This window comes from Gymnodraco acuticeps, unplaced genomic scaffold (genome assembly GCF_902827175.1).
Source record: "Gymnodraco acuticeps unplaced genomic scaffold, fGymAcu1.1, whole genome shotgun sequence".
NCBI lineage: Eukaryota > Metazoa > Chordata > Actinopteri > Perciformes > Bathydraconidae > Gymnodraco > Gymnodraco acuticeps.
Window position 1 is genome coordinate 5,259,438 of NW_022992351.1, and position 123,279 is coordinate 5,382,716.

Here is a 123,279-nt window from a genome sequence, read left to right on the forward strand (position 1 = left end):
ATAAATCTTTTCGTTTCATTTCAGATTCTCTTTCAGGAGTGGGATGTGTTTTTGGGAATATACTCATTTGCATAGGTAATTGCACTCACTCACTCACTCACTCACTCACTCACTCACTCACTCACTCACTCACTCACTCACTCACTCACTCACTCACTCACTCACTCACTCACTCACTCACACACTCACACACTCACTCACTCACTCACTCACTCACTCACTCACTCACTCACTCACTCACTCACTCACTCACTCACTCACTCACTCACTCACTCACTCACTCACTCACTCACTCACTCACTCACTCACTCTCACACAAACATAAATCCAGATGTAATTTCTTCAAGCAGGTCTTGCTTTTATTGAGAGATTTTCCAGATTTGTTCCCCCCTTTTCCTCCCTGGTTGCATTGAAGAGCTCGGTACAAGCCTCTGGATTGTATCTGCAGATGTACCAAGTGTGGCAGCACTTTAGTTTAGGACAAATATGAAAAATAACTTATGCTGCATTGCATCTGCTTCGTCTTAACAGGTACAGCATACACACTTGTTTCATTGATGACTGTGTAATGTGTCTAGTGTTTAAAAACTACTTATAAGGAAATCATTGTGACGCTCAGCATAAAGAGCTGATTAAAATAACGAAGTTGTTATAATAATACGGCTTTGGTAAAACATTTGAAATGGCACTTGATTAATCTTGAAGTAGTTTGGGTTGTAACCTCCTTTCAGAGCAACAACTCCCTCCATTTCATGGTTCAAAAGCTCAGTTTTTCTAAGTGAGAAGACAGATTGGCTCAAGGTTAAATGCTTTAGCGAGACAGTCATTAGTGTGCAGCAAGTGAAGGCTGCTGGTCAGAGAGAAAAACTCCTTGATTTTCTTTGAGATATCTCCCACACAGACAATTTGGACCATGTGGAGCCAGGAGCCACAAGTCAATATCAAAGCCCTTGTGTTAGACAACTTCAAACTAAGATGAGTAATTAGAAAAATAGTTAAGTCTTCTCTTGGACATTTTTCCAAGAGCTTGCTTGGTGTTATTGCACACCAATAATGTCCAAGTTTACTTCATATATGTGTTAAGTTTATAAAACACATTATCAGTTTTATGGTTTTAAGATTATTATAGCAGTTGATGTAGTTAAAAAAAAAGATCTTATGCTTATTGTATGCAGAAGATATGAATGCGAGGCCTTTTGTTCTCATACAGAACAAAACAGGGGATTGGAGCAAGGGAGATCATGTGTCAAAAAGGACACATGTTATTTCATCAAGAATTATATCCAATACTTTACAGTTTTGAAGGTGTGTATCAAGTTTATGCCGGTCTTTTCATTAGCTGTTTAATGGTGTTGCCTCCGCTTGGGCAGGGTTAGACTATTTAAAACCAATACATTTGAGAGTGGAGGCTGACTCATATTTTTGCCCTAAATATTATGTTCATAACAACAACAAACCTCTTTCAGAAAATAGGATTTAGAGGAAATATACTGTTTTAATCAACATAATGAGGAACCACTTGCAGTATGTTGCATATACAGTACATGCAAACTGCTCACTGCTACTGTATAACAATACAGTGGAAAAAAAGACCATCTTTTTAAATATTTAAACTTAAAAATATTTGTGTTGTCCATAATGTCCTGATGGACTCACAAAAGGAAGTATTTTTTAAAAGATCAAAATCAATGGACCACAACAATAGATTGTCTTTTTATTCCATGAATTCTTCATTAACCCTACCTATCATGCAACATAAGTTGTTGAGTCATGTGCTATGATACAGTAGCAGACCCCCCCCCCCCACACACACACACACACACACACACACACACACACACACACACACACACACACACACACACACACACACACACACACACACACACACACACACACACACACACACACACACACACACACACACACACACACACACACACACACACACACACACACACACACACACACACACACACACACCACACACACACACACACACACACACACACACACACTCACACACTCACACACTCACACACTTGTCAACTCCCACCTCCATGACACCAATTGTGCTTCGACATTTCTATTTCATAAATGTTGCTCTATGTTCCCAAAATATGAATTAAATTGTGTTTTATTCAAGGTTCTCCCTCAACAGAGTTTTACCATTTATCTGCACATGCAGGACACTCTTTCATTTCAGAATTAGGCCCTTTATAGACTTGCTCCTTCAAAAGCTTTTCTGGTCAACCCAAGGCCAATAGTTCCCGACCCTTGTTTCTCTGCCAGGACCCCATTTGTTGAACGCACCCCTCTTTTATTATCCTTGACCTCCACAGCATTGTGTTGCAGCTCGACATTTCTCCCTCAATGAGTGGGTGGATAACAGACATCCTGGCAGACTGAAGGCAGCTACCTGTCAAACCCCAGGCTGCAAGCACAGACGTTCCACACAGATGTTTTTTCCTCTCCACCAACTGGACATCTGTGAATGTACGTATGTCTTAACTTTTTCTCAAGCTTCTTCATGTTATGAACAACACTTGTCTTGTAAGCTAAACCTCCAAAAAGATATCAATCTTTAAGCTTGAGATGAACACACGTGCAGTCACTTTTATTGTAGAGCTGCAATAAATGATCACTGAATAATTGTTAATTAATTTACTAATTGGGTTATAAAATGTCAGAACAATTTAAAATGTCACAAGCTTTGAGGGCCAAAGACTATAAAACTGAGAAATAATCACATTTCAGAAAAATGAAACAAGTCATTAATCAATAAATCAACAAATCATAGTAACCAAACCTTGGTGACTCAGTAGGTGCTGTGGAGGTAAACATTTAACTCTCCACTACTTGGATACATTTCAATGTCAGCCATCCAACACGGCTTTCTATTCGGTGCTTTTAATAAATGTTCTTGTATCAGAAGTAACCATACGCCTGTCAAAAAGCCTCTCAATATAACCATTTGTGTGATAGACATATTTATACAGTAAAAACAGCTTCAACCGATTGGGACCTGAACCATGTCACCTTTTTTGACAAGCGTGTCCTTATCAGGTCAGCTGCCATCAGTATCAAAAGCAAAAATAAAACATCAAATAGTGCATTTCCTGCCCACTGCAGCTGAAAAAGCTTAACGCCATGATCAGTGCTGATTCAGTGTGCGGGTCAGTAAAGTATCCTCACATCCTGCGCCAGCCTCTGGTTTGGACTCCATGTCCTCCTGTCCTAAGGATAAGCTGCAGTGTGCTGTCTGCATTGCTGAGCATGCGACTGAGCTGTTGACTGTCCTTCATTTGATTAAAACTGAATGACATCATGCAGAGACAAGGGCAGGGAGGATTGCCCTAACTCAGTCAATGCACACCCAGGCTACCATCTGTGCCAAAAACTTGGCTCTAACAGACCGTGCAGGTCCAGTTTAAAGTCCTCTTCACCTCTCGCAAGCTGTGATTCTCACACGCAGGGTTTTGATGCATTGTGCCACAGAGAACATGCCGAGTAATATTAGATTTTAAATTTTGATTTTTGCTGCTGCACACAAATCGTGCATAGAATAGTCTGCTTTCTCTTGCCCTCAGAGAGAAACGCTCGTCTCTCTGACTCCTGGTGGCGTTGACAAGTCGCTCATTTTAGCACCTAATTTACTGCCTCAGGTCAAACGCGTGCGTTGTATTTAAATGACAGCTTCCTAACAACAATGAAAGCTCATTGTCACATATAGATATGTTTGAAAGCGCCTTGCATAGCGGTGGAAATTTGAGTAAAACTGTATGAGGTACAATTTAGTTATGTTTTTTCTTTTAAAGAAAATCACAAAATGATGAAAATATTTCCTTCCAGTGTTGGGCATTAAAGAAATCATAAAATATTCAAGCCTAGTTGCAGATATTTGTGTTTAGGCTGGCTGTACTATTAAGTGTGCCTTGGAGCTTTGATGTGCCATTATTAGCTGTGTATTGGTGGCTAAGGAATACTAAATGTTCATTCAGTAGGTTAATCCAAATACTCTTCTTCCCTTTTCCCTTTCCAAGGCTCAGTGGGGCATTTAGTCATTTCTGCTGTAATTATCTCACTGCCATTGGCTTAAACAGAAGTAGATTCTCTTAAATCCCACTCAACATTATGAGTGGATTATGAGCCAGAGGCGTAGTGCATGTAACAAGTTCTGACTGTTAAACTTCATGAGCTGGCAGTCTGTCTTGTTTTGTTGAGAGTAAATTAATAACAACAACTGCCTGATCATACGCGCATATGAACTAACAAAGACATTTTATTATTTTTTATTATGCCATACCACATACATGGGGTGGAAAAAGTTCTACAAAAGGAAGGTTATTTAAGTTGAAATGCCTAACACATCCCTTTTTTGTGTGACTTTCAAAGCAGCAGAAGGTAACCACACAACAGAGCTCCGAAGAAGCTTCTGTTACAATTAATTGGCAACAAATGCTAGACAAAATGTAAGTTGAGTAACTAATAGTAGCTAGTAGCTTTCAGTAATTTTTTCCTTGTTGTAAAAATAATATAGTGCACAGTATAAAGGGTTGAAAAGGGGCTGCTGCTGCTGCTATCTCTGTGGCAGTCTTTTTCAAGTTATTAATATGCAATCTTGCCTAGGTATATTAACACTATTTGATAGTGCTGTGACACTGCTAAAACAATTACTAAAATGTACAGTCATGTTACTGTAAGTACAATGTTGACATACTTGTATATGTATTTCCATGTGATTGTACTTTATACAGTATTTCTACTTCACATTGTGTGGCACCTGTCGTAACTAGTTACAGGTAATGGCTCTGCACACCTGCTCAGGTGTTCCCAATTACTGATTAGTCCTTTATTCACGTGAGTGTGTGTGTGTGTGTGTGTGTGTGTGTGTGTGTGTGTGTGTGTGTGTGTGTGTGTGTGTGTGTGTGTGTGTGTGTTGGGTGGGGCTAAACTGTTAATTACCTTGTGTCACCAAACTATATAATGCTTACTATTAAGATGGCTACAGTAAAACAAGGGAGAGAAAGATGTAGACAACAGATGTGCATACACAGTCCTGAGAATATCTTCAATTAGACAGCATCAGTAAGTGTTAACATCTGTGTGTGGTGGTGGTGGTGGTGTGGTTTTGGAAGAAAGAATTTGCTATTCATAATTTCAGTGCATTTTATGATACTATTAATGTAAGGTGAATAATGGCAAATGTTCTGATAATTAGCCTTCCGTGCTTTCTTTACAATATTATCCAAATATCCCATACGACACCTTTTCTATACTAGGCAAAATAATAAAGGAAGGAGCATTAAACACAGAATACCATTTTTCAAACTGAGATTGACCTCAACATGTTCACTGGTGTCAAATTGAGAAACTTAAAACACATTACATTGTTGTTCAAGTGAAAGGTTTAATGAATTAAATAATACAATCTTTTTTTAAAGAATGTTAGCAGTGCTTTTACCTGTAAATGTGTATACTGCGGTGTGGATAATTTTAACGAGCTTTCTAATAATTAATCCACCCAGAATAATGAAACGTATTCATTGTTGGGCTTTAATTTCTTAGAAATAAAAACAACCAATTACACGAACATTCCAGATAAGGAGGGTGATTTATTGTTAAGGCTTTGTTTCGTGATGACTTGAGGATGTGAAGAGCGTGCTTTGAACCTGCTTCGTGGACACAAAAACCGGAACACTACTGTACCCACAGTCTCCGATGTGATGCCCGATGTGCCACTGTCTCCGCGCGCAGGCAACTACAGTCCTGTCCTGTGTGGACTCTCGGACGTTAAGACTTAACCCCGTTGTGTGATCACTTTCTGCCTCTCTAAAGATTCATACAACGACATTTAAAACCTTCTCACCGCAGACCTTTACGCTGCAAGCCACGGCAGCGTGTTTGGATCAGCCTGGCGGCGGTGCGAGCAGGACTGCCGCGGTGCCCTGAGTGAACGTGCCGGGGACAGAGTGTGGAGGACCGGGCTGCTAGCAACTACTCGGAATCTGTAAAACAGCGAAGGAACCGGAGGGTGGAAAGAGTGTACGCCTTATTTTAAGGTAGCCTGCGTTCAAAAGGCAAAGAAGAGAGTTTGGGACCATTTCTACGAGAGCAGCATCCGCACTTTGAAGTGACGAACTTCACTGTCGCCGTGGACTCGATGCTGGGAGCTGCTGGGCTGAAGGAGTGAGGAGATGCGCGGTGTAACATGGATATCCGAAAAGGGATAAATATCAGCAGGGAACATACTCAGGTAATTAACTACAAGTATTTCTCGTGTTTATTTTCTGTATAAACTATATTTTTTGATATTACTAACATAGTATTGCTTGTTTCGGTCTCTGCAATCACCAGGCTGCTCTTAACCGTCAGCCCTCAGAAACTTCACTCTCACAACGAACATAATTACTGTGAAATTGTGTAAAACATTCAAGTCCTTTATTACAGAGTAATATCAGAATGAAGGTTATTTTCTTGTGGCTTTTTCATACTATTTATTTATGTCTCTCGGGCAATAGGCAGCACACACACAGCCTATTAATAAATGTCCAGGGTGAAATTGCACGTCAAGGCATATATTAGTGTGCATGCCTTATAGCCATGTGTCAATTGGAAACTAACAGGTTTGAAATGCCTATTCCCAATTGGTTTGTACAATTTCCACACATCCATTAGAGATGATAACAATCGTTGTGTCCTATTATTGCCATGAACATCATTTATACCATGCATATATTCTGCAAGAGGGCACAAATCCACCTATTAATTCTTCATTTAAAAGCTCTGACGGAACTCATTTGTTGCCAGCTATCAACATGGGGATTGGATTCAGTCCAGTCTCGTCACCATCTCTCCTTTTCTTTGATTGCACCCAGCTCTGAGCCTGATTGCTGATCAGATGGCTAAAGTCCTTAAGCGTGTGTCTCTGTTAGAAATGGGCTATCCTCATGAAATCAAGTGAACACATGTTTGAGAGGGAGAAGCATCGCACGTTATGATTCTGCTATTTAAATTAGAGGTGGTTTAGGATGAGTTTCTTCTGACATTTAATTATTCTTCGTCACAACATATTTGCAGTTGGTGTCATTCTTTCCTTTGTTTGCAAGGAAGTCTCAGTGTTGTTAACACTTGTTTTGTTTCATGTTGACATAATGCCAGCTGGATGTGCCCTGGGCATAACTTTTTCTACCAAAAAATGTGGTTTTAGTCCTTACACAAATACTTCTCTGGAGTGCAGTTACTCTTCTAACCTTCAGTATCCAAGTGTTTGGAGTAGTAGAGCTACTACACATCTCCTTGGGGAAGCGTGCATATGGCTGGACACGTTTCAGATGATGTCACTGGTTTAGAAAGAGGAGGAGGGTGTAACATGAAGTTTATACTACCCCACTGAGCGGAGCCTGGAAAAACAGCACACAGACTCAAAGGGGTTGATGCAGATAACACGTTGTGAATCCGGAGGACAAAAGTTTGGTTTGTCTTTTTACAGCATTTAACAGGGAAGCTTAGTAGGATCCACATGGCTCCTTCAGACATTGTTTTCACTTTTGTGTTTTGCGGTTGATTCAAAACTAAAAGGTATCCAGCGGAGTAGACCGCCACCATTTTACCTGCAGAGCAGAGTACATTTTATGGTTAACAAAATGATCACATTTTGAACAATTAATTTTGTGACTGTGTACATATATATAAATAGGGGAACAACTTGCTGAGATACAAAGCAATTTGATGAACAAAACAATCAGCAATAAATGGATTCCATACGATTACTTTACCGAGAGAAATACATGTTGACAGCATATACAGTACACACCTATATGTACATATATGCAAACACTTTAGGCCATTCTATAATAAAAAGACAGAAATGATTGCCTCATGTTTGTATCAAAGGTTGCAGAGCTGAGAGAAGCATTGTATCGGATCCTTTCCGACACAATTCCTGCTTGCCAGGTCAAAAGAGCCAACATCCTCATTATTAAAGGGTTTAAATATAACTTTTTGCAATAACAATGCAATGTTGTATTGTCTTTTGTTGGAATTGTGATATATTTGGTCTCAACAGAAGAGTGTATGGGTCTGGTGTAATATCACAGCTCTATAAAAATTATAAAAATAAAAAATCAGACCAGAACTTGATAAGTTTAGGACAGGATCAAAAGAGGTGTCCTAGTATAGCCGAGGAATTACTTTCAATTGCAAGTTAGTGTCTGGAGTTTATACTTAACTTTTGCTTTGAGATAAGTTTCCCAGCTTTCCATAATAATTGTCCATTTCCTAGGCTTCTTTAAAATACTGTTTGGAGACTGGGTTTATGCTTTAAAAGGATTCACAAATCGAGAGGCAAGTCTCTTTGAGTCAGGGTACTGCTTCATCTTTGTGACTCTTTACAGTACAAGCTGTAAACGGAACAGCAGCAACACAAAACTCAAACTCTTTGCTTACCTATTGCCTTTAAATGTTTATAATTCACAACCACAATTTGTACTTGGACTGAATACAGATTGTTCCTCGAAATCAAAACTCCTCAGTATTTTGCTACATGTTTATTTTTGTCATTTCTAATGCACACCAGCTCAGTGGGGTATTGTAAAACGATCCAACCTCCTCCTCTTCTTGAATCAGCAATATATTCAGACATATCCACCCATGGAAGATAAATATCATGTAAATTAAAGGCAATGTAATCCGTCTCTTCACATTATATATAATGTGTTACTCTGCTTTCGCTCAGCTGGATTTCTTTTTTCTCAGAAGAGACACAAATGGAGTGATAACATTTTGGACTTGTTATTTGTCAAGTTTTCACTTTAGAAATGAAAGGTCAGTTGATGTTTGATTGACATGCGGATGTTGTTTTGGCTTATCTCGTTGTAGGTGTCTAATATTAGATTGTCATTATTAGATTGAATAGATTGTTGTTTTGAATTGGGCAAAAGGTTGTATGTTTTTTCATCTTCCAGACCTTTCGTCATTATTATCCTTCTAGTTTGTATTGAAATATTAAGACTCGGTGCTCAACGTGTGTGAGGATCCTTTTATTCCTCACAGTATTACTAGCTTAAGGTTATAGGCCTTAAAATGACTTCACGTTATAACTCCTAGATTCCACCAAAGTGTTGCACCAAATATTGAAATCTGTATTTAAGAAACTATTTATTGGCAGGCTCTTAAATCCAATTGGGATTCTTAATTAGTGCTTGAATAAAGGCAGGTGCACTGGAATTGTCAACCATTTTCATTCAGAGCTAGCATGAGCAGTATCATAAAGACACAATATGTTTGCTGCAGGTGCCTAATTAGAGTGATTAAAATCTAGGCCACTCCAGTTATATTTAGTTTATTTCCAATTAAATAAAAAGTTACAGTGATCAATCAATTAACTTACATCTATCACTTTTATCATTTTAGGGCATTGCATGAAGTTTAACCATTTCAAGGCATGAAAGCATTGCTTGAAGTTTAACCATTTAATCAATAATGCTTAAATAAAGGGTATTCAGAAACATCCTGACTGAATGTTGATGCATACTGTAGCTCGATAAGGGTGTCTAAATTATTACCATATTCTGTGCTCATTATGCGGAAAATTGGGCTTGGGGTGTGTGTGAAAGCAGGAAGAACCTTTCCACATACTCTGTTGATGGTGTCACAGGGGAGATTGGGCTGAGCGCTGAGTGGAGCGCCCCTGGTGTGGTCTGGAGAAATGAAGAAGCTGGCATGTGTTATGTCATGCCTGCGGCTTGTGTGCTTACTGTAGATCAAAACACCATTAGTCTCTTTGTCTTGGGCCACTATTTGAGGTACAAGCTTGGCTAGGGAATATGTTGGCTCTTCCTTGACTCCCATGATGTGCCATTTGGGAGGAATATAAACATTGGCACGCTCAAAAGCTTAAGAAAAGTTTTAAGCTCATTGGTTATGTGAGCATAGAATCTTAGAAAGCAGGATGGTTGGATGGAAGTTTATATCGTTTTGAGGTTTGCTTTTTCATGCCCTTTAAACGTTTAAAGTACCGTTGAGTGCATTACTTACAGTCAGTACAAGCGGAAGTAAGCATCTTCAAAATACCTTTTTAGATGAAATAGATTTATTTTTTCCAAATTGTACTAGAAACTACAAACATTTATTTTGGGTTTGGATATTACACCTACACTTATCAAAGACCATGAAGTACTTGCAAACATTCAAAAGAAAATCACTAGATAAAAAACTCACACTATCAATGAATACAATAATAATCTTAATTTCTCTCTTAAGGGTACGTTTTAATAATGAATTATTATGTGTAAAAAAATGTGAATACTGATTAGGACTTGATATCATCATCAGGGCCACTCTACCGCAGAGCTGCTTTGTGAATCTTTAAATCATGTGCGCAACTAAATCAAGATGTCAAAGATTACACTTTCTTTTCAAATGTCCACAACTCTTATTCTAGAATAGATTATTTTATTCCCTCAAAATACATGCATAGGGTAAAATAATGTACAATTGATTCCATTAATATTTCAGATCATGCAAGAGTTTATTTAACTATTCACTTGGAGAGTGGAGAATTGGTATCCAGGCGCTGGAAATTTGATAACTCCTTACTTAGAGACGAAACATTTAAATTAAAAATGCGAATGTGGATAAGGTACTATATAAAAGAAAACAATGACCCCTCTATAGATCCGAATATTATTTGGGAAGCTGCAAAAGCTACTTTAAGAGGATTTATTATCTCATACACATCTTTTAAAAAACGTGAAAAAATTAAGCTCAGACAAGAACTTGAAAGAGAAGTAAACAGATGTGAAGCACTTCATAAATCCGCATCAACAGATGAAAACTGGAAACAATTAAACACAGCCAGAGCTAAATTAAATATTGACTTAACAAATGAAATCATAACACAAATGAATCTTATCAGACAAAATAATTATGAATTCGGCAATAAACCAAGTAAACTACTTGCCTATCAATTAAAGAAGCAGAAAAGGCTATAAAGGCAATTCGTCTGAAAGACAACAAGATAACCTACCACCCAAAACAGATTAACCAGACTTTTTATGAATTTTATAACAAATTATACAAATCTCAATGTGATTACTCACAAGATGAACTGGACAATTATCTCCATAACATTAATTTACCTACATTATCTGATTTAGATCAAGAGTATCTAAACTCATCAATTACAGAAGTAGAAGTTTTGGCTGCAATTAAATCTACAGTTGCAAGACAAAGTATGTGAACCCTTTGGAATTACCTGGATTTCTGCATAAGTTGGTCATAAAATGTGTTCAGGGGCCTCATTTATAAAGCGATATACGCTCAAAAAATGGCGTACGCCAGTTTCTACGCAATGTTTGCGATTTATAAAATACTAACTTGACGGGAAAACGTGCGGTCCTCCACGCAAACTCTAACCCATGCGTACGCACTAAGCACAACAACGGGAGAGACGAGAAACTGGGACACCGCGTTGGCAGAAGGAAGAATGGAGAGAAATATGTGGAAATAATACCATAAACAAAATGTTACCTCTCATTTATCATATATGAAGAATTCATTTTCAAACATTGATTAAAGCCAATCTTAAAATGATTAAACAAACACCTGTTTGAGACTCCTCAGTGCACACAAACACATAACTTGGAGAAATAAATAAATACGGATATGTTATTTAAAACCACCTCGAATATGTTGTGTTAATGTTATGAAATGTTTTCTCATAAATTATGCGGTAAGCAGGAGGACAGAATTACGTCTAAACTGACGCCGTTTTGCATTTCTATAGGTTGTAGATACGAGCATGGTTTCATGTTTAATCGTGTTTTATGCCGTTTGCCAAGACTTGATAAGTCGCTCGTAAAACACAGGAGGTATGGAAGCTAAGAACACCATGTGGTCAATTGTACAGCTAATATAACACAACACATTAGTTGTATTTCCTTTAACTGGTGGATATAGAGTTGCTGCGGGGGGTTGAGACGCACAGGCTGCAGTGGAGACGCTGCGCACAGCTGATCGACAGTCGGGACACAAACCACCAAATACAAAAACATAATTCAGATCCAGTCGTCATGACTCCACTCCGGAGGGATTCCCCGTTCACTTATTACAGTCTCTCATCAAGGGGGTGTCTCCTGTCCCCGGTACAAACACACTGCCTGAGGAAGGATGTGTATTGTTTTTGTCATTAACCTTTTTTGGACCACTTATGTATTTATTTTGGTGACGATACGACCTCCATGCTGCTACTCTGGTTCAAACTGCATCCACCAAACAATATGATTTATCTCCACCTCCCCAAAATAACCAAAATCTGACACGGTGTGAGATGTCTTTTTTAGCTGTTCTGTCGTCATTTCCTGCGATCTTCTTCATAAAGTCAGTCAGAATGAATGAATGAATGGGCGTTTCTTTGACTATTTCTAGGCAAATATGGGCGTTACGTGAAGCCCGCAAAAGCTGCACCGCATTTCGAGTCGGTTGTGATTTATAAAGGGAAACCGGCGTAGGAAGTGCTGTACGCACTTTCCTCGCCGGTGCGCAATGTTTGGTGAATCGGAAAATGTCGGAACATTTCTGTACCTATTTTTTGGATTTCTACTAGCCTACGTAAGCAACCTTCCCACGTGAATCCTACGCACGGCGTTATACATGAGGCCCCTGATCTTCATCTAAGTCACAACAATAGACAAACACAGTCTGCTTAAACTAATACCACACAAACAATTATATGTGTTCATGTTTTTATTGAACACACCATGTAAACATTCACAGTGCAGGGTGGAAAAAGTATGTGAACCCCTAGGCTAAAGACTTCTTCAAGAGCTAATTGGAGTCAGGAGTCAGCCAACCTGGAGTCCAATCAATGAGACGAGATTGGAGGTGTTGGTTAAAGCTGCCCTGCCCTATACAAAATACACACCAGTTTTGAATTCGCTATTCTTAAGAAGCATTGCCAGATGTGAACCATGCCTCGCACAAAAGAGCTCTCAGAAGACCTACGATTAAGAATTGTTGACTTGCATAAAGCTGGAAAGGGTTACAAAAGTATCTCTGAAAGCCTAGATGTTCATCAGTCCAGTAAGACAAATTGTCTATAAATGGAGAAAGTTCAGCACTGTTGCTACTCTCCCTAGGAGTGGCCGTGCTGTAAAGATGACTGCAAGAGCACAGCGCAGAATGCTCAATGAGGTGAAGAAGAATCCTAGAGTGTCAGCTAGAGACTTAAAGAAATCTCTGGCACATGCTAACATCTCTGTTGACGAATCTACGATACGTAAAACACTGAACAAGAATGGAGTTCATGGGAGGACACCACGGAGGAAGCCACTGCTGTCCAGAAAAAACATTGCTGCACGTTTGAAGTTTGCAAAAGAGCACCTGGATGTTCCACAGCACTACTGGCAAAATATTCTGTGGACAGATGAAACCAAAGTTGAGTTGTTTGGAAGGAACACACAACGCTATGTGTGGAGAATCCAAAGGGTTCACATACTTTTTTTCTTGCAACTGTATGCCTATAAATAAAAGCCCAGGGCCAGATGGCTTCTCGGCAGAATTTTATAAAGAGTTTTGGACTGAACTTCAACCTATATTTATGTCAATGGTTAACAACTTCTCTCACAACAGAACACTTCCTCAATCAATGAATCTTGAATATATTACTGTACTACATAAAGATGGGAAAGACCCCTTGAATTGTTCTTCATTTAGGCCTATAAGCCTCTTGGATCATGATTATAAGATTATCATCAAATTATTAGCAAAACGACTGGAAATTATTTTACCTAAACTAATTAGTCCTGAACAAACAGGTTTTGTCAAGGGCAGATATTCTTCTGATAATATAAGGAGACTTTTGAATATTATAAACCATTTGGACACCTGTCAGAAGCCATCTCTGCTTCTTTCTTTAGATGCCGAGAAGGCTTTTGACAGGGTTGAGTGGAATTTTCTTTTTGCTATCTTGAACAGGTTAAATATGGGCTCTCGGTTCATAGAGTGGGTCAAATCCATTTATAAAAATCCTAAAGCAGCGGTTATTACTAACTGCAGTTCCTCAGATTTTTTTCCACTAACAAGGGGGACAAGACAGGGATGTCCTCTGTCACCTTTGCTTTTTGCAATTGTAATTGAACCACTGGCGTCATGTGTGCGAGACAACATAAGTATTAAAGGAGTGAAGATTAACGATGAACACAACATTTCTCTGTATGCTGACGATATCATTCTTTACTTAACAGACCCAGAAAATTCAGTACCACACCTGCACGACACGATAGAGCAATTTGGAAGATACTCAGGATATAAGATACATTTTAAGAAATCGAATGCTTGTTTCTTACATATGACGCCAACAGCAAATTTGGAAAAGTCTTGTTCTTTTAATTTGTCACCAGGTGGCTTTAAATACTTAGGAATAAATATAACACCACACCTGGATAATCTGTTTAAAGAGAATTACAATCCACTCATTGACAAAATCAAACAGGATTTATCTACAGTAAATGGTCCACATTACCAATATCACTGCTAGGAAGAATCAATGTCATAAAAATATTCTACCGAGATGTATTTTTCTTTTTCAAATGTTACCATGCTATTTATCCGCTGACTATTTTAAATCTCTCAATAGACACATCTCAAAATGTATCTGGTGTAATAAAAATCAAGTTAATTACTCTTATGAAACCAGAAGCTATGGGTGGTCTTGGTCTTCCCAACTTTCAACACTACTTCTGGTCGGCTCAATTAAGAAATGTACTATCTTGGTCTCTGGGAAGAAAGGATTCACTATGGGTTCAGATAGAAGCCAATATCTTTGACCCGTTGCCAGTGGAAACTCTTATATTTGTTAAAGACTTCAATAAGGTGAAAAATATGGCCAAATGTTTTACAGTGGTCAATACACTTTTAGCCTGGAGGGACCGTACAAAAAAAGTTCATGTTAACTCAGGTATTTTAATCTTTTCTCCTATTTTGAACAATCCTGATCTTAGCAAATATTTGTTGTCAATTAATATAAACAAATGGACGAAATCAGGTATAAAGCAATTGAAACATTTGTTCCACAAAGATATAACATTGAAATCATTTAATGATTTAAGAGCAGAATATCACATTTCAAATAAGGATTTTTTCAGATACCTGCAAATTAGGAGCGTGATCCACTCAATTATTAAAAGCAATAAATTGAGATCGGGATTGTTGGAAGAGGAGGAGATATTGATGTCATCGAGCACGATCAAAGGTAAAATTAGAGAATTTAATGCAGTTTTTTCTAAAAGAGCTCAGTCATCCTTTCCAACTTTAAAAAAGATCTGGGAAAAGGACTTAGGGATACAGATAGATGAAACTACTTGGTTGAATATCTGTGAAAGAACACATTTTCCATTCACAAGCAATAAAATCAAAGAAGCAAACTTTAAATTTCTCAACAAATTTGACCTCACATCCATAAAGATGCATAACATTTCCAAAGAAAACTCTCCAAAATGTCCGAGATGTAAAGTAAAAGAAGGAACATTTATGCATCTGTTTCAGGACTGTGATCTCTTGAAACATTTCTGGGATTCGATTCATGCGCTCACTAAAGCCGTTTTAGGCATCGAAATGAGCCAAAATCCATGTTTTTTCCTGTTAAATGACATGCCAAACTTTAAACGGAACCCCAAACATTACAGAATACTAATCACAATAACATATTTTGCTAAGAAATGTATACTTTTACTCTGGAAGAATGAACGTCCTCCAACATTTAAACTTTTCATTGATCAGATAACACATTTTTTACCTCTGGAGAAAATGACATTGGAAAAATATAATCGTGGACATATCTTTCAAGCTCTGTGGTTGCCACTGTTTTCTTATTTGGAAAATATATCTGAGATATGACCAGTGATGGAATGGTGCACTCTGTGGCTATTTTTCCTGACGGCCGGAAATACTAGTTGTGTTGTCATTGTCTATATTGTCGCTGTATTGTATAATTAATTGTATAATTATTTGTTTGTTTTACTTTGATGTGGTTTTATTTTATTTATTATATTTTTTCGTTTTATGTTTATTTTCATGGCTATATTGTATTTGCGGGTGGGAGGAGGGAGGGGGGAGTGTAGTGAGTGTACTGTGGTACTGTGATATTACAATATAAATGAAATGGCATCGATTACTGTACACTATAATGAAATAAAAAGACTTGTAAAAAAAAATTCAAAATCATGTGCGCAGTGAATTAAAGTGCTGAGGACGAGGAAGACATTTCTCGTTCTCTACTACGAGTCTCAACTCGGGCACCAGCAGAACATGAATTTTAAATGACGTGAGGCACTCAGAGCCGTGGAATGAACCTGACATGCAGGCAAACACTGATCGAGCCGGTGTCTGCAGATCAAGTGCAGTCGCAGCTCAGGTGATTAAAGATGCAGCATTGTATGCCATTTTTCCCGGTCTTGTCTCCATCCTGCAGAGTGTGAGAGTCTCGCCTCATTCATGATTCAGAGCCTGGGGGTGTGTGGGTGTGTGTGCAGCGCTCATGCAATTTATCGTGAGTTTTATCTTCATCTGGACTCTTCAACCAAAGGAACCTGGAGTACCCCTCTATTAATACATTTTTGAGACTTGAAAAATGGATGGCAGCGGAGAAATCGGGTGTAGTGGAGAGGGTTGAATCAGCTGACATCACTGTCAGTTACTATGGCTGACTGAACTACAATCTGTGGTTTATCAACTCCAGCTGCTGCTGTCTGGGAAGAAGAGGAAAAGACGTGTCACTTTGACAACACTGGCATTTGGTGAAGTGCTTTGTCTCCTCAATTCTGAGGCTCGCCTCAAAGCAGCTGCATTTCCTCAAACAAAAAGATGTGTTCAGATGTATATCCAAGCTTTATTCTGTTCTAGTACATGGCTTTGATTTCATGTCATTAGCTAAAGTCCCAGTACACTAGGGATTTCACCCTGACTGCCCTCTCATAGTGCAGGCTACGAGGAACTGATCCATTGATAGATAGTTGATATAAATAATAGTTAATGCATATCAACTTTTCCTGAAGCACGGGTTGCCTAAGGTCAGGTTTCTTTGCCTTTTTCAGGCCAATAGTCAAAAGATATCCAATTACAATGAAATGAAACGGAACAAGCAGCAAATCAAAACATTTGACAGGCCTGAACGAGTGAATTATTGGCATTTTGACTGATTGATAAATGTGTTAAAATGTTACTCAATAATCCTTAAAGGAAAATGTGCTATAATGTTGATGTCTTAAAGATAGCCTAAAAATCATCAGGAATGACAGTTATTATGGTAACTTGACATTTGAGTCTTTTGCACAACTGTTACGGGAAATATTACCCACAGATGATGAAGTCAGAGGCAAGATCTCTGAGCTGCACCTGACATTTAGCAGATCTTTGCTCATCACCGTGACTTGCTTCTAATTCAAATGTTGTATCTTCCAACATCTATCACCGGCGGTTTGGCCCTCTTTCAGTAAACCAATGTCGGAGCATTTGAATTTGGTAGATACAATTTATATTCTTTCAAAAATTGACAAAGTACTTAAGCTGAAATGTCAGTTTCCTGGGGAGGAATATGAGGCGCTCGACAGAGATACAGTTAAATCATTACCCCAAAGAAATATAATTTGTATATGTGTGTCATTTATCGGATTGATATGTTGTGTGTTATTCTCCAGCTACATCATATGCATTTGTGAAACAAGAGGCTGAATTCGCCAAATGTATCACATCACTGTTGTATTACATTTAAATGCAGTGGAGTTACAAATTGTGTCAGGAAATGTTTAGGCTATGACATCACGTCATTCCGTCCTTGATCATATTACAATTTTCAACCACTCGCTTTAATTTCCGTAGATATGAAGGAGGGTGAAACTTGAAAGGCGAAGTTTGAAAGCATTCCCTATCATTAACTTTCATCTCAGGCCGTAAACAAATGAGAGAATCAATTTAGGATGAAAGTAAGTCATTGGTCTTGTCACTACCACTTAAGGTCACAAGGGTAATTCATTTTAATGAAGAGGAAGTCAAATACTGCCATGGACACTCCCGGCTCCTCTAGCCACCATCTCAGGGCTGAGCGTCTTTGGATCAAAAGGCGGTCCTTTATCCCCCACTAACCTGCCGTCTGATGTCTCCTGTAGAGATCAAGAGAGTGCTGTTAGAGTCCAACAGATACTTGCTTTTTTGAATGTGGTGTGTTCACACGTCCCGAAAAACTAGGGCCACCAGGGTGGGTGGAGGGGGTCCGGAGGACGGGTCTGGGCTGACAACCCAAGAGCACCGCGGAGGACCCGGAAGGGATCTCGGGCGGACGGCCCGGGGGCAAGGCAGAAGCCGAGAAGGGGGACTCGGGCGGACGGCCCGGGGGCAAGACAGAGTCCAAGGTGGGGGTTATGGAGGGGCGAAGGCCACCGCGGGCGAACTCAGGGGGCCGAGCATGAGGGCGAGGGCCGCGGCCGGGAAAGTCAGGGGGCCGGGCTCGAGGGCGAAGGCCGTGGCTCTCAGGGGGCCGGGATCAAGGGTGAAGACTGCGGCTCTCAGAGGGCCGGGCTCAAGGGCGAAGACCAGACAGCTCCGGAGGCCGGGCAGGAAGGCGCTGACGGGACAGCGCCGGAGGCCGGGCAGGACCCGGTGTCGGAGCTGGTGGGACAGGCCTCGGCAGGATCCCCCATGGAAGAGGACCAGGACACGGGATTGGCAGGACCCCCGGCAGGAGAGCAGTCGGCGGGACCTCCAACGGGACAGGACATAGGGTTGGCAGGACCCCCGGCAGGAGAGTAGTCGGCGGGGCCTCCAACGGCACAGGACATAGGATTGGCAGGACCCCCGGCAGGAGAGTAGACGGCGGGACCTCCAACGAGACAGGACAAAGGGTTGGCAGTACCCCCGGCAGGAGAGTAGTCGGCGGGGCCTCCAACGGCACAGGACAAAGGGTTGGCAGGACCCCCGGCAGGAGAGTAGTCGGCGGGACCTCCAACGAGACAGGACAAGGAGCTGGCAGGACCCCCGGCAGGAGAGTAGACCGCGGGACCTCCAACGGGACAGGACAAAGGGTTGGCAGGACCCCCGGCAGGAGAGTAGTCGTCGGGACCTCCAACGAGACAGGACAAGGAGCTGGCAGGACCCCCGGCAGGAGAGTAGACGGCAGGACCTCCAACGGGACAGGACATGGAGTTGGCAGGACCCCCAGTGGAACCTCCAACGGACCAGGACATTGGGTAGGGACTTGAGACGTGACTCGAGAGGGGACTCGAGAGGAGACTCGAGAGGAGACTCGAGAGGAGACTCGAGAGGGGAACCAAGGGGGAACTCGAGAGGGGACTCAAGAGGAGACTCGAGAGGGGAACTAGAGAGGGGACTCGAGAGGGGACTAGAGGAGAGACTAGAGGAGGAACTAGAGAAGGGAACTCGAGAGGGGACTCGAGAGGGGAACTAGAGAGGGGACTAGAGGAGGGACTAGAGCAGGGACTAAAGGAGGGACTAGAGGAGGGAACTCGAGAGGGGACTGGAGAGGGGACTCGAGAAGTGACTAGAGGAGGGACTTGAGAAGGGACTAGAGATGGAACTTGAGAGGTGACTCGAGAAGGGACTAGAGATGGAACTCGAGAGGGGACTTGAGAGGTGATTCGAGAGGGGACTCGAGAAGGAACTTGAGAGGAAACTGGAGAGGGGACTCGAGAAGGAACTTGAGAGGAAACTGGAGAGGGGACTCGAGAAGGAACTTGAGAGGGGACTTGAAAAGAAACTGGAGAGGGGACTCGAGAGGAAACTTGAGATGGGACTGTGGCAGCTGGGGCCAGAGCTGGATCTGGAACCATGGCCGCTGGGGCCAGAACTGGGTCTGGAACCATGGCTGCTGGGGTCAGAACTGGGGCTGGAACCATGGCTGTGTGGGCCGGTTCTGTAGCCGGAACCATGGCTGCTCGGGCTGCTAGCCTGGCCTTGCGACGACTCCTCTTAGCAGCCGCCTGAATACTCCGTGGACCTCCATAAGCCAGACGAGTTCCGGAATACTACTCCTGGACAGGAGCAGGAACTGGGGCAGAAGCACGGGTTGACTTCAGGCGGAACCCACCAAGGCGTATGGTGCCAGGTTGGGAATTGGGAGACATGGAGCTAGCATGCCTGGGGCTAGCAGGCCGGGAATCAGGTTTGACCTCAAAGCTGCCAAAAAAGTCCTCCACCCACTCGGGTAGCAACTCCCTCAACCAGGGCCTTGAGGTTACCTCCTGGCGTGCCGCAGAAAAAACAGACTGCCTCTCTTCACTACTGGAGGCATATTTAAAGTCATTCCATGTCAAATTGTACTCCACCTCGTACAAACTGTCCGCTGGGTCCATTCTTGGTTGGTTCGTAATATTACGGTGTGTGCAGGAAGCAGGACACAAATGCAGATTAAAGTGACAAAAAATAGCTCCTTTATTTCAAGGCTCAACTATTAACAAATACAGAACAGAACACTTACCACAGACCAAGTCAAAACACAAGATGAACCAACACTGAACACAGGAAGAGAACAGACTAAATACAGGGAGGGGTAATCACAAGACGAGAAACAGCCGGGCAGGGGAGGAGAAACACAAGGGCCACAGGTGAACACAATCAGACAACTAGACACACCAGGGAAACTAACGACAGGAGGAAAAACACAGGGAAAAGGACCAGACAATATACATGGAGGAAAACACGACAGGGAGAACAGCAAAACACCCAAAACAAGACATACAAAACGTGACATAACACAATAATCGTAACAGGAGCACTCCAAAAATATCCAGGAGCTCAAGAAAGGATTTCAAGTCTCTCTGTTTTATTATTAAAAGCCAACATTTACTCATGACATTTGCATCCTAATAACTGCAAGATAAGTTGGAGCTAGGATGACACTCTAAACCCAATCTCCATAATGAGATGTATAGGGGAACAGTGTTACCTTTTAATGGTTTAGTATACGCAGAAGGAAGAGAAGTGTAGGCGACTGAGACACAGCTGATATATTCACATAAGCATCAGCTCTGTCATGCCTTTCAGTGGTGTGAAGATAAGAGTCCTGCAGATAACTGGGAATCTATGAAAGTGTAATCTTTCTGTTGTCTCTGCTTTTTGGCACAGGCCTTTTGATAGACTATATTGTATGTTGCTATTAATTTTTTCCTCATTAATTTCAGCCTGCTGACTCTGCCATCAGTCAGTTAAATGTACCAGGGAGGGAGTCAGTCTGAGCAGAGACGATGGCTAATTTCCTCTATTCATCCTCCTTCAATCCATAACCAGCCTTTCACACGCACACATGTATATGCTGCTTTATCATAAAGGATAATAGCTATCAAAGTATAGGGGGTGTTACAAATAAAAAATCATTGTTTATCAGTGACGGGAGGAATTTGTCTCATTATCATTTCACAACTTTTTTTGGGGGGACTTCATTTGAGTCTTAGCAGGGATGAATTACGGTTAAGTCCTTGCGAAAAATCAATTGTGTGATTCTCTCGGGGGACCTAAATTGTTTTGCCCTGCGTACACTCATCTCTTTTTGTCAGAAATACATAATCCCTCCTGCTCAGACGAACTGGAGGAGCCAGGACAGTTCTTTATCACATGTTAGGGAAGTGTCTGACCACCAGCTTGCTTTTTGTTTTGTCTCAGCAGGTTTGAGAACAAGCAATCCCTTTATGCTTCTCTCGAAGACAGGATCCCTATTATGCAATGTTAAGCACACTTAAGCAAACGCTACCACACAAGTGTTTATAAGTGCTTGTACAACTCCTTTTCTGAACACAGTCTGGGTATAATCTATATCTGTGAGATCAAGAAACGGCTCTATCCCAATGTGACCTGAAAAGTGTTTGCAAAGATTGAATGTTATCAGATAATACATATTTTATTTGTTTACCTTGCTTTTGTTTTGTATATTACAAACATTGACCCCCTCCTCCTGTTGTTTTCTAATGGCTTCCCCCCTTATTCTCTTTTCATTTGACAGAAACACCGGGAAAGTGCCGAAAAGGACAAAGCCAGGAATCTACACACCTGTGATTTGATGTGAGCTTGTATTGACCTGAGACTATTAAAATGGAGTTGCTATGGAAACTTCTACTTCTGCTGTCATTGGTGGAGTGTATGGCAGGTAAGGCTCCCAAGCATACTTTACTTTTCAAGTTGTTAGCAATTGGTTATGGATTGTTTTTTATAGATTTGTTGGCATAAAGAACAGATGGCATTACAATTTGGGAAAGTAAAGGTGTTATGGTATAGAGCTCGTAAAGCTTTACTACAGTTGTACAAACAGTAGGAAATGTTAACCTTATTGTCAGCTCAAGACAGCCAATCAACATTCCTTCAGTTGTGCTTAGCAGCTATATCTCTTTTTTCCTGCCAGTGAATTATGTTGAAAGAAGAATAAGCCAGTCTTCTATTTCTGAGAGACGGTCCCTTTTTTAGTGGTTGAATGTGCAGTCATTCATTCTAAAGAGCCCCTCAATTGTTACCCTAATCGAGTTTGCACTGGCAGTCGTGCCGATATCTTGTCATTGATCTTGCTTTTAATGAGAGACCTAATTTTCCTCCCTTACAAAATGTTCAGGGTCAAATGCTAGTTCTCTTTTGAATGTCAGAGTCTGAAGCTGAGAACAAGATGAATAAGGGTTTTGTCGTATGAGCACAGTTTCTTGAAGAATTAATAATCTTTCATGTTGCCTTGCTCCAAATCAGCTGGACCAAAAATAATTAGAGTGTGTGCGTGCAAGCATGTGCGTGTGTGTGCTTGTAACGGTCGTGTGTGTGTACGACAACATCACGTCGGCACCTACATTTGCCTACATGGCAATTAGCACCACTTATCACTAAATCCAATACACATCAGTGGTTGTCTAATGAGGCTTTCCTCTGGGAACTGTGATTCACTATGGGATTAAGGATCTACACCACATGTCTGAATCACATATTATGTCCTACTTAAGCATTCTGTTAAATATACAGATGAGCAAATGTCTTAGAAATCGGGACAGATTTGTGATCAGACAACAGGAGAGCATTAAAGTCTGCGCCGCACAGCCATAAACTGTACTCCTGCAATCCTGAGGTGCAGAAACCACATTCAGGGTTATTTATTTAAAACAAATTAGTGCTTAACAAAGGAGCAGAGTGCAAACACTTTCTGGAAAGCATTGTGTTGCACAGCCCTTGCCTCACTCTCGAGGCGCACAGTCAAAGGCACGGAGTAACCCAGCATTAATATTCAGTAAGGGGTTACATTACATATGCTCTGCTTGCAAGACAAGTATGGCGCAATATAACGATAGACCTCCAAAGCCTCTGTTCTGAGTAGGACTTGATAAGCATTTTAGTATGCAGGCTTTCAATACTGGGTAGAGAAGCACAGTGTGAGGGAGCTAGATAGGTGCTCCTGGCTAGTTTATTTATCCAGACTTGGACGTTTTTTTTGTTAAACTGTAGGCATTGGCTGTGTGGGAGAGCAGTGGGGTCAAGGGGAAGTCATTCCCATAGTGAGTTCATCGAGAGTTAACCAGCTCTACACTATTCCTCCCACGGGGGGTCTGAACAGCCAGAGACCGGGGCGTGTACTGCATGTGTGTGTAAATGAGTTAGGAAGTTAGAGCAAGGGAGCAAAGAAGTGGCATTGAGTTACGGCTTACACACACACACACACACACACACACACACACACACACACACACACACACACACACACACACACACACACACACACACACACACACACACACACACACACACACACACACACACACACACACACACACACACACACACACACACACACACACACACACACACACACACACACACACACACACACACACACACACACACACACACACACACACACACACACACACACACACACACACACACACAGCAAACCATCCATCCATCCATCCATCTTCTCCCGCTTATCCGTGTTCGGGTCGCGGGGGTAGCAGTTCCAGCAGAGAGCCCCAAACTTTCTTTTCCCTGGCGAAATCAACCAGCTCTGACTGGGGGATCCCATGGCGCTCCCAGGCCAGCGAAGAGATATAATCCCTCCACCTGGTCCTAGGTCTACCCCTTGGTCTCTTCCCAGCTGGACGTGCCTGGAACACCTCCCTAGGGAGGCGCCCAGGTGGCATCCTAACTAGGTGCCCGAACCACCTCAACTGGCTCCTTTCGACGCGAAGGAGGAGCGGCTCAACCCCGAGTCCCTCCCTGATGACCGAACTGCGGAGAAAACCCATCTCGGCCGCTTGTATCCGCGATCTCGTTCTTTCGGTCATGACCCATCCTTCATGACCATAGGTGAGGGTAGGAACGAAAATGGCCCGGTAGACAGAGAGCTTTGCCTTCTGGCTCAGCTCCCTTTTCGTCACAACGGTGCGGTAAAGCGACTGCAGTACCGCTCCCGCTGCTCCGATTCTCCGGCCCATCTCACGCTCCATTGTTCCCTCACTCGAGAACAAGACCCCGAGATACTTGAACTCCTTCACTTGGGGTAAGGACTCATTCCCTACTTGGAGTGGACAGTCCATCGGTTTCCTGCTGAGAACCATGGCCTCAGATTTGGAGGTGCTGATCCTCATCCCAGCCGCTTCACACTCGGTTGCGAACCGATCCAGTGAGTGCTGAAGGTCGCAGACCGATGAAGCCATTAGAACCACATCATCTGCAAAAAGCAGTGGTGCAATCCTTAGTCCACCGAACTGCAGACCCCCTCCCCCATGACTACGCCTCAAAATCCGATCCATGTATATTACAAACAGGATTGGTGACAAAGCGCAGCCCTGGCGGAGGCCAACCCTCACCGGAAATGGGTCCGACTTACTGCCGAGGACCCGGACACAGCTCTCGCTTTGGGAGTACAGAGATTGGATGGCCCTGAGTAGAGACCCCCTCACCCCATACTCCCGCAGCACCTCCCACAGTAACTCCCTGGGAACTCGGTCATACGCCTTCTCCAAGTCTACAAAACACATGTAGACCGGATAAGCGTACTCCCAGGCCCCCTCCAGGATCCTTGCGAGAGTAAAAAGCTGATCCGTCGTTCCACGACCAGGACGGAATCCGCATTGTTCCTCCTCAATCTGAGGTTCGACAATCGGCCTGACCCTCCTTTCGAGTACCTTAGAGTAAACTTTCCCAGGGAGGCTGAGTAGTGTGATGCCTCTGTAATTGGCACACACCCTCTGATCCCCCTTTTTAAAAAGGGGAACCACCACCCCGGTCTGCCACTCCTTCGGTACTGTTTCCGACTTCCACGCAATGTTGATGAGACGTGTCAACCATGACAGTCCCTCAACACCCAGAGCCTTCAGCATTTCTGGGCAGATCTCATCCACCCCCGGGGCTTTGCCACTGTGGAGTTGTTTGACGACCTCAGTGACCTCCCCCCGGGAGATTGGTGTTGATCCCCCGTCATACTCCAGCTCTGCCTCTAACATAGAGGGCGGAGTTGTCGGGTTCAGGAGTTCCTCAAAGTGTTCCTTCCAACGCCCTAACACTCCATCAGTTGAGGTCAACAACGTCCCATCCGTACTGTACACAGCTTGGAGGGTTCCCTGCTTCCCCCTCCTGAGGTGTCGGACAGTTTTCCAGAACAACTTTGGTGCCGCCCGAAAGTCCTTCTCCATGTCTTCTCCGAACTTCTCCCACACCCGCTGCTTTGCCTCGGCCACGGATGAGGCTGCTGCCCTTCGGGCCTGTCGGTACCTTGCAACTGCCTCGGGAGTCCCCCGGGATAACAAATTCCTGAAGGCCTCCTTCTTCAGTCGGATGGCTTCCCTGACCACCGGTGTCCACCAGGAGGTTCGAGGGTTACCGCCCCTTGAGGCACCTAGGACCTTGAGACCACAGCTCCCCGCCACGGCTTCGGCAATAGAGGCTTTGAACACCGACCACTCTGGTTCAATGTCCCCAACCTCCACAGGAATGCCCGAAAAGCTCCGCCGGAGGTGTGAGTTGAAGGCCTCCTGAACATGGGCCTCCTCCAGACGTTCCCAGTTCACCCGAACTACACGTTTGGGCTTACCAGGTCTATCCAGATACTTCCCCCGCCACTCGACCCAACTCACCACCAGATGGTGATCAGTTGACAACTCCGCCCCTCTCTTTACACGAGTGTCCAAAACATACGGCCTCAGGTCCGATGATACGATAACGAAATAGATCATGGACCTTCTGCCTAGGGTGCTCTGGTACCACGAACACTTATGAGCATCCTTATGTTTGAACATGGTGTTTGTTATGGCCAATCCATGACTAGCACAGAAGTCCAGTAACAAACCACCACTCCGGTTCAGATCAGGGGGGCCGTTCCTCCCAATCACGCCCCTCCAAGTGTCTCCATCATTGCCCACATGTGCGTTGAAGTCTCCCAGCAAGATTAAAGAGTCCGCTTCAGGAGCCCCATACAGGACTCTTTCCAGGGTCTCCAAGAAGGCCGTATACTCTGAACTGCTGTTGGATGCATAAGCACACACAACAGTCAGAGTTTCCCCCCCCATAACCCGCAGGCGTAGGGAGGCGACCCTCTCGTCCACTGGGGTAAACTCCAACAACGAAGCACCCAACCGGGGAATTGTGAGTATCCCTACACCCGCCCGGCGCCTCACACCTTGAGCAACTCCGGAGAAGAATAGAGTCCAACCCCTATCCAGAAGTAAGGTTCCAGAGCCGACGCTGTGCGTAGAGGTGAGCCCAACCAGATCCAACTGGTAACGCTCCACCTCCCGCACAAGCTCCGGCTCCTTCCCCCCCAGAGAGGTGACGTTCCACGTCCCCAAAGCCAGCTTCTGTCGCCCGGGTCTGGTCCGTCGAACCCTCCGCTTTCACTGCCACCCTTCTGGCAGCGCACCCGACCCCATCGCTGTTTCCCGTAGGTGGTGGGCCCGCGGGACGGAGAAGCGGAGGTGTTGCCCACGTTGCCTTTTCGGGCTGGTCCCGGCCGGGCTCCGTGGCAAGCCCAGCCACCAGACGCTCGCCGACGAGTCCTCCTTCTGGGCCTGGCTCCAGAAGGGGACCCCGGGCTTCCTCCGGGCCGGGTATCCTCACTTCTTGTATCGTCTTTCATGAGGTCTTTTGAACCAATCTTAGTCTGGCCCCTTGCCTGAGACCAATTTGCCATGGGAGACCCTACCAGGAACACAAGGTTCCAGACAACACAGCCCCCAGGTTCATCAGGGCACACAAACCTCTCTACCACGGTAAGGTGCTGGTTCTTCAGAGAGGTCACACAGCAAACCTCCTCGCAGAAAGCCACTTCCAGCATTAGATCAACAGTTCCTATCTCACAGAAGTGGTTTTATTCATACAGTCAGAACCATGTTGGTAGATCACGGTCACAAAGGTGTAACCAAGAAAACTCAATTTATTCTTACAGATAAAGTCTATAAGGATTGGAAAACAATCGAACAACATCTGTTAAATTAACTCTCTACATTATTCAACAAAAACATTCAAATATATCAGAGAGATGTCATACAGCGATTTGGTAAAAGAACATCTTAAATATGCACCTTCTGTGCTCTTGCTATAGAACCACTTGCTAAAAACATAATTCATTTGATGCAAATATTGATTTAAAACATTTTACGACAAGCTCAATTCATTTACATGCGTCTTCCTACAAATAATTGGCTGCAGCAATCAAACTAACATCTGTTGTTACAACTAAAGAGCTACAATTTAGTAGAATTGGAAACAGAATTGTTTACAAATCAAGTTAGATTGCTGTTATGGCTTTAACCAGCAATCAGATGTCTTTTGCTTTCAGCAAAATTCAGAATTAATATGGGAGAAATGTTTCATGGTTAGTTAAATGGGTGTCAACAGTTTCAGAGAAGTAATGCATTTTGGCATTTTTGATGTTGTGAAGAGGAGCTGCTTAAAGCTGTTGTCTACATTCAAGAGACGCTCTTTATTTATTTTATTTAGAACATTCTGTATTTGTTGGTTTACTTAAAAATGTATGATCAGTGGAAGTGGGATGCACGTGGCTCAATTTTCAGTGTCAAAGCAAAGGGTGAATACTTATGTACATGTGATATTTAATTTCATTATTTTTAACACGTTTGCAAAAAATTCTTTAAATACGTTTTCGCTTTGTCATTATGGGGTATTGAGAACAAAAATGAATTTAATCCATTTAGAAATAAGGCTGTAACATAACAAAATTATGAGAAAGAAAGAAAAAAGTTAAGGGGTATGAATACTTTCCGGATGCACTGTATACCGGTGAAGTACAACCGCGTGACTCAGTCATTTTGTACCTTAAAAAGCATTTAAATACCGCATTTAAAATCTGATGAACTCAGTGTACATCTGGACCCGGTGACGACATTACCTATTGACGCAGCAACCACTGTAAGTTATATTCTTGTTTAATTAGACTTCTCTGTTTCATTTATTCGACTCTGTATAAATTGTTATTGTAGCGTAAACGGCTAAATCGCGTTTGAGAGATTTTAAATCTCAGATCTGCTCAGGCGAAACCTGCTTCACAGGTCTCAGCACTCAAGCCTGCATTAATATAGGCACGGCCAGTCTATTGTCGCCCATCAGCTGTAGATAGTTAACTAATTAGAGGGCCGTGGCCCTACAGCTGTGAGAACTGAGCAATCAGGCGTCCATTTCGGGTAGCTCTTTCCTGGAGCGTCAGCTTCAGCGTCAGACAGCCGAAGACTGACAAAGACATTGGAGTCCTGCGGGAGTAAGACTGACAAAGACATTGGAGTCCTGCGGGAGTCACGAGGGAGGCAAAGAGGAGGCAAATCCTACTCTGATCGAGCTGGTGTCTTATTTCTCTTTTCTTTAGTTTTCTAGCCCCGCATGCTATAATCATGTGTATTTTCTCTATTCCTGTTCATGTGTCTTCTCGCAATTATCACTGGCCCCGTGTATCTCCTAATCGATATAACTGGCCTGCTCTCGTCTATCCCACGTGCTCCACTGAGATCCAACATCTAGTTTCTGGTGGCCTGTGGAATTGCCAGTCAGCTGTTCCTAAGGCTGACTTCATCTCTGGCTACGCCTCCCTGCAGTCTCTGGATTTCCTTGCTCTCACTGAGACCTGGATTACTCCATCCAACACATCCACCCCAGCAGCTCTCTCCACTGCATATTCCTTCTCCCATACACCCAGACCCACTGGCAGAGGAGGTGGCACTGGTCTCCTGCTCTCTCCCAAATGGAGCTTTTCCCTCTTCAAGCTACCTAACTTCACTCCTTCCACCTTTGAATTCCATGCCGTCACAGTAACCCATCCTATACAGTTAACCATTGTTGTTCTCTACCGTCCACCAGGCGCCTTGGGGGACTTCTTGGAGGAATTAGATAATCTCCTCTCACTCATCCCTGAAACTGGCCCTCCCGCTGTACTTCTCGGAGACTTCAACCTCCAGACGGGGAAGATAGACGAACTAACATCTCTGTTAACCGCCTTTGCTTTCTCACTGTCTCCGTCCCCACCGACTCATAAAGCTGGCAATGTCCTTGATCTCATATTCTCAAGGAACTGCGCTACTTCTAACCTCTCTGTAAACCCGCTCCACACATCCGGTCACTTCTTCATTTCATTCTCTCTATCCCTTTTCAAACATAACAAACTAATCTCTTCTCATCCTGCACTTGTCCGCCGTAACCTTCGCTCCCTCTCCCCCTCTAGCTTTGCCTCGTCGGTGCTCTCAGCCCTCCCTTCCTCTGATTCGTTCCATCTCCTGCCTCCAAACTCTGCTGCAGAAACTCTCCTCTCTACTCTCTCATCCACTCTGGACTCGCTCTGTCCTCTCACATCTCGGCAGGCTCGTCAGTCCCCTCCTGCTCCCTGGCTAAATGATGCACTGCGTGCTAATAGAACCGTCCTTAGGGCAGCAGAGCGGAAATGGTGGAAATCCAAACACCGTGACGACCTCCTAACCTATCAGGCTCTCCTCTCCTCTTTCTCTGCTTCGATCTCTCAGGCAAAAAGCACTTTCTTTCAAGATAAGATCCAATCTTCCTATTCCAATCCTAAAAAACTATTTTCCATCTTCTCCACCCTCTTGGACCCTCCAAAAGCTCCTCCCCCCTCCTCACTTCTGTCAAGCGACTTTGTTACCCATTTTGAAAAAAAGGTTGATGATATTCGCTCTTCTTTTTCTGACTCACCTTTACTCACCGCTGGGTCACCAGACCCTCCTTCCACCAACACACTTACCTCCTTTTCCCCTCTCTCTCCAAGTGAGGTTCTTACCCTCATTACCTCTGCCCGCCCTACCACCTGTCCTCTGGACCCTATCCCTTCAAACCTCCTTCAGACTATCGCTCCTGATATTCTACCGTTTCTCACCCATTTCATCAACACTTCTCTAACTTCTGGTCACTTTCCAAACAGTCTCAAGGAGGCAAGAGTAAACCCTCTCCTAAAGAAACCCACTCTCAACCCGTCTGATGTTATAAACTACAGGCCTGTCTCTCTCCTCCCGTTCCTGTCTAAATCACTTGAACGCGCTGTCTTTAAACAACTCTCCTGTTATCTCAATCAGAACAACCTTCTGGATCCGCACCAGTCTGGTTTCAAGGCAGGTCACTCCACAGAAACTGCTCTCATTGCTGTCACGGAGGAACTGCACACTGCCAAAACTGCATCCCTCTCCTCTGTCATCATCCTATTGGACCTGTCTGCTGCATTCGACACGGTGAATCATCAGATCCTCCTTCGCACTCTCCAAAAACTTGGAGTTTCAGGCTCTGCACTTTCCCTCCTCACCTCATACCTGAAAGACCGTACCTACAGGGTGACTTGGAGAGGGTCTGAGTCCGACCCTTGTCAATTAACTACGGGGGTCCCTCAGGGCTCTGTTCTTGGTCCCCTCCTCTTCTCCCTGTACACAAACTCGCTCGGATCAGTCATTAGCCCGCATGGTTTTTCTTACCACTGCTACGCTGATGACACCCAATTAATTCTGTCCTTTCCCCGCTCAGAGACCCAGGTCGTTGCACGCATCTCTGCTTGTCTAGCTGACATCTCTCAGTGGATGTCTGCTCACCACCTCAAGCTCAACCTTGACAAGACTGAGCTGCTCTTCCTCCCGGGAAAAGATTGTCCCACTCTTGACCTAACAATCAACATCGGCACCTCAGTTGTTTCCCCGACTCAGACTGCAAGGAATCTGGGTGTGACCCTAGATAACAACCTGTCCTTCACTGCAAACATCGCTGCTACAACCCGTTGCTGCAGATACACGCTTTACAACATCAGGAAGATACGTCCCCAGCTGACTCAGAAAGCGACTCAGGTTCTGGTCCAGGCTCTCGTCATCTCACGCCTAGACTACTGCAACTCCCTCCTGGCTGGTCTACCTGCATGTGCCATCCGACCTCTGCAGCTCATCCAGAATGCAGCGGCTCGTCTGGTCTTCAACCTTCCTAAATTCTCCCACACCACTCCGCTCCTCCGCTCCCTTCACTGGCTTCCGGTAACTGCTAGAATCCACTTCAAGACACTGGTACTTGCTTACCATGCTGCGAATGGATCTGGCCCTTCCTACATCCAGGACATGGTTAAACCGTACATCCCAGCGCGTGCACTACGCTCTGCATCAGCCAAACGACTCGTTGCGCCCTCGCTGCGAGGGGGACCCAAATTCCCATCGGCGAAAACACGTGGGTTTGCTGTCCTGGCTCCAAGATGGTGGAATGAGCTCCCCATTGACATCAGGACGGCAGATAGCTTGCACATCTTCCGGCGCAAACTGAAAACGCATCTCTTTCGACTCCACTTCGAGCGTTAGAACTATTAACGAAGCACTTTTATACTAATAAAGGACTGGCTTACCTAAAGCCAGTTGAGTAGCACTTGAAATGTTTGGCTCTATGAAACCTGATGTACTTATATGATTCTGTTTTCTTCAAGGTTGTGTCTTCCTGGTCGAATGTACTTATTGTAAGTCGCTTTGGATAAAAGCGTCAGCTAAATGCAATGTAATGTAATGTAATGTATACCTTAAAGTCTTGGTAATTTTTATTCCAAATTCCCTTTATGTCTTTGTTCGCCTTACAGTAACTTAGACTTTGGTTGGAGCTCTGTGGCAACAGACATTTGTAACTCTTTTTGTTCAGCTAGATAATCCCCACAATAAATTACATGGCTGTGCATCACCAAGCTAAAGCTAAATCACCAAACCAACACTAAGCTAAAGGAGAACTTGTGTCGGTGTGATGACGTTTAGTGGCTTATTTCGACACTAGTTAGCAACCACCGTTTTTATGACACATAAAAGCATCGATTACTGACGTATTTAATGTCGTAGAACAAAGTGTGAACATCTTTTAAGCTTGTGTTATCTACAGAACTTATTTAAGGCTTCTAAACACACACTTGTTGAAATTCATTTGATTTCGAGACAAGGGAACCGGGATTTCTAAGTAATGTCTGGGTTTCAGGACTCATTCCTGCTCCACTCTTTTACAGAGACCTGAAAACTGCATACATTTACATATGGTTATGCAAGTATAGTTTCAGGACTGACTCAAATAGATGTCAAACCATCCTTTAATATGACACAGACAGTGGTCACCCTTAATAAAACTGACAACACAAGAAATAGAGTTTTACCACCCCACTGTTCATTTGGAGCAGGTTTATATTTTAGCCAGTGGAAATTAAGCGCTGCTTCTGGCCAGCATTATAATCTCCTAGAACTACTTTTACTTTGCTCTGTATTCCCCCTGTGTGCCTCCCAGAGACGACTGGAGTTTCAAATATTGACTTACCTCATTGATTCATCAGAACATGGCAAAGCCTTTTAGGAATCCTTAAGCAAGGATTTTATTGCATCTTTGAAGTTCTGTATGTGAAGATGTGGAATATTCCCCAGTGTCTTACTCCCATAGCTGGCAGTATTTCCTTTCACTTCATACAGGAATGAAAAATCACCCACTTTAAATGTGTTTCTGTGGCATTAATTATAGCTCAGTAATAATTAATCTGTACTGTTTATTACTTTTTGTAAATACATCACTCTCAATTCAACAGTAGTATGTATTTCTGTCGAGATACATCTATTAGCCTTCAGCACTGCTGTGAGCTGCTCTTATTAAGTTACTGGTCTGTGAAGATTACAACAAATTAATGTCAACATTTCACTTGTATTATCTTCGATGTAACCGGAAACAGTACTGTAATTATGCTTTTATCACCAGAATAAAAAAATGAAACATTTAATTTCAGCCTCACACTATTCTCTCACATATACACTGACTGAGATAGAGAGTGAGAGATTTTGGCTGATATTTATTTATGACATTTCTGTATCTCTGAGATACTTACATTGAATTTACACTGCATTTTCCAAAAGTGAGGACTAATGGTCAAATCAAGCATGTACGGGACTGAGTTGGAAATATGTTCCAAACCATGATAAATGTTTCCATTAGTGCACAGCAGTTGGTAAGTGACAAATCACCTAACATTTCTTGAGGAGGTAATAGTTGCAATATTACTGCAATTAGATGACAAATGGCATTCTTAGAAGCAATGCATTGCTGGGTTTATGTAGACATTTAACAGAGGAAACAACAACAAGAAATAGGTGCAATTTGCCATTCCCACATATGGGACTGGACATAATCAATTCTGTGTGTCTGCAGCAAACATGGCATTGGGTACCCTGGATACAAGGGATGTTATTGAATTATAGATGCATTTGCTTTGATTAGCTTGGGAATCGTGTGACATGGTTGGATATTGGTTGGTAACGTGTGGGCCACCTTCTTCTTACTACCTACTGTGTTGCTAAAAATGTAATTAACTTCATAAACAATATTCTGCAGAACAGCACCGTATAGTCCTAGCAATAAAGAATGCTGGATCATATTTGTTTATATGTAATGCTATTTATTTGTACTGTGTTTCTTTATTTTGTTGCTACCTTATATTAGTACTGGAATCACCACACGGTATCCATCTCCTCTCAATATTCCAGCAGTTTTAAATAATTTTTACTGGTGTATTTTACTGTTGAATGTTAAAATATTGATGGAACCTTTGAAAACAAGTTTCACAGATATAATATTTAAAACAGATTTGATCGACTCCATACTTTGCTCCAAACAAGCCAAACCTTACTTCTGCTCCGGGGTAACATTTGCTGCCCCTGAATGAGAAACCTTAAATGTTTGCCTTATCGGCCTGGACAGAGGGGAAAGATGCTTTAAAAAGCAAGATTGGCTTTTTTATTTATTTGATGCATAAAACCCTGAGCTGAAACGAATGGATTTGGGACCTCACAAACGACCGATACCTCCCCCACAGCCAACTCCCCATGTGCCTGTTTATTCATGCTGAGGTAAGCTGGAGGAATTCATTTGCTGTCAGCTACTATTGAATTTGAGATTAGTTTTTATTTCAGTCTCCTAAACAGCTCCCTCTGCCTTCCACTTGTGCTTCGCTGCTGAGTCTTATGTTGTGTGAGGAGCCTCCGAAAACAGCTGCACATATCACCATCTGGCAGCAGGTGACAGATATGAGTGCAGGCGACCCATTTTATTTTTAAAGACCCCTTTCATAATGACCTCCATCTCGGTCCTGCAGCATTGTGCAGTCAACTTCCTGTTAGGATTCTGGATCAGTGCACTTCTCTGATAGAGAGCTTGTTCAGGATTTTGCTTTCCTTGCTCTGGGGTGCTCAGAGTTAGACCTGCAATCAGATTCTGACACACAGGTTTAAACATGTCCCTTGACTTTCTTAGTTCCCTTAAGCAGTACACAATCTATCAACAGAAATGTCAATGTTATTTTAAAACATTTTAAACTTTTGGCAGAAGTATTTCCAGTATACATCCAGTCTGGTTAAATCAAGGTTTGAATACATTTGTATCTTTAGTATTTTCATGCATGCCCCTTATCAATATTTGGCCACTTTCCTTTTGCTGTAACAATGTACATTTCCCTTCTGTGGGACTAATAACCGTATTCTTATTCTGATTCTGATCACTGCCACTAATATGTTTTTTTCTCGACAAAACAGCTCTGTGTGTTCAGCTTGTATCTCTAAGTCTGCTGTAGTGTGTCAAATTCCTGTGTTTGATTACCAGAAAGTCTGAAAAAGATTCTGCTTTTTCTTACCGTATCTTACAGTACATTCATTTCATGAATGCAAAAAAAGAGTTTCAGAGAGTTTGCATCAGGTTGAACTGAGCCCCCAGGCACAGCCCCCAGAGCCAAAATACCTTATTATTATTCTGGCACTCATTCACCATTAGAATAACTGTTTCCATGGTGCTGCCAAGATCGGGTCAGTTCATTGCTGCCATAAACTAGATAACCCAGGGCGGCAAACAAATATCTGTGTTGATTAGTCTCGTATTAATTGAATATTGAGTAAGGTTGGCAGCACACTTTTGGATTGATTAAGAGTGCAATAAACACCAAGGTTATGCAAAAATGTTCTCACAGACATGGTTCAGCACGATTAGGTTGTTTACTAGTGGGTGCAGCAGAGATAATGCCAGTTGTTCTGTTGAGCCGTTGTTTGTGCTTTAAGTGTGGCAGCAGCAGGGTGCCAGTGATAAGTACAGGGTCCAACGCATTAAATAAGCACCATGAAACACTCACTGCGCTCCAAAAAAACGTTTTACCACAGTCTTAATCAGCTGGTCATGAAAATAACTTGAGGAAGAGCCACAGCAGCGCATTTCTGCATTCATTTGTTAGAACACAAAACTGCTTTGACAATGAATCAACCATTTCACAGTCTTTAGACTTGTAGCCTATGCATTCCGATACAATCAAAAATGAATTATTAATAACTAACTAGTTACACAACTTGATGAAATCCTGTTTCTGGATGACCTAAATACTAAATCTGTAAGAGAAGAGAACATAGAAATGCTGTCATTTTACAATTAACTTTGTAAAAGGGGAACATCATCCTGCTACTGAGCGAGTTATGCCTTCCAGCTGTGAAAGTGCTGTCATCATTTAATGACTCAAAGAATAATAGGATAATAAGAATAACCTTTATGGACTGGACATTTCTCATAAAATCCTGCTTTGCAATAACTTGCCCTGAAATGTGATTTCCCACTCTTCTGCTCTACATCCAAACATATTTGTTTCTACTATCATTAGAGGCGATTGTGTGAGACTTGTATCGTGCAGTGTTGTTATGTGCGCATAAGCATTGTAGTATATCATTCTACATTCTTAAATTGTTATCCTCTGATGGAATACCTTTTTCCTAATTACTTAAAGCCATGTTGTATATTCAGTTACTCCCTAAGCCTGGCTGTACATCATTAATGAATACTGTGCAACAGGATTCCCAAACACTAGATTGCGCTGCATGCAATACCACCTTTGGGCTGAGGTATTATTCAGGTAGGGGAACAAACTTATGTGTTGGAACCTTTATATATACAGTCTATGGTTGGAACAAGCCCAACAATACTGTTCTGTTTGTATTCAATTCAATGAGTTATTACCAGATGAAATAAAACATCTCTTGATTTGGCTTTGAGTTCTGACTTGAAATTATGCGAGTTAAAGTAGTTATTAATAACTAAAAAGCTGGATTATGTTGTAGGGGCTGCCAGCTGAATTGGCCCAATTTGAGCATTCTTCAAAACGATGCTGAACGCAAATGTTTTTGACTTGATAACTGGAATCATTTATCAATTTAATAAGGCACAGTGATTCATCTCATGTTTACCGCAGGCTTTGTCATCCTTCCCAGTTTGTGTACAACAAGTGTGAGGATGTGTGTTTGAGTATGGACTGTACATGCGGTGTCTTCTGGTAATCAATCTTCTGTCAACGCTGCTTCGAGGTACACTCTTCATCTAACAGAGATTATAATTAGGCAGCCTTTTATTCTCTGTAACGTTCTGAGAGGTTTATCCTTGTGGAGAGGAACAATCAGCGTACAAGGTCCCTTGTCAATTATCCCCACCCTCTCAGACAGTTATTTTGAGTCTTGAGGATAAACCTGTTCTCCCACGGCGCCACAAACTTGAAAGGGATACCTTCCTCTCATACAAATGAGTTACCCTACCTACATAATCTTCCCCCTTCTGCATCATTACAGAATGCAAGTGTATTCTGACATATCCAAATTAATTCCCTTCCGTCACAGAAAGAAATGTTTATTCCTGGGAAATGTTGACTTCCCCATGGGTCACTCTTACTGTAGACTTTGCCAGCACAACATGCATTTACTTTTGTAGCTTTGTGATTAACTAGGAAATGGATGTCACACTAACAATGATGCTGACTTTGTTGTATATATATATATGTATATATATGTATATATGTGTATATATATATGTATGTATATATATATATGTATATATATATATATATATATACATACATATTAATAGTCAGGATGAAAGGTTGCCATTATACAAACACTGGTGAAGCTTGAAAATATTGTTAAATAACACTTTTAAATAATTGTATTGCATATATGTACTGTGTTTTCACGGGTTATTATTATCACAATTGTTCTGCAGGGAAGACAAATATTTAATAATGAATTACATTTCTGGAGGGATAATATAGCATTGGTGAAAAAAACGAAAACAGAAACAACAAAGGATATATATATGTATGACATTTATAATAAAGACAAAGAACACAAGAATAAGTGTAGCTTTTTTTTATTCAGGAATTACAACAACTCTTTTGCCCCGTATTTTTCCTTCAATAAACTAAATGTGTTGGCTTTTCTTCCCTCCGAGTCATAAAGGGCACAATTTGAAAGGCTCAAATGATGGGTCAATTTAAAGTGAGACTATATTACTCTCAGCATTTGTTGAATTCTTATTGAATCACGTCCCCTGGGAAAGTGTTGTAATGTGTTAAGATGCAATTGCACTGAAGCACTGTGGCATTGCAGAGTACCTTTGACAAGTCTTCACATTCACATTTTTGCGGTAAAGTTTTTATGAAGGTCACCAACCGATTATGCCTTTTTTTTTCTGACAAACGACTGACATGCTCATGGGTTCTGCTCACATGGACAACAGATCCATACTAAGCAGAGATGCTATAGTGATGTAACCTTCTCTTGTGCAGTACTGATTCTCCACTTGCTTCCTGCCTCTGTAAACACTTGTGTTCTACCAGGACATCAAAGCTGATCTATTTATTTTGGTTCTCCTCCCAGGAAATGGAGTCCTGCTGCGGCCTGTGTTCACCAAACAACCTGGCAGTGTGGTGTTCCCCCTTCAACCTGGCGAGAATCGCAGAGAAGTGGTGTTCAGCTGTGAGGCCCAGGGACACCCAACACCCTTCTACAGGTAAAACCTCCAGGCATTGTTCTATGCACAACATTTTTACAATGCAGAACTTTCTTTATGCTTTCAAGGGCAACATTTGCACTAATAACAAATAGAGACTGGATTTATCGCCCTGTGCGAGCTGAGGATTTGTGGACCTTATGGCTCACTGCTGCTCACGGCCTGCAGCACTTGGCGTCACTGTCAGTGTTAATATGATAATTATGAATTAATTGGCCTCTGTTGTTGGTCAATTGCATATTTGCATTGGCTGGTGGACATTGATCCACTTTATAATTCACTTTGAGAGCTTCCTGTCATCCGTAACACTAACCATTTGAAAGATCAAGTGACCCAAGAGTATCATGCATCAAAACTCTTTGGCTCTCATGACAGAGATCAAGTGGAGACGAGAAACATGCGTAGTTTATATAGTGTATTGCGAGTACCAGAAATAATGTGGCAGAAGATATCCATCCTTATCTCTGCTTCAGTTACAGGATATGTACAGCATCATTGCCCACCGTAGCATAGACATTAGCACCATACATCTTAATTTGGACGTTACCAATCAGCAGTGTTGGGACTAACGCGGTACAAAGTAACGCGTCACTGTTACGCCGTTATTTGGCAGTAACTAGTACTCTAACGCATTACTTTTTAAATTCAGTAACGCGGTTACCGTTACTACATGGTGCCTTACTTCGTTACCAGTGGCGGCACTAGGGGGTGGCTACTTGGGCTCAAGCCCCGGATGTTTTCTGAAAAGCCCCGGATGTTTCACTTGAAAAAAAAAACGTCTCTGGAGTAATGTGCAGTACCGGAGTCCACCAGAGAGTCAGCCACTGTGGGACATTAGCCTGCGTACTGCGTAGCCTGCCCTGAAGAAGAAGTGATCCTTCCTAGTGCCTGACGAGTTTTAAGCTAATAAAGTTATGGATATTAGAAAGTTATTGTCATCGAAGCAGGCCACAAGCTGCAGTAGTATCAGCAGCTGACAACAATGTCATCACCAGCAGTCAAGAAATGGATGATGTTTCAGGTTTGTGAATCTAATGGTGATATCTGCCCTCTGGCTGACTGAGTAAGAAGTGAAAAAGAGTGATGTAACGTTAATGTTATAGCTAGTAAACATGGAGTAACCACACTAAGTATACCCTTATATGTTAGTATGTATACAGAACAGGACTAAAAATTATCCTAAGATGTAACGTTAACCCTTCATAACTCAGTCTACTTTTAAGACACTAAAATAACGTATTCCAATTTTTATTTTGTTTTCACGCGTGGAATTATACCGGCTCTAGTTTCAGTACACATAACAACAGAACTGACAGGCAACCCTCTGAATCAGACTCCAATTGGCTGTGACTGCATCCACTCAGAGTGTCCGATTCAGAAACGTGACCTACACTCTTTACGTCACAAACAAATATGGTGGATGAGAATAGATCTATAAAACGATAAGCAATGCGCCAGAATCAAGGTGAGACTATCCGCATCCTTTAAAACTCTACGCACATTCGTTACACCTTAATAAGTAAACGACTATTTGAGTGAGTTAAGGCATTAGTTTGCTTCATTAAAGGGTGTTAATGAGTGTTCTCCAGTGCCTTTTGTCCGCTTTAAGGTGTTATTAAGGTAGGGTTAATGTTGCTCTCAAAGTGCACCAGATTGATGCTTTCAACTTCAATATTTAAAAAAAAATCTTCCCGGGGGAGCATGCCTCCGGACCCCCCAGAGGAGGCGACGACCCCCCTAAAGGATGTTCGGTCCACCCCCCACTTATACAAAATAGCACTGTACCCCTGCACCCCCCCCCCCCCTCCCCAACCCAACGACTCCTGGGCTAAACCCCGGATCTCCTACAATCCTAAATCCGCCTCTGTTCGTTACTGCGTTAGTTTTTTTTATATAGTCAACAGCCAGGCGAACAGAGATGAGAACTGTACTTAAGTACAGTACTTGAGTAAATTTACTTAGATACTTCCTGTGTCACATGCGGAGACGGGCTGTGGGCGTGTTTGTGTTGTTTACTAACAAGACTATCATGGCGACGGCGGAGCTCAAGTCTAGTTTCTCCACCTGGAGATATTCTCACTATTTCACTTTTGTCGAGCACAAAGAAAAGAACGTTTTAGTTAAATGTAAGTTGTGTCCTGGCGGGTCAAAGATCATATCTACTGCCCAAACCAGTAATTCAAATATCTTAAAACATCTGCAAAAACAACATGCTGGGACGAAGCTAGTAGCTAAGACCACAGAGACTCAGCCGACGCCACTCCACCTCCACCTAAGCAACAGCGGCTGGATTTTAACCAAGGGACTGCTGGCCAGGGAAAAGTCGATAAAGCCATTGCACGGTATGTTGTAGAACACATGTAGGCTATTGCTACAGTGGAGTCACCCGCTTTCAGGGAGCTAGTTAGCATGATACCATGTCCGGGCGGCACACGGCATATGGGACGGAAAACTTTTTCCAACTACCTGGAGAAAGAATATACAAAAATGGAAAGCCAGCTAATATCGATGCAATCCAGATTGCATATAATGCATGTCATGCATGTCAAGTTGATCAACATATTGTATTATTCTCCAATGCAATAACAGTACTGAAATGAAGGCTATGAGGGCATTAATGGGAGCCCTTTTTTAAAGTAACGAAAACGTTACTTTTCAGAGTAACGCATTACTTTTGGGTGTAAGTAATCAGTAAAGTGACTGAGTTACTTTTGAAATGAAGTAACTCGTAATGGTAACTAGTTACTGGTTTTCAGTAACTAGCACAACACTGTCAATCATTGATAAACATTACTCAACTCACAGGATGGACTAAACCTGCTGCTGTCATTGTCCTTGTTCAGTACACTGGCTGTGAGAGGTTGAGCACCAAGTGTGTTAGAAATAAATGAATGCCCAAGTTCTTTGCCTCCAAAATTATAACAAATGAAAACAAATGACAAACAATGATACTCTTTAAAGTGCAATAAGCGCATAAGCTATTAATTCATAATCTCTCAAACGAGGCCACATAGCTGTTGTACTCCTGTCATCGTAATTAAATGCAAATTGCGAAGCCAAGCATTTAATGTGTAATAGGTTGAAACGATCCCTCATAACATCAGCATATGCGGCCGGTAATGTAGCTTGAAGATCCTTGGTGTTATGCCTAATGGGCACTAATTGAAATGAATGTACAAGATCGTATCACTTGGATCAGCTGCATATTTTTTAAGCTATCAGTCGCTATTCCTCCCACTCTGGATAGTCCTTCTTTTTAAAATGATCATTTAATGAGGTCAAATGGGCAAGTTTCTTTGCCCTTTCTGAAATCAAGTTCTGAGAGCGTGCCCGGCTCCATATCAAATCAAATGTTGCTTTAATGAGCTATTTAATTACAGCTAGTGCCACCAACTGCGGCAGTTGATATACAGTACCACATTAAGAAGTGATTTTCAGATCACAAGCTTTCATCCCTTTTTAATAATGGGCCTGATATTCAGATGGACATTGCTGTGTTGTTAGTTCAGTCAGCATGCATCATATTAGCGTCACTGCCTTGGTAATTTCCTTCTTTTAAATCAAACACAACTTATTCCAGCACAATAACCCATATGCTGAGTGGCTCTGAGTATAAAAACAGGTCTATTTCAGGGTCGTCAAGGGCAAATAAATATGTCTGAGACTACCCGATGACTGCTACGGCATAAAGCCCCCACTTCAAGTTTTCACCATGGCTCCTTGATTTGTCTCATCTGGAGCTCTTGGACTAGTTTCAGCTGCAACACCAAATCACTAAATCAATCTAATCATCCAATCTGCTGTTGAGCACCGCTCCACTGCATATGTCTCTCCCTTCTTCAACCCAGCAACCCGCTGTCTTTGTATAAATCCTTACCACTAAAAAAGGAGGAAGAAAGTCAGAAATAGAAACCTCAAGCTGCTATTTTCTTAGAGAGCTTTGAAAACCTAATCAAGTCTGAGGAGCTAACATTGAACTTAATTGTGTATTATTTCCTCGATGAAAAGCCATTTATTGAGAGTTGCTAGTGTCACTTTTCTTGTTAGTCTTTGTTTACTCTCTTCCTTTTTCTCATTTTCATTCCGTTTGAATGTGATTTGATTTGAGAATGAAAGTGCTATTTGAACACTATCTTCGCCTCGGAATTATACAGACAACCTTGATGCAATGTATCCGAATAGAAAAAGTTTCTGAATGGCATTTATTTTTATTTTTTTATGTGTTTTACATTTGCTGTTCACAGTGAATAGAAACAAAGCCTTGTAGTCTATATTAAAATGTATGACATTATGATTATGCTGCCTTTGTTTGAACTGCCATCATCAACTGAGCAGGTTTTCTTAGACCATAAGCCTTAATTATGCAAAGTAAACACCATACAGTAAGTCTTCTAAATCAAACCACACATACATCTTGCAAAGTTAAATGCTGATGTCTGGCAATTGGACATTGCTGGTCTCTCTCTCTTCTTCACACACACACACACACACACACACACACACACACACACACACACACACACACACACACACACACACACACACACACACACACACACACACACACACACACACACACACACACACACACACACACACACACACACACACACACACACACACACACACACACACACACACACACTTGCTGGACCCATAATATTGAAGCAGTTTAATCAGAAAAGCAATATTATCCTGCACTTTACATGTGGCCATTCTGTTTCAGCACTCCTGGGCCCTGATTAATTAACAATGTTCACATACTTTCTCACTCCAAACTAGAAATTATCAAATAAGACGGAGAATTGAGGATATGCGCACCTCATGCATACTTTGTCAAAAACGCTGAGAGCTGCTTGTCACTAAAAATTATAATTGCTCGTCCAACTGAAAGGCCTGAAACTCCCTTAAATTCAATTAGCTGGTTGCGAGCAGATACTGTTCACAGCTACAGTGTTCACTTCAAACCGTCACACACATACATGCGTCTCTATCTACCGTGCAATCCCCCTCACAATACACACACACAACCTATGCACCAAGTTAGGCTTTCCTTAAAGGAGTTCACTATGTGTATAACCAGCTTAAGTTTAAAGAACTTCTAAAAACTGTATTTACATAGAACTACTGGTACGCCATGTTGGATGATAATTTCTCATTCAAAGGGATAATGAGTGGTTCAACTGTGTTTCTACATCCATGTATGGCTAACTGTTAGATGTGGAAATTAGGCTTGTCCAGATGCACCCAGTTCCACAAAGATCAACACTTACAACAAATAATCAGAAACATACACATTGCGGCTTTATTCATCTGACGAAAATAAGGCATATGCAAATTCCTGTCTACACACAGTTGTATTCTTGAATATACATAGCGTTGTATGCATCTGGCCCTTAGTGCTTGTTCCTCCCTTCTGATGATCACTATGATTTGATGGGAGAATTTTGATCCATGGTTAAAGGGCCTCCTTCATGTGGTTGTCATTGATGGACAAATTGGCAAAAAAGAAAATGTCACAGAAATGTTAACCATTTGATTTGCAAGAAGGATATGTATGAGAAAAAAACTGAATAGAAATAAACCCTCTTGTGAAATGAGTGTTTCTGATTGCTTTTCCTTTCAGTTATATTCATTTCAGTTTTGCTAAAACACACATCAAACTGTGTTATTTATGTCTGCTCTATACAGAAATTGGCAGTTTGTTTACAGTTTAGATGACTGGGTACTCTATTTTTGACATGTACAATGCGTATGACACGTTACTGGGCATCTTTACGTTCTGTGTTAAGGATCTTTTGTTGTGAATCTTAAATTCTCAGGTGGAAGCTCAACGACTCTTTCATCATGCCCAGACTGGGGTCACGCTACTCTCTCATGGGAGGAAACCTACACATCAGCCAACTGAACAAAGAGGAGGATATCGGCATCTATCAGTGCCTGGCAACAAACTCCTTGGGCACCATCGTCAGCAGAGAGGCCAGTCTACACATTGCCTGTAAGTCTATATTATATTTACCAAGCAATGTGTCATTTCTAAATCATTTGTAATACTAGTTTTGTATTATTGTCTTAAGCAATTTGTGTTCTTCTCATTATTAGTTTTCCTTCCGAGTTGAGTTTAGTTCACCTCAATTCAACTTGGGTTCCTTTGAGTTCACTGCTGCTTTTGTTTGCCTTGGAAAGGGAAAGTTTCATTAAACATCAGACGTTCTGGTTCACTTAAAATATAATGACCCTGTAGGATTCTCTGGAAATAGTTTGTTGTCAGACCTGATCTTCTCCAGCAGCGACAAGAGACTCTTACAGTAGTCTGATAGCGTTAAAGTTAATTATGAGAAAACGCAAATGAACAGCCCATGTTCCTGTCACGCTGTGTTTTTTATCCTTTAATGATTGATTAAAGCTCCAGTTCTGCTGTTTACTCTGCTTAACATCTCACACCCCTGTGATGATTGTGTGGTGGGCCTTGACAGACCCCGTATAGTTGATGCTTTACAGGCTTCATCCATCACGTTTTATAAGACCACAGTCTGAGGCACATGTGATCACAAGGTGAACTTGAGGCCTCCACTCTTGATGGGCAGCTCATATCAAATGACAGCCCTGATATCTGGGAACAGATGGTGCAGCTAGATTGAATTCTGATGTCTGTTTCTCTGCCATTGACGCAGAGATGATCCTTGGCATGGAGAGCATCCATCTCGCCACGATTTGGTGCTTCATTGTCACGAAGCAGCATTAAATCTTCAGCATGTAGTGCAAATCGGTGCCCTGGGCTGCCAGCAGGCTGTTGATCATATTCACATTTCCTATCCATTTTGGAGGCCTGATCTGAGCTGTATGTCATTGTGATTGGTCTCATCCATTGCCTGGGTCTGACCTGGGTCCTGCTGCTTTTGTCAACAGATGAGGACAAGCATCGGTGCTGATGTGTCATCCGTCTTATTTATTGCTTGTGGTTTAACTTAATTAAGTGTTCTCTATGATTGAAGGGGCCTTAGGTCAAGGGAATAATTCATGGAGGAGCAGCCTGTTATGAGAGTCAGTGTCGTGTCATTTGTAACAAACTCTGACTCAGAGTAGCTCAATATGCTCTTTCAAACACCAAGGGACTTGCATCGTTCTCTGTGCTGTAATAACTGTGAGAAAAAGAACAAGGTAAAGGCCATTAAAGAAGGAAAAACATGATTTACAAAATATGCAATTGTATAAAGTGCTTCAAAAACCAAATATACCATAATAACAGCATGCTCAATATCAACCATTGTACTCTTCTGTAATATATTCTTAATTCATTGAAGTCCTTATACTGTACATATGGTGAACAAAAACAATGTGGAAGTTCTGCATCACCTACTGTAATGATGTCCTGTAACATTGAATGTCCATTGAACACATGTGTAGTGCATACATGAGAGTAAAGATAGCCCACATTTGTAATCCTCTGGATGGATGATATAACAGTCTCTGTTACCATCTGCTCGGGGTTTAAACCTCTAAAAGTATAAAGGTTCTTGATCCTGTTGACAATGCAGACTTAAATATTTAAAAGGTTCTGCTCGCATGCTGAGAGTGCTGGAAGGAATAATCTAGTTGGAGATTAGGAAACTCAATCTGCTTCGATAACCAAGGGATATTTTTGGTGTAAGCGTAAGGATTTTCGCTGATGCAAGATGCAACATTATACAACCAATTGGAAGGCCTGCAATGCCGGCAAAGTGTAAAGGGATGCCTGTCCTGAAAGGAACATGCTACAGCCTAAATGCTGTGCTGCTTATAGAGCCATGAAGAGTAACACTGTGTTTAACGAAGGGTGAAATAGCGGTATTTATGAAAGCAATGCAGGATGTGTCTCCCTTGTATCTTGCTGCTGATGATTTCTCCTATCATATTCGGTTCTGTAATTGCACATCATTCTTACCAGCTCTACTACCTTATCTGTATAATTACTTTGCAAGATTTAGATCTCCATTTTTTTCTTACCTCTCTCATTTCCATCAGCTCCATACTCTTTATTCATTGCTCTTGTCTCGGGTGAAAATATAGCCTGTTTTGAGCTTGAGAGCATCAGAGGAAGGGACAATAACATTTTCCATCAGCACTGTGATGCTAAGTGCTCAATCTGCGTTTAAAATGATCTTTTAAGAAAAGATGGCAGCGGGTTTTTTCTGAATGCAGTCCTTCACAACAGCGTTGTAATTGTCAGGAGACACCAGCGGTATCGCTCTGTAAGAATTAGGCCCCTTTGATGTTTATCACTGATCAAATGTCAGGTGTCACTCACTGTTGGGGGTTCACTGCATGGTGCTTCTCTGAGAACCGTGAGAGCGAGTGAGGGAAGACCGGAAGACAAAAATGAGGGATAATTGTTTTCAACCATCTACCAGTATTCATTTATTTTTCACCCTTATGGTTACCACATATAACAACTTGTTGATTGCAGCTTTTTTTGATTTTATTTTAAATATTCAAGTAGACAGGGATTAAGTTTACAATTGTACCATTTGTCATCCATTTCCTTTCTACTGTACTGTATGTAGCTGCAAATAATATGTGTTTTATGAGAAAGTAGACATTTTAGAGCAGAATAAACTTGGTATTTGGGAGGTGCGAAGTCTGTGCAATTTCCATAAATCAGGAGTATCCACAGTGACAATGAATCAAGTGTAGCAGATTGTAAAATTTGCCTGTTTTTAAAGAGGTGGTCATGTTTGTATGTGCTTTTATGGAGAATGGTTGATGTTAAAATGCTGCATTGGATCCTTGAAATATCTTAATATTGTCATAATTAATTATCTAGGTGGGTCATTGGTCAACATTCCATGTGAAATATTTTTTGGTGTTGCCCATTTTCCTGCTACAGTATTGCCATTGACCAATACATGTTTTTACGTTTGATAATATTTTAATCCTACCCTTTATACAGCATATTGCATGCAAGGTACACAAAGAGATTTCCAATGCACATTTAAAAGACACCAGCCATTGTTGAAAAAAACCTCAAACATAAATTCAGTTGGTGGCGCTTGACAGAGAGACATTAGACGACCAAATAAGTGCAGTGGTCGGAAGTGATTGGGAACTACAGTAGCTTAAGAACTGTTGTTGGTTTTGAGTGCAACTATAATTTAATTCAGTAAAGTGTGTAGAGAGTACAACAGTGGGAGAAGAAATCTGACATGTCCTTGGCTAAAGCATAACCGCCCCATACTTTACCTTTTTATCAATTGTTTTTATTTTGTCTCATGAATTTTAAATGTATTAAAATGCGTTTCTACCTTTTTTAATGATTCAGGCAAAGTAAGTGGTTCTGTAAAAAAGGCTTTATAGAAAGATGGCATTAGCAGGTGAAGATGGAAAATCAGTGAATGTCATCTCATTTAAATTGGATCCAAGGCTCTTCCCATTTACTGCAGATGGATGGGAGGTGACTAACTCACAGACGGCCTTGGCTGTTTCCACTTTCCAACTACTTTGGTTTGGAAAGAAAAAGTAAATGCCTCTTTTAAATCTGATATGTTTGGCACTTTTGTCAGATTTTTTTATAGTTTCCTTATATTTAATCCTTAAAGGATAGCAATGTTAGTCAGCCTGCCATTCAAAAAAGTTTAAATATTAAAGAGAGATTTGGTACTGGTCAAGTGTAACATTTGTCCCAACAACCTTGGTTATTGATTGATGCATTCTATTAACCTGGTATTTAATCTAAAGCCACCATTTGGTTCACTTTACTACTTGCATTAATACCACGTTTTCTGTCAAAGCTCAAATATCCTAATAATGTTCTTTTTGGTGAATTCAACCCAAAGCCTCTTTGACTGGTCGGCTCTCATGAGAAATACAGAATAACCCATAATTGAAGGAAATTATGCCAAAGCTAGAGAGCTTTAAAAAAAGCTCACTTTGGAAAGTTTTTAAAACTCTTTATGCCTTTTGTCCAAATGGTTATGTGACAAATGTAACCATATCACAAATTGCCCTCGAGCTCACACTCCAGCAGAATGGGGCAATTTTGCTTCTCTCCAATCGCCTCCTATTCATTACAATGTGTCACATTGATGTAGCTAGCACAAAAATGTAAATTCACATCCAATTTCATGGATCTGAAAGCACTCAAAATAGCCTGAACCCTGCCATGGAGAAGCACATGGCGATGCGGAGCCGTGATGGGCTTGATAAGATGATCCACGGGGCGCAGAACAGCTTGGGTTGTCAGGCATTGTTGGCTTTTATTGTGTCTAGCTCATTTACGCCCCACCATACTCCAAAGGAATATTGATCGGGAGAGATTCACTCTGTGTGAGTTAAGCAACTCTGATATGTTCTAATATGTAAACCTGATTTTAGAGTCAAATCTGGCCCTTTTTGTTGTTCACAGCATCTTCTGATGGAAAGGGCATGGCAGGAAACTTCTGGTGCGATATTTCATTGTAGTGATGGTAAAATATTTGATTTAATTCACTGTTTCTAACCAAACGTTGTGCTCGCTTGACCAGCCACACATACATAAATGCTTGTTAAGAGCAGGTGCCTCTCATGAGCTGTTCCACTCAGTGGGAAAGAGTGGATATGAGTGGTTGTTGCATAGTCATTTGTTTGCAAACCATTTTATTTGTGAATGAAGTCCTTTCTTTTATTTAAAGCTCAGAATGCTCTTTACCTCTGCAGCCGATAAACTGACAGTAAACAAGTATTTTATTTATTAATGCACATGTAATATGAGTGTTTTGCAATTCAAAACAAATGACATCCATGCATGCAAGATAGAACATTTATCACAGCTTATATTATATGTCTCGGTAGATCTACTGTATAAACTGTATGTACTGGATATGTTATGAATGTGGGAATGTATATGTACATTTTATTTTATTTTATTTCGTCCTTTGTTCATTGTGACATACATGTTTTGTTCTATTTGTTTTAATGCATTATTTCGGCCCTTTGTAAAGCACTTTTTGGCTATTTTTAACAAGTTCTGTACCGTATTTTCCGGACTATAAGTCACACGTGTATAAGTCGCTCTTGTCAAAAAATGTGTCATTAAGAGAAAAAAAACATATATAAGTCGCTTCGGTGTATAAGTCGCATTTATCCACTGAAGTCTTCATCCTCTGTGCCGCTGTTAAACACTTTCGCTAACTCTGGCGGAAGTGTTTAACGGAGCGTCCACACAGTGGCGTGCGTTGAAGCTTGCCGGCGGGCGTGTCTGACGCTCGACCAACAACCAATCACATGAATCTCCCGCCCCGGACACACAAGCACGCGGTTTGATTGGCTAGAGCTTGTACTGGCATATGATTCGATTGGCTGACGCTTCCGTCGAAGCTTCAAAAGTAGAACATTGCTCTACTTTTGAAGCGAGCAACGTGAGCTTTGCTCCCACAATGCAGTTTGGCGAAGCGTGACGTCACCCCATTCAAAGTCAATGGGCAGAAGCGCTGAAGTTTCAACGCACGCCACCGTGTGTAAGCTCCGTAACGGAGCGTCCACACTACAGCTTCAAAAAAAGCTTGGAGCTGGGCGTGTCTGAAGCTTGGGGATGTTATTCAAGCAACGCGACCAACAACCAATCACATGAATCTCCCGCCCCCGACATACAAAGCAAAAAACCCCGGGGATTTTATGGGAGCAATATATATATAAACTCCCCAAACAGGCGAAAACCTACCAGTTTCACCCACTGTCTCTGCCACCTCCCTCCATGCCTGGTTCCTCCGGTTTGTATCCCGGTAGGTGAAGAGGGTCTGGTCATACAAAACCGGGTGATTTGCTACGGCGATAATTAGTTTCTCCTCCATCTTTTTTTGAAATATAGAAATGAACGGCGGGATATCTCTCCCAGCTTAGACGCGGTTTGATTGGCTACGGCTTGAGCTGTCAGATTTTCCGAAACGGGATTTGATTGGCTGGCGCTGGCTACTCCGGCGTCTCCGGAGTAGCGGAGACGGACCGCTATGCTACCCACAATTCAGTTCGGCGGAAAAAAGCGGCAACGTGACGTCACCCCATTCAAAGTGAATGGGCAGATTGAAGCTGTCGACGCTGTAGTGTGGACGGGCCGTAACAGTGACACAGAGTTGTCGATAAAGCAGCATGTCCTGCTCCGGGCTGTCCTCAGACTCTCCATCAGAATCAGCTCCGATTAGACCTTTCTGAATCCCGACAGGATGGTGTCGATCCATCCCACAACATCCTGGAAAGTTGCATGACTCATCCTCCCAGTTGCCGTGACTTTCTTCTTCTTCGGTGGTACAGCAATTCAATATATAAGTCGCTTCGGAGTATAAGTCGCAGGACCAGCCAGACAGGTAAAAAAAAAAATCGCGATTTACTGTATAGCCGGAAAATACGGTATACATAATTACTTGAAAAACACTATGATGATAATAAGTCTAGTTAAAAAAACACAATAATAATGAAGTTATTAGATTGTTGAAAGTTATCAGGTAGCTTACTCTGAAGGCAGTACACACACTTATTTTCTGTCTTAATCCACGCACATATTGAGCATAATAAATGGTACAGTAGGTTGCGTAACAGTTGAAAAACTGACTCTGCAGACGACCAACAGTAGAGAGTGTATTATTTCTTATCAGCATTCAAAATACAACTGTGCACAATATGAACTCAAACCAAACGATTCACAACATCAAACCATTGTGAGACGGTGCTCCTGCAGCTGCCGTAATGTCTGACTCAGCAGGTAGCGGCCCTGCCAGAGCAGCTTCTGTTTCATATGTTATCAGATAGCTGTTTGCCTCTCTAAGCCAAAATACTTTGTTGTGGCAGCTGCAATAATGGAGCAACTTAAAACAAAAGGAAGCTGCAAAAGACTCCTTCATTTTGAGATGCACTATTGCGGTAGGGATATCAGTGTGCTCTGTCATTGATTGGAATGTTGTAAATGTTTTATCATGGTCGACATAGGACGAATCCTCCTGACTTCACCAGAACCACCTGCAGATTTACAATTGTGATTTTGAGTGAGTATAGGCTTTCTAGAAGCAGACATTTTTACATGTCAAAGTATAACAAAACTGAAAAATAAATGTAATTATAAGGGAAACCAGGTGCTTGGGTCCTGGTATTTCGTATGATGGGTAAATATAAGTAAGATGTGTTGGGCACTCATGAAAAGCAGGTTATATGGAGGGAAGCTGTGCATAGTTAAATCAACATGCTGATAGAAATTGCCAATAAAAAACAATGGGCAATTTTGAACAGAATGTATTAATAAATAAATGAAATTGTTCTTTATGATGACTGTATGCTAACTGAAATGACTTATTCGGTAGGTTAGCATGCTATGCCTACATGTGCCTATTATTCTAACACAATTTAGCCACAGTTGCTTGGCCTACGAAACTCAATCAGATCTACAGAGCTATTGTGCCGTGAGATAGAATAAATGTTGAACTGCTGAAACTAGAATGTATCTAGCCAGTGTACAAGCCACTTTATACAGCATTGGTTTACACCGTAACAATGACAGTATACCTACTTCACTTTATAAAAGTGGGCATGTTAATAAACTGATTACCACAAAGCATTAAAGTGCAGCCTCACAGAACTGTTAGTGTGGCTTTGGACTCCAAGTCTTGTTTAATTAAATCAGTTTGTAAGTCTAATATATTTTTTAAAAACAGATCAAATAAGAGAGTATTTATATGTTTTGATCAGCGATTTTGTTTCTCTCTTATACTGGTTGTTTGTATCTGCAAGCAAAAACTTGTATCAACTATTGGATATGCTGAGAGTCTCAAGCTTTCGACTTTGGTTGTGATAGCAAGATTCAATCAAAATACAACATTTCTTTTTAGAATAGTTCATCTACTAATTATACTCTAAGGTGTGAAGTTAGGCATGATATAACGTGAACATCTGGTCTGATATTGATTGTTTTTATAATCATTTCTGGCATACACATCAATAAAATGATAGATAAATACATTTCTCACATTCGCTTTCACGTCCAGGGATCCAGAGTATAGATGGCTTGGAGTCCAGAGGGACCCTAACTGTGCTCAATCTGTTCATGCACAGACAGGCTTATGCGATTGTTACCCATGGATCAGCTATAGTCTAAAAATTGGCTGCTGAAGCATCCACACAATCTGTCTGCTCCAAAAATGAAAAAAACCTAATGATCTACTTAATAATTTGTGAAGTCATACAGAAGCTTTCCACTTAATCAATTGTGAACCATGGAAAAGCTGCTTTCGATGGTGATAATGTAAGGCAGTTCTGCTGGTTGCAGCTTTCCATTACTCACAAGGTCTGCAAAGAGCACGTACTGTATTTATTATGCAGAGGCTCATCCTGCTGTGCTTGTACACAGGAGGTGTCAGTTTTGCATTCTTTCTGCCTTTTTGTGAATTCAGTCTTGATTATATCATTATATGGCAGCCGCATATTTGGCTGCACTGCTTGTAATATCTCCAAGAAACACAGCAGGCAAGAAAAGGCAAAGTGTTCAAGGATAGCAGGCTCTATTTGCTTTTTCTCAGCAAGTTGTCAACAAGTAATCGGTCTCCATACAAATGATGTTTCAGTCTTAGTCATTTAATTGTTACTGGTCTGTGTGCAATGGATGAAACACAGAAAGTGATAACCATACGCAATTCCAATTAAATTCACTCATGTGTGACTTATACTTGAAGAATTGCTTTCTGCTCCGGTCAGGAGTGTTTAGGACTTTACAGCACTTTGTCTGCATTTATGCAAACATAGCGTGTTTCATGAAAATGTGCAAAGGTTCTGCATCATATGGCACTGTTAAACTCAGCTGTAGCTATGTTCTAGCCAGATATGAAATTATTGAGCAGCTGCAGATATAATGTACATTGTTACCTCTATAAACAACTTTGCACGTCCTGTGAAGAATGAATTGATTATATTTGGCTTTGTTTCTTTTTTGGTTTCCAGACTTGGAGAACTTCAAGACCCAGAGAAGAAGTCCAGTGAGGGTCCGTGAAGGTCAAGGAGTGGTCCTTCTGTGCGGCCCGCCTCCGCACTCTGGAGGTAAGACGGACTACTCTTCCATCATCCTAATCACTTACACAATCACGATTTCCACAGCTTTTTAACAAAAACTCAGTATCAGTGAAGACTCATTTACTAATCTGGAAGTCACATTCGTGCTCCCTCCCGCAGATTTCCTGGCTCTTTGTTTGTGTTGTTGAGGTCAGTGGAGTGAGTCATTTTTACTTTCGGACACTCTGGCCTATCAGCTTGATTTTCAAAGGGGAAGGGAGGAAAGACTTTGGCATGCAGACGGAGAGGCTGTCCGTGTCTGGGCCCCTGCCAGGCTGAGTAATGGAGCCTCTCTCTGAAGGTGCTTTGTCTGCTTCACATCAGTACTTTGCATCAATGACATTATCATTGAGAGTTAGCATCCAATGCTATTAACTCCTACACAGGGTTATGGTATTGGGTTGTAGTTCTAGCAGCACGGCAGAATGTAATTCTCCACTTTTGGAGAATCAGGATGTAATGTAACATACTGAACACAGCAGGGGGGGGGGGGGGGGAGTGGTTTCAGCCATTATTTCTGAAGATCAGCTTTAAAGAGCTAAATGAGCGTCTGTTACTCTAGTACTCTTTCACTAAATGTGTCAGATTCAATTAAAATATGCAATAATCAAGATCAGTGCATATGAGGAAATAGCTGCATTAGAATGTGCTAAAGACCACCCAATGTGGGGTTTTACTGACAAAATATCGCGACCCTGGACCACCTTAGCTTACACTTATTATATCATACAGACTAACCAAAGTGAATATTTCTTGCTATATGGTTGTTATCCATCAGGAAGCATCTTAAAAATGGAAACCCTTCAGGTGCTGTATGTTATATATGTCATAAAAACAGATTATTGTTGGTATTGTTTGTGTAAACTTTAGTCCAGTGTTTCTGTGCGAAACTGTTGAGCTCCAACAATGAAATATAATGTTTTTTCATCACTAAGTCACTGGCTCACCTTAGAATAATGTTGTGTTTGTAGTCCTTTGTTGTATGCTGTGTTATAATGAGACATCTCACCTTGTGCTTACAAGTGGAGCTGGAACAATGAGCCATATGCTTACTTTTGGCAGCCTCATAGTGTAATGGATTTTTTGAAACCACATCCCCCGGTGGAAGATTTCCAAATGCCAAAACACTCCAGCCAGCTAAAATCTAAACAAAAGCATCATCAGGTGTGGTGCGCTGTGTCATGACATTGCCCAAAAATATTTAGGCCATTTGAATTCAATAGTTCATTCATTATCTCTAGGTAAACAACACTGTTTCAGTCAGGTCACATGTGCAAACATCTGTCTAATTTATTTCAAGAAGCTATAACTCTCTGTTTTTGGAGGCAATTGTGCAGGCACCAGGCGAATATTTACAATTTGGGAGAGAGTGCATGGACAAGGAGTTTGGCCCGGCCTAGACAGTGCAGAAATGAGTTGACATTGACTGACTTCTTCTTGGATTACCTGCCGTGCCAATTCATTGTGTGGTTTGCACATACTAACCAAACAGGCTGCAGTACAGTACAGTACTGCACGGCAATCAGAAAGGGAGGAGATATTCAGTGACCAAGCATTCATTTACTTGATTATGTATTGAGGTATTTAATGAGTCACCTTTAAGGCACCTTCGACACAAGACAATAATCTAGATTACTTGCGTGTTTAATGAATGCTGACATCAGTTTAGGTTATACCATTTTATGCACAGCTTGATATTATGTATTGTTAAGTTTTGAATGTCGCATACAGTTGTTTGATTTGTTCTAATAGATTGAGTCTCACATAGTGGATTTACTGGTTTACAAAGCATGAATATCTCAATAGCTACTGCTCTTATTTCTTTACATAGCAAGTGATTGATTTCTTATTCTCCTATTCTTATAATGTGCTGACAATCCTTACAAGCTGAATCCAGAAAATATTACTTAAAATGTGATATGTAATCTCAATTGAAATGTAATATTAGCAGTGTGTGCCAGTTACGCATAGTCCAACAGACCATTTTGATTATTTCCCAGATGCCTGAAAAATAAATAGAAAATGTTGGTTTGCAATTGTCTGAGGACACATGACACAATAACAATTACTTTTAAATAAATACATGTATGGATCATGTCACCTGATTGTTTCATGATGGGGATAGAATAAAACTGAAAGGGAGCTACAACCTTTAGGCAATTATTCACATTTCCATTCACAAACCTCAAGAATTATTCAGGAAGGCTTCAGCCAGGCTCTACAAAGGAAAGGAAGTATTGAATGGCCTTGTCCAGGCTCATAATACAAAAATCAGACCTGGATGTTGAGCATTGAAAAGCACATCTGATGATGAATCTCATTGTATTCATGTTAACAGCAGGAGGGAGCTTCACCTCTGTGAAACACATCACATGTGTCCTTTCAAAAACCTTTGAACTCACCTCCTCTAATCGTGTAAATCCATTTATTTTTCATTCTGACTCATGGTAGTCATGTGTCACACATTTTTTATTTATGCCTGAGGAAATGTAATGTTTGACCTTTTATAGAACTGCTGGTTTTGTCATCTTTCATTGCCATATTCTTGTTCGATAAGGGGATCTCAGGACACCATTGCTTTATATTGGCATTAAAAATGTAACACGTCTTTTTATAAACAAAAATTCAAGAAACTCCCCGGGTTCTGATGTTACATAAACTCCAGTTGCTTTGTTGTGACTGCAATCTTGTATATTTCACAACTTCACACTCCGCAGATGTTTACCAAGATCAATGCGTGTGTGTGTTTGGGTAGAAATGTGACTAAATCATCATGAGGTAAAATATCTGGCTCTTGATGTTTTTTCCTCTAGGGAAATGTTAATAGACTCTTTCAATAATTCTCTTAAATAATTCATGTTCATCTTGTCTGTCATTTGTCACCAAAACTTGCTTCTTTTTATTTAGACTCCAAACTCCCTGTGGACCTCCCTCCAACAGCATGATGCTGATCATTTGGGATTAGGGGAGGGGTTGTTGTCAGTAACTAACATCGTTACATTGCACCTGGCCCATATCTGTCACATGCAGTCTCATAAGAAGCCCTTACCTGCTCTTAAAAAGGAACGATAGCTTCATCCACGCTCATACAGAGTCTGTACAGTCGGCCTGTTATATGTTCTGTCATCATCATTTCATTATATAAGATGCAGAGAAAATACTAATGTTCCTATAATGTCAATGAGCTATATAAACTCCTACTATAGTTGGAGTAAGTGCTCTCTCTCATTACATGGACATGTTATATCAGATAACTGATACAAGGATTCAAGTTTAAACATGCTGGATAGCAATGGCTTTTGCTGCGTTTTCCATGACCCAACTTTCTATAAACCCCTCTGTCTTAAAAGTTTACTTAAGAACATGGATGTAGGGACAATGGGCCTTACTCCAAAATATAGAACCTCTGCTTAAAACGATGGTACAAAAGTTTAACATACAAATCCGGATCCGAAATCCAAAAAATCACCCAGAAGCAAAAGAGAGGAAAAGTGATTTTCAAGTTGACCTTTACACATTTTGTGCTTATAAATGATCAGAACTGATCATGAATGAAACACGCAAGTCTTCTGATACGATACAATGGAACACAAGGATTTAAAAATGGTAATATTAGTATCAGTGCTCTCAGACTGTCGACAATCATTTGATTTGGGTGAATGGAACTTTAATGCTAATCATTTTTATATTCATTCAAACTGGGTCAGATTGCTTCCCTGCTGTTTTGCCCGTACCGAATAAACACAGCCAGAGCATGCTTTTGTCCTGCCGACCAACAGCATACAGACTGCTTTTGTGTGTACCAACAGCCCCTTCCTCCTTCCTTTTGCGATGGATCATAGCTTTTCTCTAGAGACCTTGCAATGTGCTTGGAACGATCCATTTTCTGACAATATATTTGGCAGCTGTCATCTCAGATTATGCCTATTGATGGAGATGCTGAGATGTGCATTAGGATGACTCATCTCCAATTTTCTAACATATTTGCTGAAAAAGCAGGCCCGACCGTATTTACTATGGTAATGATGCACTCATCTAGTTTTTGTTATATGCTGTTACAACCAGACATACACCCACACACCTCACCGTCACATTGTCTTGTCCTCATTCAGCCTCCTTCTAAGAGTGCAAATATTAATGGCGATACTGAACCTGGTCACTTTAATCCACTGAATTCGGTTTAAAGCAAATAGAGCTGCAGCTAATGGTTATTTTCATGATCCATTCATCTAATGATGATTTATCATGAATAATTAATTTATAATTTAGGCAGTAAAGTGTAAGCAATTTAAAAAAATACCCAATTACCAGGTTATTTTGTCTAAGCAACAGATGCATATTATTCACAGAAAAGATGGAAAAGCTGAACCATTTTCTTTTCACTTGAGAAGCTAAAACCATTATCATTACTTTAATAATTAATATATTATACAACATATTAATTTGATCCGCTAATAAAATAACTGACACAAATGTGCCTCACTGTGTAAACTGTGGAGGAAAGTAAATGTATATATAATGTATTTTTTGCTTAATATTGACGCATGGTGATAAAAAAGCGTAATTGCTTAAAACAACACTTAAAGAGACATTAAAGGGTTGGCAAATACATAGTACATTATCAAATTAATTGGAAGCACTATTAATGTGTTGTTGCACTTTTGAAACACAGAATAGTCTGACCGCCACTCTCACAGTGTTGGAAGTGAGAAACATGCTCTCATACAGTGAAGGGAGACAGGATCAGTGCAATACAGCCTTAGACAAGGATCTGCCTCATCTCCCCTTTAAAGGATTTCAATATCCCATGAATGATTCAGAGGCCATTATTTCATTTTAACGATGCCTCAAAACCCTCATGACAGCTGCAGGAAGTAGTTTGGTGCAGCCAGAATGCTCTGAAACTGTGAGATAGTTTAGAGTTGCACTTAAAGACCGACACAAATAATATCAAGTGTCCAAGAGGAGCTGCCGCGGTGTTGTTCCACTGCACGGTACTGTATTTTATTAGATGTCAGTGTGTGTCATGTTCTGCTTTTGAGAGGATCTGAATGACTGTGCTTATGTACTGCACCTAATGCATCTGACCTCCTTTCCCTAATGGAAACATGTCTTTTAGATTTACTCAAGGCTGAAATCACTTGTTCTCTCTTTGCAGAGCATGTACCTCAAAACAGAGGCTGTTCGTCAGCCACTAACAAAACACATAGCTTGCAGGAATTTCTCCCAAGTGCGTGACCTAAGCCATTTCATAGAGTGAACTTGTTGTGTGTTATGAATACAGATAAGTAGCCCTGGTTAAGGGCTGTGACTATCTAGGGAACAGACTCACTAGTACAAACTTTAACAGCGGTTGTGCCTGTACCTTTCTTTGATAAAGTACACACTTCGCCAAGAGCCACTCTGGATTCAGCATGTCCTTGGCCTGTCATGTTGCATTTATCTTCCCTTCTCTCCAATCATTAAGGGTGAATTGATGCTGCCTGTTCATTATACAAGGACTAAACGGAAGCACAATGAAAATCTGCCATTCACTGTCAGTTGACATGATTGCATTATTCCATTAGCACCCATCTGCAAAAGGCTCTCAAGTCAAGTCATCAAATACAACCATTGGTACTTTCCACTTCCTATTTCCTGCTTCCCGTTTCTCACCATAAATCTTTAACTAACCAATTAGTAACCTCTTATTTGCTGTTGTTCCAGTTTGCCCTGCACCTTTGGAAGATATTGTTTCAAAAACAGACATTAAATATACATGACCTTTTCAGGATGAGAGCTGGAATATATTATTTAGTGGAGAGAGGATATTACAGCTGTTCCCTCCCTGGGTCTGATGGATCAAGCAAAGAAGTTATGGTTGATACAATTGATGGAGACTATGATGGAGTTCAAGGCTGAAGAAACCACAAGGGATGAATATTGAACATTGAAATGCAGCTCCTCTTATCACGTCTCTAAAAAGTAATTCATGAAACCGTTAAACTTAGAAAATGCCCACAGATGAGGTGTTAGATGAGAAGACCATTTCATGGTTTTTTTTAAGGCCAAGAGACAGTTAGCTATGCTTGGTGTAAAGACTGACCACATTGGGAAACTGCTAGCCTGGCTCTGTCCAAAGGTTAACAAAACATTTAAAAACAACTCTGAAAGCCCACTCACTAATTAACATGTCATGTCTTTGTTGTTTATGCGGTTTGAATCATTTTAAATATTTGTTTTACATCAGCCCCCTCTTGCTGACAACAACTGTTCCCAGCAACAAACTATTTCTCCCTGTGATCTGCCTAAAACCGCAAATGTTGTTGTTTTTGTATGTCCTTGTACGATATTGAATTAGTTAGCCATAAAGGTGGTATCCGTTTTTTGTTTACTTTGGACAGGGCTACGCTAGGTGTTTCCCAATGTCTCCAGTCTGTATGGAAAGCTAACCATCTGCTGACAGTATCCTCATATTTACTGTACCGACTTAAGAGTGGTATTGATTTCCTTATCTAACTGGGTCACAATGAGATAAGCGTTTTTCACAAAATGTCTTTCTTTAAAGCCAATTCACATCAGTCAATATGGCTGTATGTAGTTAACAGCCAAGTTTGGCTCCATAAACTCTACACGTTTGTACATATGACTTGTGTAACTTCTGAAATGTAGCACATTGTAAATCAGGAAACATCTTTTGGCACAAACATCCAGGCAGATGTGATTACACTGTGTGATCCTTGGTTTCTATCTCATGGTGTGTTCTTGGGATGATCACAAGGTCATGCCGTCCTTTACAAGTCCAGTCTGCATACAAACACCCACTCAGTAGTTGTTGAAAGACCCACTCAGTAGTTGTTGAAAGGAGCATTTCTCACATGTGCATCACAACTTCTCAAGATGTCACTTTGTGATTTGCAAGGTTTGCAGTTGTATGTCATGGCCTCCACGTACTCATGGCCCCTAAAGAGCAGAAGTGAAGAACACTGAGTCAGTAGATGAGTGTCCAACTCACGTCTCAATTATTCCCTGCACTGTAGTGCCGAGTCATCGTTTAGACAAGTCTTTACCAACGGCCAAGATTGCTTTTGGGACAGGGATGCAATATGGTCCAGAGCAATCTATCCTTGTGTCAATATGTCAAAACACCATCATTCCTTTTTATAATGCAGCTGATTGTTAGTGCAAAGCCTCTCTGTCTGCACTCCATTTATCTGATAGTATTGGGAGTCTTTCCCAGAAGTTTGTGTTATCAAGGAGGATTAATAGTAGACTAGGTGATCCATACTGAAAAACATGATGTATAATACATAGGTTGTATTGGGAAATAAACCGTTTCTTATGCAGGATCTGCCACTTAAGGGATGATTTAAGGTCCCCGCTGCTACGTGACAACCATAAAGAGAAATTCTTGTTTCTGTTTTATGTACTTCTAATGTCTCTGTGTTTTCAAGTAAATCATAAGAAGAGGTATGAAATGAAAGATGAAATAAAATGGGGCAAAATGTAATGAAACAATAAAAATACAATTTATCTATCTATTGAGGAAAAAGCTTTGAGTCATGTATGGAAGTGTTGGAAAGCTCAATATATGCATAAATAAGAAAGGAATCCCAACAACAACAACCAACATATCCTCCTTTGGGATAATAGATCATGCATTGATGTTCAAGATTGGTCATCACAATGTATTTGCCGGACATTGTTACATTGTGTTTCATCAAAACTTGAGACTGTTTCCACTATTTCGCCACCGCAGAAAAGACCTCAACATTTCTGCAGTGAATGTACATTTCTACTTCCCTGAAAGTCAATCGTTCATATTCTGAGCAGCATCACTCCAACAAAGTGAAGCTATGAATTTGTTATTATATTAAAGACATTTAACCAACAGTGAGTAAGAGTAATTGCTCTTCAATTATACATTGTGTTTTTAATCATAGAAGGCTGGCACTCACTCCAATCCACTAATTGCTTTATCCCTGAAGGCATCCACTCACACCAAAGTGATAAGACTGCTGATGAAGCACACATAACCTTTACATGGGTGTAGATGGTATATAAATACAATATGTGTTTTTGACTTGTCCCCCCTGTGCTTGACTTTGTTCACAGAACTAACCTTCACGTGGATCTTCAATGAGTACCCATCGTTTGTCATCCAGGACACGCGGCGGTTTGTGTCCCAGAAGACAGGAAACCTCTACATCGCCAAAGTGGAGCCCTCTGATGTGGGCAACTACACCTGTGTGGTCACCAACACGGTCACCAAGAGCAGTGTTCAAGGACCACTAACTCCTCTGGTGCTGCGGGTTGATGGTAAGACAGTTATGCCCTACTCACAGTAATAAACATAGAGTACAACGAAGGGGAAGAGAGAAGATTTGTATTTTTTCAAAATGCACGACTTACCAGCTGCTAGCTAACTTCTGCCATCAAATGAATACAAACATAGCTCATTCATGTTGGTGAATGGGTTTGATTAACATTATGCTCTTTTGAAGTTCAAATATTCACAATACTCATTCTCTGACAAAGACTGTTATACAATCAAAACAGTACAGAGAGTTATGATATTTGAAAGGATAGAAAGTGGACTGTATTGTTCTATTCTCTTGGTTAAACAATCGAGGCGATCACATCAGAGACTTGAAGTTGGTTTTTATTTGGCTCACCGGTTTGGAAAAGTGATCCCAGAGAGGACTTGTGTAAACCTAACCAGGCAACACCATAATTTCATCATGTTGAACCAAGATGGGTTTGTAAATATATTTAGTGATGTTTTATGAAACGACTATAATAATTGAGAGTATTTGAAGACACATTCTCTAGACACATTTTTGCCCAAGCCATTGGACAGAGTAAAGTGTCTTTAAAGTTCAACTAAATACTTCTTCTTCTGACATAGTCATGACCTACACTTTGTTTTGATTTAGTTTCTTTGTGACCTTTTCAAGGCTTGATGTGAAAGAATTCCCTTCAGACACACATGGGATCATTTCTGTATTTCTCTTTGTGTCTGCAGGTGTGATGGGTGAATACGAGCCAAAGATTGAAGTGCAGTTTCCTGAAGTTGTCCCTGTTGCTAAAAGCTCAACCGTCAAACTAGAGTGTTTTGCACTTGGAAAGTACGTCCCACTGCGTGTTATTATTCCCCAGTAATAACCTCACAGTCTCTGTTAGTTGTTTACCGTACAAATCTAAGCTGCATGGTAATTTGTGAAGACCCTGTGAAGTGATTTGGAGACTAAAATATTCCACTTTTAATGACTCTTACTTGTGCTCTAAACCCAAAATACTGAGAATAAACACTCACCAGTTAGTGTTTCAGATCAATTAAACATTGGCATGCTTTTTTTGTTTTTTTCTGTATTCACTGATATCAAATGATTTGCCTTAGCTAAATCTCTGGATACTGAAAGATTATCTTCAAGAGTATTTTTCATTTTGTGGCCTGGTTGTGTGTTTTATTTTCATGCCTTTAGCCCAGTGCCAACCATCAGCTGGAGAAGGCAGGATGGAGCCTCTTTTGGCAGGAAGGTGGACATAAATAAAGCCAGTGGTGTGTTAGAAATCCCTTACTTCCAGCTGGAGGATGCAGGAATATATGAATGTGTGGCTGAAAACACCAGAGGAAGAAACTCGGCTAAAGGAAAGCTGTCTTTCTATGGTGAGTAGGAGGATGGTTTCGCTGACTTTGATCTAAAACTGATCTTACTTCACCTGTCTTGTCTCGGGACCAAATAATATCTTACGCATATCTTCCTGTCTGTCAGGACCTCGACACAAACTGATGGACCCAAATGCACGACCCAGAGACAAAGTCTTAAATGTAAAAAAAGTATCTTTAATTTCAAAGATCAGGAAATTCCTTTTAACAGAGTAGGTACTGAAATTAACAAAAAGCGCTCACAAGGAGGAAAAACTATGCATAACAAAAAGAGAACTTAAGAAAGAAACTTAAGCCTACAAAATGAACAAAACCTGACATGAGTGAAAGCAATCTTTTCTTAGCTGAGGCTTAGCACGACCATTCGGGGAAACAAACAAGACGAACTGACACAGGACAGGGGAGAGACAGGACTATTTAAACATGAGGTGAGTGGGAACAGGTGGAAACAATCAGGGGCGGGGCAGACACTGATGATGGCGGGAAAAACACACCAGGGGAGAAAGAAACAGGGCCTGAAATGAAAGACAACAGGTAAGTACAAACTAAAACAGGAAATGGAAAACGAGACATGACAACAAACACAGAGACTGACTAGAGATGAAGGATCTAAATAAACAGACCTGACCAGACGTGAAAAAACATGAAAATGACAGACATTATACATAAACATAACTAACACATCTTCTTCCCAACATATCATCTACATTTATAGACTTGCACTAAATCTTCTACCTATTGATTCATGGCCTCAGAGGTTCAACACAACTGAGCCTGATTGAAAATCGTGCAGAATAAAAGTGTAGCTTTGGTTTGGGTCCAACAAAAAGTTTAATTTGTTGTCATGCAATCTGTAGCTTTTATTAGAACCCATATAGAACTGCATCATATAGTGCAATGTGGTAATAAATTAACCTATTACCAGTAGTTCATTTCTGACAAGCTCTTTATTGTGCCAGCGGCTAACACAGGGCCGTAGCACACACAGATTTATGCCACCTCTCAGGGAGAGGTGATTTTTCCCTCAGCAACACTGGACTTATAGCCCATATTCTGAGAAAGCTTTTAATGGCCCTTGATGAAGGATCTTTTTGGCTTCTCTCTCCATTATTTTGCAGTTTATGCATTGATGAGTTCTGCCCACGAGGGCCTGTAGGGATGTGCTTGACTGAAATCATCAAATTCAGATTTGTCTTCCCTGTCTGAAGGAAGGTGCTTTTGATATGATAATACTGAGTTTTTGCAGCACCTGTGGGTATGATGAAATGCTCCCAGTACCTGTAGTAGGCGGATGATTAAACATGGTATACTTTAAAGGGGAAGTGCTTTTTCATATAGCAGCAGAGCCTCACAGCTCTGGGCATGGATGTTTTAGAGCGCCTTAAACATTGTAAAATGGCATGATCAAGTTATGGTCATTTTTTAAATACGAAGCTGCATCAGTCTTGATCCTTCAGTATGTTGCAAAGCCTCCGCACATTACCTCTGCTGTAGTTGTGTGGTAGTCGCATTTCTCCTTGTAAGATTTAAGTCCTGTCTCATCCCAAAGCCTCACAGACTGGCCGGCCGCCAGGTGATAAAAATCTGTAATCTCATTTTAAACTCCCATAGACAGGAGCTTGTGGGACATCCATCAACTCTATAGAAGAATAGGAGAATCAATATGGGGATGTGGTGTTTGCGACACCCAACCAATGCAGGCCCAGGAACAATAAGAGGTGGCCTCTCTTTCAATTTCCCACTTAATTGTCCTTCTGTAGTTCCAGGGGATTTATGAAATTAGATCATGGTTTAGCAGATGACTGCATTTGAATGGGCTCAGACAAAGATTGACTTTGTATGGAAGCCACTTGCATCATGTCTTCCCCTCCATTATATGAATCCATCACAGTCCTATTTGTAATATTGCTAACAAGGCGTCACATATTTTCAATTCAATACTGCTTGCTCATTTCTGAATGTATTTATAGTGCATTTTCTTTTCATTAAAAGAACATAAAGAGAGCTTGTTTTAAAGATAACAACTTACTATCTCTGCTCTCATATGGGGCTGCTAAACACTGGCTCTCTTTTAAAATATTACTTGATTGAAGCAGGGCTTGTTCTCGCCGAGTAGAATGAAATGAAATGCATGAAAGGCACCGCATGCAGAACTGTTTCTGTAGAAAGGAAATACAAAGGCAAATAATCAGCAAGGAACACCTTCATTCGCTTCAGACATTTGTTCAGTCATCTAATGGTTTAATGATTGTGCCTTTTTAGTTGGTTTCTAAACACCAACTGTTTTGGACATGTGACAAAAACTTCACCCTTAAAACTAAAAGTAGGTCCCCATTTGAGCTCCAAGACAAAGAACAAAGTTACACATTTGCACATGACGCTCATAATAAATTACTGAAAGGAGTGGCTGTATTTTTCCCCCTGTGGTGGATGAGTATTTGCCCTGCTAAAAAGTCCATGGCACTGTACTGTGAATAATGTTCAAGAATGCCTTTTCTTTGAGAAAGATAAGATAAAAGGATATTTTAATCAAGAAGAATTGTATTCCTTCAATGTTGTAATTATCAAAGTAACACAGCTTGGCAGGCACACAGACTGCCTTGTTCCCATGACCCTGGCAGGGCGTCCTGTATTTATGTGTGTGATTCATTGGGGCCATAAATCTTCTTACACTGTCGCCAGAGATAAGGTGCTAGTCATTTTTGTGCCACAGGTCCACAGTCATAAATATAAAGGCATTTCTCTATGGATTTCAGATGTTTCAAAAGACAAAAAGGGAATATAGCCTTTGTTATAAACTGCATGGCCAAGAAAGAATTACAACCCTTGCTTTTTACTATCAGCATCAGAAGAAATATATTACAGTCAGTATTCCAAATTCTTGTAAAAAATGTTCCTCAGCTTAACTAATTCATACTGGTTGTAGTAAATCAAACCATTTTCTTTTAGCTCTTAACCTTACAATGAAGGGTTCCATCCCACCTATTGATCCGTTCACGTGTGAATCTTATACAGTTGTGTTTATTTATATATTCTTCAAGCGGAGGTGAGCTTTGGGTTAATTGGAAGTGGATTTATGATTCGCGCCCTTGGATGCCTCTTTAATGAACTAATTGCCCGCTTGGTTGGTTCATCGATTTATTCTTAAAGTGCTGTGTAATAGAAATGCTTAAGAGTTTGTGTAGCGTTGAAGTGTTCATTTACAGTATGTGGTGTTTGACCTTACAGCTGCACCACACTTGACTGAGAAGCCTCAAGATGTTCAGAAGACCATTGATGATATGCTGGTGTGGGAGTGCAAAGCCAGCGCCAAGCCCAAACCCTCATACCGCTGGCTGAAGAACGGAGAGCCTCTGGACTCCATGGAAGTAAGGCATTTTTCTTAATTGAAAGGTCACCTATTATGCAAAATCCACTTGTTCAAGTCTTTTATACATAAACATGTGTCCCTTCTGCGTTGAGAGATTCTGAAAGTTTCAGGAAAAAAGATTCGCTCTCTTTTTGTCTTGATCCATTTATCCATTCACTTTATGATGTCAGAACGTTTTTTTGGCTTGGGTAACCATTAGCCAATAACCAACCAAGGTAACACCCTACTTTGAATATGCGTCTATATTTTAATTATACCTCAGACCTAAGCGTGGCAAAATAGATATATAAGAACATTATTTGTTTGTGCTCTACGACTTAAATCTAACCAACATTTAATGAAGGGGTGTGACATCCTTTCGACAACAAACACATATAAACAGCTAAAGCCAGGCTCACTCTGACAGTCTTGAATTGTAAACCGGTATTGTTATCGTGAGGAGAGTCAATATATATTTTTTCATTACAGCCCCTAGGCAATTGAGTCGACAGAGATAAACATAATTTTATGTGTAGGATGAAAGAAGATCAGATTACAGTACATTCAGCATCATCTTATTTAAAGGATGCACTGTGTGTCACTGCACTCTTTGCTGAATTAATTTGGCTGAGGAGCTCATAATGGTTTCAACTCACAGGCTCGTACTTGGCAAGAACATGCCACTCTGAAATGGCTGTATTTGCTTCTAATGCTGGCATTAAAATGTGTGTATGTGTTGGGGGAGCTTGTTTGTATGTGTTTTGCAAAGAAGCCAAAGTGATGCCATTTACTGCCTGTCATCATTAAGGGATTCAACAATTTATTTCTGAATCCTTCCTATCTGCTTCTCTCAATGTTATCATTAAGCCTCTTCTCTCCGTGTAGAGTGAAAATGCCTTATCGTCCAAAATACATTTCAAATTTGGGCAATTGTTTTTTTTTTGTTAAATGCTACTGGAGTGAGTGTGCTTTTTGCCTAAAAAGAACGGCTCTAGTGAGTCACAGCCGCGGAGAGCGTCAGTGTTTGGCTTGGGTAATGAGCCCAAAACTAGACTGTTTCTCTGGACATGTCTTAAAGAAGCCAGGTGGGTTTAGTTTTCTGTAACGTTAATTGAGAGCTGTGATAATATTCCTAAACTGGAGCATTTTAATTAAAGAGCTGAATCACAATGAACACGCAGAGAAGAAGATTACACAGCTTCCCATTATGGCACATGGCAGAAGTAGTTATCTACAAATTCTGTATCTGCAGCAAGTCCAATTGTAATCTGCATAAATAGGCTTCGTTGTCATGAACATGTCTTCTCTCTGTCATTTGTGGCAGTTCGGTGACACAGGTCACTTCCTCTATTCGCCACACATCCTTAACCATGGAAAACACTTGTCACTCCCACCTGTGCGTCTCCAGTATTGATTTGTAAATAACATTATAAGAAAATTCCTTTGGCGGTTGGCCAAGGTAACATATACTCTGTACATGTAGCTATATTGAGGTGGGGTGTTACCATTTTCAAAATGCCACCATCAACAGCGGCAACAGTAAATCAATTTCCAAACCCAAAGGTCAGCGATGTAGAGAAAGAGAGGGAGAAGGAGAGGAAGGCCAAGAGGGCCATTTGTTATTCCTCATTAGAATGGATCAGTCCTCCTCTCCCTCTCTCTCGCTTTATCTCAGCATCTCTGGTGCTCGCTTTCTCTTTCTTACGCTCTCTTTCAAGCCTTTACCCTCCCACTTTTCCCTCCAAGGGAATTAAATGGCACAGAGGAGGGCTGTCACTTCAAAATGTCATCCCGGTGAAACAAGGACCCACTCACGCTTGTGTTTTTCCACTCCGCCACCAACTCCCCTTACATACACGAGTGTGTGTGTTTGAGATTTGTCTACCTTTCGACCTCTAAAGTCAGGGAGCTGCCTTCTCAGGAGAAGTTGTTTGTGTAGCTTGCATTCAGTGCAGCTACTGCAATCAAGAAAGGGATCGGTACCTCACCGGCATCAAACAAAGTGCCCAGGTTTTGCCTTTTCACAGCTCAACTGGAAACAGTGCTGGTATCAGAGTAGAGTCAAGCATAATTAATGATAAGCATGAAGCAGATGAATGCTGCCATTTGTCTCCAGTGATAAAGAGATTGTGAAAGAGCCACCACTGAGTCTCTAAGGGTCTTTTAACAGGGCACTGGGTACAGAACAGTGCAGTGTGGCACCAATCCATGCACTTACACAGATCTCTTTCATCTCTTTCTCCCCCCTGGGCCCTTGCACTGTGTAACCTAAAAAGGACCATCTATCATCCATTCGCCATGTCTCTCTCTTTCTCTTTCTCTCTCTTTCTTTCACTCTCTCTCATCCCTTGCATATAAGCACCCAGTCTCAACCAAAAACCTGGGGACTTATTTTAGTCCCACTTGGAAACGGCTGCATCCATCCTCACCCAGGACCCCCTCTGGTGGTGGATTTAGCGCCAGGTCAGCCGTGTGTCCATTGTGAGACTTGGCCTCAGAGGGAGCCCTTTTTGTATGTCCTCAGCAGTGTCCCTGACTGATGCTAAGGGACAGTCCTTTTCTTTTCAAGTGGCAGTGCTGTAATGATTGCAGACGACAGACAGACTGGCGGCAGGACCTTCTGGACTACTTTGTCAGTGACATTAAAAGGTCTGGCTACACTCAATAGGAAAGATCAAGGGCAGGAACAATGAGTGCTGCCACACTCAAATTGAGACAACTATAAAAAAAGGGAGAAGAATAAAGTGCAAATCCTTGTAAAGGTCAAAAGAGAAAACGGAAGAGAGGAACTTTCTGGTGCTGTAATTACTCTCTGTACTCGGTGTAGGTGTTTTATATTTTTAAACAAACACTTTTTTTCACTCTGCCACCTTACATTCTATGAGACTTAGTAGAGTATTAAATAGACGACGTGCTTCAGCCTCATCCTAACTAATTCCTCCGTGGTTTGATTCTAACCATCGTTTGATAATGTCTCAGTGCTATGTTAAGCAGAGGGGGGTTACATCTAGTCACTGCGGGCCTATTAAGACCACAAAAAATTAGCAGTGTTTCAATTATCAACCCCCCTGAGGAGAAAAAAAGAGTGGCTGAAGCTAGATTTAGATTAGGCCATTCTTCAGCATGAACACAGTTTGCATCATGGTACTTAAAATGTCCATATATAGCCCTAATTACCCACCTCAAAGCTGTTTTAGTCCAGCATTCCCATATTAACACATACTATATGACACTGTTATGATAAAACAAGTGTTCATAAGCTTTTTATAAATGTTTCATTCAAAGAGAAAGACAACAAAATACGATTTATGGAGTTTGAAGATGTGCTATGTTTAATACTGTAGTTGTACTTCAAAATACTATCCTGTATTAACCTTGGATGTTAGGTTAGTTTTAATTAAGGAACATCCTCCAGATGCTGCTCTCAACAACTGTTATTGAAAAATAATAAGCTACAGCTATTGAAAATATGAATGTATTTATTTTATAAAAGAAGTCAACATGTGCGTAACCTCTTTACTTGCTCCGATATTCCTGGAAACATCATAAACAGGTGAAAATTAACACTTACAGCTGGATGGTTAATACAATATAATGAAATGAGAGTTACATCGCAAGGCTTTAGATAGACGTATAATTAGAGGGAACTAAAACAGATAAACATCTTACATCTGTCGCTGCTTTTAATTGAAACTGAGCCGTTGTGTTCATCAGTAAAGTGGAACTTCTGTGTGAACTATTCATATCTTAAACTGCACTGTAACTTTTTATTCATGTACTTTTTATTCATGTATTTTTTTCTTTTAATGTTTCTTTTATTATCTTTTACTGTTTTTAAATGCCTTTGTCTGAATGTCTTTAATTTTTGTAAAGCACCTTGAATTGCCTTGTGTTGGAAGGTGCTATATAAATAAACTTGCCTTGCCTTACATTGCAAGGCTTTAGATAGACGTATAATTAGAGGGAACTAAAACAGATAAATATTTTGTGGAATTGAAATGCTCCTGTAAACTGTGACTCTAGCGTGCTCATACTGTGTGTTATGTTTGCATAATGGTATTGTTATATAAACAGGTGTCAGTCCTCTCAGGGATTAATGTCAGATTTGCTAAGGGATGATCCACTGAGGTCTCTGCGACGGCATTTTAATGGCCAGGATAGCTCATGTGAATTTGTGGCCTGTAACCTCTACTGTATGAAGCTCTAATAATTTACCCACCTTTTTTTCACAGAATGCCGAAAACTTCTGTCCTTTTGTATTGCTTAATATTAACAATGGATCCAATTACTGCATGTAAGGGGACACATAATCCACTGCTCACTACCACAACAGCAGGTAGACACGAGTAGTGACTAGCCGGAGACCCTTATATATTTTTAAAGGATTTTTTTGGACACCATATAATCATAAATGGTGAATATTGGATCTAGATTGACAGAAAAATAAATAAATAAAAACGACTGTTACTTAAAGTGTGTTGCATGTACAAATAGGTGTTTATGAAAAGATGTTAGACATAGAACAGGATCATAATCATGTGTAGTAACACATCAGGTGTAGGATTTTCAACCAAAGAAATGTGCTCCTCTTTCCCGAGGGGCCTAACAAAAATCAATAAATGCAGCTGAGTTTTTTCATTTCAAATGCATTACCTGGGGTTAAACTAACAAAAGTCCCCGCACATGGGATCTGATTTGATGTAAAGCCTGGGATGTACTGGAGATATTTTTGCACCAGAGGCAACCACTCGCTGACTGTTCACCTTGTCTAAACCTGTTTACTGTTTGTTGTCAGGTTAGCTAAATGTTTGTGTGTGTGTGTATTTCTCTAGCACGATAGGGTCCAGGTGAATAACGGAGTGCTGACGATCAGCAGCTTGAATCTGGCTGACATCGGCATGTATCAGTGTGTGGCGGAGAACAAGCACGGCCGAATCTTCACCAACGCTGAGCTCCGAGTCGTAGGTAAGGCCAAACACACAAGACTTTGTTGATTTGTCTAAAATAGGGAGTTGTCCTCATGCCATTTCTCGAATTGCAGGTAGATGCTTCATGATAGACACTCAAAAATGGCAAAATTATACATTTGCTAAACCTGCCAAAATAGATACTGTACCAGTCAGCCACGTGGGGTCTATAATTAAAGGTCTAAATTTGAAGACCATATCTCCTCCACCCACGGTCATATTGGCAGAACGTTTGCTAAACGTTCTATTTCTTCCCTGCAATTTTGCTAGTTGTAACACCAAGATTATTTTACAAAAACTTTTTCCCCAGTCTCTTTTTTTGTCAGTCTGCCAAAAAAAGGCTGTAAAGTACAAATGAAAGACAAACTTAACCACCCATTTCTATTTAATTTGTTTCTGCTTCCTCTGTGTTGAGCAGACTGAGGATGAAGCATTCGTGTCAACAGTTCTTTTGCCAGTAGCTTGCCCAAGGTGCCCCCTAGTTCTGCCTTCGTAATTACGTTTATTCAGGGAGAGCAGTTATGTGCACTGAGATGGGATTTACTTAAAATGTTTAATGTTTTATTATTTTATTTAATAAAATCTCCTGGTTGTTATTTTCCTCAAACGACTATAGTCAGTGGTAAATGTACAATAGATTACTATACTATATTACTATATGTTACAATAGATTTGATTATCTTGACTGGAGATATGGTTTAACGTTAGCTGGTCATATTGACTGCAATGGAAGGTAACCATGCCTATGTTATTTTTTCTTGCACTAATTATTTTATTTAACTTTTTCATTGTCACGATTTGATTTTAACAAATATAAACATTTTAAATAACATACATTTACTTTACATAAAATGCTTTTGTGGTCACAGTACAGATAACCAGAATGACACCAGGAAAAGTCCAACTCCATTCAAGGTCCTTCAAGTTTCAATGACTTTTGGAAAGGAAATTACATTTATTTTATATGTAGATGCAATGTAACTGCTTAGAGTTATAAAGACCAGACACAACAGTGTCAACGAGGATGATGAAAGGAACAAAACTCATATTATGGAAGTTAAACTCTGAAGCTAACACACAGCATGTAGAGTTAAGGTAAAAAAGGCAGTTCAACTTTGGAGGTTTTTCAGGCTTAATACATATCAAACATTTAACAGATGGTCGGACAAACAGACAAAGGTAACTTAAAGGAGCATATAAATATCTTAGACCAGACCAGACTTGAGTTGTGATTTTGTGTCTCTCAATTTAGCTTTTACATGTGGTCAATAATCTCTTAAAAATAAAGTGCAAACATTTCCTTTCAAACTGTTTTTGACTAATTTTATATAACCAGGTGATGGAGAAAAGCCCTTTTTGTTTTATGTCCTTGTAGAGCACTCACAGCACTTTGCTGAGGAAGTTTGACAAGTATTACCACTCTGTTAAAACCACTTTCTGACACAACAGCTTTCGATGGTTGTGTTTAGAAACATACATAACTCTGATTGGCAGCTGGACAGAAAGTGAAGCAATGTTGAAACTCTAAAAGAACATTTTGTGGATATGAATATTAAGTGTTGATTGCAATACTTGTTGTGAATCATTTTTTTTGGTGATCGCCTAATCAAGTAAACTGACTGATGAATCTTAAGTGATAAAAATAGAATAGAATAGTCAAACGACAGATTTCAACTTTGATATATATCTTTAGTACTTCTATACTTCTATAATTGACAATGCAAATGATAGCAAAATGTAATCTGTAATCCTTTCATGTCCCACTATTCTGATATCTGGGTATTTTTCTCTTTATCATGCAGGAGTGATAATATAACTCTAAAACAAGAAATAGTAGATAAATGTTTAACTTTGTCTACATGGTCCACCTACCGACTAAAGGATCAGTTTACAGTTCTCATTCATAACACTCCGTTTGATGTCTCACTATGGGATGCGCCTCATCGCGGAGCAAACAGAAGCATCAATCTCATTACGCCAATCCTGATTGGCTGGAGATCTTGACGTCAGCGTCAGGGAATTCACCCCCTATAAGTAGCTTGCGCCACGACGCATGCGTCATTCAAACACCTCTTCTCGCTTCAGAGCACATCTCTATAGTAGCCGGACAAGCTTAACGGTCCACAGACTGAACCCAAATAACCATTTCGGTCGACGGGCGCTCGCCGGCTACTCCTTCTGCTTCGCAGGAAGACGGTAATACTAACGCCAGTTAATATTGAAATCGACCTCGCCGTTCTCTTTCCCCGGAAAGTAAGGTAGGTCTGATTTTTTTCAAGCTAGCGTTAGCTCGCTCCCTCACTATCGACACCACGGTAGCGAGGAAGCTTTTTATTTTCTCTTCCCCACGGAGGAGGAAAGGATTAAAGGAGCATACTGTCACACCAGTCAGTATTCTCCGGGAATAAAAGACCCACACCGTCCTTTTCTCCGGATTAAGGACAGGGTGGTAACACCTTTTTCTCCCAACCTACCTGTTGAGAGCGGGTCCTCGCCACGCCACGAGGCGAACAAGATGGACGCCTCTCTCCCTCACACCAGAGGAGTCAGGGACTCGGTGGCTCGACTCTGTGGCTGCGGGTTGAAGATCTCGGGCACAGACACACACCAGGTCTGCTCGTCCTGCCTCGGGCTGGAACACGCCCGAGGCGCTATCGACAACCCCAGCTCGTGCGGACATTGTGTCCGCTTCACCGTGAAGAGCCTCCGCCGACGGCTAGCACGCCAAGCTAGCCTGTCGGAGCAGGACCCCCCCATGTCCACTGACCTGCCGGCCGGCAGTCAAGACGCAGAGGCGTCCGCCGCAGAGAGTGAACCCCTCTCCGTGTCGGTCTGGGGCTCATTATCTGCGATGGCTGCAGAACCGGAATCCCGCGCCCTGGCAGGCCGAGACCCGGTGACGGCAAGACACGCGGGAACGGGACCCCACGCTTTACCGAGCTGGGGCTCCCGGTTAGACCTCACCATGGTCTCACCCACGGAGGATGTCTTCGAGCTGGACTACGATGAGGACGAAGAGGACACCTCGGTGTTCCTCCTGTCAGATGAACATGAAGAGGACATCTTCATGTCATCGGCTCAGGCTGCAAAGCCTGGAGCGAGGGCTGCTCTCCCGGGCGATAGCACACCAGCTTCGCCCTGTCTGAGCATGGACCTGCAGGCCGTGTGTAAACGCGCAGCGGCCAGACTCGACATCCCGTGGCCTGAAATGGCCAAGGAGACCTCCAGGTCCCGCTACGAAGGGAAACATTTTCCCCAAGCAGCGCGGACAAAGAGGCAACTCCTTCCGGTCTTCCCGGAGATGTTGGATGAGGTGTCGGTCTCGTGGAGAGACCGGCCCTTCAGCAACAAGGTCAAAATCCAGGGTGCCTCCTCCCTAGACTGTGACGGAATGGAGAAGCTCGGCCTGCTCCGCATACCGCCCATGGAACCGCTGGTAGCGGCCCACCTCCTACCGAGGATGGGCCCGTCACCAAGCAGGAACCCCACGCTGCCAGCAAAGTCGGACCGATTTCAGTCGACAATGACTGAACGGTCCTACAAAGCCGCAGCGTTGTCCGCCAGGGCCCTGAATGTGTCCTCGCTGCTAACCGCTTACCAAGCGGAGCTCTGCGAGGACCTGTCGGGTAACCCGGGGGCAGCCACTCTGGACGAGATGGCAGCGGTCACGGACATTTGTCTTCGTGTCCAACGCTGCGCCGTCCAGGCCACGGGCAAGGCAATGGGTATCATGGTGTTGCAGGAAAGAGCGAGATGGCTCAACCTCACCAACCTCCCAGACCGGGTAAAGGAGGATGTGCTGGATATGCCCATCGTTCCCGAGGGAATTTTCGGCTCCGCTCTTGCTTCCATGCAAAGGAGGTGTGAGTCGAAAAAGAAGGAGGACGAGGCACTCCACCTCTGCCTCCCTCGAAGGGTCCAGCCGCTGCCTTCGCAGCAGCAGTACTTCGCCCAAGCTGCCTCGAACCCTGCTCGGTTTAAAACACCGAAAACGCAGAGGTCGCAGCCCGCCCCGAGTCCCCAGCCCAGGCTGGAGACGAGGGCGAGCTGGCCTAGAAAATCTCCGGTTCCGGCTGCAGCTCAGGCGCAGCCAACCCAGAATTTCGGCCAGCAGTCGAGGAAGAAGAAGCAAGCGGCGTGATAGCCCCTCCTTCTCCCCTCTGTGACAGAGCTGGAAGTCCACGGTTCCCCAGCTCTAAATGTGTTCCCGCCGCCTCGAGAGATGCCTCAACACCATCCTCAAGTCCGCACAAACACATGTCACACATTTGTTGATTTTTCTGTCATAAAACATTTGCCGCTGACGCATCCAGGCTTCAGGCCGAGGGCGCAGCTAAAAAAAATGATAAGAAAAGGGTTAGGACTACAGACTACAGACTCCAATTCGCTGTCACCCCCCCTCGCTTCTCGGGCATTCTGCATTCGCAGGCCCGAGGAGAGTCAGCCCATATTCTGGAGAAAGAGAGTCTCTCTCTCCTAGAAAAGAGGGCTATATCTATTGTACCCGCCGAGCAGAGTCAGGGCGGCTTCTATTCCAAGTACTTTCTCGTTCCCAAACGGGGAGGGAACGGAATTCGGCCAATACTTGATTTGAGGGCTCTGAACAAATATCTAAGAAGATATAAGTTCAGAATGCTCACTCACACATCTCTGCTGCGGCTCGTGCGACAAGACGACTGGTTTACATCAGTCGACCTGAAAGATGCGTATTTTCACATCCCAGTATATTACCCACACAGGAAATATCTGAGATTCGCATTTCAGGGGATCTGTTATGATTACAGAGTACTCCCCTTCGGTCTGTCTCTCAGTCCAAGGGTGTTTGTACGATGTACGGAAGCCGCGATAGCCCCGTTAAGACAACAGGGTATTCGCCTGGCGACCTACCTGGACGACTGGCTGCTTCTCGCACAGTCGGAGCAGGAGGCTGTTACGCAGACAAATGTCCCCGTAAAGCACCTGCTCAACCTGGGTTTCATAATAAACACAGAGAAGAGCATGTTGTGCCCCGCGTAGACTATACTCTTCCTGGGTTTACACCTGAACTCGGTGCCCTTTTCAGCTCGCTTGTCAGCGGAAAGAGTGAAAGCTTTCAGAGCTTGTCTCGCTCTTTTCCAGCTGCGCAAACATGTTCTCTTCAGATCATGCCTGCGATTGCTGGGGCTCATGGCGTCAGCCATCCTGGTCGTACGACTGGGACGCCATGGCGCGCGGAGAGTGATGGTTACTGTGAAATGCGTAATGGCACTGCGCCACTGGCTGCACCCGACTTTTCTAGTACGAGGTGTGCCTATGGGTGCTGTCCTTTCACGGAAAGTGGTCACCACGGACGCATGTCTGACAGGTTGGGGAGGTATTTATGAAGGTCGCCCGGTGAGGGGTCTCTGGAGCAGAGACCTCCAGCGGGCGCACATAAATTACCTGGAGCTTTTAGCGGTGTTTCTCACCCTAAAACGCTTTCTGCCTTTCCTCAGGGGACATCACGTCCTTGTGAGGACAGACAATACGACCACAATATCGTATATTAACCGCCAAGGGGGTTTGCGTTCTCTCCAGTTACACACACTGGCGCGCAAACTGATCCTATGGAGCGGTAGACGTCTCCTCTCTCTGAGAGCGACGCACGTACCGGGAGTAATGAACCTCGGGGCAGATCTACTGTCCAGAGGTATATCACTTTATGCAGACTGGACTCTACATCCAAGGATTGTGAGCCAGCTGTGGGTGCGTTACGGCAGAGCCGCGGTGGATCTGTTCGATCTAAATGCACCGTTAGGCGTGGATGCACTCGCGCACAATTGGCCCCCGGGTCTTCTGTACGCGTTCCCACCCCTGGCTCTGATACCCCCAACTCTGGCCAGAGTGAGAGAGCAACGCCACACACTTATCCTGATAGCTCCGCACTGGCCAGCTATGTACTGGCTAGCGGAGATATATCAGCTGCTGTGCGGGCAGCCATGGCAGCTCCCACTACGCAGGGACATACTGTCCCAAGCGGGGGGGGCGATCTTTCACCCACACCCAGAGCGCTTGGCTCTATGGGCCTGGCCCGTGAGTGGTACAATCTGAATACAGTGTGACATGAAGCTGACCCTGGCAGCTGCCAAGCGAGCCAGTGGCACTCATGCACTATCTGTACAGTCTTCATGCACTCAGTTCGCCCCAGGGCAAACAGAGTGTGGTTGAAGCCCAACCCTGCCTTTATCTTAAGGCGGTTGGTTCAGGTACCACATTTGACATTGAGGCATCCTCCCCGCCACTGTATTCCTCCGGGGAACAGCGGCCGGATTTGCCGTGTCCAGCCCGTGCTTTACGCACGTACAGGGACAGATCAAGGGTGCTTCGTCATAATGACCAACCCCTTGTGTCCTGGGCTAACCCTTATAAGGGCAAGCCTGTTACTAAGCAACGGCTCTCCCACTGGTTTGTGGAAGCAATTGCTTTGGGGCTCATACGAGTCAGAGTTCGCAGGCACCCTCGGGTCCGCGAGCTCTTTCGACTCAGGGTCTGGCTGCATCCTGGACTCTGTCCAGGATGTCTCCCATCCAAGACATCCAAGAGAGATTGGTGCAGCGGCGAGCTGGTCCTCGCCGCTCACTTTTGTCCGCCTCTTAACAGGCTGGACGTTCTGCTCCCAGTGTGACTCAAGCAGTGCTGGGCACCTGGTTGAGTAAGAGCTCTACCTGTTAAGTTCTGGTTGGTTTGGTGATTTTCGAGATAAGCTCATCTGACAATACGGGAGCTACAATTTCCCATAGTGAGACATCGAACGGAGTGTTATGAATGAGAACTATAGGTTACTTACGTAACCCCAGTTCTCAGAGTAACATGAAGTGAGATGTCTCACCAGACGGCCCTCCTTGCTATGGTGAAGCGAGAAGAGGTGCTTATTTTGAATGACGCATGCGTCGTGGCGCAAGCTACTTATAGGGGGTGAATTCCCTGACGCTGACGTCAAGATCACCAGCCAATCAGGATTGGCGTAATGAGATTGATGCTTCTGTTTGCTCCGCGATGAGGCTTATCCCATAGTGAGACATCTCACTTCATGTTACTCTGAGAACTGGGGTTACGTAAGTAACCTATAGTTTTCTGTACCTTGTTACCTGTTTTATTTTATCAGGACAAACGGATTTCATTGCAACTATATATCCTCCAAGTCTTGCTTTAGGATATGAGTTCGTATGAAAGCTGCCCATATTATGAGAAGAGAAGAGCAACACATATCTGTTGTGATCTTTGAGGATACACTGTAAATTCACACTTCTGTCAAGAAATAGGCAATGGACGCATAAATACATACATACTGTATATCAGTGTATTGCTGTGGATGCACGTGCACCCTCATGCCCTGGCAGGTGCTGAGCCATGTCGCTGGCGCCAGGCTGTGTGTTCACTTTGAAGAGCTTTCTGCTGAGTCGCTGCGCATACAAAACAGCTCCAGACGACGGCGCCTTAGTAATTAAGGCCTAAAGGAGCAGCAACAATGCCTCCCTCTTGTTTTACATTCTCTTGTTTTTGCTTAGGAGCCTCTCAGCTTAATTCTTAATGCATAATGTCCTTCTAGGGAAAATTCATGGAATCGGAAAAAAACCACCTTCTTTCAAATGTTCTTATAATGATGCACCATGTCTGTTCTCCTGCAGTTGTGTGTGCCTGTCTGTGTGCGTGCATGTGTGTATATGTGTGTACAAAGAAAAGGATGTGAGAGCTGACCTACCTAATGGAAGGAGTGACCTGCATGTTTTTAGAAAGCTCCTCCACTCTCATTTCCTCAATAGCTCTACTCCCTTTGCTCCTATCTCTTCTCCGACAGTGAATTAAACCTCAGCTCTGTTTTCTCTTTCCCTCCTGCCTCTCCGACAATACTTACAGCCCTTCCTTCTCTCTTTTCCTATTAGCCATCGCTCCAGACTTCTCCCAGAACTTGTTGAAGGCCCAGACTTTGGCCCGACAAGGCGGCGACGTTCTGATCGAATGCAGGCCCAGGATGTCTCCTCGGGGTGTCATTTCATGGAGGAAGGGGAAAGAAGCCCTTAGAGAGAGCCACAGGTACCAGTTGTTTTCCTGCAGAGCAGTGAGTGCATTGTGTGCCGGATCCCAATTGTTTAGTTTGTCTGCTTTACTTGCAGAATCGTATTTCATCGACTTGTTATTTATTTTGTCCTACTTTGTATTCATGGTGACAAACTGCAAGGAACATTGTGACACAATACAATTTGAATTGCATAACACGTCCTGCACTTCACCACTTTTCCCCCTCCTATCTGTATTTCTTCCTTCAACTCCATTGTCCTCTTTTTCTCCCGGCTGTGCTCAGAGCTGGTTTCTGCACAGTTTACTTGAGGTAATTGGCTGTTCCTAGACTGCGGCACTTGGATCGATGCACTGATCCATCAGCTCATTAGCAGCATGTAAGGCCTGGAGGGTTATTAGAGCGTGAGGCGGACTATGATCCCGGCTACCATCAAGACAGGGAAGAAGCAGGTGAAATCCCTCAAAAGGACTGATCAATGGCTGGCCGCTGAAGAACATACATAACTGTGTGATAGTGACGATGACACCAGGGGAACTAGACACCTGGACACCTTGTTTTATTATAAATCAGGTTAAGTGCAGATCAATACAATACCTCTGTGTACTGGAGAGGAGAAGAAAAAGTACAAACAAATGTTAATCAGGCAAGGAACAAAGAACCCTTCCCCTGAAGATAAAACGCTGGTCGGGGCAGCACTAAAGTCAGTGATTGATCAAGATTCATACAGTTTCTCCTCACATGGCAGCAATCAGGGAGAACGCAGTTATTGTAGCATGCAGCATCAAACAGCATGGCCTTCATTTCATTTGTCATTGCTCGAAGGGAATTCGACGTGTGTTTTCCTTGTTTCACCTGCATAAACAGCCAATTACAAGAAATATACTGGATACTTGTATGTCTCCATTTTCTGAAATGTCACCCTTTGATGATATTTGCACTGTTACAGTTTTTAGCGGGAAACATTCAACACAATTAAAATGTAAGCAGTGAGAACACCCTGATGTGCTGGTGCACTTTTAATTGTTGCTCTGTTAGGGAGAGATATTATATTTTTTTTGGAAAGTGTAAACTCTCAGGTGTGCATTTCAAAACATCTCATTGTCTAAAACCCAGTGCAGTCGACACAAATAGCTCCACTGATGCATTCATTTCCGCTTTCTGTTTGAGAACATCTTTATTGTGTTCAGGAACGTAACAGCAGGAGACAAAGCACACCTGCTGGCACATGTAGTGACGTAGTGGGGGTCCGGACTCCTCATTTGATATGGGATTAATTGTTCAACTGGCTCAGCAGCTTTTCCACACCCAACCTCTGGCATATCCATTCCCACCACAGTGGGAGAGCACCAGGCTTACTCATCTCTCGCCTCCCCCTGTCAGATGCTCTGTTTAGGAAACCAACGTTGAGATCTAATTGTTAGTACAGATGCCAGGCCGAGGCATTTCCATTGGAGGAGAGATATGTTTTATTTGAGGGGGAGCAGCACAATCAGCAACAAGAGTATGTGTTGCTAAATGTTTGACCAAGCTTGCAGATTTCCTATCCTCTTAGTCAAACGTATCCATACCGCAATATCAATCGCGCCCATAAAGCTGATATTTCCCATCTGACGTTACAGCCTTGCCCTGAAGAGAGTGAGCTGCGTGCAAGATGTTCCGCTTTGACATTATTGCAGCATCTCTCACCAACCTATTCCCCTGTTCCTGGCTCGTTAGCATTTACTTTCCCCCATATCGAAATGAAGCTGCTACCAATGGCATTAAAGTGGCGGCACAACACTAATCCATCCCACTTGCTCAACTAAAATACCCATAATTCCTTCTAATCTTCTAGGGATAATGTTTTTCAATGATCTGGAGCAGGGGAGAACTAACTACACCAACAAACTAAGAACAAAGCAGGATCTCATTACTTAATGAAATCACGTTGTAGTGATACCTATATCAGCTCCTTTCCCAGGCATGTGCAACAAGATATAACGGTTGCTGTGCACTTATGCAGGAAACTATAAGGTTAACTATAAAGTGCTTACCCTAATTTAATTTAACTGCTGACCACTGCCAGCAATTGTAAAAGGGGATATAGGAAATAGCTCTCAGGAATATTACCTTTAGATTGAACCACTGTGTTTAAGATTGTTAGCTAAATGATATGTATTGCTTCATCATGTAATGGGAATACAATTATAATCCTGCTACTAAAACAGCTTGACTGAAATGGAAACTGAGCAATCTGGTGCCACTAAATGTTTTTAAGGCTCGGTTGGATGCTACTCAATCGGAGGCTGTTGGTACCTGTACATGTGGATAGTTATGTAAATTGTAATCTCTGTGATGATGATGTAAGATGTCCTTTTGTTGTTCTGTTAATGTTTTTATGTTTCATGTGGAACCTACTTGAGCAGGTCTCCCTTGTAAAAGAGTTCAATGATCTCAATGGGATTTATCTGGATAAATAAAGGTTTAAACATTTTTTTTTTTAAAAAAGCTTAAGCTTTACCGGATGTGTTGCCAATACAGACAACACATCCTCACTCCCAGGTCGGCCTGGGAGTGAGGATGTGTTGATACAGAAGGTTCATTGCTTTGGAATGAAATAAGCAGTCCTCCAGAATACTGCATATTCTCGGTAATATACTGAGTTAATTATGCAATCCTTCTTAAGCGGTTAAAATAATGTTTTTCATTTACAGCCTTTTAGTTTTTTGTTGCACCGCGGAGAGGCAGAGCAGGCTTTTAGATTACAACCAGTAGCTCACTTTAACACCGGCCAATAAGGTTGAGGTAAAGTGCCTGTTTACTATATCACACTGCTCTAGTTTTATGTACGCCACAGATTTCCCCTATACCTTAATTGCTGCAGGGAAACCTTTAAGAGAAAAGGCGACAGAGTGGAAGCATTTCAGACAGATAATACACCTTACATCTTTATCATGCTCTGTCCCTTTGTAGCTTTGGCGAGGAGAAAGCTGGACATAGGCTACTGCACAGTTTAATGGCAAGTCTTATCCCTGTGACATCTCATATCCATAACTCTTTGTTATAGTCCATTACAAAGGAAGGCCCTCGGTTCAGTCAGGAGGAAATACCTCCGGCTGCGTGTGGAATGGGCACTGTGGAATATAGCTAATGTAGTTTAATTCTTCAAGCCTTTAAGGCCAAGCTAGTCGTTTTTGATCATTTTGGGAGGTCCAGGCCTTCAAGGGAGCTTTTAGAAAGGAGCAAGTTCATCTTTAAAACCTGTTATGTTGAAACACCGGCTCAACCCTATTACACTGTTGTGCAGTTCAGAAGATAAGATGGGAGCTTATAGTAAGGATTTGCAGGGCAAGTCATTCATCAAGTAGGTATTTAATTTCTAAGGAGACAGTGTGCTCTGGTAATTGTTCTACAACCACAATTGAAAGGCAGTATCAAAGATTGCTGGGATATAATTTGACCAAATTGGCAATACTATTCTGTCCTGAAGAAATTAACTATTGATGGATGTTCTACCGTAGCTTGACTTTGTAAAAGAGGTGAAGCTCTTTGTGTATCGCATCTATCAAAACGTCAATAACATATTTCTCTCACAAGCATTGAATGTTTACCATGGTTGGAGTTTCTTTCTTTGACAAAATGACTATTAAAGACAAGAAATGATGGCAATGATAATAAATATCCTCCCGTTGTCTGTTAAACTGTGGCATCAGTAAGTGTAACAACTGTTTCACATCATGAAATATTAATCTGTGCACATGAGGCTTAATGGTTATTGCTTGTTTGTAAAAACTGATAACACCAGGCCAAATGAATACTTACTTATTAAGTACGACAAGCAGTGGCTGTTTTGTTGGCTCAAGGGAATTCGTTTTTAAAATGGTGACATTTTATTGATCCCTGCAGGGATATGTTCTCCATGCCCTCTCTAGAGGGATCAGAGCTGATAGAGGCTCAGTGTTACTTTAAGTTCTGTAACAGCTAGCCTGCCTCTATTATTATGTAATACTCTAGAGATGTACAGTCACACCGATATTCAGTGAGAATCATTGAGGTTTATTGACACTTTATTGATTTTGTTGTTTTTTTCTTATTGTAAGTGCACCCTTTCTGGTACATAATGTACTTAAGGTATCATTTATCTGTAAATACCTTTTTATGTAAATAGATTTTCAAATTCTGCCCCTCAACTGAAAATACTTATTAAATCTATTCTCCTCCTAGCTGTCAAAAGGTTTTACATACTTCTAACATCAAACAATAAAGTCTTCAAAATTGTGACACCACAAGAAGTCACATGAAGAAATCAGATTTCTTCATTGTATCCCCCAAAAGTGTTTTAACAAATAAATATCAGGAAAACCTTATCTTGTTTCAATAGGTGTGTGGTGCAGTGGATAGAGCCTTGGTGTTGGGTCAGGGGGTCACAGGTTCAAACCCCACTGCAGTCAGCATGTCGTTGTGTCCCTGGGCAAGACACTTCACCCCAAATTGCTCCTGTGGGGATTGCCCACAGTACATGTATGTAAGTCGCTTTGGATAAAAGCGTCTAACAAGTGACATGTAATGTAATAGGATCATTTTCATAATATCTCAAGACATTGAGGTTGACTGAGAAGCCACATTAAGACACCTACACCTCACCTAAATGAGTCGGATTAACAGACAGTAATCTCCTTTATTGGAACATGTATATGTAATCAGTATTTTTTCAGTTTGATTTGAAAAACAAGATAAGGGGTAAAAAAGCAAATACTACTGATAGAAGCACTAGGAAACTGTGAAACTCCAGAACGCAGGAATTGAACGAGAACTCCAGTCACGCTGTTTTTACGGGATGTGATGGATTACGTGCAATTACAGAGTTAAAAAAAACAAAGAACAAGAAAATATGTGTTTTCTAAACTAGCTGAAATGCTTTGATAACAGGAAAGACAAAAGGATCAAGCATGGTCAGTACATATTACAAATAAATGGTGTTGTAATACATTATAACTGAATGTTTGATGATTTTTGATGAAGTAAGGGTTTGAAATGAATGGTTCTGTGGCATGAATAAATCCTTTCAGTTTTTAATTGACACAGGATGTGCCCAGTATTTCACTAAAGCAGGGAAATGTCTTTCTGCCATCCCAGTAACTACAATTTGTCAAAGCACTTTTGTATGCTTCAATCACCTGTGAACCTGCCATTCATTTCACTTTTATAAAATGTTCAGTTTTCCAATGCTTGTGTGGATCTCACCAAATAACATCCATTTAAATAGTTTTCTTCTTTCAGAAGTGCAAACAAAAATGTCATTATGTATTTTTGCCTACATGGTTTTGTGCAAAGGTTTTCACGTACTGTATTCAAGGACTTGCTGATCGCTTTTAGGGACTAACCGTTTGTTCATTTATTTTTTACAGTTGTACAGCTCTTGTTGCCCTGCCAGGATTCAAAAGAAAGGAACACATTCTTTATCACTTTTCATTTGTAGTTAAAATGAGTGAAATTTAGAAAAACTGAACTTGTGTATGAATTCATATTGTCTCTGTGAGATGAAACAATAGATGAGGAAATCTAAAGGCGAAAACAGAACGATTGGAAATGCATGCACTCTAGGCTTTATTCAAGCAGTGCCTTGCTGCTGACCTATCTTTCATATCACTCAAGCACCTTGTTGGCTGCTGAAGTAGAAGCAGTACGCGCTCTGTCAGAGGAGATCTGTCAGGCTTGACTGATGACACAGATGAAATGAGAGACTTTGTAATTTGGACCCGCTGGTGCAATCTGTCATAGAGGTTCAACTTATTACCACACAACCAGGCGGGACGAATTTGTGACCCTGCTGGTGAAATTTCAATGACATGTACAAGAGTCCATTGGATTAAATCCAATTATTGGCTATATTGGATCACAGTAGTTGTTTGTATGATGCTGTTTACTTCTTGCAGTCATTGCATGTCATTATGTACAGTATGAACTTTATTTTACTATGAACTAAATGACTCGGTGCTGTTCTAATAAATATACTATTTTCTGCTGCAACTCAGTTAAACTTAGTTTTACCATTTTTAGTTCTGGCCCTTGTTTTTTCTTGCCTCTGTTTAAGGTAGAATGTATTTTAATATTGATATATCTGCAGATAATTTTGTGGATTATTTAATTCACTGAAAAGTCAACAAAATGTCAAAATAATATGAAAATATATGTCCATCCCAAGCTCAAAGACACAGATACAGAGAAGATACATTTGTATCATTAAAAAAAGAGCAACAATTATTTATTACTATCAAAAAGAATTGCTGATTTTCTTTTAGATCCATAGAATAATACTTCAGTCAAATAATGTTGCAGCTCTCCTTAAAAATGCATGTACCCACACTTATTCTATTAAAAGGATCACCTTACAGTAAATGCACATTATACAGCGTACAGTGTGACAATTATCAGATAACAGCACAGTTATAAAGCATATCATGTTCCTATTTCATTTGTATGTATTTATATCTGCTGAAGCAATATTTCTGACACAACTAAGGCTAATACAGCATAAGTATGTCTATAACTTTCAGATTCCCCCTTGACATCCGTGAACTCAAAATGAGACTTCCTCTCATAAAGTGATCCTGCAACTCAGTGCCGAGAAATCAAATCGTAACTCTTCTCTCTGAGCTTCTCCTTGTGTCACGCCAAAGCACAGAGAGCCAATTAAATTTCACTGAGATAAACTCCAGGCTAAAGTGGAAATGCTTTAGGACACTGGACGTGCTCATTTAGAATAGATTTGTATGCACTGTTATATATATATATATATATATATATATATAACAGCCACCCAAGCTTTTTTCATCAACCCGACACTGGTGCACTTTTAATTGGCCTGATATGTATACATGTTTTACCCACAGAGTTACTGTTTTGGATAATGGCAGCCTACGGATTTCCAATGTTACAAAAATGGATGCTGGGATCTACACGTGTGCGGCCAGAAACCAGTTTGGAGTAGCGAGCAGTGCTGGCAGCCTTTTGGTGAAAGGTGATGTATTATTTTCCCTGACTTGGTTTTAAACATCAGTCCTGTTTGTTTAACTGTGAACGGCTGCTGGATTTTGCTTGTTAATTGTTTATTTTGTACCCAATAGCTGTTTCCTTGGCAACAACAGCTCTTCCACTACACATGGAGAAAATACTACAGCAATATTCTCCATTTATTAAACAAATATCACAAACAATAAAAACAACAGCAAACGTGGAAAAATGAAACCTAAACGTGTGCTCTTTGTCATTTAAGAATGGGGTTTGGTTGTTACTGTATATGTGTTAAAACATTTAATGTGTTTAAACATCAGGACTCCTGCAGGTTTTTTGTGATCAATCCCTAAAAAACAAACTTAACACATCTTTTACAGCTGTCAGTATTTTGGCGGAACACGGAATAAATGTGGCACGCTGCACAAGAGCTGCAAGACACGACTGACCGTGCTGCACTTAAAATGAAACCCACTGACCCTCACTGCGCACTTGATGAACAAACAGTGGAGTGCAGTTCTAAAGACTCACCTGACAGATAATACAGTCCAATTAGTTGATTGGCAGTGGCTGGAGGAAGCGAGACATGAGGCTCATTGCATTCATGCGCCTCTATGTTTAATTCATACTTTCTTTGCTCGGTGTTTCATAGCCATGCTTGGTTTGTTTAAGATTTCAATCCATTCAAATCACACACTTCTGCAGTGCAATGAATTTTCCAGGTCTTTCTAAAGAGCAGAGTTAACAACAGTGCTCTATTAAAACACCTTTCGGTGATTCCTCTTCACGGGTTTTTTGAATTGTAAATTGGCTTGCATTGAAGGCCAATTTCGCTCCCCTGCTTCCCCGCACAGCCTATTTACAAGAGCCAACGATGTAATAGTGTACTGTATAAACATATGTGTATGTATTCATAGTATTGGTGAGAGGTATAAAATAAACTTGTATTGATATTCCAGTACTCTATATAAGTACAAATTCAAAGAACAAAGTACTTTACAGAAAAAGGTTTAAAAAAGATATAGTGACTTCCTGAAAAATGTATAATTGTGAGATTAACCTAGCCTCCATGTGTTACCTAATTCATACCCTTGAGGCTACTGTATGAACATATAGTTGACTATGCTAAGAGTTGCAATACTGATGTTGTCCATTATTTTCAATCATTTGATGAATTGTTTGGTCTATTAAATGTTATCACAAATTCCCAGAGCCCAAGGTAATGTAAGTCCAAAACACAAATATATTTAAAACGATAATGATAATAAAACAGAAAAAGCTGAAAACGTTCTAGCATATTATTAAATAGAAATGAATCATCAACCAAATTATTACATTTATTTAAACAGAGTTGTTGGCCAAACATTTCATGTCATTCAAAGATTAATACATTTTCGTTCTCTAATAGCTTTTTTACAATGTATCTTTAATTACATTTTTGATTGTTGTACCCTGTCTTCAGGGTTCTGAGAACAGCTCTCCTTGTTATTGTCGTAGCAGCTTTCTAAACAGCTGTGGTCTAGAGAGAATAATCAGTAAGGTAACAAACGTACAGCAACACAATATTCGTATTAAAAGCAATAAAGATCTTTATACTTGCAAGTATGACGTCTCCTCCAAAAGAGCACGTACCTTTCTGAGTGAAACAGTCTCTCTTTATAGGAGGACATCAAAGCAGATTTACATTACAACAACATTATGGGAGGCCAGCTGATACCCCCTCAGATACAGTATGCAAAACCTTCACTCAATACAGAGCAAAAGGGATACAGATAACACCTTATCCTAACTTCCTTCCCCTCATCCTTCCTGTAGTGTCATAAAACCCCCTTGCAAAAACATCTGTCACTCACACACATTCAAAGGTCACTCCAGGGATTTGACCTAATCAGTCAAACCGTTGACATGACATTTGCAGAATACTACATTTCATTAGGTTTACACTGTATTAAGCTTTAGTACCATAATTTCCATCACATTATCCTCTGGCCTAATTAATTGCAGTTATTGTATTACACCTGGTGTCTGAGGTACAAATGATTCCTGCATAGCTGTCCTGTAGGTTCACAGAACGAGAGCCGCCCTGTGCGGAGCAAACCGACGGGAACGAGGGAGCCAATTTGTGATTTTCCTTCGAGTCATAACAGGAAATGAGCGTGACAGTTTAGCAATTGGAAGCAGAAAGTTCCACCCTATTATTTTGAACCCCGGTGCCAAACTTTCCATAAACTCACCTGAAATGCACAGCCATGGCCAGTCGCTTCTCCTTAGGCGGTGTGAGAACAACAATGTGCCTTGTTTTGACAGAGCTGAATATAGACCTTTACTCCCTCCGACACGCTGCATTGGCTTGCCTGTCCATTAGTTGCTTATGACATGCATGCATAATTCACAGTGGTCTGTTGTGTGGGATCTCGGCCTAAGCTATATTCTGTGCATCACACCGCTGTTGAATGAGACACCCAGCCGAGACGCACCACAGATTATGTTGATGCACATCACGCTGAGGAGGAAATAGGATGGCTTTTTGTCTCGGCACAAACAGCAAAATTATAGACTCTGATCTGACCTGCCGTAATAGTTGAGTTTTTCCTTGTGTTTGTTTATTTTACCCTGTCGTTGCTCAGTGATATTATTATGAAACTCAAAGGAAGCAATGCAATAATCTCACTGGCAGACTAAAAAGTAATTTATCTTGTTTGTTTAACATCGGGGACAGGATTTGGCAGAGGGAAGGGTTTGTTTTTGAGTGTGACATGTTTTTGCAATTATTTCTCGATGTTCAGGGAACAGAACAAAAAGGTAACTTTCAATTCAGCACAGAGTCTGGATAAGTTATACCTGCTCTGTTAACATGCCCCACCTTTCTGACTCGGTGCTCCCTGTTCATAGAGCCGACGGCGATCACCAGTCCAGCTGGACATCTGGACGTGACCGTGGGTGAGAGCATCGTGCTGCCCTGCCAGGTGTCACATGACCCCACGCTGGACCTCAAGTTCACCTGGTTCTTCAACGAGCAGCTCATCCACTTTGGAAGTCACTGGGCGTTTTTTGAGAAAATCGGTGGGGTAAGTGCAACAGTCTTCTATGTCTCTGTGTCGCTCAGCATTAAGACATGAAGGAAATATGAAATGTTGCAGCCTAGACGTTTTTGAGTAGATTTGTTTAAATTACATTTGATGTCTTCAATGTACTAGAACATATTTAAAGTAACAGCTTTTTGTGTTGGCCAAGTAACATTTCTAAGGATAAAAACTTTTCACAATGAATTTCCACTTGAATGTGCTGATTCCTTTGACTGTAAAGATTGGATTAACGCATAGCCATATCTGAATTGTTACACTCTTTGTAATGTTTAAAATGGGCTTATATACTTAACCACTTTCTACGCTTTAAGTAACTCATAAGGAAAGGAGCTATTTGAACTCAATTAATACAATCGTCAAAACATTTACATCTCATTCCTCTACAGCTTAATTTCAGCTTTATCTTTTGATGGGCAAAGTATTGAACACTCCATGATGCATTTTATAGATTTGATTTTTTTCGAGTGATCATAAGGGCTCCAGGTTTGCCTGTTCTGCTTGTTAATAACACCTCCTCCATTGACAAAAGCAACAACCGAGGAATTCATTATGCAATGCTCAGCCAAGCATTTCATTTGATCATCTAATACCAGATAATTTCTCCTTTAATTAGAGAAAGCAATTATGAGGTCTTGGCCTCCTTATCACCTCTTGTTGTGTTTTTTTTTCCCTTTTGTAACCGGCACTATAACAACAAGCGCTTTATAATCGTGTGTAGCCCTGCAGTTCATTTAAACACTTGACTCCTCCGCACCAAACCCACGGCAGCACGTTGTGGTGGAGAAACCATTGACCTATTGATGGAGAATGGTCACATTACTTAAACTTTCCTCATCTGTTTGGAAACGTTTTGAGCAAAATAACAACTTTCATATTTGTATTTTGATGCAGACAATGAAATGCTGTTCTTTGTCAATGTAGTCTGCTGTAGACTCAGAGAGAATAAGGCTTGTTAAATTCAACAGCAGTGAGTCATTGGCTTTGTGTAAGGTCTAGGCATTATTATTGTAGCGGTGGTGAGTTCTAACTGACCTAAATGTATAAACCCTAGTGTTTCATTTGACTATGATTTTTGATTTAACACAAAGTAGACTGATATGTTTTAAGTAGCTACATGAGTCAAACATTAATATCTTAAGCTACAAGCTAAATCAAGCTACAAGCTCCTTGATCACTGCATTATGGCTCTGCATTACAAAATTATATGTTATGTCGAAATTAACTATTGAAGTTATGACGCAGAGGAGTGTTGTTAAAAACCCTGCTGCAAAAATGTTCTTGGTAGAGAATATTATTTATCCTGCATATGTTGAACAATATAAAAACAGTATGCCTCCAGCAACATGTACACCAACCTCACTGTTGACTACAAACTCTTCTCTTGTTCGATTTAAGACCCTTTGCTGCTTCATTAGAGATATGCTCTTTGCACCAGTCACACTATTGAAAGGGCTGCGATCGTTAAAATTGTTGGTCTAGTATTGTATATCTGAAAGAAACGTCCAACAGCAATTTAAGGTCATTTTAAGAACAACAGAATAGAACAAATACAAAAAAAAGTGTTCCTAACAATATTAGATGTTGTATATTTTGGTCTGACATACTGTAGGCTTACATTAATGAGCCTAACACCCAACACCACATAAATCATGACATGTCAGCCTTCACATAAAGAAATTGCATTGCTCTGCTGATACAGACCTGACCTGCAATGGACAGAAAGAGCATTTACATTTGTATACCTCTGCGCTGGCTGTCCAAACAACATTTCACTTCTAAATGTGACACTCAAGTTACCCCTTGAACTCAAACTGGTTAGAAATTAGGGGACAAAGGTCAAGATCAGTGTGACTTAACACCAATGTATAACAGGATAAAATAATGAAATTGTGATATTTTTGACAACATGGATGTAACCGGCAACTTGACTGATTGACTAAGGCATTCAAACCTGACGTGGTAATTCTAGTTTATTCTAAGTCTAAAAGCCACACTATATATGATTACTGTATTTTGCAGGTAGTTAAGTCTGGATTTAATAAGCATGCTTTGAAGTTATTTTTTAAGATTCAGACATCTGTGACCCATCCCATCTCAATTTATTGAAGGCAGAGAGTTTCAAAGAGTGAATGACTCGCAGCTACTGAGTTTTTATCTCAATAAAATGTCCCTGATTATACATCAAAGTAATTATCGGGACTCATACTGTTTCACAGACCCTTACTTTCGTAGATAAGACATCAACTTAACATTAGTTCTAACTTTAAAGTTCAAAGCTAATAATGCATTTGGCATTAAATGGTCGTCTGTAGATTAAATGGAATCAAAGGGGATAAAAGGATACAGCTGAAGGAAGCTTTTCAATTCCCCACAAAAAAACTGTCCTCATAAATGATTATGAAAACTCGAGTCAATTGCTTCGTCCCTGTAAGTGTGTGTTGTACCTTTTTTCTCTGAACTGAATGTCAAAAGAAATTAAATTATATTGCACTTTTTTTCCCCTAACTTTCCTACACCAACAGCGCTCGGCTGGTGACATAATGATACGCAACATTCAATTGAGGCATGCTGGGAAATACACGTGTGCTGTTCAAACGAAGGTGGACAGTGTGTCGATTGCCACTGATGTGGTCGTCAGAGGTAAGGATGACCCTCACATTTCATGTTAAAATAAAAAGTCATATTGGTGTTCTCTAAGAAGTTATATCACAATGTTTTCACACACAATGCCAGCTACATTTAGCAAGGTAATTTCCACTTCAAACTCTCTGCTAGCCAAGAATGTCACTCTTGTTCATTGTAAATGAAACACATGCGCTATGGCTCACTGCTCTGCAGGGGCAAAACAAATTAACCTCCCAATTACTACTCTATAGTAAATGACAAAATGAGTGAAAGATTGAAAATGCAATTTCTTTGTGATTTAAAATAATAGCATAATATGACTTGCTAATGTATGGCATGTCTATAGATTTAGCATATTGGAGGCACATGCTATGCTGCATGATGCAGATGCACATTGAAATTTTACCTCTACCTTTTAGTCTCTAGAAAAAAGTAAAAGGTCTAGTCATCCCAATTAAAAAAAAAAAAAAGACATGACATTTGTTGCAATAGAAAATATATTCAGGTATTTTTTTCTTCTCTATGCTGTTAATCGTCTATTGACTCCTCTGATTTGCCTTGAACACAGCTACACAGGAAAACACTGCTGGAGGGCATGTTATGATCTTTTTTATTTCCTAGATTGTAGAACAATACAATCTATTCTGAAGAAATAACATTGTATTGTTGTATCTCTCTTACATTTACTTATTCTTGTATGCCACCAGTGTACTAAACAGTGAGTTTGGTTTTAGTTAAGTAGTGCACTCACAGCTGTGCTAATGCTTTCTTTTGAATCAGTCTGTGACATCACGTCTAATTATGGCTCTCCCACTCTGTATCCCTGCTCTTCTGCCTCTTGTCTTCATTAATCTGTACGATATATATCATCCTGAGTGAGTTAACAGTGATTAATTCCTTCCAGGTCCCCCCGGTCCCCCTGTGGACTGTCAGGTGACTGCGATGACGGAGACCACTGCCTCCGTGTCCTGGGGTCCCGGGATGGACAACCACAGCCCCATCCTCAGCTATACCATCCAGGCCAGAACGCCCTTCTCTCTTGGGTGGCAAGCCGTAACAACCGGTAGGATTTTGTCAATCTGTCTGAGTGTAGGTTGTGTGTAGTGATTAGATTAGATTAGATTAAAAGAGTGAGGTATGTGACTGGTATCCTTTTCAAACACCACACATGAAATGACAGTAAATAACACATCACAAGCTTGGCTAATGTTGATAGGCGGATCTTCCATGGTTTTGATGAAAGGTTGTTCTGTGATGTCTCTCAGTTCCTGAGCTTCTCGGGGGGAAGCAGCTGTCATCCACCGTCAATGAGTTGAGTCCCTGGGTGGAGTACGAGTTCAGAGTCCTGGCAACCAACAGCATAGGAACAGGAGAGCCCAGCAAACCCTCCAAAAAGTCCCGCACCAAAGAAATGCGTACGTATGAGAAGCTCCCTACTTTTACTGCCATCATTGACTCAGATTGCTTGCAATGACGTCCATTGTGTCCTTAGAGTTTCTACTTCAGGAGTGCAATTAAATCCCTTTTAAATAACCTTATTGTAGCAACAAATGTCGGAGAATTCTGTGCTTCCTTAGGACACACAACACATGAATGAATTAAATTCACAATAAATATGTTGATGCCCGGCAGTTTCACTCAGAAACTCAGTGTGTGTGAAGAGAGGAAAAAAAGTCTGCTTAAGGGCATTGCTTAGAAAAAATACAATAATAGATACATTATGAGGTAACTCACAACACATGTAAGGAATGTCAAAGGACTGTATTAAAAAGATACTTTTATCTGAGAATTTTACGATTAAATTAACCACCACAAATGTGTTCATTAGAAAATATAAATATACAATTTTCATTCATAACTTCAGGTATACACAGACACAAATACGGACAAACATAAAAACATATATTTTCTCATGATGACTGAAAGACTATGTGCAGGGCAGTACTTTATGGTTTTATAATGTGTTTGGATTTTAAGTTGTTGTATTCAAAGCAAATTTCACAGATTTTACTCAAAGTCTGTTTTGGAGTACTACTGAATATGTGAATAACATTGTGCTAAGCTTTTGTTGGTTCAGTAGACACCTCTTCCTTAATTGCAGCAGGAGATGTCACTTGACAGTGACAGCTTGTACTGATGTTTAAACGGTGAAAATATTTGGGTGGTGGGGTTCCAACAAAGTGTGCTTAGCAGGCCTCTGTAGCCTGCTCCTCATCTCTGCTTGAGGCTAGCAGCTCATTAATGGGCTAAATTAACCGCTAGTAGCATACCAAAGCTGAATCACTAACCAAACTGTCTGCAGTTGAGTTGCACTGTGGGCAATCTAATGTGCCAGGTTTTGACAAGGAAGAAGAATCCATCATTTTTCTTAAACAATATCTTTGGCGACTCTAAGTGGACATGTTCAGTACCTTATTCTTGCAATTTATAAATAAACAACTAAATACTGAAAAGTCATATTGCAGATACTTGAATATACAAACTTGTTCTTCTAACACTGTGTTTGCTCTGTCAGTTCCCTGGGTGACGCCTGGCAGAGTGAACGGAGGAGGTGGAGGACGCTCAGAGCTGGTCATCACTTGGGAGGTAAACTTGTATTCAAACACAAAACATTTGAATTAATTAATAAAAATGCACTTTGAGTCATCCAATGCTTTTTAATTTAAAAACAAACCAGTTTCAAATGTACTAAATGAAAAATATGATATAAAGCTGTTTAAATAAATATTGATATCAAACACAACATGTGTATGTGATTGTTAATTTATGCTTAAGTGAAACTGAAAGACATCATATAATTATGTTTTTCCCAGAGTGTTTGAATAGCTCTATAACCTCTGCTCTGAAAGAGACAGAGTAATACATTTGTGCAAGGCTTGCAAGTCCAGTACCACCCTCAGCACAATTCCTCTAAGTGCCCTAATCTGTGCATAGCTGCATTTCTTTAAGGTATTAATATCTTTAAGATCAGCCATCTTGAGTCATCACTCTGACTCATGCCTCTTTAGCCCGTTCCTGAGGAGCTCCAGAGTGGGCCGGGCTTCGGCTACGTGGTGGCTTTCCGCCCACTGGGGGCTCAGGGCTGGATGCAGGCTGCTGTCACGTCCCCCGATGCCTCGAGATACGTCTTCAAGAACGACAGCATCCCCCCCTTCTCCCCTTACCAAGTCAAAGTCGGGGTTTACAACAACAAGGGAGAAGGACCTTTTAGTCCGGTGACCACCATCTACTCGGCGGAGGAAGGTGTGAACTAATAATACTATACAGTAACGCATGGCTTAACTTAACAATGGGAATACACTTATACTATGCCAGTGATTACAGATCAGAAGCCTCATACACTTTAAATGAATCATAACCAAATAGGTCCAGTGTTTCCCACAGATCTGAAATATACTTGGGCGGGTGGTGGCAGCGGGGGGGGGGGGGGGTGCGCGGAGAAAAAAGTTTTAACAACATGTTTATTTATGGACTTTTCATTCCTGTATAATCATTTTGCGCAAAGATGGCACTGTTTGTCAGAGCACTTAATCCTTCTGGGATTTCATGAAGAACAGCTCCAACGCCTGTGTGTATGGGAATGCCTCTGGTGCTGGTACATTAACTGCCAGTGTTTCCCACAGATCTGAAATATACTTGGGGGGGTGGTGGTAGTGGGGGGGGGTGGGTTGAGGTGACGTGCAACAACATTAACATTAACCTTTCTGTTGGTCGCTTGTTAGCAGACCCTTCACGCGATGGCAGAGCGAACAGGTACAGGCAGGGCCCATAATGATAGCCCTATATTTTAAATCTACTACCCACACATGAACATATGGAAATTAAAAAAATAAATGTATTTATAAATGTATTTAGGAACCTATCCATGTGATTTTTAGTGGGGGTCGACCTCAAATACTCTAGGGAGTTCAGGGGCATGCCCCCCCGGTAAGATTTTATTTTTTATTTTGGAGTTAAATGCATCAATCTGGTGCATTTTGAGGGGAAAATAAAGAGACTAGATCTATGGAAACACCTATATTAAACAGAACTGTATACATTTCAATAATCATAAAATCATGGCCATAACCAATAACCAATAACATACCATTTCCAATATGAAAAAAACACTGAAACTTGTTTGTTAATTTATTTTTGGTTCATTTATAGTTGTGAGTGCTCCTGAATCAGCCTCTCCTGTCTCCCTCATCTCCCCCCTGCTCCTCTTTGAGGCAGCAGCAAAGACTAGTTTTCTCTCAACAAGTTTTAAAAGTGTATCTTACCTTTTTTCATCTAGTTAACTTTTTATTTATTTATTCATGCATATTTTACTAATCACATTACATTTCATTTAGCTGACGCTTTTATCCAAAGCGACTTATAATGACCGATTACAGGGACATTCTCCCTGGAGTAACTAAGGGCTAAGTGCCTTACTCAAGGGCACACTAGTGGTGGTGTTCCTGGCGGGATTTGAACTCACAGCCTTCCGATCTTCAGCCCACCTCACTATCCATTAGACCAAGTACCCTCTCAAATGGAAATATGTGTTTACATAAATGGTGACCACACCGTTTGAGACCCACTGAGAACTTAGACCAAGTTAACTATCTAAACACTCAGAGAGTCCTTTACCTCACCTGAGCTGAGGTTATCCCGAGCTTGAATGACACACAGAGACCAATCAAGGGCTTTGATTTATGATCTGTATGACAGTGGCCATGTCGGCAGCCAGTCACCCTGTGTGAGGCAGGCCACTTAACAGGCCAGAAGGAGGCGAGATCAGAGCGAGGGATCATTGTCCACAAGTTAATCGATCGCAGATGGCGTCGTGGTCACGGACGAATAAAAAAAAAACGTATAAAAACAAAAAAAAAACTAAATGGGTCGCGAAATATACTTGGGCGGCCGTTAATATACCTGGGTGGCCCGCCCAAGTATAGTCTATGTGTGGGAAACCCTGAGGTCTATTTCCTGAACTTTAACTTAAATTATTGCACATCAAGTCATCAATATGTGAGTTTTCAGGGTCTGTAATGTATTCTTTCCAGGACTCACTCCTCCTCACATAGTGATTTGGAAGGATTGAATGGATCTCCAGTATTTTCGTAAAGACTTTTCTGTGGACGTGGGTGTAATGAATCCATGTCTTTCTCCTCATTCTGAACATCCTCTGTTCCTTTCAGAGCCCAGCAGAGCTCCAGGCAGGCTGAGGGCGAGGAGTGTATCAGCGTCCGAGGTAGAGGTCACCTGGAGGCCGCTGGCCTGGAGCAACAACCGAAGACGCATCCTGGGCTATGAGGTCAAACCAACACATGCCCACACAATAATGTACAATGCAGTGGACAGTGCCAACAGCTAGTGGCATTATATCTTGGATCAGAATGCAAGGACCTTTTTTCCATTAGTGTCTACATTATTAGTCATTCATGAAGTAAACTACAGTATATGAGCATGATGAAGCCCTCCAGGTTACGTGTTCACATCAGTGCAAATAAAGCTGAATATTTGAAGTAAAAAATCAGATGCCAGCTGTTAATCTGTGTGCTTTTCGTGTGTTTTTAGTTGCAGTACTGGGGTGAGAGGCAGAAGCAGGACACAGCCAGTGTGATCAGGACAGTGGGGAATAAAACGTCAGTACTCATCAGAGATCTGGAGGGCAGCAGTACATATTACATGTCCCTGCGGGCCTACAACAGCGCCGGAGTGGGTCCACAGAGCATCATAGTCAATGTCACAACCAAGAAACCACGTAAGGACTCTGAACATAGTGGAAGGCCTGACTGTGTCTTTTTATGCTTTTTCTGTGAATGGAGAATTTGTATCCCCTCTGGCTAAAGCTTCATAATTTATTTTGTGTATGTTTCATTTCAGGAATGATTTTTTACCAATTAAATTCAAATAGGGAATATTGACTACACAAAAGCACCTTAAAGGGACCATGTGTAGGGTTTTGGTTTATCCACTCATTTAGTAGACTTGGCAAATACTAATACTAATATGAATACCAGCTTAATTTAGGGTCACCAGTGCAGTTTGACATGCAGGCCACAATTGAAAATGATGAGACGTTTCCCAATGAGATATTATCTATAAGCGTTAGTTAAATACATCTGTCCCTTGTGCTTACATATAAGGTCCAAATCAAACAGGCACATTATCAAAAGAATGCTCCATGGAGGCAATTAAAAACACTTCACAGGGTCCTGACAGATGTGTAGCACCTTATGGTCATATAGGCCTATCATGTAAATTATTATCACAATTTTAATGTATGTATTACATCCTGTTTTCATCTTCGGTCTCCCCTACCTTCCCCCTTGAAAACACTCGAACACTCACTTCCACACACACATTCCTCTGCTCACTCCTAACAGTGGGATGATAAACTGATAATGAAGTTTCTCCTTCATGCTGAGTTGGTTCTGGACTTTACTGTTTATTGACCAGGTGGCTTGTTGTTTTTCACCCCCCTCGTCCTCCTCCAGCACCCAGTCAAGCCCCTGTCAAAATCATGTGGAACACTTCCAACTCCAAGGTCATCCTGAGGTGGGACCAAGTGCACGCTCTGGAGAATGAGTCAGAAGTAACCGGATATAAGGTAAGAAGTGGAAAGTTTACACTTCTCCATTAGAGAGCGCCTCAACTCGACTTGCTGAATCGATAGTTACGTCTGTAACTACGGTTCTATGAGTCCCGGATGTCCGCCAGAGGCGGTGCTTTAGCACTGAATATGTCCATTGCGCGCATGCGCAGCTCGAGTACCAATAACAACAAAGTCACCTGTGACTAGGGTTGGGTATCGTTTGAATTTCCACGATTCTGATTCAGATTCTACTTTTCGATTCCGGTTCTTAACGGTTCTCAATTTCGATTCTTTGAGGGGCAGGGTAAAAAATTATACATGCTTCTTCCACCAAAAAAATTACATTTATTCGAGAAACTTTTACACAGGTTAGTTTCCAGTAATATTCACATTAATCAGTCTGTTTATATTCACTGCTATGTAACTGTAACCTGAGAACCATTGAAGCTACAACAGTGCAACAGTCCAACTTTTAAAGGACACCCCCCCATTTAAAAACAGTTCTTGTTGAGAAAAACAAGCATATCTGCCTTCTCAGGCATACCGGGAAGAAATGTTTGAACATTTTAAAGTAAAATGCTTCAATCTGGTGCACTCACTTTTGTTACGGTTATCTGAGAGAACCCAAACGCAGGACACGGCAGTGTGTTACAAAGGTTTTATTTGGAGGAGATAATCCGGCTGGAGAGTATCCACTGGAGCGTAATCCATTGAAGAGTATCCTCCGGAGTTTTAATCCACTGGAACGTAATCCACTGAAGCGTAATCCTGGAGCACAAGAAGAACAGGTAAGAATATATTCAGGTGTAGCGAAAATAGTCACTATACTTTAAGAAGGCTGAGAAGGCTAAGAGTTTTACCACTGGGGTTTAACAACGATCTGGCGCTGACAGGTTGTGGAGCCTCCGCTGATATACCATCCGTAATGGCTGATGGGAATCAGGTGTGTCGCAGAGGAGAGTGCTCAACTGTTTGCAGCTGGTGGAGATTTGAGCCGGGAGCCAAGAGTAACAGGCACCACGCCCACACAGACAGGGAAAGGGAAAACACACACACAAGGAAGGTGGCTGGAGAATGCAACCACCACAGTACCCCCCCCCCCCCTTAAGGGACGCCTCCAGGCGGTCTACCAGGTCTACCAGGTCTTCCAGGGTTATCCCGGTGGAAGTCCCGTATCAGAGATGCGCCCACGATGTCTCGCCGGGGAACCCAACACCTCTCCTCTAAACCATAGCCCTCCCAATCCACCAGATATTGGAATCCCCTTCCATCAATCAATCAATCAATCAATCAATCAATGTTTATTTATATAGCCCAATATCACAAATGTTACATTTGTCTCAGTGGACTTTACAGTTTGTACAAAATATCAGTATGACAATACGACACCCTCTGTCCTTAGACCCTCACATCGTACAAGGAAAAACTTCCGGAGAAAACCCACAGTTTAAAGGGAAAAATGGGAGAAACCTCAGGGAGAGCAACAGAGGAGGGATCCCTCTCCCAGGACGGACAGACGTGCAATAGATGCCGTGTGTAAATTGAAAAGATAATACATTTGCAACATAGGTAGTCCAAATGTTTGGAAATGCATGTGTGTATAATAGGAAGATGAATCCACGAGGATATCCATCCAGGGCCTATGATCCAGGACCACAGCCACGACTCAAGATCCAGGGCTCGCGATCCAGGACAGAGGAGCGCAGGATCATCCATGACTCCGGATCCCGGCGTATATAGACACCAAAAAGAAAGACATTTGGGGAAGCTGGGTTAATCGGAACATGAGAGTACACAGGTATAGACAGAGAGAAGGAAGAAGTAAGATGTCCCCCAACAAACTAAGCCTATATCAGCAAAACTAGGGGCTGGATCTAATCAGCCCTAACTATAAGCTTTATCAAAAAGGAAGGTCTTAAGCGCACTCTTAAAAACGGATAGGGTGTCTGCCGCCCGAACACAAACTGGAAGCTGATTCCACAAATGTGGAGCTTGATAAGAAAAGGCTCTGGCTCCCATTGTACTTTTAGAGACTCTAGGAACAACCAACAACCCTGCATTCTTGGAACGCAATGCCCTAGTAGGACAGTAGGGTATAATGAGTTCTTTAAGGTAAGATGGCGCCTGCCCATTAAGGGCTTTGTAGGCGAGAAGAAGAATTTTAAATTCTATCCTGTGTTCTATAGGGAGCCAGTGTAAGGCAGCCAGAACAGGAGTAATGTGGTCCCTTTTCCTAACTCTGGTTAGTACACGAGCCGCAGCATTTTGAATCAGCTGAAGCGACTTGACTGACTTCTTGGTACACCCTGATAATAAAGAGTTACAATAATCCAGCCTTGAAGTAACAAATGCATGGACTAGTTTCTCTGCATCGTTTTGAGGCAAGATATGCCTGATTTTTGCAATGTTACGTAGATGGAAGTAGGCGGTCCTTGAAATTGATTTTATGTGGGCGTTAAAGGATAAATCCTGATCAAATATAACACCAAGATTCCTTACAGTCTCACTGGAGGCCAAATTAATGCCATCCATAGTTAGTATATCCTTAGATAATTTGTTTCGTAGATTCTTCGGGCCAAGTACAATAACTTCAGTTTTGGTCGTGTTTAACATCAAAAAGTTTAAGGTCATCCACGTTTTTAAGTCCTTAAGGCAGTCTTGAATTTTATTTAGATGATTAATTTCATCAGGCTTGATTGATAAATATAGTTGAGTATCATCCGCATAACAATGAAAGTTTACAGAATGATTCCTTATAATATTGCCTAACGGAAGCATATATAATGTGAACAAAATAGGTCCGAGCACTGAGCCCTGTGGCACTCCATGGCTAACTTTGGTTTGCGTGGAAGATTCATCATTGACACGTACAAACTGAGAGCGTTCAGATAGATAGGACCTAAACCAGTCTAAAGCAGTTCCCTGTATGCCAACTAAGTGCTCTAGTCTTTGCAATAAGATATCATGGTCGATAGTATCAAATGCAGCACTGAGATCGAGCAAAACAAGAATAGAGACACGTCCCTTGTCAGAGGCTATTAGAATGTCATTTGTGACTTTAACCAGAGCTGTCTCTGTGCTATGATGTGTTCTAAAGCCAGACTGAAAAGCTTCAAATAAATCATTGTTTTTTAAGTAATCACACAACTGTTTTGCGACCGCTTTCTCAAGAATTTTTGAGAGGAACGGAAGATTAGAAATAGGTCTATAGTTGGCTAAAACCTCTGGATCGAGGTTGTGCTTTTTAAGAAGCGGTTTTATCACTGCTACTTTGAATGATTGTGGAACATAGCCTGATAATAAAGACATATTCATAATATTTAATAAATAAGTGCTAATTAATGGAAAAACTTCCTTCAACAGCTTAGTTGGAATTGGGTCTAACATGCACGTTGATGGTTTAGAAGAGAGAATCATTGAATTTAATTGTTCAAGGTTTATGGCTGAAAAGCATTCTAGTTTACTATCTAGTGTAATATTAGAACTTACGTTTCCGGGAGCTGTTGATAACACTATACTGGTCAAAGGCAAGAGGTCATTAATTTTGTTTCTAAGAGTAACAATTTTATTGTTAAAAAAGCACATAAAATCATTACTACTGAGTGCTATGGGAATAGAAGGCTCAATCGAGCTGTGGCTTTCTGTCAGCCTGGCTACAGTGCTGAAAAGAAATCTTGCATTATTCTTATTCTCATCTATTAATGAAGAGTAGTAAGCTGCTCTCGCTTTACGCAATGCTTTCTTATATTCATTGAGAGTAATATGCCAAATTAAACGAGATTCTTCAAGTTTAGTAGAACGCCATATCCTTTCAAGTTGTCTCGACTTTTGCTTTATTTTGCGGGTTTCGGCATTATGCCATGGAGCTAGTCTATGTTGTTTTATTTTCTTCTTTTTCAAAGGAGCAACAGAGTCTAATTGTATTCGCAGCGCATCTGTAGCACTATCAACAACATGATCAATTTGGGGTGGTGTACATTTTGTATAAGTTTCCTCCCTTACATGCAGACATGCTATCGAGTTAAGTATTGGTGGAATCTCTTCCTTAAATTTGGCTATAGCACTAACAGATAGGTTTCTGCTGCAGGAGCTTTTGACTAATGCTTTGTAGTCTAGTAACAGTACTTCAAAAGTTACTAAGAAATGGTCGGATAAAGCAGGATTATGCGGTTCGACTAATAGTTGCTCAATTTCAATACCATAAGTCAGAACAAGGTCGAGAGTGTGATTATAGCAGTGGGTTGGTTTATTTACACTCTGACAAAAACCAACAGAATCTAATATAGAGTTAAATGCAACAGTAAGGCTATTTTTATCATCGTCAACATGAATATTAAAGTCACCTACGATAATTACTTTATCTGTTTTAAGAACCAAAGTTGATAAAAACTCAGAGAATTCAGATAAGAATTCTGAATAAGGACCTGGTGCACGGTACACTGTAACAAATAAGATTGGCTGCAAAGTTTTCCAGGTCGGATGCGTAAGACTAAAAACGAGACTTTCAAAGGAGGTATAATTTAATTTTGGTTTAGTATTGATAAGTAAACTTGAGTCAAAGATGGCTGCAACTCCACCTCCTCGGCCCGTGCCTCGGGCAATATGAGTATTGATATGGCTGGGTGGAGTGGCCTCATTTATGCTGACATATTCTTCATGTCTCAACCAAGTTTCAGTGAGACAGCATATATCAATATTATAATCTGATATTAAATCATTTACCAATATTGCTTTAGATGCTAGAGATCTTATGTTTAAGAGACCACATTTAATATTCCTGTTTTGTTGCACTGTAGTAGTTGTTACATTTACTTTGATTAGGTTATTATGTATGACACCTCTATTAGGTTTTACCTTAACTTGTCCTTGGGCAGACACACACACCGCTAATATTGGGTATTTTATTGGGTTCGGGATTCCTATGGATGACTGCCTAGGAGAGAGCGCAGAGAAGCGTGTAAGACTGCGACTCCGCCTCCTGGTCTCAACTCCAGTTTGTCATGGATTAAGTCCACAAAGCCCTGAAATGTTTGCCGAAATGAGATCGGCACCTTCCAAAGTAGGATGAATGCCGTCTCTCTTAATCAGACCAGGTTTTCCCCAGAAGGCTGTCCAATTATTTACGAAGCCCACATTGTTTGCTGGGCACCACCAAGACAACCAGCGCTGAAATGATGACATGCGGCTATACATGTCATCATTGATCAGATTGGGGAGGGGACCAGAGAAGATTACGTTGTCCGACATTGTCTTAGCATAACTACACACCGACTCCACATTAAGTTTGGTGCATTCTGATCGGCGTATACGAACATCATTACCACCGACGTGAATAACAATCCTACTGTATTTACGTTTATTTTTAGCCAGCAGTTTAAGATGCGCCTCAACGTCGCCCGCTCTGGCCCCCGGAATGCATGTGACTGTGGAGGCTTCGGTCTCTAATTTCACGTGTCTCATAATAGAGCTACCAATAACCAGAGTTGGCTTCTCAGCGGGTGTCTCGCTGAGTGGGGAATATCTGTTAGATACGTGAACGGGTTGGTGGGGACCTGCGGGTTTCGCGTTATGCCCCTTCTGAACAGTCACCCAGTCTCCCTGCTGCTCGGGAGTTGCCGGGGGACGGCTAATAGGAGCTACCTTTTGCCGGTCCGCACCGGCTAACATGGGCTTTACTGTAGCTGAGTTTCTTTCTAAGATGCGGAGCCGGGCTTCTATGTCTATGATTCCCGCCTCCAACCTAACAACTATACTACATTTAACACATGTACCGGTACCAGTAAAGGAGGTAGGGAAGTAACCAAACATGAGACAGTTAGAGCAGGAAATAGCACCCGAGGGTGGGGAAAGAGCCATGGCTAGCTATCAAGCTAAAGTAGCTACCGTTAGCAAACCCGAAAAGAGTGTAGGCAACTGTGGAGTTACAGTCGCTAAGAGAAGGAGAGTTGTGAGAGCTTAAGTTATAGTAACGTGTGATTACAACGTCAGGCAGTTGCCGTGATCAAGAGTTTTAAAACGATCGATTAAGTTAAGATAATAAGCTATCAGCAACAGAACGGACACACGGGATACCCGGAGATGACAACAACCGGAAGTTACAACATGCTTACCGCAATAGTGGTCCGTGTAGAAACAGTGTCCTTCCACGGCGACGAACGTCCAACAATCGCCTGACGGTGTAGGTTGGATGATTATTGATGATGCGGGGGGTGGGGGAACACTCACTGGAGGAGACAAAGGACTGCTGGCAACAGGTTTCAACAGAGATACATGAATTGTTGGATGAACCTTCATGTGTGAGGGAAGTTTGAGTTTGACTGCAGATGGATTAATAATGGAGTCGATGATGAAGGGGCCGACATACCGTGGGGTAAGTTTATTTGACTCTGTCTTGAGTGGGAGATCTTTGGACGAAAGCCAAACACTCTGACCTGGTAAGTAGTTGGGGGCCTGGGTCCTGTGGCAGTCTGCGATGAGGCGGTTGCGGGCAGCGGAGCGGAGCAGGGCTGCTCGGGTGTCCCTCCACACCTTACGACAGCGACGAAGGTGGGCCTGAACGGAGGGAACAGCAACTTCCTCCTCCTGGGCTGGAAACAGAGGTGGTTGGAAACCCATGGCACAATGAAAAGGTGAAATACCTGTGGCTGCACTTGGCAGGGAGTTGTGGGCATACTCGATCCATGGCAGATGTGGGACCCATGATGAAGGGTTCTTGAAAGCCACACAACAAAGGGCCGACCCCAGATCCTGGTTGGCCCGTTCTGTTTGCCCGTTCGTCTGAGGATGATAGCCAGATGACAGGCTCACCGATGCTCCCAGAGCCTGACAGAAGGCCTTCCAAACGTGGGAAATGAACTGGGGGCCCCGGTCAGAGACGATGTCGGTGGGGATCCCATGAAGTCGAACTACATGGTTGACCAGAAGATCTGCAGTCTCTCGGGCAGTGGGAAGTTTGGAAAGAGCCACAAAGTGTACCATCTTTGAGAATCTGTCCACAATAGTTAGGATGATGGTATTTCCTTGTGAAAGTGGAAGTCCAGTAACAAAATCCAATGCCACATGCGACCAAGGGCGACTAGGTACTGGCAGTGGGCGAAGCAGGCCAGCGGGAGGCTGGTGGGAGGACTTGGCGCGGGCACACACTGTACAGGCAGCAACAAAGGCCCTGGTGTCTTGAGCCATGGAAGGCCACCAGAAGCGTTGTTTGAGAATGAACAGTGTGCGATGGACACCAGGATGACATGAGAAACGAGAGGTGTGTGCCCACTGCAGGACCTTGGAGCGAACAGGGGTAGGCACAAAAAGACAATTAGCTGGGCAGTTACCTGGGCTAGGCTGCGCTCGCTGGGCCTCCCTTACCAATGACTCAATCTCCAAGGTAACAGCCCCCACCACGCAGGAGGCAGGCAGGATAGTGTCTGGACTGGCAGCTGGTCCATCGGAAGCAAACTGGCGAGAGAGGGCGTCAGGCTTGAGGTTCCGTGACCCTGGACGGTAGGTGAGGGTGAATGAGAAGCGGCCGAAATACAGGGCCCATCGAGCCTGACGGGAGTTAAGGCGCTTGGCAGATTGGATGTACGCCAGGTTCTTGTGGTCCGTCCATACAATAAAAGGGAAAGGGAAAACACACACACAAGGAAGGTGGCTGGAGAATGCAACCACCACAACTTTAAGCAGAATTACTAGAGACTAGATCTAGGGGGTACAACTCTAAACACCCATATGAAAAAGATCAGTTTACATTTTAATAATTAAATAAGTATGTGAACATAACCAATAACCTACCATAGCCAATAACAAATACATGTAACGTATTTTATTTTTGTTGTTCATATCTTATTTTACTATTTTATTTATGCATCTTTTTTTATCTCTCCAGTTTAAAACGATATGTCTGGTTTACTGGCCTATAGTATACATTGGAATGATTTCAAACCTGTTTTATCCCAATAATTATAAAGGAGTGCCTTGGAAATATGTGTTTACATAAATTGTGATCAAAACGTTTGAGACCCACTGAGATAACTTAGACTAAAGTGAACAATCTAAACACTCAGAGTTCTTTACCTCACTGAGCTGTAGTTATCAGCCTCAGTCTGACTGGAGAGGACTCTCCCTCCACATCATTGTAGAAACCTCTTCTTCTAATATCCGTTAGAGCAGCTAGCACCAGATGCTAATAACAACAGCGCTGGTACCGGTGCAACCTCCCTTTCTCCCTCGCTCACTCCCACGCTCACTCGCACTTTGGCTGTGAGCTGCGGGTGCCAGATAAGCCAACATCCCCCATTTTCATCACTTACAGCGCCCATCGTACAGGGCAAATGAAAAGTGTTTCCGGGATGAAAAGGGTGTTACATTTACTTAATTATGAATGTTGTTACATCAAGGCCGAAAATTAGGATGAGCACCAACGGTCAAAACAATTTGTTTCCCTCCCAGAGCTGTCAGCGCAGCGCGTCCACAGATCTGGCGCCCTAGGCGGACATCTATAACGCCAGTGCGACGGGCTGGCCCTGGTCACAGGTTACGCTGTAGGAAGTGTAGGTACAACGCTACATTTCCCGCCCGCCGCAGTCATACAGTAGGCTACGGAGAGCGGCGAGAAACATTTCCTCAGGCATCGAAAAGCGGAACCGAAATTCACATTTCTAAATGATGCCGTTGGAATTTAAATGTTGGAACCGGTTCGGAACCGGAACCGGTTCTCAGTACCCAACCCTACCTGTGACCCACGTGCCGGTGTTGTCAGAGGATCTGTTCCCAGAATCTTCTCGCGAGCACACAAGAATTCTGAGTGACAGGATACTCTGGCGATCATCCGGGACTCATAGAACCGTAGTTACAGACGTAACTATCGTTCTATTTTGTCCATACTGACCGCCAGAGGCGATGCTTTAGCACTGGATGACTTATACCAATCATGTCATGAAGAATCCAAGCCCTTGCTCACTACTGGAAGCAGCGGAGCTCTGCAAAAGGACCACGCCCAAAGGATGGGGAGTGGCGACATTAACCCGATAAAAACCTGGAGAATGGGCCAGATGCGGCGCAGATAGTCTCCAGGGGCACCCCTCTCAGGGCAGCCCAAGATGTTGAGATGCTCCTTGTAGAGTGGCATCTCAGCCCTGATGGCAGGGGGCGGCCACTGGCCCCATAGGCATGTGAGATGGTATCGACAACCCAGTGGGGCGGCCGCTGTTTAGAGGGCACAACCTCTTTTAGTGCCGCCATGGCATACGAAGAGCTGCTTTGACTGCCGTAACAGGCAGTAGCATCGATATACGCCCTTAGGGCACCCACAGGGCCCAGAAACTCTGACGTGCCGTTCTCCTGAATGTCAAAGCGTGCCAGCTGGATAGGCTGATTGAAGTGGGTTTGTGGAAGCACCTTGGCAGGAATACCACATTTTCCAAAAGGGCAATACCTGAGAGTCCCACCTGAGGGATGTATCGCTCACTCTCCGTGCATGCAACTCCCCAACTCGCTTCCCTGAGGTTATGGCAAGCAGAAATGCTGCTTTCGTGGACAGCCACTTAAGCCCCACCTGGGCCAGGGGCTCGAAGGGAGGAGATGATAGGGCATCCAGCAGCAGGGGCAGGTCCCAAGCCGGAGCCCTCTGGGTGCTAGGGGGACGCTGCCGTAAAGCCCCTCTCAGGAAGAGGGACACCGACCTGTGGCACCCCACTGTGGCGCCGTCGACCCGAACATGTCGGGCAGGAATAGCAGCCACCTGAACTCTCAAAGTGGAGTGAGAACGTCCACTATCTAGAAAGGACTGCAGTCTGGGCAACAGTGGGCATGTTGTCCGAAGGAACAAGCACATGCTTGCCCCCCAATTGGGGTAAAAAGTGTGTGAGTGCAAGCTGCACAGCCCGAAGCTCTAGCACGTTGACATGGCGTGCACCCTCCTGGGCAGAACACTGACCCTGAACAGTCCTGCCCTGCCACACTGCACCCCAACCTGAGAGACCTGCATCTGCAGTAGGGGTGGGCGATATGACGATATATATCGTCGTGACGATATTAGGTCTCCACGATATGCTTTTTCAGAGATATCGTATCTATCGTGATACAAATAAATAAAATAAATAAAAACTTGGAAACAAAAAAAAACTGATGTGAAAGACATGCTCTAAAGCTGTCTAGTCAGGATTCAGACAGTATTGCACTTCATCTATTGTCTTGGTTGATTCTGTTGGCTTATATTTTATTTTATTTGCGTGCATATAGCTAACCATTCCCATTGAGATCATTAAAACTGTCATTTGAACGGCGATCAAGCCTGAAGCCACAGAGACGGACACGATCCCCTGTCCGGCTAGGGTTAGGGTTAGCCAACACACTCTCACTCCATAATCGTCCAGGAGCGACGTTTGGTCAGTGTCCGTGGCGTGCAGTTGTGACGCTCCTAGGCTCCTTCAGCTTCATAAAGGGACGCAAATAGCTTTCAACTGATTGCAATGTATTCCCATCTGCGGCGGGATTTGACGCTCATGGAAGCACGGCATTCGTTTGTGTCGGCTGCCCTTAAAGGCAATGTGAGCGTCCATTCTCATTGGATAACGGAGAATTGTACACCCGGTTACATTCCCCTTACTGTCGATTGATTTTACAGTGATATCTGCACTACTCATCGACTAAAAAACACCAGATTATCCTTGTTAATTACACAACATTGATTGGTTTAAATTGTGTGCAATGCTTTTGTATTTTTCCCCTTCGATTCGGAGAAACAAATATTTTTTCGGAGTAAAGGATGGCAGAAGACACTACACTACCCAGAATCCCCAGCTATCGTTTGGACTACACCATGTGCTCTGTTTGACAAACCCCATGATAGTCCTCAAGCTCTATGATTGGAGAGTGTGCTCCGAGGGTTACGCCGAGCCTCGAACAGCACTTGAAATGGGATGGAACCACGGCAGACTGTCCAAAACTGGATTTGAACGGCTGGGGGAGGGGAAGAGGCTCTCCGTGCACGGCGCAGGGGGCTATGACAGCGGACGGAGAGCCTCTTCCCCTCCCGCTCCCCCAGCCTCACCTACTGATTTTAATTTCACCATATATCAAGCCCGATCGATTTCACAATGTCAGCGCACCTCTGCTTTCGTGTTGGTAGTTCAGTCCGAGTTGTTTGACACGCTAGTGCTAGTGCTACCTCAGAAAGTTCATTTTTATACTGAGAAACTGTGCCTTGAAGCCATATCAAAATGTTGAATTGTTCATTCAGGGATTCATTTCAGAAATAAAACCAGCTTGAAATGCTATTTTGGTCTGTTACTCCTTTTTGTTTTAGTTTCTGTTACCGTGTAGGTGCTTGTACTGTTACGTAACCATAATAACCGACATGAAAAAATATCGTCTATCGTGATACTGCTTGAAAAATATCGTGATAATATATTTTTCAATATCGCCCACCCCTAATCTGCAGTGACAGTCTCCCGGCGGGATGGGATGGCGCCCCTGGGCACGCCCATCAAAAGATAGGCCCTGTCCCTCCAGCGGGACAGAGAGTGGAGGCACCGATGAGACACCCTGACTCTTCTGTGTCTGTGCCACTTGGCGTCCAAGTGAAGGCTGTTCAGCCACATTTGCATGGGGCGCAGCGACAGCAGGCCTAAGGGCACAACGGCTGAGGCAGCCGTCAGTCCGCCCCAGAGCCGGAGGAACTGAATGTACGGCACCATCTTGCTCAGCCTGAAGATGGGAAGAAAGTGGAAAATGTCGTTCACACAACGAGGTGACAGGTAGGCCCTCATGGCGGCCGAATCTAGGACCATCCCCAGGTACGTGACCTGTTGGGAAGGGTCCAGGCAACTCCTCCCGGTTTTACTGTTAGACCCAACCGGGCTACGAGAGATAAAAGGCGAAACCAGCCAATCGTCTAAATACGGCAGGACCTTCACGCCCTGCGCCTGCAGGGGTGCGAGATCTTCCGCCACGACCCTGGTGAACACCTTTGGAGAGAGGGAGAGACCAAAGGGAAGCACCCGGAACTGATAGTGTTGGCCCTGAAAGGCAAACCTCAAGAACCTCCGGTGGTGAGATGCAACTGGCACATGGAAGTAGGCATCCCTCAAGTCCACGGTTGTGAACCACTTCCTCTGTGCATGTGCTGCGGTCAGCATATGGAATGGCACCACCTTCAGGAATCTGTTGATTCCTCTGAGGTCCAAGATCAGACGAAATCCGCCGACTTTCTTGCTCACAAGAAAGTACGCCGAGTAGAACCCCCCCAGGCTGAGCAGAGGGTCTGTTGGCCAGATTGCGTCCTTGGCCAAGAGGACGGACAACTCTTGGGCCAGAGCTAAGGCCTTCGCCGGATCGCTGACAACTGCCATTTCGACCCGGCCGAAGGCTAGGGGCCGGAACTGCAGTTCGTACCCCTGGGTTAAGGTGGAACCCCCCAAGGGTCGGAAGTACAGGCAGCCCAGTAACTGAGCTGCTGCTGGGAAAACCAGCCGACGACCGGCCCCGGGACTTCGGGGGCACCTTGGGGGGCGCCGGTAAGGCTCAGGCTGCCTAGAAGGCCGGCGACCGGGGGCACGAAATCCACCGGGAGGCGGTTGAGTGGGCCGCTGGGACCTCCGCAGACCACCACTGTAAGCTGGTGGCTGAGTGCGGCTGCAAAGGGGCCCCTGGGCCTGCTGGGAGTGGGCACAGGCCTATGAAGACCCGAGAGCTGCAGCCTGTACCGCCTAGCTTGGGCAGCACGTTCCAGCTGCCCCAAACAGCTCCCCTGGCTCGACTGTTACACTACGGAGGACATGTCTCCGACAGTGGTGACTGAGCAAGCCAAACCTGGCAACGAGTCTGCACCAATAAGGACATAACTCGTCCTAATTCCCTAGACATAAGGGCAAAGGCTTGCAGTGATGCATCACTGAGGCCCAGCAAAGAAGGCTCGGCCGGAGCCTGCTGCAGAGAGGTAGAGACAGCCAGCATCAGATGGGAGAGGGAGTTCCCCTTACGACCCATGCGTGCCGCTGTGTCGTAGGCCTCACAGAGCAGTTTGTCTGTGACCCTGTACTAAGGCCGAGGGCACCTGGCATTCCTGAGGTGATAGGAGTTATTGCACAGCTGTTTAATATGGGCCTCAAAGGTCAGATGGGCGTCCATTTTCACACCCAGGTTGGTGACTGTTGAGGAGAGGGTAATGTCCTGGCGGGAGAAGGTGATGGTGGTGATGGTGGATGACCGAACTTGGTGTCGGTGCCAACTATAATGGCTTCGGTCTTGAAGCTGTTCTGTTTCAGGGAAGTTTTGCTTCATCCACGCCTGTATCTCCTCCAGGCAGGCAGTAAGTGTGGGTGAAGGCAGGGCTGCAGAGGAGGTAGTGTTGATCCTGAGGTACAGTTGGGTGTCATCAGCGTAAAACAATGGAATGATATTCCATGTCGGTTGATGATAGAGCCAAGTGGGAGCATGTAGAGTGTGAATAGGGTGGGGCCGAGATCTGATCCTTGAGGGACACCACAGGTGACATCATGGGTACACGACTCTGCCTCACCCAAGGAGACGTACTCTGTTCTCCCGGTGAGGTAAAATCTGAACCAGTCAAGGGGAGAGTCCGATGGTGGAGTGGAGACGGTGGAGGAGGATGCCGTGATCGACGGTGTCGAAAGCTGCAGCGAGATCGAAGAGGATGAGGAGAGAGGGAGAGCCAGCATCAGCCGTCATCAGCAGGTCATTGGTGACCCTGACCAGGGCAGTTTCTGTGCTGTGGCCTGAGCGCAAACCAGACTGGAACTTCTCGAATATGTTGTTTGAGTTTAGATGGTCCTGGAGCTGTGCTGCAACTAGTTTTTCCAGCACCTTTGATAGAAATGGGAGGTTGGAAATTGGTCTGTAGTTGGCCAGGACTCCCGGGTCAAGGGAGGGTTTTTTGAGACTAGGTTTGATGACAGCGGTTTTGAGGGCAGAGGGGACATGGAGATAGAGGTTTACTATCTTAGTGATCATGGGGCTCATGGTACTGATGTAGGATTTCACCAGAGCTGACGGAAGGGGGTCCAGGACACAGATGGAAGGCTTCATCCTCCTAACGATGCAGATCAAAGAGACTGTTGAGGGACTGGTTGTAGTATTCCACTGACTCATTTACTGATGAGAAGTTGGTGGAAGAGAGATGCTGGAGGTCCAAGGTCATGGTTTCCGGGTTGATGTTCCTCAGGTTCCTGACGCGGATTTTGTGCTTGGGTTTGCTGAGTGCAAACCAAAGTTACAGTAGTAACCATGGTCAGTACTTACACGGCATACAACCATAGTTACAGTAGCAACCATGGCCAGTGCTTACACGGCATACAACCGTAGTTACAGTAGTAACCGTGGCCAGTGCCTACGCGGCATAGAACCGCTGTTACAGTAGTAACCATGGCCAGTGCTTAAAAGTGTCAGCCAAACGGCTGCACACTAGCAATAATATAATAATATAATACTCTTTAATGGCCACATATGCAGAGCACACAGTGAAGATTGTTCTCTGCATCTAACCCATCCTATTCTTTCACACACAGTGACGTCACGAGCTAAGTTTGAGCCAAATAGCAACAAGACAGTAATCAGGACAACTTAGCTGGGAGACAGAGAGGAAACACTGCCATCACAGACCAAGCCGACACCAACCTGTCCGTCGAAGTTTCTGCGCAGCCGGCCACACGTCCTGGAGAACGAGTAAGCCCGCGGCTCCGACTGGATCGGTCGCGAAGCTGCACGCAGCCAGCTGTTTGCAGGGAAAGCCTTAGATCAAACGTTCCAACCGAACGCTGCAGGCTACAAGAATGTAGCCACGGTACTCTCGCGCAGCGAGAAGATGAAAGGAACAGATCATCTGACAACACCGGCAGATATAGCCGGGCCCTTTCTCATTTCTCTAACTCCCCTCCTCGACTCCTATCCTCGAGACTTAGTCCCGCCCACAGGAGATGCGAACGGAGGAGTCGAGGAGGGGAGCCGAGGAGAGAGGAGGGGGATTTGATGAAATGAGAAAGGGCCCCGGTGTCGCGTGGGTCACAGTGACTTTGTTGTTATTAGTACTCGAGCTGCGCATGCGCGTGATGGACATATCCAGTGCTAAAGCACCGCTTCTGGCAGTCAGTAGGGACGAAATAGAACTCTGACAACTAAATGTTTTTTTTAGATTCCAACAAAACACAGTATGACGCACTGTCACGTGCTCCATTTACTCCTTATTAATACGCTGATATTTGTTGATGCTACGCTGTTTGTTAGATGTCAAGGTCCTTCACAAATTGCCTCCTCGCCTTAAAATAACAATCCCTTCAAAACCACAGTACCCACATCTCGTTCTTTTTGGCCACATGGTGTCAGCCTCAGAAAAAAACGTTTCTGATTGTTTAAATAGGGGTGTTATTGCAGAATATTTAAAAATGTTCCTTCGCATTTTCCCTGATTGTGATGTGTACGTTTTCATAGCAGCATCATATGCATAATACACATTTTAATGATTAGTTCATTCCAGGTTGTTATGACTCATTCTGTAGTGCTGCGTTGCTTACCAATAAAAAACGCCATTAATTTGCAGCTTCCTACATTGAGACTATATAAGTGTCTTAGTCACGTACAGTAGCAGCACATAATTCTCACTACGTTAAAGGAGTCTCACGAGAGTGGGGCTTAGTGTGTATAGTCTAATGGGCAGATGCATCCACAGCTCAGAGTCAGGCTGCAGCAGACCGGATGGATGCATCTCTACACCCCCCTCTCCTCTGCTGCTCCATCACAGCCATGTGTAGATATCTACAGTCAGATTTATCCTTGTTAGTTTCCCAGGCAGCACATGACATCTCCCGGAGCTGTCTGAGAGAAACAGAGAGATGTTGTTGTCAGAGCATCAACGAGGACAGTCTGAAACCCCTCATAATGATGCATTGTATTTGTGGCTCCATGCCATGCTTCACGCTGTCACCGTCTTTGCCTCTCTGCTTCCTGCAGGTGATGTACAGCCAGGACAAACACAGCCACCCCAGTGTGGTGGAGACCAACACCACCTCCTTGGAGTTGTCGCTGCCAGTTAACCAGGACTACGTTATCCAGATAAAACCCTTCAGTGAGGGAGGGGAAGGCAGCAGCAGCCAGATTACCATCCCCAAAATAGCAGGTGGGACAGTGCTGACACATGACATGTGAAAATGATGTCTGTGTGTCTCTGAGTGCGAGACGTCAGTGTAAAAACAGATACATTCAGCTGAGTTAGATTTTCTCATGAAAAGTGTAACTGCAAACACTGGTCTTTCGATCATGTGAGAATTATTTTTTGTCCACATTTCCTCAACTTCTTTTGTCCACTTTAGCTAAATGAACCTCTATGTTTATGGGCTTTAAAATATGCCTAGTAAAGGCAACATGTTATTTAGCTGCTTTGCATTATGGTATTTTAGGGCTGTTTACATAAACAGGAATCTCTGAATCTTCAAAGAGGTATCCCACCATTAAATGCTGGTTAAAAAAACGTGAGTCTTCAAATAAGCATTTTCTCTGAAAGCTAAGTATATTTGTGGTGTTTACATTTCCCTTAGCTGTCAAATATAGTCTCACATCCACAGTCTGAGAAATGCATATCATATAACGGCTAAATGGACTCAGACATGCAAATAATATTGGCAGTAGCTGGTGGTTTTAGGATGTATTTTTCCTTACCACCCTACATGTTTACACTCTAGCTCTCTGAAAGCCATATTTGAGGGCAGCGTACCAGTGCCATCTATCGACACAGTTGTGTACTCGCACCACACTGTAATTCGTTACACTGAATACAATTTATAATGTTTTACTGTGATAAGAAAACATGACGCTTTCATGTCAGGAGTTCATACTCAAGCCATGTATACAGAGCTACATTTCCAGACCATACCAGACTCTTAAACACTAAACATGCACTTGCTGGATCTTGATTTGTTTGTTGATTTGTTTGTGTGTTTCAGGCTCCATAGCCAAAGGAGCAGCTCCAGAGTCTTCTCCATATTCCTTGGTCAACCTTGCAGCGTTAATCATCACAGTCAGGACTGTACTATGACAAACATCTGCATCAACCAGGCACTACAGCTGCTTTTTAGGAGGAGAAACAGCAGGTCAGAGACAACAAGAGACTGACAGCCGCATTTCCACCTGTTCCCTTCCCTACTGTGTCTTTCCTCTTCTTTCTACAAAGATCTCTTTCTGGGGAAGTTTCTCTTTCACCGCCTTTATGAAGGAGTTATTGAAAGGAAGTGGCTCTTTCAGAAGTTGCTTTTAAGGAAGTGAAAGGACATGACTCGACGGCAGTCTCTTTGAATTATGTTTCTTTCTTTGCCCCCTTCTAAGCAGTGGATATTTTCATATGGTTTGAACCTCGGAGCCGGTGGTGTGTGATGCACAATAGGATGTGTATATGTTTTCTCTTTTGGACTGTGCAGGTTCTGTGAGATGGATTTTGTGTGAACCTTTGGACTTTTTTTTGGATGCTGATATTTCATTTTGAATGGGGATGGAGGAGACCTCGCATAGCTCATATTCATGTGAGTGAAGTTACATTTAAGACAATAAATGGGTAAAGTGTTTTCCCTCCTCTCTTTGGGAAACCTCCTGTACTGTCTATGAAGGAAAACCAACTGTTACTAATCCCTGCCAAAAAAAACAGGGAGCTAAGCCTCATTCCTTTCTGCCAAACAAGAATTTGGGACCTTTGTGACTTTGCTTGGATTTTATTCATGCTTTTACGTTACACCACATTACATCCAAACCTCAAAGTTGCCATGAAAATGTAAACCAAAGGTATTGAATCGAGTAGGTTCAGTTCCAACTGTTGTATCTTTGTGTGAAAATGCAGCGTGTACATCCCCAATATGGCTTCAGTTGTAAACAGCAGACTTGTGTTGGTTAATTGATGTCTTACCTTTCTCCCACATCCGTGATAAGTGTGTAACAAAGGCTTGCTGAGCAGTGGGAGCCGCTTTGTTGTATACACTGTATATTTGAAATCCTCAGGTCCCAAATGAGCCTTAAGTCTTTTTATTAGTATCCATGTTGTTATTATTCAAGAGAGTTTTATTTATGTTTCCTCCTCCTGCGTTGTGTTTTGGCTCACTCATGCTGTAACCTATGGATAACTGACCTTGCCCTACACTTTGTTGAGAATTTCCCGTTTGTTACTTTTTAGATCATATTTTTGGCCGTTTTTGGCTCAGAAACAACATGCCTTTCTCCTACGTCTCTCATGATGAGCATTGTGATACAGTGGCAGTGATACTGATTTTCTAGCTTATTTTAAGTAGGGGACAGTGTTTCACTGTCAGCTGCTGTTTGGCATGAGATTGGTCAGTGTAGTACCTACGTTGCTTAGGATGTCTGGATGAATCAACCTGCTTTTAATAAATATAATGCCATTTTCCTCTTTTCTTTCTTTGGTGTCAGAAAAAGGCCCAAAGAGCCAAAGGTTGTCCATCACCAGGCTGTGCTATGCGAAGTAATAATAATAATAATAATATATAATATTTTATAGCGCCTTTCAGGAAACCCAAGGTCGCTTTACAAGTCGGGTAGGGGGGGGGGGGGGGGGGGGGTGGGGGTAGGGGAGAAAAAGGCAGACAGGTTAAGGGGGTGGGGGGGGGGGAAGTAGCGGAAAAATAAACCTATTAAACTAACTATACAGTGGCGAAAGCCTTGGTAAAGTAAAGGTATTATGTTCTTACTGAGCAGATGGAGTTTGCTCTGGAAAAAAAGCTTTTACTGTAAGTGGCGTGAGAAAGCTATTTTTTCAAAGGTCAAGAATACACAGTTTGACATAAATGTCACACAGACAAAAGGAAGTTAGAGTTAAAGCTAAGAATGTACCCAAAAGTCATATGTGTAATAACATCAATTTCAACAGGCAAAGATGTTGACATGTCTTAGTGGAGGATGTTGGTGAGTCATTCAGAGTTTGGGATGGAAAAATATGAAAACTAAAAGAACCTTTGCAACACTGACTTCAACAAATAATATACTGTAGATGTGTTTCAGCCATAGACTGTATAAATGGACGTAGGGTCCGTGACGTCACCCATAGGATTCTGCAGAGTTGCCGTGAAGCCCTTAGTAGGCGGAGTCGGCCACTAACTGCTCAACAGTGACGTCAGAGTTCAATTCCCGCCTTCTCCAGCCTGCTCCAGGGCAAAGAGGCGGAGCCGAGGCGGGACCTGCTGCCACCGAGCTGGAAGTTCCAGAGCTAGCTGAAGCTACCAAGCTAAGCTAACATGCTCCCCATCTGCACGCTGCCGTCGCATTTTACGTTTCTAAGGTAAGCGGACATGAAACTATTCAGCAAAACTATAAATAATAATCTAAGTTATTGAGTTTTAACATAATACTTCAGAATCTTAAAACCCCTTAACGTTTGTATGAAATTGTGCTAAATTCAACACTGGAATCAAGCAAATATTAATATGTTTGCATGACATTAGTTATTTATATTTTGATATCACTTAACTATACGTTTAATACATTTAAGTCAAACTAAGGTACATGTGATGGTAGCTAGTTAGCGCTCTTACCTGTGAGGCCTCCTCCAAACAGCATAATAACCAGACTATCATTAAAACTAAGTACCAGTTATAGATCCTTGACTTCAGACAAACAATTCAAAAGACAAAATGTATTTAAAGACCAATCTTTATTTGAATGTGCCTCTTAACCTGAGATATTAGTTATACAGTAATAGTATTGACAATCTAAAAAAACTGAGCAACTCAACAGTCAACTTTATGTTTCTTATTGTCTAAAGCATTTATTATTTTCATTTTCCCAATCTCATATTCAGTGTGGACGGATTGAGACAGCATGGTGTCCAGAGAGCAGAGACTTCAGGGAGAAACCTCCGTGTGATGGACGTCCTGTCTGTTGGTTTGGAGAGGACTGAGGGTCTTTCCTCAGCGAGGAGGACCAGGGCTGATGGAGGAGCCCATGCTGGGCAAAGCTGATACCAACTGCACAGGCCTAGTCGGTCACTTTATTTGACTAAATGTGTTTAATACATTTAATAGGTTTACACCTTCTGTCCATATGTGCTTTTTATTTAAAACATTTGATTAACTTTTGGTTCACATTTCAATAAATTGTATTTGTATTTGCACTCCTTTTGTCCATTATTCTTACTGAAAATGTTAGATTACACATTCACATCTGACTGAAGATTGGCCCCATTTATTTGTGACGTTGCAAAACAAGGTACATGTTGTGAAGCTCATAAAGTGAGGCAAATAGAAATAATCAGCTGATGGAGTGTAGATGTGGAAATAGCTGCATTCGATCAGCTGACTGTTTTTACAATAAAAGTAGTTTCTTAGTGAATGTCCTGTACTGGTCTTAAAATCTCATAACATCAGCTTTTAATGTTCCTCTTGGATGTTCTTCTTGACCCTCAGAGAAGGAGAAAATGTCGTGTCTTTCAGGCATGTCCTTTCCTAACAAAAATGACAGGAAACATAAAACATATTATTGCAGAACAAGTGTGTTATTTATGAAAGCGGTGTGTTTGTGTGTTTAGGGGCTGTAGATATAATTATTTTGTAATTGTAATGTTTTTTTTTATTTCAACAGTGAGCTACAAAGACAATCAGATTATGAATGAACAGTATGAAGTTCATCAACATTGAAATATATGTTATTATCAAAATAATATTTAACTGTTATCAAAACGTAGTGCAAAAAGCTTGCTCTGTTGTCTCACTGAAAGAATAACTTTTACCACGTTTTTTTACAGACAATATTGAGAGATAAATAGTAGCAGTTCTCACTATGTGTTAAATATCTTTGCCTTCAATACATTAAATTAGAAAGCTGACAGTCATATTGCTTGTTATCATCTAAATGTAACTTTTTGCATGGGAAAAACCCTCAACTTAACTGATGTGTAGGTAATCTAGTATTTAGTATTGTTTAATGGAATGTATATCAGTGTATTCAAGTCAATACTTCATTCATTTAAACCAATATCTTTCTTGATTCTTTGTACAGTATGAAAAAAGAGTCTTTGTACCTGTGCTGAAGTTCACTGCTGTGAGGAGTCCAGTTCTGTCTCTCACTCTCTGGTCCAGCCTGTCTGCATCACCTGGACACCTTAAACAAACAGATGTATATATATATATATATATATGTAAAGTACCATGTGTACAAACAATATAACTGATTATCTTCTGTTGAACATGTTGGATTGTGTATTGTCCGAGTCAGGGGCCTTTTTATTTTACTGTAACTTTGGAAGTTGTGTTACCAATGCTTACTGTTTATTTGATACCCATTTGGTAATACAATTAATAAAAACAACAAGGTTTGGGTTCGTTCTTCAGATGACTGTGACGTTAACGTGTAAGCTCAATAATGCTCCAGCTCAACCAACCATATTGTAATATCTAAGTAATCATCTTGAAATATGACATTAATAATTGTAATATACACACATCTTATTGTGAGGTTGATTTCACATACACTACTTCGACATTAGCTTGTCTACATACTTGAGCATAGCCAATTTAAATTAACCTTAGATGCATACAGTTCTACCTACATAATAAAATATCTCTAAGTTACAAGGATGTAACCTTATTTTATCAACCTCAAACAGAAGCCGTTTGTTCAACAGTATTATCCCACTTAACACTTGTCTATTTCGTTTTAACCTTTATATATACAGTCTATGATTTTAACTTGGAGGCTACGATTACAATCGTTAGCACCGATGTAGCTACCACTAGCTTACATGCTAACCCAAGCCTTACCATTCATTACGTAGCTGATTAAAATCATTAACACATAAATAAAGCACTAGAATTTCACTTGCAAAACCGCATTCATGCACCGTCTGTTTTAACCGCAGAGCGAGTCACAATAGTCCAATATATAAGCATGAAGAACAAACAACCACGGCCGGTTACAAGTTGTGTTTCCTGGATGAGCTGAGCAGGCAGAGTCCCTGTAGCTAGCTTCACGGAGCAGCTAGCAGAGAGACAAGAAGCTAACAGCGGCAGGCACTTGACAGAGCTGTCACTCAATGTGACCACGCCCTAATTTATGCACAAACTTTAAGACCTAATATAAATAAAAGGGTCGTGTTAGAAAACAATTCACTCACAGATCCATAATCATGAAGGTGGAATCTAACTATATCGATAATAAAAATGTATGGAGCCAGGGGTAGAAACATGTTTTTTTCTGCTGTAAAATCGGGCATTTTAACATGGGGGTCTATGGAAATTGCTCCTTTCTGCAGCCATCGCCTATCGGCCAATATATGAACTGCAGTGTGTGGCACTTCCGTATTGGCTTCCGGGCTCTACCCCACAGTTTGCCGCTTGGTTTCAGCCCATTTCTAAACAAGGACTGATTCCAGTCTTTGTTAAATCTGAGGTCTCTTGGATTAACTTCAGTCATACTTTAGTATTCCATTAAATTAAAGATTAGGACTTGACTTGGACATGTTAGAATGTAAATTAAGCTGTTTTTCTTCCAAACACTTTCCTTTGTGCTCAGGGTCAATGTCCTGCTGGTTCCAAACACGAGCGAGAGAGAAAAAGAGAAGCATTGATTTCTCTGTTCAACCTCCATGGATGCTACTGATCGATATTAGGTAGCAGATACTCATAAGTGCAATCAATATCAGCACATCTCTTCCCTTTTAAACTGTTTATTTGCCTCTGTGAGATGTTTTGGTGCTCTTGCAGCGATCTTCACACGGAAGAGAGAATCGTCTTCATGTTTCTAAAATGCTGGGTTATTTGTATCTGCTGTGGAGAGCAGAAACTTCCAACAGCAGGTCAAGGTATCACCACGGTAACTACATTATGCAGGTCATTACAATGGAGTGTGCTGTTTGTGTAATACACATTGTGTAAACATGTATGTAGGGCAGGGGTGGGGAACCTTTTTCCTCTCAAGGGCCATTTCAATTTTTTCAACATCCTCCGAGGGCCGTACAAATTATTGACCTCTGCTTACAAATCACAGCCCATCCATTTGGCCTTTCTTTCATGCTGTGCAAACAAAAAGCAACCTCTTAATCCAGATATCTTGCCATGACTCGCGCATGCATGCACGTGCACGGTTGTGGCATGACCACCAAACAGAAAGGTATGGACACAAGATGTGTGCAAATGTATTTAGTTTCCTATCCATGTGGACATGATTTAAGTGGTGGGGGGGACCTAACCTCCTCTAGGGGGATCCGGAGGGCATGCTCCCCCGGGAAGGTTTTTTTAAATATTGAAGTTGAAAGCATCAATCTGGTGCACTTTGAGAGCAACATGAAGAGATCTATGGAAACATCTCTCAACACCCATATGAAACAGAACTGTAAGCAGATTTACTTTTTCTTTATGGATATTTTACAAATCACTCCACTCATTAGATAATTAATCAAAACTTCAGTATTTAGTGAAACATTATGTTTAAACCATACCCTGAAGAAATCAGCGATATTCCCCGGTAAATAATGATTTTATAGCTCTTTTTTATCAAAACCTGTATATTCCGTAAGGCCGCTGCCATTTTGCCCATTTTCAGTGGTCACGTGATGGTCGTGACGTCATCCATGCGTTCACTTTGTAAACACACGAAAACATGGAGTATTTGAGTTCGGACTCGTCAGCCGAGGAAGAAGTTTTGAGCAATATGAAGAGATTGGATGGGGGAATTCAGCCATACAGGTTCGAGCCTACTTAGTACTACTTAGTAGATACAATGATTTTGATTACTAGATATGTATGCATGTAGTACCACCCTTGCTAGCGATTCCCTCTCTAGTTTAGCATACTCAGCCTCGTTGTCCCTGGCCCTAGAACCACGATTTTATGGGGCCGGAAAAACTGGGGGAAAATACCCACTAGCCGATACTACGCTATATGGAAAGGCCACCAAAAACTGGCCTGGCCTGGACGATAAAGGACGTTTAAACGGGGCTACCCGCTGCAATGGAAATGCGCTATAAAACATACCTTATTCTTACTCCGAGCACTACTTCTGGTCCTCCGTCGCTTCACACTTGCAGAGGGCGATTTCTCAACTGGCCGAACTGGTGTCCTGGTCGGTGATGACACCAGAAAGACCGATGGTACTGCATCTCCATTAAGTAATGGTTGTTCAATAAATCCCATGTTATGTTTTATCATACTCTCAGAGTAGTCGTCCGGAAACTTGAAATGTTCGCTGCATACATGCGCCTGTGGATCTTTCGGTTCGGGCCGGCCACATTTCGCTAGCCACTGCCTCCGAACGTACTTCCTACGCTTACCTTTTGGCAACAGATGGAACCGAGCATTCCGTGGATTGTTCCTATCAGAATTGTGGCAATGTTTCGCGATACAATGAGGCATATTTGAAGAGAGTAACTACAGTAAATAACATGAACATCAACGTGTCCTCGAAACCAAACGCATGGTTTACGTCACGTCCGGTAAAATGGCGCCGCCCAAAGTGTTGATGTTATTTCGGTAATTAATCAGTTTAAGGCGAGACACCCCAGGTGAATAGGGTAATTTTTTTTAACTTAAAGGTATCAGCTAGAAATTTCTCCAGTTAATTACTTACAATAAGGCAATTGTCTTTTGTATTACAAGTTTCTGAAATAGCATGTTTAAATATGCAAATTATCCATTATCTCATTAAATATGCACATATTTTAACA

At 42.2% G+C, this 123,279-nt stretch overlaps 1 protein-coding gene across 2 annotated transcripts; it reads left to right on the plus strand.

The window, feature by feature from the left end:
* Window positions 1–5,695: 5,695 nt before the first annotated feature.
* Window positions 5,696–117,014, plus strand: cntn3a.1 (contactin 3a, tandem duplicate 1). 2 transcript variants are annotated; one of them, XM_034209134.1, is made up of 23 exons: window positions 5,696–6,256; window positions 22,007–22,150; window positions 38,181–38,313; window positions 44,136–44,311; window positions 53,245–53,340; window positions 61,447–61,650; window positions 62,357–62,459; window positions 62,817–63,001; window positions 66,230–66,369; window positions 71,183–71,315; window positions 79,219–79,369; window positions 86,228–86,355; window positions 89,241–89,416; window positions 91,957–92,074; window positions 92,964–93,122; window positions 93,325–93,474; window positions 94,575–94,645; window positions 95,068–95,302; window positions 97,225–97,340; window positions 97,604–97,790; window positions 98,527–98,639; window positions 114,582–114,747; window positions 115,571–117,014. In XM_034209134.1, the coding sequence occupies exons 2-23, from the start codon at window positions 22,096–22,098 to the stop codon at window positions 115,660–115,662; spliced, it is 3,087 nt and encodes a 1,028-aa protein (XP_034065025.1). In that variant the 5' UTR covers window positions 5,696–6,256; window positions 22,007–22,095; the 3' UTR covers window positions 115,663–117,014. The 2 variants fall into 2 exon arrangements, with proteins under 2 accessions (XP_034065025.1, XP_034065026.1); XM_034209135.1 differs by lacking the exons at window positions 5,696–6,256; window positions 22,007–22,150; window positions 38,181–38,313 and adding an exon at window positions 40,565–40,655.
* Window positions 117,015–123,279: the final 6,265 nt, after the last annotated feature.

Coding starts and splice junctions, on each gene's coding strand:
- cntn3a.1 (XM_034209134.1), top strand. CDS start 22,096: ATGGAGTTGCTATGGAAACTTCTACTTCTGCTGTCATTGGTGGAGTGT. Junction 95,303..97,224: donor CATCTACTCGGCGGAGGAAG/GTGTGAACTAAT, acceptor TGTTCCTTTCAG/AGCCCAGCAGAGCTCCAGGC. Junction 114,748..115,570: donor TACCATCCCCAAAATAGCAG/GTGGGACAGTGC, acceptor TGTGTGTTTCAG/GCTCCATAGCCAAAGGAGCA.